The sequence below is a fragment of the Narcine bancroftii genome, chromosome 5, assembly GCF_036971445.1.
Source record: "Narcine bancroftii isolate sNarBan1 chromosome 5, sNarBan1.hap1, whole genome shotgun sequence".
Taxonomy (NCBI): Eukaryota; Metazoa; Chordata; class Chondrichthyes; order Torpediniformes; family Narcinidae; genus Narcine; species Narcine bancroftii.
In genome coordinates this window covers 77,182,381-77,326,559 of record NC_091473.1, presented here as the reverse complement: position 1 = coordinate 77,326,559, position 144,179 = coordinate 77,182,381, and the positions used below count along the sequence as shown (strand labels likewise).

General features: G+C 40.7%; 1 long non-coding RNA gene and 1 other non-coding gene across 8 annotated transcripts; one reads left to right on the top strand and one right to left on the bottom strand.

Moving 5' to 3' along the window:
• Positions 1-39,299: 39,299 nt before the first annotated feature.
• Positions 39,300-109,679, top strand: LOC138763559 (uncharacterized). 7 transcript variants are annotated; one of them, XR_011357648.1, is made up of 9 exons: positions 39,300-39,749; positions 41,715-41,956; positions 53,055-53,144; positions 70,412-70,492; positions 86,607-86,703; positions 87,605-87,645; positions 91,347-91,464; positions 103,466-103,602; positions 109,247-109,679. It is a non-coding gene; the product is annotated as an uncharacterized lncRNA (long non-coding RNA). The 7 variants fall into 7 exon arrangements; XR_011357647.1 differs by lacking the exon at positions 41,715-41,956 and adding an exon at positions 47,193-47,275 and having other exon boundaries at positions 39,525-39,749; positions 109,247-109,672; XR_011357645.1 differs by lacking the exon at positions 41,715-41,956 and adding an exon at positions 104,701-104,805 and having other exon boundaries at positions 39,528-39,749; positions 109,247-109,672.
• Positions 78,753-78,859, bottom strand: LOC138765589 (U6 spliceosomal RNA). The gene has a single exon (XR_011358585.1). It is a non-coding gene; the product is annotated as a U6 spliceosomal RNA (small nuclear RNA).
• Positions 109,680-144,179: the final 34,500 nt, after the last annotated feature.

Here is a 144,179-nt window from a genome sequence, read left to right as displayed (position 1 = left end):
GAGGGGATTGGATGTAATATCTCCAAATTTGCAGATGACACTAAGCTAGGAGGGGTTGTGTGCACGGAAGAGGGGGTCAGGAAGCTCCAGTGTGATTTGGATAAATTGAGGGACTGGGCAGATACATGGCAAATGCACTACAATGTGGATAAATGTGAGATTATCCACTTTGGTAATACAAACCAGAGGGCAGATTACTATTTGAATGGCAATAGATTAAGAGATGGGGAAGTGCAGAGAGACCTAGGGATACTTGTACACCAGTCTCTGAAGGCGAGCATGCAGGTACAGCAGGCGGTTAAAAAGGCAAATGGTATGTTGGCCTTCATATCAAGAGGGTTTGAGTATAGGAACAAGGATACCTTACTGCAGCTGTACAGGGCCTTGGTGAGACCACACCTGGAGTATTGTGTGCAGTTTTGGTCACCTTATCTAAGGAAGGATGTTCTTGCAATGGAGGGACTGCAGAGGCGATTCACCAGGCTGATACCTGGAATGGCAGGAATGACTTATGAGGAAAGATTGCGCAAATTTGGATTGTACTCGCTGGAGTTTAGAAGATTGAGAGGGGATCTCAGAGACAAAATTCTGGCAGGACTGGACAGAATGGATGCAGATGGGATATTTCCAATGATGGGAAAATCCAGAACCCAGGGCCATGGTTTGAGGATAATAGGCAAACCATTTAGGACCGAGATGAGGAGGAATTTCTTTACCCAGAGGGTGGTGAATCTGTGGAATTCATTGCCACAGAGGGCAGTAGAGGTAGGTTCATTAAATATATTTAAGAGGGAATTAGATACATTTCTTCAGTATAAGGGTATTAAAGGTTACGGAGAAAAGGCAGGGTACTGAAATTTAAGATCAGCCATGATCTCATTGAATGGCAGAGTACGCTCGAAGGGTCGAATGACCTACTCCTGCTCCTATCTTCTATGTTTCTATGTAACCTATACGTGAACCGCACATACATGAGAAATCGCGCACGTACAACACAATGGAACTCAAGGCACTACTGGTAGTGCACCAACCCTCTATAGAAAAGTCAGGGACCTCAACTTCAGTACCAGAGAAGGAAGAATCAGGCTCAAGAGGAAGTTCATCAGCTGAAGCTGAGGAAGAGGAAGAAGGGATACAGGAATAAGAAATGGAAGAAATTAAATTTAATCCTAAGAACAAGACAGAATACATCTATAATGATAATGCAGCAGATTAAAGCAATTGAAGGGGAAATGAGAGAAGGATTAAAGGGTGTTAAGTCTGAAATTAAAGAAATAAAAGAAGAAACTGATAAGGGGTTGGATGTTGTAAATAAAATAAAGAAGGAATTAGAGAAAATGGAAGAAACAATTACTAGAGTGCAGGTTGGTGGAAAACATGTTGAAGACAGGGTGTCTAGTGTGGAAAATACAACTACTGGTTTAATTACAGTAAATTAAAAGCTTTCTGATAGAGTGGATAATTTGGAGAATTTTAGTAGAAAAAATAACATTTAAAATAGTAGGTCTGTCAGAAGGGAAAGAAAGTCCAGACGCAATCCATTTCTTTCAAGATTGGATTCCTAAAGTATTTGGAGAAGAAAACTTTGAAAATACAACACTGAGAAGTTGAAAGAGCCTCCAGGGCTCTGAGACCCAAGCCTCTCCCTAATCAGAAACTACATTCCATATCAATGAAATTTCTGCATTATCAAGACAGAGAGAAAGTTCTTAGACTTATTGTGAAAAGAGTGAAGGAATGACAAAGACCTTTGTTATGGGAAGGGGATGGGCTCTTTTTTAACCTGATTTGAGTGAAGGAAATAATTTAATTCAGCTAAGAAAATCCTATACTATAAAGGTTACAGTTTGTCCTTCAACTTTGAAGATTTTTGTTCAGGACAACAAAGTAGATTCTTTACAATTTTTTCTCAAGTGAAAGAGTATGCTTGGAGTCTTCCTGAAGCTCAGCCTTTAGCAATCACTACAGACTTTTTGCAATGAACTATTCTTTTATCCTTTAATTTCATAATTGAGATGGAAGAATTTGGCAATGTACATTTTTCTTTTGACTTTGGAATTGCTATCTTAATTATAGTTAACTAATTAATTGATTAACTTTTATTAGCCAAGTGATTATAGCTGATATATAGAATGTATCAAGGGAATTGGGAGGTGTTGATTTCTGTGGGATTACTTATGTTTGTGATCTTGTCACAACTTGTAAAATGGAGGGAATTAGTGTTGTATTAGACAACACTTAATTGGGAGGGATTTTTCTTACTTTGTTAAACATTTTTTTTGGACTTTTGCCTTTTTCTCTTCTTTTGGATTGCTAGAGGAGGTGTGATGGATACACATTTTTTGGTTGGATTTGGTGGACGAGGTGAGGGAGCAGGATCGATGAATATTTGATCTGGATGAGTAAGGTAACAAATATCTTTTTCTCTTTCTCCTTTTCTTTTCTTTTTATACCTATAAAGATTTTTTTTAAATTTTTCAGTTTGTATACTTTTTTTTGGAGGGAATGGTGGATAGGAGGGAGAGGTTCATGTGGTGGGTGAAAAACATCATGTATGTAAACAATTTGTTCTTTTTTGATATCTGTAGTATTATAATTGAAGAGACTGCCATCCGTGCAGTACCGGATGTAAACAGCGTCTTCATTGTTGAGGTCTTTCATGGCTTGGTTCAGCATCATGTTGAAGAAGATTGAAAAGAGGATTGGTGTGAGAACGCAGCCTTGCTTCACGCCATTGTTAATGGAGAAGGGTTCAGAGAGCTCATTGCTGTTTCTGACCCGACCTTGTTGGTTTTCGTGCAGTTGGATAACCATGTTGAGGAACTTTGGGGGGCATCCAAGGCGCTTTAGTATTTGCCAAAGCCCTTCCCTGCTCACGGTGTTGAAGGCTTTGGTGAGGTCAACAAAGGTGATGTAGAGTCCTTTGTTTTGTTCTCTGCACTTTTCTTGGAGCTGTCTGAGGGCAAAGACCATGTCAGTAGTTCCTCTGTTTGCGCGAAAACCGCACTGTGATTCTGGGAGAACATTCTCGGCGACATTAGGTATTATTCTATTTAGGAGAATCCTAGCGCCTGCAAGCTCACACCAAGACACAAGAGCAACTTGTCCTTGAACTACTCTTCGCAGATGATGCCGCTTTAGTTGCCCATTCAGAGCCAGCTCTTCAGCGCTTGACGTCCTGTTTTGCAGAAACTGCCAAAATGTTTGGCCTGGAAGTCAGCTTGAAAAAAACTGAGGTCCTCCATCAGCCAGCTCCCCACCATGACTACCAGCCCCCCCACATCTCCATCAGGCACACAAAACTCAAAACGGTCAACCAGTTTACCTATCTCGGCTGCACCATTTCATCAGATGCAAGGATTGACAACGAGATAGACAACAGACTCGCCAAGGCAAATAGTGCCATTGGAAGACTACACAAAAGAGTCTGGAAAAACAACCAACTGAAAAACCTCACAAAGATAAGCGTATACAGAGCCGTTGTCATACCCACACTCCTGTTCGGCTCCGAATCATGGGTCCTCTACCGGCATCACCTACGGCTCCTAGAACGCTTCCACCAGCGTTGTCTCTGCTCCATCCTCAACATTCATTGGACCGACTTCATCCCTAACATCAAAGTACTCAAGATGGCAGAGGCCGACAGCATCGAATCCACGCTGTTGAAGATCCAACTGCGCTGGGTAGGTCACGTCTCCAGAATGGAGGACCATCGCCTTCCCAAGATCGTGTTATATGGCGAGTTCTCCACTGGCCATAGTGTCAGAGGTGCACCAAAGAAGAGGTACAAGGACTGCCTAAAGAAATCTCTTGGTGCCTGCCACATTGAATACCGCCAGTGGGCTGATATCGCCTCAAACCATGCATCTTGGCACCTCACAGTTCGGCAGGCAGCAACCTCCTTTGAAGAAGACCGCAGAGCCCACCTCACTGACAAAAATGAAAGGAGGAAAAACCCCACACCCAACCCCAACCAACAAATTTTCCCCTGCAACTGCTGCAACCGTGTCTGCCTGTCCCGCGTCGGACTTGTCAACCACCAACGAGCCTGCAGCTGACATGGACACTTACCCCTCCATAAATCTTCGTCCGCGAAGCCAAGCCAAAGAGTATTATAATAATTGTAGTTAATGTACTAAATAAAATGGTTTGGATGGGAGATGCAGTGTAAAATTATTTGTCAAATTGGAGGCCAGTGACTAGTGTACTGCCTCAGGGATCAGTACTGGGTCATTGTTGTTTGTCATATATATTAATGGATCTGGATGATAGGGGGTAAATTGAATTAATAAGTATGCAGATGACATGAAGATTGATGGTGTTGTGGACAGTTAAGAAGGTTTTCAAAGCTTGCAAATGGGATATAGGACAGTTAGAAGAGTGGGCTGAAAGATGGCAGATGGAGTTTAATACTGATAAATGGTAGGATTAATCAGCGAAGGCCATACATGTTAAATGGCCGACAATTGAGGAGTGCAGTAGAACGAAGGCATTTAAGAATTCTGGTACATAATTCCCTGAAGGAGAAGTCACATAGATAGACTGGTAAAGAAAGCTTTTGGTACGTTGGCTTTCATAAATCAGAGTATTGAATACAGGAGTTGGACGTCATGTTGAAATTTTATAAGCCATTGGTAAGACAAAATTTGGAATATTGGGTGCAGTTTTAGTTGCCGAATTATAGGAAGGATATAAACAAAAGTAGAGAGAGGGCGAAAAAGATTTACAAGAATGTTGCCTGGGTTTCAGGATTTAAGTTACAGGGAAAGGTTAAGCAGGCTAGGACTTTATTCCCAGGAGTGTAGAAGATTGAGGGGTGATTTGATAGAGGTATTTAAAATTATGAAGAGGACTGATAGAATAAATGTGAATAGGCTTTTTCCATTGAGAGTGGGGGAGATTAAAACAAGACATGGATTGAAATTGAAGGGGGAAAACTTACGGGGAAATTTCTTCACTGGTGGGAGTGTGGAATGAGCTTTTGGTGAAAGTGGTAGATGCGGGCTCAATTTTAATATTTAATGAAAAGTTGAATCGTTATACGGGGGAGAGAGGTCTGGAAGGTAATGGATCAGGTGCAAGTCAATGGGACGAGATGGGAGAAGGTGTTCAGTATGGATTAGAAGGGCTGAACTGGCCTGTTTCTATACTGTAATTGTTATATATGACTATATGAAGCATAACCTTCCTATTTTAACCCTCCAGCAGTGAACAGTAACATTTTGTTTGGTTTTCTAATTATTTGCTGAAATTGTATCCATGTCTTTTTGCAAATTGTACTAGGCCATCCAGATCCCTCAGCATATTTCCATTTTCCCATCGTCCCCCATCACAGAAATAATTCAGCCCATCAAATCTCTGCTGGCTCACAGAGTAGTCCATCCCCACTAATTTTCCCAATAACCTGTTCTCACATTCCCAACAACAAAATTTTCATAATTGATATGGTCCCTATGATATAAAACAAAGACAGTGTTTCAATTAGTGAGCATACTCTTCTAGTGTATGATTCAGTTATCTCCCATCTTCAATCTGCACTGGTGCTGAATATCACACTTAGATTAGACAGGTCTTCTGCAAAGGTATTGGAAATATATTTCACAAAGTGATGCTTGTTGTACTGCACCATCATTCAAAAATAGATCAAGCAAGAAAAAAAAACTTTCTGTGACCACATGAACAGATCTTTTTGTTCCTCTGAACAATTTAAAGCACATCAGCACTAATGTAGACTTGCATTGGGTTTGTTGTAATGGAATCATTTTGAAAGGATCTGTGAGTGTGTGAGGTCTACGTCTTCCTTATCAGATTCTCACCAACAGCTGCAGATTACTTCTTGCAGTGCTCAAGTTTACACCTGTGGTGGAGGTTAGTAAAACACATCAGATAGTGTGCATTGGAAAAACAAAATATAATTCTTTGCCATAGGGTATAATGCAGGAAGTATTTATACATTCCAAAAAGTGTTAAGATGTATTGATAGTCCAGGTTTCCCTCATTACAGACTCCATTTCTCCTTCTAAATAACAGCATGCCCTGCACTGACATACAACTTTCATGACCCAGGATATCAAAAACTATTTTGAACGCAGCCTCTTGAAGTTATTCCTGTTATGATGCTTCCTAACAGGGAGACTACATTTGCTTTCCCCACCTGCTTCTTTTAGTAACATTGTTCTCTTTGCAGAAGGACAAGTTCAAGATTAATTTTATTGTCAGATGTACAAGAACAATGTTCAGAGGCAATGAAAGTCTAATACCAGCTCTTTACAGGGACTTGATATTTCACATAAAATCCTAGAATTGTAGGACATGTATTGACTATATCAGTGATGTCCACATCATATGAAGAACTAAAACAACTAAGAAATTGACATACAACTGCAAGATTGAAATTAACTTCCTCTGGAAGAAGTGGGACAGTGTCACAAACTGTCACAGGAGAATGGTATTGCAAAGTAGTCTACTTGTAAAGATGAATTCTGCAATAGATGTAACATGAACATTCAGAGATGCAAATTAGGAGCAAAACTAGGCCACTCAACCCCCTTGAGCCTGCTTTGCCATTCATTAAGGTCATGGCTAATCTGGTTTATTATTTCACCCTAATTCATCCCACACCTTTAACCCTACTTCTTAATCAAATCCATCTAATTGGACCTTATAAATATTTCCTGCTTCCATGACCCTTTCAATTTCAAAGATCAATGACTCTCTGGGATATACTATTTTTACCATATCTCTGATCTAAATGGAGGCTGTGGAAGTGGGTGAGGTCCTCAATGAATACTTCTCTTCGGTATTCAACAAAGAGAGGGACCTTGATGACGGTGAGGACAATATGGGTAGGGTTAATGTTCTAGAGTATATTGAGAGAGAGTAAGTTGGAGCAATTAAAATGCATTACGACAGGCAAGTGTCCTGGCATTAGGATGGAATATTCTCCAGGCTACTCCAGGAGGTGAGGGAGGAGATTGCTGACCTCAGGCTAGGATCATTGTGTTCTCGTTATCCACAGGAATTGTATCAGAGGATTGGAGGCTAGCAAATGTTGTCCCCTTGTTCAAAAAAGGTAATAGGGAAAGTCCAGGTAATTATAGTCCAGTGAGTGTCTGTGGTGGGCAAGCTGTTGGAAAGGATTCTTAGAAATAGGATCAATGGGCATTTAGAGAATCATGGTCAGATCAGGAACAGTTAACATGGCTTTGTGAAGGGCAGATCATGTCTCACAAGCCTGATAGAGTTCTTTGAGGAGGAGACAAGACTTATTGATGAGGGTAATGCGGTGGATGTGGTCTACATGGAATTTAGTAAGGCATTTGACAAGATTCCACATGGTAGGCTTATTCAGAAAATCAAAAGGCATGGAATCCAGCGAAACCTGGCCAAGTGGATTCAGAATTAGCTTGCCCGTAGAAAGCCGTGGGTTGTATGGAAGGACTACATTCGGATTGGAGGATTGTGTCTAGGAGTCCTTCAACAATCGGTTCTGGAACTTCTGATTTTCGTGATTTTTATTAATGACTAGGATGAGGGATAGAAGGGTAGGTTGGCAAGTTTGCAGATGGTAGAGGTTGATGGTGTTGTGGATAATGTAGAGGATTTTAGAAGATTTCAGGGGAACATTGATAGGATGCTGGGTTAAGAAGTGGCAGATGGAGTTAAATCCTGAGAAGTGTGAGGTGGTACACTTTGGAAGGTCAAACTCCAAGGCAAAGTACAAAGTTACTGGTAGGATTCTTGATAGTGTGGAAGAGCAGAGGGATCTAGTTGCCTCACAGCTAGACAGGGTAATTAAAGCTCACAAGTCAAGGATTGCATTTAAGAGCTGAGAGGTAATGATGGAGCTCTACAAATCTCTGGATAGACCACACTTGGAGCACTGTGTCCAGTTCTCATTGCCTCATTATAGGAAAGCGGTGGGAGCATTGGAAAGGATGCAGAGGAGATTTACCAGGATACTAACTGGTTTAGAGAGTATGCATTATGAGCAGAGATTAAAGGAATGAAGGCTTTACCCTTTGGAGCGAAGGAAGATAAGAGGAGAAATGATAGAGGTATACAAGATAGTAGGAGGAATAGATAATGATCATCTCCTTTCCAGGGCACCACTGCTCAATACAAGAAAGCATGGCTTTAAATGTAATGGGTGGAAAGTTCAAGGGAGATATCAGAGGAAGGTTTTTAACCCAGAGAATGGTTGGTGTGTGGAATCCACTACCTGGGTCAATGGTGGAGGAAGGTGCAGTGGTGAATTTCAAGAGTCCACTAGACAAGCATATGGAGGAATTCAAAGTGCAGGATTATATGGTAGGCAGGGTCTAAAGTTCGACACAATGTTGTGGGCCAAAGAGCTTGTACTGTGCTGTACTGTTCAATGTTCTAACTCCAGTCAAAAATTGTGGTGATACGAGCACCAGCCTACTGTAACTTCAGAAAGGCCACCTAAGGGGCTGAATCCACCTGGCTGGCTGTCAATCAGCTGACCTGAATATAGACCTGGGCTGGTCCCTCCTGAGCCAGTCACACAGAGAACCACCAAGGCATAAACTGGTGTTCAGACCTTTACTGGAATAAAGCCTGTTGTACAGTCTTTCAAGTTTGTGCTTGATTGTTGCTACCTCAGCACACCACAATTTATTCCAGTAAAATTTTAAAGAGCAACCATGGAGAAGTTTCTGATGATCAGGAGCCTGGAAATCAACTCTCAACACCCGGAAGTTCAGGCACGCTTCTAGATCTGGAGACGTACGATTAAGGCAATCATCCTAACACTGGTGGAGGTGATCAACACAAACCAGAAACGGCTCTTTGTTCTCCCCACCAAGTTGGGCCCAGGAGCTTTCCAAGCCATCAAGGACTACATAGGCTACGAGCCTGTACAAGCTTCTGACAAACGTGGTCTACGCCCGGTACCTGCTCAGTATCAGGTCTCCGCAACCAAGTGAGATGACAAATGCCTATCTGGGGGCTCTGTGGGAGCTAGCCCGCCCGTGCAGGGACGAGATCGGGGCGACCGAAGGTAAAGTGGAATGATTGATCCAGGAAGTCTGCATGCAAAGACTGCGCTCGAGGAGCACCCAACAGAAGATGCTAGAAGAAAACATTTCCTCACTTGCCAGGACCATGGAGGTGGCCTGCTCCCTGGAGGCTGCAGCTCATTATGCAGAGGTCTTTGATACCTGACTCCCTCAATCTCCAGTCTGGCAGATGCAGATGACTGATGTCACCGAAGGGCCCTACGTGGAGGAGTCTATTGCTGCTGTTGTCGCTACTCGCCCCTTAAGTACTACGGGTCCTGGTGTGGGTCAGAAAGGCAATCACGCAAATGCTGCCCAGCGAGGAACTCGTATTGCTCCCGATATATGAAGAAAGGCTACTTCGCGAAGGTGTGCCTTTTCAGGCCCGCTTGGAGCACTGCAGCCCTCCGTGACCAGCTGGGAGCCCTCCCGAACGCCGCCATGGGCGAGGACCAGGCGACGCCATCACTTGTCCCACCATTTTCACCCACACAGCCAATGTCACTTCCGGCCCAGCCACCGACTGGCACCACTGTAGTGTGCTCACCCTGGGCATTGCCATCTTCCTCCGGACAACTTCCACCTCCACTGATGACTTCACCTCCTGCTTCACTGCCAATTGGGTCACCCAACCACACTAACACCATGTGTATCCACTGGGCACCACCATCTTGGGCCAGCTGGGCCCCAATGGTACATCGACGGATGACATGGTCAACATGGGCACAAACCTGATCACGCACCCAATGCACTTCACACCCAGGAAGGAAGCCACTGGCTGCTCTTCACTTCATCCATCGGGAAGCAGTGACTTGGACCCCGAGATAGTCCTAGCATGCACCACCTTAAAAATGGATTCAGGCACTCAATGATGGTCATTGCTGTCAATGGGAAGGTAATAAAATGTCTGTTCGATAGCGGAAGTACTGAAAGCTTTGTGCACCCGAATGTGGCATGGACACAAGCTAAAAATCTACCCCACAAACTTTTCCTTCACTTTTGCAGCTCATCACAGCCCTCAGGCACTGCTCAGTGGATCTGACAGTGGTGGGGAGGAACATACCAAGGGTTCAGACTTCTGGTTATGCCCCAACTTTGTGCCCCATTCCTCTTAGGGCTGAACTTCAAGTGTAACTTCCAAAGCCTTACCCTTGCTTTCGGCGGGCCCCTCCCCCCACTCACACCCAACAGCACACAGCCCAGCGACTGCCCCCAATTTACCTGCGGCCTCTCCATGGTATGGGTAACCTCTCCCGCTCTCTTCAACTACCTTATGTCAGATTGCAAGCCCATAGATGCCAAGAGCAGATGCTATTGCACAGCCGACTGGGCCTTCATTAAGGCAGAAGCGAGGCGGCTTCTGGCTAAAGGTATTATAGAGCCCAGCACCAGTCCATGGAGAGCCCAAGACCTAATGGTAAAAGTGGGTAGCAAACAGAGGATGGTCATCGATTATAGCCAGACCATAAACCAGTACACCCAACTGGATGCCTACCCCCTACCTCAAATAGGTGACATGGTCAATGAGATAGCCCAATATATGATTTTATCGACAATTGACCTTAATTCGGCCTACCACCATACCCGGGATAAGCCATATACCGCATTTGAGGCAGACAGGCACCTTTACCAGTTCCGCCAGGTCCTGTTTGGGGTCACTAATGGGGTTTCCATCTTCCAGTGGCACAGCCTAAGAGTGACCTTCCCATTCTTCAACAAGGTCACCTCTATGGCCATGGCCAGCAGGACCACGATGACAACCTGGAAAGATTTCTCTGGATGGCCGAGGAGCTGAACTCCACTTACAACAAAGAGAAGTGCGTATTCAGCACCATTCACTCTGCCATCCTAGGGTATATTGTGGAACACTGTGTCATTGGTCCTGATTCAAAACGCATGTGCCCACTAATGGAACTGCCCCGCCCCCACACGCTCAAGTCCCTCCACAGGTTCCTTTAGCTTTTCTCCGATTACTACCAGCGGGTCCCCTGTTTCTTAGACAAGGTTCACCCACTGGCCCAAGCCACCACCTTTTCTCTCCTCCCCTCTCCCCCTCCCCCCCCCCCCCAAGGTGCAAGCAGCTTTTGCTCACATCAGGCAGAACATTGCCGATGCCACAATGTATGACACGAACAAGAACGTCTTCTTCCTTGCGGTCGGAGATGAATAATCCAGTTTTCCCTTCGCCATCCCTTGCCCTGTCACCTCGGTGGCCACCATTATCAGGGCTCTGACACAGATCTTCACCATGTTCGGATACCCAGCATTCATCCACAGTGATTGGGGGCCCGGCTTCATGAGTGAGGAGCTGCGCAAGCACCTGGTAACACAAGGCATTGTGACTAGTTGCATGACTAGTTACAATCTGAGGGGCAACGGGGTAATCTGGAAGGCAGTTCCCCTGGCCCTGAGGTCTAAAGGCTGGTCTGTCGACTACTGGGTAGAGGCCCTCCCCAAGGCACTCCATGCCATATGGATGCTCTTGTGAACAGTTAACAATCAGACCCCTCATGAGCACCTTTGTTCATTCCCCAGGAAATAGACAACTACCATCTCCCTCCCAACATGGCTAATGTTTCAGGGACCAGTGCTCCTCTGCAAACACATGCAGACCCACAAGTCTGATCCCCTAGTCGAGTAGGTGCTCCTTCTCCACGCCAACCAGAACTATGCCTAAATCAGGTACCCCAGTGGCTGTGAGGACACCATCTCGACCAGGGATCTGGCATCAGCAGGGCCCCCAGCATTCTGACTACCTGACTTGACCTCCCCTCCATACCCTTGGCCCACCCAGGATCCGTGAGCCCTCCACCCCCCTTCCGCCCCTCCAGAAAACCTCACACCTGACAGACCACACCCACCTGGCTACCCCACTGTGAACAGACATACAGATAGACACCATGCTTCCCATACCAACACCTGCTACAGCTATGCTGAACCCAGCCAGCCCTCAGACAGCAACCATACCCTCACCTTTGACCAGGAGCCAACACTGCGACGGTCCCAGAGACTCCAACGGCCGTCGGACTGTCTAAATTTGTAAATGTCACCCCACCCCCGCAGGACAATTTTAAGGGGTGAATTTGGTGATATGACTATCAGCCTACTGCAGGGGATGATCTCCATACCTGCAGGAAGACCACCTAAGGGGCTCACTCCACCTGGCTGGGCTGTGAATCAGCTGACCCAAACATAAACCTGAACTGGCCCCTCCTGAGCCAGTCACGCGGGAGCCACCGAAGCATAAATTGGTGTTTAGACTTTTACTGAAATAAAGCCTGCTGTACAGTCTTTTGAGTTTTGTGCTTGCTGGCTGCTACCTCAGCGCACCACAAAAATTCTATCAATTCTTTCGCATTCGCCAGTCAGTTTCCTCAGGTTCTTTTAGGTTTTCTTAAAGCATCTCTTGCTCGTCTAAATTCCAGCAGATAAAGGTCTGACCCTTTCTTGTGTAACAACCTTCCTATTCATACCATTGGTCACGTCAGGGATTCATGGAGTCACAGATGCACAAAAGGAAATTATTCAGGTCAATATGTTATTGTCAACCAACATTTTATGTTTAATCTTTTCAGCTTTATTCCTCTGTTCTTGCCAATAGCCTTGCAATTTTATTTTATTTGAGTATTTTTCAAATTATTCTTTTGAAGTCTTCCAAGGGGAGCATTCTGCAATAGTTACAGAAACATTTTCTGACGTTTTTCTGATCATTCTGCAGGTGACCAGTATCCTCCAACCACAGAAAGGTTTGCTGACATTTCACACACCCTGTTCCTCATTAAAAGTGAATGCTCAGATATGAATCCTAACCACAGAGTAGAGACGGAGGATAAATTACCAATCTTAGGGAGGGAATGGACATAATCAGGAAACTGAGAAGATAGAAAAGGAATGTTTCCTTATTGACAGCAGTAATCTTATTCAATGCCAGTACATCCAATGTTCAATAAAACTCTTGGTATTCAGCACTTGTGGGGATTGGAAATTGCTGGATATGTGACACACTAATTTTGGACTTCCATATTTTTTGCCTATTTATGTTCCGTGATATTTTTTTTGCTGGTTGCTTGAATTCTGGATATCAGGGGTTTTTACTATATATTTGCACCAGAACTTTAAGATCCCAAGAAATATTGAATACAGCACAGAAACCCCTTTCGGCCCTTCTCGTCTGTGCCAAACCACTTTTTTTTTCGTCTAGTCCCTCTGACCTGCACCCAGTCAATAGCTCTCCATACCTCTCACATTCAAGTACCTGTCCAATTCTTCTTAAATGTCATAATTGAGGCTGCATTCACCACCTCAGCTGTCAGCTCGTTCACGCTCCCACCATTCTGTGTGAAGAAGTTCCCCCCTCATGTTCCCACTAAACTTTTCCCCTTTCACTTTTATCCCATGACCTCTGGTTTGCATCTCACCTAACCTCAGTGGAAAAAGCCGACCTACATTTACTCTGTCCATCCCCCTCAAATTTAAATATCTCCATCAAATCTCCCCTCATTCTTCTACACTCCAGGGAATGAAGTCATAACCTTTTTAAACATTTCCCTGTAATTCAGTTCCTGAAGTCTGGGCAACATCCTAGCAAATCTTTCAAATCTGCACTCTTGATACCTTTCCTGTAGTTAGGTGAGCAAAACTACACACAATTTTGGCCTCACCAATGTTTAATACAAATTTAATAAAACAGTCCAGCTCCAATACTCAATTCATCAACTTATGAAGGCCAATATGCCAAAAGCTCTCTTTACAACCCTATCCACCCGTGACACCACTTTTGAAGAATTATGTTTTTGAATTGCCAAGTCCCTCTGTCCTACTACACTCCTCAATGTCCTACCATTTACCATGCACCTTCCAAAATGCAACCCCTCATTCTTAAATTCCATTCCATCTGCCATTTTTCAGCCCATTTTTCCAGCTGGACTAGATCCCTCTGCAAACTTTGAAAACCAACTTCACTGTCGACAAGGCCTCCAATCTGACTCATCTGCAAACTTGCTGATCCAATTTATCACATTATGATCCAGATCACTGATACAGATGACAAACAACAATGGTCCCACATTGATCCCTGAGGAACACTAGTCACAGACCTCCAGTCTGAGAAGTAATCATCCACCACGACTCTCTGGCTTCTCTCGTCCAGCAATTATTGAATCCAGTTCACTACTTCACCATGAATACTGAGCGTCTGAACCTTCCTGACTAACCTCCTACATGGGACCTTGTCAAAGGCCTTACTAAAGTCCATGCAGACAACATTTACAATCTGTTAACTTTCCTGGTAACCTCCTCATAAAACTCTAAGATTGGTTAAACATGACTTACCACGCATAAAGCCATGTTGGCTATTCCTAACCAGTTTCTGGCTATCCAAATAATTATATATCCAATCTCAGAACACCTTCCAATAATTTACCTACTCCTGACATCAGGTTCACTGGTCTATAAATTCATGGGTACTTTTGAGGCCATTTTTAAACAACAGGACAACATGAACTAACCTCCAATCCTCCAACCCCACACCAGCCGCTAAGCACATTTTAAATGTTTCTGCCAGAACCCCCTGCAATTTTTATGCTAGCCTCCCTCAAGGTCTGAGGGAATATCTCATCATGCCCTGGGGATTTATCCATCCTGATTTGCTTTAAGTCAGCAAGCACTTCCCCTTTTTTAATCTGTAGAAGTTCCATGTCCTCACCCTTTATTTTCATTACTTCCCATGACTCTGTACCAGTTTTGAGTGAATATTGATGAAAAAAACATTTAAAATCTCCCCCATCTCTTTTGGCTCTGTAACAAGCCCAGAGGACTCCAAAACCCAGCAGCAATAGAAATTCACTAAGACAATTATTATTTAAACAAAAGTTGCTTTTAATTTTCTATAAACATAATAACAAGATCAAACTTTAACTTATTAACTTAACGCCCTTTTAATTCTAAGCACACATGTATGTAATGTGTATGTGTTCAAGAAAGTTCTTTGTTTCACTTCAAGTTCACCCGTATCAGGCAATTCTTATACTGTGCACAAAATTTAACATTTATGAATCTTCACCAGGTTCTGGTGCTTAAAGTTAAATGGTTACCGCTAAGCTTCTTGTTGGTTTCAGAGAGAAATTTGTTGCTCGTTGGACATACACAAACTGATTTCCTCCAATCAGTCACTTCAGTGCCTTGCCAAAGAAGTTTTCCCCATCATGGGGCACAGAGTTCCTCTTGTTTCCCTTTATTTCAGGAGAAAGACTCTAGCTAGCCATTTCCTCTTGTAAGGAGTACAAGAGTTTTGAACAGGCTGAACTCAGAACTCACAACCCATCTTCAAAATGAGGTGTTTCAAAGAGCCTGCCAGCTTGCCATTTTGCAGCCTCAACTACACTGTAGAACTGATCACACACACACACTCATGTTTATTTTTCCTCTCTCTGCTTGTAAACACCAAAAACCTCTGCCAAGCCTCCAAACCCAATCTTTGAAAAATCTTATCAGAACTTCTGAGCCTGGACTTTATTGCCCATACACAATAGATCAGCATTCTTTATGCTTTTCCAAAACCAACTGGACCTCAACATCTACCTTCAGTAAAGCTCTTGTATTTTAAATGAGATGTCTTTGGTGAGGTGACCTACACTAAACCTCCACAATCAATCTCTTTTAAAGACATATTCATCCATAACCTTACTAATATAATGCATAACAGCTCCATACAAAGCCAACCACTCTGATTTTTAAGGTGACAATTTTGTCTCTTACTATCCTTTTGCTCTTGATATACCTGCAGAAACATTATCTGCCAAAGCAACCTCACGACATTTTTTTTTTGCCTTTGATTTATTTCTTGGTTTTCCTGACTTTTTAAAAAAAAAACTCAAGTACTTCATTTGCTCCATGTTACCTATACATACTATACACCTCTCTCTTCTTCCAAACCAGATCCTCAATATCCCTCAAAAACCAAGGTTCCCTATACCTACTAACCTTGCCTTCGATCCTGTCAAACTCTTTACTCTCAGAATGTTACCTTTGAAGGTACTCCACTTACTTCTCACATCCTTACCTGAAAATAACATCCCAATCTGCGCATTCTAAATCTTTTCTCATTTCCTCAAAATTAGCCTTTCTCCAATTCTACCCAAGTCTTAGACCTATTATCCTTCTCCACAATTAACTTGAAACTAATGGCATTATGATCACTGGACCAAAAATGATCCCCTACACATATTTCTGTCACCCGTCCTTTTTTCACCCCTAAAAGGAGATCCAGTATTGCATTCTCTCTGGTTGACATCTCTATATATTGATTTCGAAAACTTTCCTGAACACATTTGACAAACTCCACGCCATCCAGCCATTTTAGTGTGGGAGGCCCAGTCAATATGTGTAAAATTAAAACCTTTACTTTCACAACCTTCTGTTTCCTGCAGCTCTCTGCTATCTCTTTACAGACTTGCTTCTCCAGTTCTTGTGGATAATTGAGTGGTTTATAATACAACCCCATGAGTGTGGTAATACCTTTTCTTTTCCTCAACTCTACCCAGATAGCCTCTGGACTGTCCTGCCTGAGCACAGCAGGAACTCCAAATCATTCAGGAGGCAGAGGGGGTGATGGACAGGAGTTACAGAGGCACTGCCATCCCTAGGAGGCAGGAGGAGGGTAGATGGGTAACAAGTCAGGAGAGAGAAAGAGCAGGCAGGTAGTGCAGGGCACCCGTGTGGCTGCTCCCTTCAATTTTACCAGGCACAAGCCACAGCAATCATGTCTCTGGCACAGAGTTTGGTCCTGTGCTTAAGGGAAGGGAGGAGAGGTGAGCTGTAGTGATAGGGGATTCCATAGTTAGGGGGAATAGATAAGAGGTTCTGTTGAAGAGATCAAGCATCTCAATTGGTATGTTGCCTCCCTGGTGCCAGGGTTTGAGATGTCTCATATAGAGTTCACTGCATTCTCAGGAGGGAGCAGCCAGATGTTGTGGTGCACTGGGTTTAATGATTTTGGAAGGAAAGATGAGGAGGTTCTGCAAGAAGAGTTCAGGGTGTTAGACACTAGCTTGAAGGGCAGAAACTCCAGGGTTGTGATCTTAGGATTGCTACCATGCCATGTGCAAGTGAAGTTAGAATTTGGAGGATAATGCAGCTTAGCATGTGGCTCAAGACATGGAGCAGGAGGGAGGGCTTCAGGTTTCTGGATCATTGGGTTCTATTCCAGGGAAGATTGGAGTTGTTCCGACAGGAAGGTTTGCATCAGAGATGGAGAGGGACTAATATCCTTGCAGGAAGGTTTGCTCGTGCTGTTCTGTGTGGTGGTACACCACTAGCCTACTGCAGGGGGAAACCTCTGTACCTGCAGAAGAGCATGGGGACAAGACAACACCTGGCCAGCTGTCAACCAGCCGACCTGAATGGACCAAGCCCCACCTGGTCGGGTTTCAATCACCCTCCGGGATATAACCCTGAGCTAGCCCTTCGAAGTCACTCTCAGAGCTTACAGCAGCTCTCCTCACAGCTGACTCTGTGGAGTTTTACATCAAATAAAGCCTGTTGTACAGTCTTTTGGTTTTGTGTGTTTGCTTCTGACTGACAGCACACCACACTCTGGTGGGCTTAAACTAGATTTAAAGGGGGATAGAGGAGTGGAGGGAAATGATGTGAAAATTATATACACCGTTAGAAGTCAAAAGGTTGTGGTGTAAATTTTCTAAAGAGCATCTATTTCAATGCAAACAGTATTGTAGGAAAGGCAGAGGAGCTTAGAGCATGGATTGGCATGGGGAATTATGATATTGTGGCTATTAGTGAAACTTGGTTGCAGGAAGGGCAGGGCCAGCAGCTCAATAGGAACATAGGAAGTTGGAACAGGAGTTGGCCAAAAATGGCCCATCGAGCCTGCTCCACCATTCAATATGATCATGGCTGATCTAATTTATGACATAACTCCACCTACCTGCCTTCTCCCCATATCCCCTAATTTCTCTATCATGTAAAAATTTATCTAACCGAATTTTAAATATGTTTAATGAGGCAGCCTCAACCACTTCCCTGGTTAGAGAATTCCAAACATTCACTACTCTCTGGGAAAAACTATTTTTCCTCATCTCGGTCCTAAATCTACTCCCCCGAATCTTGAGACTGTGACCTCTCGTTTTAGTTTCCCCAGCCAGCTCAAAAAACCTTCCTACATCTATCCTATCCATACCCTTGATAATCCTATTCTGAGCTTCCGTTGCTTTAGACATAATAGAACAGTGGGGGAGGAAGTGAAAGGGGGTGGAGTGGCATTGCTCATCAGGGATACTGTTGGCTTCCCTGATGACCCACATTAGCCTTGGCTGCCAATCTCATTGTAAAAAAAATCCTTGCCTTCAGTGTTCTCTACAATTGATGTTATTGAGATTTCAACAATTTGATAAAATGTTTTGAAGGACATCTTCCACTCTTCAATTTGGATTTAACATGTGGACTGATGGGCTGCAGAGGTCTTGACCTGGTGGAAACTATGGATATGGTGCTGTTGATTTAGAAGGAATGTGATGAGCTTCTGAGAAAAGTAAACAAGAGGTGGTGGGAGACAGAGGAAGTGTGGTTCATATACGGAAATGCTGGAGGAACTCACAGGTCTCAATATTTCTAAGAGGTGGAGATATAAATACATCTTTAGAGGCCTGAGTTCTTCAAGGTACAAACTAGGAAATTAGTTGAGAGGAAAGAACATGAAAAAGTAACATTGGTTTAAGAAATCAGGGTTAGCTCAGATAGCATAATCTCAGGGTTCATTGATTAATTGAATTTACTGATGTAAATGTGGCCATCTGAAATTGAATTGACACCTTACACAAGTAAGAAGGGGCTTACACAAAAAGCACACAGCATTTCCTTCCTCTGACATTTGCTTGCTTTTACCAGGAAAAGATTACAAGCATTACTGGAAGCAAAGAATGAGATTGCATCATACCTTGCAGCACTGAGGAGCCTACCTGTTTTATCTTGCCCTTCCTGTGTTGTAATCTTATTGAACTCAATTTACCCAATGTTGGTGTAATTTTCCTCTTACTTCCTTGTATTCTTTCTATTCTCCATTTCCAAGTGTTTCTTGAGTTCTAGGTATATTATAATTCCTGCCTATATGGCTAGTTTTGGAAAGCTACTATTAATACAAATTCTTCCACCTTTTTCATCAACATAAGATATACTCTTGTGGGAAAACAACTGGAACCATCATTCCTTCAATGCCCTTTCCAAACCTTCCACGATCTTGAACAATTATTGGATTCCATTTAGCATTTAACCTTGCACTGAAAGAAAGCAGTCACTACTTGATGTCTTTCTTCCAAACCATAATCTCTCCTTTTGAATTGTTTTTACATGGAGAGGTTCTGCAGCCCTACCGGCATTAATCCAGATAAAGATAGGGGAGTTACCTGCAATTTATTGCTCAATATGCATCCCTTGATTGACACTTGAAATTACCAGGAGGCTACCACATTGCTGAATGAGCTTGCATTATGCAAATTTTCAGCCAACTTCCTAATTTACTCAGGTGATTCAATGGCTTTCATGTATCTCAACTAAGGTTGTGGAAAAATAAAATAATAAATGAAGATAATTTCCAATGAATCATTGCTCAGTCTTTTCTTAGACTTTTCTCAGTAGAGCCCAAAGAAATAATTTATTAAATTATATATGGCCATGAACTTTGCATCCTCACTCTTGATTCTTTGTATATCCCTAGCTCTCTCTATATTTCTCTACAAATATTACAATTTGCACTTTTTTCAATTAAAATATTTCTTTCCATTTTCTTAAGTAAAGTTCTTCCTTTCCCAAATATAGCACATTTCCGATTATCTGAAAACAACCGAAAAACTCAATTACTTGAAATTTATTTTTTTGCAGCAACACGTCGCAAATTTTTAAAAAATATTTCAACTTGCTGATGTGGAGTTCTGACATGCTGTTAGTGCCAGTTTGGTAACATCAGTGAGCGACTGGAGGAAGTAGGTGGATCCGGGAGCGCATGGGGAGATTGTCCTTGTTTCAGGTATCTCCTTCCCCTCTTTCCATTTCTTCTTTTCCCTCCATTGTACTTGGTTCTCCACTGCCCTGGTGTCAATAAGAGTGTCGTCCCGGTCAGGAGTGGGGACCTGGGACTCCCAAGCAGGATCAGCGTTGGGGAGGTGTTGGGGTTTGGCAACAGGAGCGGGGACCTTGGGGTTCCAGGCAGGATCAGTGACAGCTGTGGGAAGGTGTTAGGGATCGGCGACGGTGGCAGAAGTGGGGACCTTGGGCTCTCAGGCAGGACCGGCGATGGCAGTGGGGAGGTGTTGGGGATCAGCATCAGCTGATACAAGTATTTTGCTGATGGTACTGGGCTGCTTAAGGCCTTTTCTCAGTTATCCGAAAAATGCAGTTGACCAATACACGTCTGGTCCTGAGCATTTTGGATAATCGGAAACGTACAGTATTGTAATAATTTTATCACCTACTAAGCATTGTTCTTCAGAATTTACCACACCCATGAAATCTGATACTTCAGCAAAGTAGAATTTATACACATGGAAAACATGGGATGCCCTACTGCATTCCCATTTTCTGAAGCATTCTTACATTTATGGTTTACTATTTCCTTTACTCCTTTGAGTTCTCTCCTCCAATTGTTCTTTAATATTGTGCATCTTCACTGACTCATCAAGTCTCCTGTGTAGCTCCTTTTGTTAATATTTTATTTCTAAAAATGATCAGCTACAATGTTTAATTCTCTGCACCTGCACTATAATTTTTCAAAACAATAATTCATGGGATTCAGTAGAACTTGATAACTCACATCTTTAAATGTTGCTTGCCTTAGGCAAAGGAAGGATCGGAATGAGCATTGTCCAGTGCCCCTAATAATAAAGAAAGGCAAGAGAGTCCCTTCAGAGATACTGAGGTTTCGCTTCCAGTGCTCCCACAGCCTCTGCAACCACACAGGAATCTGTTAAAATCATCAGCAACCAAACCGCTGATACAATTTTGAATAGTTCAGTGACTGAAACCCTTCTGGAGCCATTCTGGCCCTCAGCACTCTCTCAAATCCTGGTTTTGATACCTACTTCTCCAGTAGCCCGCAGCCTGTGCGGGTCCTTCAATTGTGTCTCCATCAGCCCACCACTGATGTGCGTCCTGTGACCGCAACTACCCACGGCCTGTGTGGGTCCCTCACTGGTCTGCTACCATGGTTACTGCTGTAGGATCATTTCCTCTGCTTCTCCTTCTTGACAGAGGGCATGCTCCCCATTTCTAATGCCCTGCATTGGTCCACTGCTCCCCTGGAGTCTGCAACCCTCATAGTGTCGTGCCCAGCACAGCACTATCCAGCTCAGGCACCGCCATCTTGCGCACAGACCCAGTGTTTGCAGGGATTAAAAAACGTTTGCCTCCTTCAATAGGCTGTTTGCAGCCTATATGGAGCCATCGGAATTAGGACTGCAGAGTAATGCTGTGTGTCTGTGTCAGTGGCAGTATTGGTGTTAAAGCAGCTCCAGCATCATAACCAATTTTTTTTTTTTTTTTAAATATGTTTTCAATTTGCAAGTTCTTTTGTCACCCAAAGTCTCTCCCTGGTGTCCTTCAAAGTTTTTCCACAGAGAAGAACTCAACACAGGAACAGATCTTTTGGCCCTCTGAGTCCTCAACAACTCCAAATGCCCTTGCTCTGTAAGAGATCTCTTAGCCTCTGTGTATAAAGTTTTCCTCTAATTTTTTGCTTTTTTTTTGGAGATTTACTTACTGTCATTTTCTTTTCAAGCCATTGTCACTTACTGTACATTTCAAAATCAAAAGAACTGCAGATGCTAGAAATTAGTCAAAAGGGGTAGGAGGAATTTGCACCAGAGGGCATGGAAGATTTTTTTCAGGAGTGGTATTCCTGAAAAAGAAACTGCAGTGAATTCCAGAGTTGATGAAAGTGAAAAATTCTGCATCTGCAGGAAATCCGTCGAAGGACCACAGATCTGAAATATTGACTATTTCACTGTCCACAGATACTTTTGTCTTGCCACATTTTTCCCACACTTTCTGTTTTTCTTTTATATTCTTGCCTAATTACATCTTTACTTTGCTCGAATACACCTCCGCAACAAGCCACTTTGTGCAGCTCTTCTTGTGAAATACTTTTTCTGAAAATTTATTTACAAAATCACATTCTCTAAACTGATCTTTGTAATTTTTCTTTCATTTTAATTTATAAGCACTTGGTTACCTCAATCTACCTTTGGTTATTTAAAAGCCCTCATTATGTCAATCCCTATAAATCAACTATCATTTAGTTATCTAAAAATCTCATCTTCCAATTTCCTTTCTACATTGTACTTAAAATTATGGGAGGCTTGGATAGGGTAGATGGCCAGGGTATTTTTGATGCTGTGGAACTATTGATTACTGGAGGGCATAATTTAAGGAGACTGTGGTTCTCTACCTTTTTCTTTCCACCCACATACCACCTTAAGCAATCCCTTACTAATCACAGAGCACTTATGATATAGGGAATACTTAAAGTGGAAAGAATAAAAGAGGTTGCGAATCATTGGATTAGTTATCATGCTTGGCACAGAAGTGGTGGGCTAAGGCCATGTTCCTATGCTCTACAGTTCTATTTTTTATTGTAGCCACCATCTCATGGTGATGAACAGAGATATACAGATTATTTAAATGCATTTCTGAACCAATGTGATGGTAAAATGCTCGGCTTAACATAAAAAGCATGGAAAAAATATCCATGAAGTCAACTGGTAAAACATATGGAGGCAAAGAGATGGTTGACTTCTCAGCCAGAAATGTTGATCAACTTTTTACCTTTTCAGATGCCATTTGACCCATTGAGTTTATTGAGAAATTTGGTTTGTTTTGATTTAGATTACAGCATCTCCAGTCTCATGTCCTTTAAAGCCTGTTGCATTGCTGATAGTAAATGTCAGCTGAGGAAATATTGTCTGCTAAACTAAGATACCCAACTTGAAGTAGACAGTATCAACTGTTCATTCTGTGGACACAAAAATCATAGCTGACAACAAAATGGGGGCGTCAACTTTAACATGGTCAAACTTTTGTCCTCGGTAAGTACCCACATCTTTCAAGGCACCAGGAGCTTGGATGGCTGGGATCGGGTGGTAAGTCCACGGTCGAAGTGTCAGGAGCTCAGATGGGTGGGTGGCCAGGGTGAAGATCCACAATCCAGCGCTCAGATGCACAGGGGCCAGAATGAGAATCTGCAGTCGGGAGCTTGGATGAATGGGAAGCCAGGGGGAGGATCTGCAGTCAGGAGCCCAGATGGGTGGGAGGGGCAGCTGGGCCAATGGGAGCTCAGGTGGGCGGGTGGCTGAGGCGAGGATATATTGTTAGGGCATCGGGAGCTCCAGAGGGCAGGTGACCAGGTTGTCAGAAGCTCTGGATGGTGAGTGACCAGGGTGTTGGGAGCTCCGGTAGGCAGGCGGCCATGGCGAGGGTCAGCTATTGGGGTGTCAGCTCGGTTGGGTAGGCAGTCTGAGCCAAAAAAATAGGGAGGTCAACTTTTACACAGCTCATATAAAAACTGATTTGAGGCAAAAATGAAGGGGGAGGGGTCATCTATTACACTGTATCAACAATTATACAAATATATACGGTAACCCACAAATTAACATGCTGAAGATAGCTTTACTCTAATTCTACTTAATATCTACCATTTTGTAATCTCTGAATGTTGAATATAAATATCGCAATTTCAATTCTTCAATGTTTCAGTTTTTCCAATATCTTCCATCAATCTCTATCCTTACTTCTTGATGGTAAACAAGAAATCTGGAGATGCTGGTGTCCAGTGCAGCATGCAAAAGTGCTGAAAAAACTCAGCAGATTACACAGCATCCAGAGGAAGCAAAAGCCTGCCATTGTTTAGAGCCTTAGCACTTCTTCAAGAGTGCAAAAAATCAGGCAGATGCCTGAATTAAAAAAAGGTGTGGAGGGGAAGGGGGTGGAACACTGGTAAACAAGCTCTCGGTGGATACAGGTATGAGGGGAGGGGAGGGGTGGGTGGGGGGGCACTGGTAAAGAAGCACTCAGTGGATACTGGTGTGGAAGGGAAGGAGAGGGGGTGGAGCACTGGTAACCAACCACTTGGTGGATACAGGAGGGGAGGGGAAGGGGAAGGAGCACTGGTAAACAAGCACTCGGTAGATACAGTGTGGAGGGAAGGAGCACTGGTAAACAAGCACTAGGTGGATACAAGTGAGAGTCTGAGTAATGGGAGAGGGCAGAGGATGAAGAAAGATAGCTCCTCCTTTTCTTAATTGTTTTACCATTTACTAATCCTTTCATTGTATAATTCACTTTGTCTCACTTTATTTTCCATTTTCAGCTCAAATCCTCATGTATAAAGATCACAATATTTTCAGTACATTTTTTCATAAAATTTGCAAACACATAATTCATTCACTTGTCTCATTTATTGTACAACACAAATATTTCCACATAACACCAAAAGAATTTCTCACATGGGTGATGCAGAGAATGGAAAAAAAAGATACTGGTGGAAGAGATATTGATTCAGATTTATTGTCAGAGTACATACATGACATCATGTACAACCCTGAGAGATTCCTTTTCCTGCGGGCGCAGCAGAATTACCACTAATTGGCAGTGCAGAAATAAACTGTACATGGTGTAAACAAATAAAACTGTAAATGGATAACAAATGTAAACTAATGACTATGAAATAGAGAGAACAAATGAAAATCAATAAAGTGCACAAGTAAGAGTCCTTAAATTATTGAGTTTGTTGTTGAGGAGCCTGATAGTGGAGGGGTAGCAGCTGTTCCTGAACCTGCTGGTTCAAGTCTGGTGGCAACTACATCTCTTTCCTGATGGCAATAGTGTGAACAGAGCATGTGTTGGGTCTTTAATGATTGTTGCTGTCCTCTGACAGCAGGGTTCCCTGTAGATGTACTCAATAGTAGGGAGGGTTTTTCCTGTGATGTCCTGGGCTGTGCCTACTACATTTTGGAAGGATTTACACTCAGGGTTACTGGTGTTCCCATACCAGACCGTGATACAGCCAGTCAGCACTCTTTCCATCACACCTCTAGAAATTTGCCAGGGTTTCTGGTATGGTACCAAGCCTCTGCCACTGAGGAAGTAGATGCACTGACGTACTTTCTTCACGATGCCATTCATGAGTTGTGTCCAGGAAAGATTCTCTGATATAGTGACTCTCAAGAAGCAACATGGTTGGTGTAGAGGTTAGCACAACACCTTCACTGCGCCAGCAATCGGGACCAGGGTTTGAATTCTGTGCAGTCTCTAAGGAGTTTGCACATTCTCCCCTTGTCCCCAGCGGCTCCAGTTTCCTCCCACCCTTCAAAACATACTGGGGGTGTAGGTTAATTGGGTGTAAACTGGACGGCACGGTCTTGTGGGCCAAAATGGCTTGCTACCGTGCAGAATGTCTAAATTTTTTTTTTTTTTTTTTTAAACTTAAATTTGCTCACCCTCTCCACCTCTGATCCCCCAGTGATCACTAGATTGTATACCTCTGGCTTTCCTTTCCTGAGGTCAGCAATCAGAATCAGCTCCTTAGTTTTGGTGACATTCAGCTAAGTTTTCAATCTCCATCCTGTAGGCTGACTCATCCCCTTCCTTTATACAACCCACTACTGTGGTATTGTCGTCAAATTTGTAGATGGTGTTATTGTCAAACTGTGCCAGAACGAGTAGAGCAGGAGAAGTTCTTGCCAATCTTTGCTGATTGTGGAATTCACACAGTTAAGACAAAGAGAAAGCGTTTTTACACCAGCCTCAAGTTATTTTTTAAATTGACAAATTAGAACACAGGATAGCAAAGTGCCTGGACTCAGTTTTCAATTAATTGTAGAATTATAAATTTAATTGTATTCATGATAGAAGTCAATTTCAGCCATAGAAACTTATGCCACCGAATTTCACCCAATTAATCTACCATTTTTTAAGGATTGGAGGAAACTGGATTACCAGGGGAATCCCTACACAGGTTCTGGGGAGAACATACAAACTCATTCAAACCTGGGATGCTGGTGCTGGAAAGACATTGTGCAATCTGCAATGCTAACCATACCCCTGGAATAGTGAAAATTATTATATGCAGCTTTACATCTAATTAATGCAGAATCTTTCTGGATAAAGCTCACTGAAAGGGAAGTTTTCATCCAGTTCTGCAAACACCACAGATGCAAAATTGCAAAAGTAGCTGACTTGTTCAAAGTGTGCACAAGTGCTATCGACTTTAATGATAATGGCAGAATAATCACATAATGGTGCATGACCTCATCCTGTGCCTCATTACTTCATTCCCCTCCACAATCACCAGAGATTTTAATATAAGTATGATTTGCAGAGGAAAACTTGCCAACTGTACCATTACAAATTAAAACAATTATTGCAGCCAGATCTAACCACAGAATAACCGTTTTGACTTAACTTACGCACCTTCTCCAATCATTTAACAATCTTCAAAATAAGGAAGCCTTTTTTTCCTGTCTGGACCAATCACATGCGTGAAATTGACACAGATGTTGCAAAATTTTCACAGAAAAGGGGATGTTAGCCAGTTAGTCAAACTACAGTGTAAAGGAAAATGCCATTTGGTACAGCCACTAAACTTCAAGATGAAAGAATAATAACCATATGTCAACTTTGGTTCAGAAGAAATTTCTCAATTTCTAGGATATAAGTGAATTAAATTGAATTGTCATAGAGAAGCAATGAAAAGCTTTGATTTGTGTCTAAGTCAACTCGTACAACAGATATTGCAACACGAACATATAAATAAACAAAAATAACCCAGGGTAAATATCACAACTATCTACTGAGGCTATGAGTGGAGATAAAGAACGAGAAAGGAATGACCACACTCATGGGGTTGTATTATAGACTGTCCAATAGTCAGCAAGAATAGGAAGAGCAAAGCTGTAGAGAGATAGACAGCTGGAGGAAAAATAACATTGTGAAAGTACACGATTTTAACTTTCCACATATTGACTGGGATTCCATACTGTAAAAGAGCTGGATGGCTTGAAAAGTTTTCAGGAAAGTTTAGATAGTTATAGATACATATTAACTAAGAGAGTGCAATAATCTCCTGTTAGGGAACAAGACAGGACAGGTTTCAAAAGTGTGTAGGGGAACATTTGGGGTCTAGTGATCATAATGCCATTAGTTTCAAGTTGATTATAGATAAGGATAGGTCTGACCTTGGGTTGAGATTCTAACCAGGAGAAAGATCAATTTTGAAGAATTGAGAAAGAAACTAGAAAGTGTGGATTGTTTTCTGGCAAGGATGTCTTCTGTAAGTGAAAGGCATCCAAATTTGTAATTGCGAGTGGACAGAGTTTGTATGTTTCTGTCAGGATTAAAGGCAAACTTAACAGATGTAGGGAACCTTTGTTTTTGAGGGATATTGGGAATCTTGTTAAGAAGAGGAGAAAGGTGTATTGCAATGATAGGCAATAAAGAGAAAATGAGATACTTGAGAGGGTAAAAAAAATGTAAGAAAAAACAAGGAAATGAGGAGGGAAAGAAGACATGAGGTTGCTTTGGCAAACAATGTAAAGGCAAGTCCTAAGGGTTTCTACAAGTAAATTAAGAGCAAAAGGATAGCGATGGATAAAATTGGTCCCCTTGAAGATCAGAGTCGTCAACTTTGTTTGCAACCAGAAGAGGTGGGAGACATGTTTTTTTGCATCAGCATTTACTCAGGAATCTTGCACAGAGTTGTGAGAGGTAAGAAAAACAAGCAGAGGTCTGGAACCTATATACATTAAAGAGGAGGAAGTGCTTGCTGTTTTAAAGCAAAATGAGGGTAGATAAATCCCCAGGGCCTGCAAAATATTACCTCAGACTTTGAGGGAGGCCAGCACAGAAATTGCAAGGGCCCTGGCACAAATATTTAAAATTTACTTAGCTACAGATGAGGTGCTGGAGGATTGGAGGGTAGCTCACATTTTTCTGTTGTTTAAAAAAAGGCTCCAAAACCTTGGAAAATATAGGCCAGTGAGCCTGACGTCAGTAGTAGATAAATGATTGGGAGGTGTCTTGAGAGATCAGATATACAAGCATTTGAATAAACAGGGACTGACTATGGATAGTCAACATGGCTTTGTGCATGGGAGGTTGTGTTTAACCTACCTTTTTTGAGACATTTACCAGGAAATTTGATGAAGGAAAGGTTGTGGATATTGGTTAAATAGACTTTAGTAAGGACTTTTACAAGGTTCCATGTGGGAAGCTGGTCAAGAAGGTTTAGACGCTAGGTATTCATGGTGAGGTAATAAACTGGACTTGACATTGGCTCTATGGGAGAAGATTGAGGATGGTGCTGGATGATTGCTTCTCAGACTGGAGCCCTGAGACTAGTGGTGTGCCTTGGGGATCGATGCTGGGACCGTTATCATCTACATTAATGATCTGGATGATAATATCGTAAATGGGATCAGCAAGTTTGTTGATGACACAAAGATTGGAGGCCTTGTGGACAGTGGAGTTTGCTTTCAAAGCTTGCAGAGGGATTTCGACCAGGTGGAAAAATGGACTGAAAAATGGCAAATGGAATTTAATGCAGACAAGTGTAAAGTTTGCATTTTGGAAGGAAAAACCAAAGTAGGACATACACAGCAAATGGTAGGGCACCGTGGAGAGCAATAGTATTGAGATATCTGGAAATACAGATACATAATTCCCTAAAAGTGGTGTCACAGGTAGCTAGGGTTGTAAAGGGAGCTTTTGTTTTATTGACCTTCATAAATCAAAGTACTGAATATAGGAGCTGGGATGGTAAAATTGTATACAACATTGGTGAGGCCATATTTGGAGCATTGTGTGCAGATTTGGTCACCTAACTACAGGAATAATAAGATTCATAAGAAATTACCATTTGAATTGGAATAGTTTGAGGAAAATGCTGGGAGAGTTTTGATGGTTAACTGTAATTTTTTTGCTGAATCATGGACTTTGTTAAATGTTTATACACCTAATGTAGATGTTGAATGCTTCATGTCGGAGGCTTTTTTATTGTTAAATCAAGCCAATAATAATATTATAGTTGGGGGAGATTTTAATTGTGTTTTGGATCCTTTATTGGATAGATCTCTGAAAAGTATAAGTAAATCAAAGGTGGCAATACAAATAGCTTTGATGAAAGATCTGAATTTGGTTGATGTTTGGAGGAGTGCAAATCCTACAGAGAAAGATTTTTCATTCATCGAGACATGATTCATTTTCTAGAATAGACTTTTTCTTGGTTTCGGCCCATTTACAGGGTAGAATACTACAGGTTGAATATAACAAGTCAGGTTATATCAGACCATTCCATGTTATTTTTCTCCTGTGTAAGTCCAGAAGTGGTGCAATCGTCTTACAGATGGAGGTTCAATACAATGTTATTGAAGAAACCAGAGTTTATTACTTTTATTAAGGAGCAGATTGCTTCGTTTCTGGCCGAGAATGTCAATTCGGTACATAGTAATTTTATGCTATGGGATGCTTTGAAAGCATATTTACGAGGGCAAATTATTAGCTATACTACGAAAGTTCAAAAGCAATATGTGGCAGAAATTTTAACATTAGAGAAACAAAGTATTGAGTTGGAAAAGGAATTCAGAGAGATGTTACAGAATATAAAAAACTGCTTTAACAAAGTTGAAGTTACGTTATAATACATTACAAACTTAGTACGAGCATTGAATTTATTGATCTAAGCAACTTTATTATTATGGGTGAGAGCTCATAAGGTACTAGCATGGCAGTTAAAAACAGAACAGACATCCCAAGCTATTAATGCTGTGAAAAAGAATTCAACAGTTACCTATAAATCTCAGGAAATTAATGGCCAGTTTTTTTCATTTTACCAGAAATTATATACTTCTGAGGGAAAGCAGGACACTGGTTCTATTGAATCTTATTTATCTAAATTAAATTTACCTGTTCTAGGGGAGGAGGAAGTTAAAGAATTGGAAGCTCCATTCACAGATTTTGAGATTAAAGAGGCTATACAGGAGATGCTGAATGGAAAGTCGCCAGGAGATGATGGTTGAATTCTATAAAGTATTTTATGAAGATTTATCTTCTGTATTTGGAGATGAATTGCAGCAAGTAACTGAGGAGCAGTTGTTACCAGAATCTTGATTGAGTGCTATAATTACTGTGATTCCTAAGAAAGATAGGGACCTGTTGAAAGTGTCTTCGTATAGGCCTATTTCCTTATTAAATGTATATTATAAAATTATAGTGAAGGTGTTAATGAATAGACTTGGCAAACATTTACCTCAGTGATGCATACAGATCAAATGGGTTTTATTAAAAATAGAAATGCATCTGATAATATCCTCAGATTGATAACATTGGTCAATGCATTTAGACAGCACCCAATCACCCAATGGTGGTTGTGCTGGATGCAGAAAAAAGCCTTTGATAGGGTTGAGTGGAATTTATTTAAGGTGTTAGAGATGTTTAATTTTGGCCCTTATTTTATTGATTGGGTTAAGGCTTTATATACAAACCCAATTGCTGGGGTGGTGACAAATGGCCAAATTTCTTTACCATTTAAATTAATGCAATCAACTTGACAAGGTTGTCCATTGTCACCAGCCTTATTTGCATTGGCTATCAAACTGTTAGCTCAGACAATATGACAGAACGATAAGATTAAAGGAATGAAAATTGTGGATGATGACTAGAAGATTAATTTGTTTGCAGATGATGTGTTGGTATATTTGACAGAAGCAGAACAATCTTTGAAATATTTACAAGATTGTTTGTTAAAATTTGGAGAGTTGTCTAGATATAAAGTAAATTGGGATAAGAGTGAAATACTGCCAGTTGGGGATGAAGATTATCCAGAATATAAAATTATTATAAAATTAAAGTGGTCAGATAGAATTAAATATTTAGAGGTGGTATTAAATGCAGATTATCAAAGTTTATATAAATTAAATTATGTTTATTTAAAAGGATTAAAGTGGATTTGACTAAATGAAAATATCTGCCATTAACATTAATTGGTCAAGTAAATTGCATTAAAATGAATATTTTTCCTCAAATTCAATATTTGTTAGTCAATACCATGTTTACTTTCAAAGGTTTTTCTTGGGATCTGAATAGAGCATTGTGGGACTTTTTATGGAAGGGAAAATTAGCACGAGTAGCTTTGCATAAACATACACAGAAATATGCATTAGGTGGATTGCAGTTGACTCATTTTCAAAATTATTATGAAGAAGCTCAGTTGAAATTTGTTAGTAGATTGATGGATATGGACCAACCTCTGAGTTGGGCAAAGATGGAAATGGCTTGTATATCTGAAGTTGAGATACACCAGTTTATATTTAAGTGGAATGGGAATTTATTACAGGAATATAATATGCCAGTACTAAGACATCTGTTAAGGACATGGGTTAAATGAAATATGGTTTTAGGATCAAAGGGTAAATTATCAATCAAACCCCATTATATCATAATCAGCTTATTCCTTTTTAAATGTTTAATAATAATTTAAAGAGATGGAATTCTAAGTGTATTAAGATAGTTTAGGACTGTTTTGAAGAAGGCCAGTTTCTTTCCTTTAATCGACTGAGGGAAAAATTTGATATATCTGTAAACTTTTTATTTGTGTATTATCAATTTAGAGCTTTGATAAAAGATAATTATGGTAAAGAGATGAATTTACCCATGTTGACAAAATTTGAGTCTTTGATTTCTTCTGTACCCAAGAAAAGTTATATTACAGGTATAACAATTGTTACAAGATGGGATGGATAAATCAGATTTTGGGAGAATTCTAGACTTGAATGGGAAAGTGATTTAACTTGTTTTTTTCCCCCAAAGATAATTGGGAGGCTATGTGCCATGATAGTGTAACTAAAGTGACAAATGTACGATATGGAATGGTTAATTATAATTTTTTGCATCAGTTATATTTGACTCAGAAATTAAAAAAATATGGGTTTAATAATTCAGATTCTTGTTTTAGATGTGGATTATATATTGGAGCTTTTTTTTTTAAAAAAAATGCTGTCTGGTCTTGAGTTGGGAACAGCTGTTTTGAAAAGGAATTAGATTGTTTTTGGAAAAATTATTTAACATTAAATTGCCATTAGACCCATCGAATTTTTTTGTTGGGATATATGGTTTCTTTGAAAGGACTAGGGTTGGATAAATTTCAGATTGCATTTGTATGTCTAGTGCTGTCTGTAGCATAAAAATGTGTAGCTAGTACTTGGAAAGATAATGTGGAATTAACATAACACGCTGGCATAATGAATTGAGAATTTGTATTATGGAAAAAATTACATGTAATTTACATAATTCATTTTTTTGTTAAAATGTGGTCTCCTATTTGGTGGGAGGGTATTTTTTTTTAATGTATAAAAATTTGTTCTTTACTTTTCTTTGTTATGTTTAACTGTATTTTGATTAAAGTCTTTAAATAAAGTTTTCAAAAAAGAGGAATAATACAAGATTGAAAGAATGCATAGAAAATTTACTATGTGCTGGAAATTCAGGAAGTGAGTTACAGGGAAAGGTTAAACAAATGAGGATTTTATTCCCCGGGAAACAGAAGAATGAGGGGAGATTTGATAGAGGTATACAAACAAGCTACAAGCTCTGCAACTGGATCTTTGACTTCCTCATTAGTGGATCAGTCAGTATGAATTGGAAACATCTCCTCCTCATTGAGGATCAACATAGGCATCCCTCAAGGATGAGTACTTAGCCCACTGCTCTAGTCAATCTACACCCATGACTGTATGGCCAGGCATAATTCCAATGCTATCTACAAATGTATCAATGACAGCAGAATCAGTCAGCAATGAGGAAATATACAGGAGGGAGATAAATCAGTTTGTTGAGTGGTGTCAAAACAACCTACGGCCTTGCACTCAACACTAGAAAAAACTAAGTAGATAATTGTGGACTTCAGGAGTAAATCAAGAGAACATGAACCAGTCCAGATCGAGGGGCCAGCAGTGTGGATGGTCAAGAACTTCAAATTCCTGGGTGTCAAATTCTGAGGATCTGTCCTGAAGCCTTCATGTTGATGCAATTATGAAGGCTCACCAGCAGCTGTACTTTGAGGAGTTTGGGGAGATTTGACATGTCACTGAAGACTCTCAAAAACTTCTACAGATGTACCATTGAGTGCATTCTGGCTGGTTGCATCACTGCCTGGTATGGAGGTGCCTATGCTCAGGACATGAAAAAAACTCAAAAATTGTTAACTTGGCCTGTAACATTATGTCCACGAGTTTTCACTGCATCGAGGACATCCAGAAGAGACAGTGTCTTAAGAAAGCAGTCTCTATCCTCAAGGACCTCCACCACCTAGCTCATACCCTCTTCATTATACCGCCAGAAAAAAGGTACAGGAGCTTGAAGATGAGCGCTTAGTGGCACAAAAACAGGTTCTTTCCCTCTGCCATCAGATTTTTGAATGAACAATGAACCATAGACACTTCCTTACTTTGCCTTTTTCTTGCACTATTTTTATTTATTCTGTAAATGATTCTGCTGCAAAACAAATTTTGTTACATTAATGCAATAAATTCTGAACATTCAGCCAGTAGAGTGCCATGTTCATGCTTTGCTCATAGCAGCAGTTTGAAGAAAGTTGTGTTCGAGCAAAATGTTGTCACCCATGAAGAGCTGGTTGATGCCAGTGCCGATGAGGTGACTCTCTTAAAGTATCTCCTTATCCTTGCTTAATGAGATCCTTTATTAGCATATTATTAAGAATATTAGTAAAGCTTTATCTGCAAACTTGGGAAAGGGGATATTAATTATGTTACTGTTCACTTTTCAGAACCTGCAGATGCAGCATGTTAAATGTTTGCAAATAACATTAAAATAAAGTAAAATGTTTTAAAGTCCATATATTCATGCAAGTTTACTCAGTGTAAGCACAGTATCATAATTTTGTCTTATTATTAGTTAGACACTAACTGGAAAACTCTTATCTGGCATCTACCAATCCCTGTAGGTGCCATATACCAGGGAACTAACTGTATTGGCAGAAAAAGTAAGCGGATCACCTTTTCCCAATGTGAAATCCATTTAAGTGTCTGATAACAGTAGAGAAATGCAACTCTCCTTTGAAACTGGAAGTTTGTGTTTCTCAAGCATGCATCTTCTGCCTGATGGTGGGGGAAGGAGAGAGTATGATTGGGATGGGATTGTGTTTGAATCTCATTCCAGAAATCTGAACACAAAATCTAGGCTGACTGTAATGCAGTGGTCTGGTCACTCTGAGAAATTAAATTTAAGACAGATCAGTCTTCTCATTTGGAAGCATAAAATTCTAAAACCATTTCAAAGAACAGAATATCTCCCTATATCCTGGCCAATAATAAACTCAAAAACAGATGATCTTGCTGTGTGCAAAATTGGAAATTGGATTCCTGACATTTCATCAGTGACCAGTTTTCAAAAGTATTTAATTTGGCTTGAATATGGTTCTATTCCAACGTTGGAAGATGGTCTGCTACGATTATTTATTTATCTATATTTTTCTATTTATTATCTATTTTTCTGTCTGATAGAATATTGTGATAATTTCTTTTACACTATTGTTGATTTATATTACATGGCTGCAGCAAGGAAGAATTTCCTTGTGTCTGTACATTGTAATTACCGTATGTATATGATGATAAACTTTCTTTTACCTTTCCACACTTGACCCCTTCTTTCAGCTGAATTGATGAGTCAAGGCATTCAGAATTACTGCAATTGGCCACGTTAGGTAGTTACAAGCTAATTGGGTTCCATGCTTCCTGTACCTATCTGTTACTTCTGGCCCAATGGAAAGTATCACTGTGGGACAAGAATGATCTGATTGGATGAAGTTTCCAGCATTCTTCAATAGAGATGCCACCAACAGTGGTGAAATTGATTTTGTGTGAAGACTCAGAAAGGGCAATAGTGAATGAGCAGCCTACTTGTTACACCACCCAAATTTCTTTCTAAATGGAAAGCAGAAAACAAGCAGGGTACAAAACATACTGCATTTCACGAATGTCCATCTTGTGTGACTGCACGATGATCACTTCATACTCCATGTACATGGGATTTCAGACCATTAAGCCAGCTAAACATAGGGTTACAGAGAAGCACTCCCTGTCTATGGTTTGAAATGGGCTTGAGGAGATAGTGGAATTGAGGCCTGAGAGTGTCTAAGATTGGAGAATGACCTTGATCAAAATATGTATTTAAAAAAAACTTAACTTTAGCTCCCTTTCAAATTTATGTTTATTTTGCTTAAGAGACAATATATCATGGAAGTAGGCCAGTCAGCACAAACCAGTGGGAGTAGGCATTCATCCATATTGATCCTATCTTCCAACATTAGCCTTGTAGCCTTTAATGCCAATATAATTCAAGTGCTTGACTGGACACCTTTTAAAAGCTGTTCACATCTCTTCCCAGCAATGCATTCAAGGTACTCTCCACTCTCAAAGTGAAGAAGATCCCCCTTGGAACCTGTCTTTTTCCTTACTATAAATCTATATCCTCTAGTTTTATTCACCTCTGATATAGGGAAAGGTTTTTCTGCAATCCACCCTGTCTATACATCTCAGAATTTTATATACCCAAATCATGTCTCTTAATTTCTTCCATTCTAAGGAAAACACCACTAGTCTCTTCTATTCCTCCTCTTAATTGAAGTACTCCAATCCAGACATGCCAGAGAATCTCTTTCCAACTCTTTGTTGCTATAACATCTTTCATATAGTGTGGTGATTAGAAGATATCCAATATGCCTGCTGATGTCTAAAAAATGTTTATAAAATTAGAGTATAACCTCCCTGCTCTTGTATTTAGTGCCCTAACAAACTATATGCACGAGATCCATTTTATTCCAATATAGATCTTGGAATAAATAACCTGTCTGATTACCGAGTCACATATAAGACATGAGCAGGGTAACCTTCCCAATGAAGTCCACCAAGTTAACTTGCGACTGGGAAATGTTGATGTTGTTTTCCTTGTTCTTCCTGTGGATTAGAAGGAATTTGGAGAGAGAACATTGATAGCATCTTTCCAGTGCTCTGAAAGATGAGTAACAAACAACATCCATTAATTTTGATCATTTAACTTGGTATATTTATCCCCAAGCTATTTCACGATGTTGGTGGATGAATTCAAATTTTAAGAATATATTGAAGGTGGATTGCTTTATTGGATGAGTTGATTTTGCTGGTGTTACATAGGTGGAGAGCTTCAAGTTCTTAAGAGTACGTATCACTAACAGCCTATTCTTGTGTAACCATGATGTTACAAGCAAAAAAGTACAGCAGCAACTCACCTTTCTTCAAAACTTTGGGAAATTCACCAATCCAGGAGGTCTCTTCCCAGCTTTTACCAATGCGCCATAAGAAAATATCCTGTTAAGATGCATCGCAGCTTGGTACTGGAACTACTCTGTTCAAGACTGCAAAAAATTGCAGTCATAACTGCTGCTCAAGCCATCATGATACTAACCTCCCTTCCATCTACATTATCTGTGCCCGTCATCCCTTGATAGAACTGCTAAACTATTGAAGGACTCATTCCACCCTGGTTATACTCACATCTCCCCTTTCTGTTTGGCAGAATGTACATGTGCTTGAGAGCACAAAACTCACCAGAATCAAGGACAGTCTCTTTCCAGCTGTTGAAATTTTAATGGCAAAATGTGAAGCCCTTGCACGGTTTTGTCATTTGCATTGGTCTCTATTGTTCATGTTTTTGTCTATTTCCCTACACCCTGTATGTTTTGACTATTAAACTACTCCTTACACTATTTATTTATTTATTCATTATTTCACAAAATATTGTACAAGTTGGAGTGCCTGGATAGCATGCAGAACAAAACTTTTTACTGTATTTCAATATATATGACAATAAAACTATTCAATTAATTTTGTTAAATTAAATGAATGATATCAAACAAATAAAAACAATGGTGTACTAATTAAGAACACCTTTGGAAAAAGGAATTAAAATTGGTGAAAGACAGGTTTTAAAAAGGTGTTCTGAAGGAGGAAAGAGTACCAGAGAAGCAGTGATGCTTCAGGATAGAATTCATGAAAGTGAATGCACAGGAACCATAGGCAGTATGTTGTGTTCAAGAATAGGTTTAAAAAGAATCAAGGCTGGATGCATGTTATCAACAGTGGGTTTACTTGTGCACAGAGGAATTCACAAAAGAGCACATACTCAAAAACCAACATGTACAGCACACAGGCATGGCATACCCAGAAACAAAGGTTTAACTTCTTCAGCAACCACCACCTGCTAGCATGAAATTCTGTACACAAAAACAAGGGTTGAACGTCTTCAGTACTCACCACTTGAGTATACTCAGAATGAAGGTTTAACTTCTTCAGCACTCACCACCTGCAGGCATGATATGTTGTACCCAAAAGCAAGGCTTTAACATCTTCAGCAACCACCACCCACAGTAAACCCAGAAACAAGGATTTAACTTCAGCCCCCACCACCCACGGACATAACTAATACATACATACATGAACCTAATCTCCAGTGTCACTCCTGCTTGGGATTCAAGATGGCCCCATCATCATCCCTCCCATGGCTCAAAGACTAGGATTCAGCAATAGTTACAACTAACCAACACATTCAAAGCAATAAAACACATTGGGTGAGAATAAATCACAACTAAACATTCTCAACTCCTGAATGGGAACACAAGCATTAAGCACACTGTACATTAATTCTCTATCTCTAGTAGACACAACACACTGACAAACAGTAAACTAATAACAACTAACAAGTACAGTATATTAAATGAACCTGGTCTTTCAGCATTGCCAAGAGCTTGGGATCTGGGACAGGCCCATTGCATTTGACCAACAATACAACCTGTGGATGGTAGCCAAGAGTTCAGTGATATTCTCCATCCAGCAGCAAAAAGAGAGCTCTGAAAATTCAGGGAACATGCTCAGGTTTTTCAATGCAAGACCATGTGACCCGCAAGGACCAATCGTGCATCAGCCTCACCTGTAGCCAGATCTCACCCTTGATTGGCAGGTGGGGAGACTTCCAATTAGGCTCGGCCAGAGACGTCACATGACTCTCGCCAATCCAGGTGCCACCAGATTCCAGATAAAAGAGGCCACTTATGAAAATCCACACTCCCGCCAGGTTCCAGACGATAGGCTAACATGGCGTGATTCAGTTTGGGGTTGGGCGATGGCTAAATGTTTAGGATGACTATTGGTCTACAATAGATTTTTGAGAAACACAGATAGTTCAAAAAATGGAGTGATTTAAAAGTTAAAATATTTTCCAGCTTGGAGCCAACATAACTCAGCACGTGCAGAAATGAAGGGTGAAAAGGCTTGCTGTATGCCGGGATATTTCAGATGAGGTCATGGACATGGAAAGGGGAATGCGAGGAGGGAAGTCGAAAGGATGAAACTTTAAAACATAACTTTGAGCCTCAGTATCAGGTAAGACGTGGTCTTTTCCCGGCATTAGACTAGAAAGAATGTTTATCCTGGGACAGGATAAATTAGAATAGATAAGTATGGCCCCTCTCCATCTGAATGACAGTGCGTGTTGGACTAGAAATGCGTGGTTTTCTTAATGAGATGATGTAAACTTTGTACAGTTTGGAACAGGAAAGTACTGAAAACTACTGGAAAGAGTCCTGCATGATCTGGATAGATCGTGGGGATAGATGGAAAAGGGGTAATGGTTTATATAGCTGTTGGAGTCGAGAGTATGTAAAGGGAGGGAGGGGGATTCTAGAGAGAACGGTTGCTAATATTAAATGACATAGGGACTAGGAAGGGAAGTTGGGTTGTCAGCAGTTTAGTATGAATAGGACCGAGAGATCAGAGGGCGAATCGCATCGCCCACCAGCCTCGGCATCGAGCAGACTGTACATTTTTAAAAAGACACGGATTCATTGATTAAAGACCCACATTTTAAAAAAAGACACGGATTCATTGATTAAAGACCCATCTTCAATCAATGGAGCGTAAATACATTTAAGAGCCCGGCTTAGATAATATTTTAAAATCTAGTGATTAGTTAAACCCCAGTGGATCCCATTGGAATTAACTTAGAATGCAATTAAGATTTCTCCCCAGAGTAAGTTATTCGAGTTCAGCGCGAACTGGGTTCTGCCGCCTGCAGACGTCATGTTAACCAGAGCGCGAGTTCGTCATTCACAAACCAGCGGCGGGGATATAAAAAGACAGTCAATGATGGTCTGGGAAAGCTTCTTATTCTTGCTTCTCTGATCTCTCCTTAACGATGGCTTCAACCCTTGTCTAGGCTCATTCTTCTGTCACCCCATACACAGTCCTTCTCCGATGGGGTTTTTTCCTGAGTGGCTTGGACGGGGAGGAACCGTGCGCCTTCAATCTTCCATTGCGGCCAATGGAAGGAAAAATATCCCTGTCGAAGGTTATCAGCTGAGCCAATGGTATTAGCCTGTTTGCTCCACGTGACTATATTTCCCCCGGTCTTTCACATGGGTATTATATAGTTCAATTCGGTGCAGCAGATGAAGTAATACTGGAGCAATGGGATGTCTGCACAGAAGTGTCTGACTGTAAATAGAAGCAAGCTTCTTTGTATCATTATTGGGACTTCCTGGCCCTTTCCCTTCTCATCTAGTACTAAAAGTGAAAGAGGCACTGTACAGCTTGACGAAGATTGATAAGAGTCTATTCTGTCAACTGAACTGTAAGTATTTCTTTTGATGCACTTGCCTTAAGTTTCAGTGCACAGATCCACAAAATAGTTTTAAAACGGCCACAAAAGCTTGTAAATGAACATAGCGGAGAAGCGTTCGAAGTTTGAAGGCAAACCATCTCACATTCTGCAGCTTCATCTTCGATCACATTTTTTGAAGGGGGGGCGGGAGGAGGTGGAATTAAGAGTCGAAACCCTGAGGGTGCTGTGGGCCGACTGCAGCTGAGGCAGCTCGCTGCATTATTCAAGGGAGCTGGAGATGAAGTCTGTGGCTTGTGATAACACATCCGCCGTGTCCAATCAGTTGTACTGCGAGCAGTAAGTAGAACAAACTCAACTGACCCCACGGCGAGGGCTGCAGTCCTGTCCAGTCAACTCCGAGTTCGGCTCTTACGAGTTGGTGAAAGGACAGGGGCACAGCTGCAAAGCTTTGAAATTCAGACAAAGGCCAAGCAGGAGGGGCTTTTTTTTGTTGTGTATGTTTACATTAATTAATCTTTCCTACACATTTCTATATTGAGGGCTGAGCAGTGGCCAGTAAATCCTGAAACCGTCTGGGCTTCTTTATTGGAACAAACTTAAATTCGTCTCCTGTACTTGGGAGACTGTAGAGGGAGGGAAAATAAGAGTACATGCATTCATTAAACAAAGAATATAGGGTTTGTTTAGACGTTTTTATTTCCTTTCTTTGTCTGCCATCATATCATCTACGACGACGACTCTTCTTTCGTCACCCCCTCCCTCCCCTTCGCCACCACCCACTGTGAGCCGAGACACCTGAAGGCTAGACATAATGATCAACAGAGCTCTCGCCTGTCTGGCCCTCAGCCAGCATTTTCCCTACAATCAAGAAGCCTGCACGCAATGCAGGTCGAGTCCATTTCTGCACCGTCCATCGGCTACAGTAGGCTTCCATAAGCTGCAAACAGTAAGGGGGGGGGGGAATTATACCTTCATTTTTATGCTGCCGGCATTAATCGCACGAGTAATATAGCTTCGTAATATAACGACTGCAGTAAACTTTGTACAGAGTTTGACCAGACCAGATGGCCGCGTGCCCTTTTATTATTTAGATGAGACTCTTCCTTTCAATAACATCATTCTTCCTGCTCATAAGGCCTAGCTTAAAGTTCCAGCGAATGGAATCGCTGAGTATTTTCAATACTAATTGCCCCTATGCAGAGGAAGGGTTCGTGTGTGCAGTCACTGGGACCATTGAAAGACGAAGGGGATCAATCTGCTCTTTGTCTCCCTTTGAGATGGGGTGGGGAGATAGCGTATATTTCTTTTGCTGCACTTCCATATCTCATTTCTTTGACAACTCATTTAGTCCATTAGAATGTTGAACTTGGTTTAATCTATTTCCCGTTTGCGTGTAACTACTGCTGATATGGACTTTCAAACTTTGCATTTTTTTTGGAGGGGGGGCGGATTTCTTTCCCTAGTCGTTAAATACAGCGCAGATAAAATTCCAGCTTGTGTCATCGTCCAAGAACGATGAGAATTGTAAAACTATTTTTAAAAAAAGGCTGGAGGTTGACGCTGCTTCCAACATTGGCTTTTTAGAATTACTGAGACCTGACGGACCCGATCTCCAGGCAAAATCTTACACTCGCCCAAGATACCGGCTCTGGTAGCAAGTCGCTGGTCCAGGGCGAAATCTTTTCAACTGATTCACGCCATTGCAGTGGTGAAATGCACATAGACAATGGGGGTTTTCAAAAGCTATGGACCACGAAGATGGCAATAAATCCTCTTCGCACCCAGACTCTTCCTTTTATAACACCACCTTCCCCTCACCTGCATTTGAATGCAAGTCATTTGCCAGCAGTTGGAGTGGAAGGAAGGGGGAGGGCGTGTATGTTGGCGGTGGGGGGAGGCAAGGCGCAACATCATCACGGAACGTGACCAGAGGAAATGTCACCGAAGGTAACCGTGCTTTGCGTCACCTTCCAGGAGCCAGGTGTGCAACTCGATGGGAAGTGGCTGTGGCCTGATGGCTTCCCCGCGGAGGCGCGCGTCCCGGAGAACTCGTGGGAGCCGCGATAGCTCTGGATGTTCCAAGTAGCTGACGTCTGGAAGAAATGAGGGCCACGCCCGTGGCTCCTTCTCGCTGCCGCCGCCAACGCTCCAGCCCTTCAACGGCACTCCCAGATTCCTATCGCGCCGATTTCCATCCGGATAGATGGAATGAAGAGGTAGTCATAACATTGAGTGTCTGTGAAATTTAATCGTCCCATCTCTTTCAAAATTAAAAAAAAGATTATTCCAACGCTAAATCCAAAGGCTGGAGGATAATTAACACTGCTGGTGATCTTGAGTGTTCTTTGGATTACCGCGTCTGCGGAAAAAAAGTGTCGCATGATAAATCTGCAGGGGCTGTCTGGATCTTTCATGCAGCGCGATCGGTGCAGTCAGGGTCAGCTCCTGCCCTCTCCGCGCCCAGGTGCAAGCAGCCCCCCTCCCTCTCCCCCCATTACAGGGTGCAGGAGTCTTTTCACTGTCTTCCATTCGTGCATGCCACCGCATGCTCTCAGCCTGACCGAGCAGTCATTTTACAATCCTCTCGGATGGCCCGACGCACCACAATTGCAATCTTAACCACCGCTTTCAAGCTGCACGAAAATAAGCGAGCAGTCCTCGGTTCTATTGCTGGGGGTGAAACTGCTTTGCTTTCACAGCACGTGAAGACGTAAAAAGATTTTCAACCTTTTTTTTGAAGGGGACCTGGAGAAATCCAGCCAGCCTTCAGAAGGTTCACACTGGGGAACGAGAGATGACACTTGACTCGAGAGTACTTGAGCTGTTCCCATGACGAATGTTGGATTGAACGTGGCTTTGGAAGTGAGCGCTGACCTCTTCCACCAATTTATGTGGGTCGTGCTGGTCTCCAACTCCAGACTGGCCGTCAGATTTGCATTTTTGGGGGGGGGGTCATCGTATTCTGGTTTTGTATGTGTTACGGAAACGGCTGACATTCTATGAGGCCCCTCCTCATCTTGACATGGTTAGGCTCTTTTTCCCATTCTAGACTTTGAGGGTTTGAAACTCGGGTTTTAGATCAAGAGTTGAACAGTTTTTTGATAGGATTTTTTTTTTTGCACTGTTTCCTATTCTTCCCCCTTCCTTCCCCTCGGTACCATTTCTCCAGTTTCCTTATCGCAGTTTTTGTGCTGCGTGATTGCAGGGGATGCATGTTTTTAAAATCGTGGATGTCATGGTGCGTTTCTTCATTACAAATATCCCCCCCACCCACCGTCATCCAGTTTGCCACTGTTCTGAAAGACAAAGCGAAACCTCGTGACAATCAATAATTGAGCAGCAAGCAATTGAATTCTGCGAAGACATGCATTTAAAATCAAAAGCCCAGACATGCTGTGAGCCTCACTGTCTGGTTGGATTGCAGCAGACATGACTGTAGATAACCTGTCTACAGAGGCTGAAAAGCTGCATTGCTCCATCTCAACTTTGCCTTGTTCCATCTAATAAATAAACCGCATCCTCTTCCAGCAAAAACTGGATATCATTACGGCTGATGATTTTGGAAACTAGTGAAATGATCACGTAAAAATAATTGCGAGGTTCTCGTTCCTCATCGGAGTATTTAGAGACACTGTCATTCCCCCATTCCCTGGGCATTTTTTGAGAAATTTATCTTCGTACTTTTAAATGTTTCTTAAACAAGTGGGAAAGTGTTTATAAAAAAAAACTCGATGTCGAGTCTCATCCTTTTTCTCTTTAACTGGTGCAGTCTGAACTATGTTCTTCCACAAAGAGTAGAATAATACTTGTAAACAGTTTAAATAGTATACGTTTAATGCAAATTGAATTGATTAATTATGCAAAAAAAGTTGGATTTTATTTGGCAGTGACTTGTAGCAGAATTTAGTGTTTTTATGCAACCTGAAAGTTCCCTTTTCTGTTTCATGTTGGATGCATTAGGTAATGAATAGTTTGGTTGTGATTGAGGGGCATCCCACACAACTCAGACTATTTTATTTAACTTGTATTAGTTCCACTCTTTGGTCAGTAGTCTTATCACCAGGCTCTCAGACAGGGTATTCAGTTTCTATTTGTGGATCATAATTTGTATTTTAAGGTTTTACATTACAAGAATTTAATATAAATTCAATTTTTTAAGTGCCATTCAGAAGCAATCTTTTGACTTCCAAAGTTCAATAATCACAGAAGTCAGATGCATTTTATTTCAAGGCAGGAAGTGGAAGGCAGTAGAAGTGTGGATTCTTTTGAAACATGAACTCAGTTGAATTTCAGTGGAGCTCTCAAACCTCAACCCTTAATACCTGGGACTGTAATTCCTTAATGTTAGCGCTTTGCACTTTATGAGTATGTTAAATATATTTACAGAACCAAGCGGTAATTCATTGTGACACTTGGGTTTGAGGTTATTTGGAAAGGAAGCATTGCAGTCGGCCTCTGTCCTGCTCATGATGGCATCTGAAAGATTGCAAGACACCAATTGGAAGCAGGAATTCAAAATGTTAATTTACTTTCAGAACATTGGGACAATTGCTTATTTTACCATTTCAGCTGGGATCAAAGATTATGACTTCTTGGAAAAGTTGGCTCCATTACCAGGGGCAGTGAATATATCTACAGAGGAATTTCAAACAATTATAAAAATTGTTGCAGTTTCACATTTTATCAAAGGAATATAATTGTTGAAATATGTTTATTTCGAGGGGAAAAAAAATTGATGCCTGAAATTTGAATAAATGTGAATGAGTTCTCCAGGGGGTAGACTTAAATGGGCCAAAGCTCAATTGATCTTCATGGGAAAAGGCAGTGACTGGAAATGTGAGCAAAAAGGAATGAGGACATGTCCTTTTCACTTTAACCTGATCACATCAAATTTTATATCCAGTGCCTGTACAGAAATATTTACCTCTCTTGTTCCTGATACTATATAAAGGCTCATCTTTCCGCAACCTTTCCTTTTACATAGAGTACTGAAACAGGCCACCCATTAACCTACACCCTGGTACATTTTTGAAGGGTGAGAGGAAACTGAAGACCCCAGAGAAAACCCACGCCAACCTGGGGAGAAAATTCAAACTCCTTACAGACAGAATGGGATTTGAACACTGGTCCAGTCCAGATTGCTGGCGCTGTAAAGGTGTTAACCATATAATCATTTACGGAGCGGAAACAGGCCATATTGGCCTTTCGAGTCCACACCGGTTTGCGCTAACTACTGCACTAACCGTGCCTTCTTCTATTGCACTATTTAATTTGGTGAAGAGAGCAGCGCAAAATACTGATCTGTGTCCTCCTGTGCAGAATAACCTTTAAACCTGTCAAATAATATTAATTTACAATAGATTCTGTTGCAAATTGAATAGTTCAAACCAAAGCTTACAAAGATGTGTTCAAGAATAAAAAGACTCATGAATGGACAGTCATATCTTCCACTGCATACTTCTTAGCTCCAGAATTTTATTGTAGATGCATATGATTACACATGACAAATTGTGATAGTCAAACTGACCTTTGTACAGTTTTGATCAAAAACAGGAAATGGTTGACTGGAAGTGGGAAGATTAAATAAAACTCTGCCATCTGACCATATTTCATGATTAAGAAACCATAATTTCAAACTCTATAATGTTGGAAATGCTTATTGTTTATTTCAACTCGTATCAACAGTTTCTTTTTGTCTTTTTTTACAAAATGAGATGAACCCTTGGTCATGTGAATCTTGCACCTAAGACGAGGCAAACCTATGCACATTGTAAAATGGTGGAAGAAATTTAACTATCAGCAGTTTTCTTTCTGAAGACCATTCTGGATTGTACTCCATTTGTATGGCAGAAAAGCAACTTCATTTGAAAATAAACCTCATCTAAATGAATAGAATTTGTTTCTTGATGATGACATGTTAAGAAAGACATGGTATGAGGATATTCCAAAGTAAATGGACTCCTAAGCATTTTATTGGATTAAAATGGACCGGACAGGATCGTAGCTTTGCTCCTGCCTGCTAATAATTGATTTAAGGTAATCTGTTAACCACCATATTTCATTGCAACAAAACAGTTAATTTATTTTTAACTAAACCTTTTTTATTGGAACTGAAATTAATTTAATTTTTCAACCAAACTGTTTTTCAGATTGACCTTTGTAGATTATGTTTAATATGCCCCTTCATTTTGTCTGAAATTAAATGCAGACAGAGTTTCAGCCAAGCTTTTTCTGGGCCCTTCTTGACAAAAATGCCAACTTGAACTGTTGTAGAGAAACTTAGGTTAATGGATTATTGATGAATGTAGGATTGATCCCTTTGTGAAGCAATCAATGGATAATGTCATTTCTTCCCTATCTCCTTCCTATAATATTCATTATTGCAACTTCTTAGTGGTGTGATTTACAAGGGAAGTTCTTGCTTTTCTCGGTCACTGAGCAATGGCTGACATCATCAATCTTTCAAATATTAAATTTTGTTTTCTCAAGAATAACAGACTATGAGAGGTATAAACAAGAATATGAGGAGGGAGAAAAAGCACCATGATCCCATTACTGCATAGATATTGATTTCTGTCTGTCAAGGCTTACTCTATTTATTGTGCAAGGAAAGGACAGGGTCAGATGGATTTAGCTACAATGCCAAGTGCAAGATCATTACTAATATGTTTGATGAAATTATGCAACAAATATTTGTTCATGTTTTGAAATGGCAATATTTTGTTTGTAAGACCTAAGCAGAATGGGATTTTACCCTTTCCTATATTTTGTGTCTTTTTTGTGTCAGTGTTATTTTCAATTATGCAAATCATTATTTAAGCCAGAGGCAATTGACTGAGTGTTTCACCAGAGCTTTTGTTTGTTTGAAAAGATACTGGATAAATAGAGGTTGGAGAATGTAACTCCACAGTAACCTTGAATATGTTATTTAAAAAAAAAACTCATCTACCTAGGAGCTTGAAGTAAAATCAGTTCTTTACAGTACAAAGCCACCTTTCACTGGTTTGGAACAGTTGCTGAGAGGAAAAATAAAAGGCGGCTGTCGATAATGCTGAAACAGCCTATGCTTTCTCTCCGTAACAGCTTGTGGCTGCAAGGATAAATTTTACACACCAGTGAGAAGAGCAACGTTATGAATTCTGATTTTTCAGCATTTTGCCCTCCTCTTTCAAATACTGTTTGCAGTTGCTTGAAAACATACGTTCTTTCTTAATCCTTAAAGAACAGAAAGTTCTTTGCAGATTTTGGACTAACCACATGTTTCCCATCATACAACATCTGCAAAACTTGACTCCACACTCAATTGAAGCAGAAGAATGCAGGGATCCAAAAGAAGTCTTTCAATCTTAATATTCTGCATGTTAGATCTACACAATTTTTCTTTTTTTGAAAAATCCCCATGTAAGATGAATAAAAATGTTGTTACACTATAATAGATTCTTTCTTTCTCAGCCAGATTTCTCATGAAGCAGAACACCATGGATTTGTAGATGTAAACAAAAAGTTTCATGATGTGACCTTTGACCAGTGAAAATGTGAGAAGCATTTTTGTGATTATATTGCAGTGTTTTATTTTAAATTTGTGGTCGGCCATTTTATTTAGATAAAGTTGATCTGCATTTACTTTCTGTGCCCTGTCATCATGAATCAAATCATTTGAGAATGAGCTAAAAACCAAAATGTACCCAATCCAAGTATTTATCTTATTGCATTCTGTCAATAAAATTGTAACTATTGTAACTAACATTTGCTAATGTTAACTCAGATATGGGGAAGAAAGTTTGCAATGATTTCTAAACCTATCAACCTTCAATTGTTGTTTCCAATGTGTGTGACCCACAGATCTCTCTTGCTCTTCTCTAGATAAAGTGTGCTTCTGCTGTTCACTTGCTACATTTGATACTTTATTCAAAAATGTAAATGCTGGCTTTTCTAACTAGGTCAGGTGGCATCAGGGGCGAGAGAAACTGTTAACATTTCATGTCAAGGCTCATTCATCCTTCAGACCCAAACTATCGACTATGTTTCTCTCTTTCCACAGATACTGCCTGAGCTGCTGCGCAGCAATCTCGGTTTTTGTTTCAGATTTTCAGCTGCTGTAGTTTACTTCTCATTTGGAGTGTAATTGCTCGCAATAGATCAACTGACAAAAATTACTGCTTAATGATTGGGATAAATCAGTAATGTAGCATAGATCTACAAATGTAGTTCATTATCATGTACTTCATACTCATTGTTGGTTTGTAGTTTATTTTAGTTTCCAATTCCAGTAATTTTATTTCCACAAAAAAAAGGAGTGTGCATTGATGTCTCAGAATGTATATGGATTGAACAAGTTAACATCAGTGAAGTTCGCCACTTGCTTCACAAAACTGAAAGGCAGTGTATTTTTTTTCTCTGGGTGATAGCCTGGGTAATGTTGATTTTCAAAGGGGCCAAGGTGACTTTATACACAAGAAACTGAATACTACATGTCACAGCAATGAAATATTAAAAAGGTAAATACTATGCCAGCTTTAATTATTAGTAGTTTAACAAGAAAGTCTGCAGATGCTGTGATTGTAATTCATTTCACAGAAGTGCTGGAGAAACTGAGCAGGTCTTTATGTCAAAAGTTTTGGACCTGGATCCCTTCATCAGGGTATTAATTACTAGTATCCAAAAAATATCTTGCAATTATGTAGGAACTTGATGAGTTCACGTTTGGAGTGTTGTGAACAGTTTTGGTCTCTTTTTCTTAACATGCCTTGTTTAGGGTGGGTGCAGTGAAGATTTACGAGAGTGGTTTCAGGATTGGTTAATGTGGTCATTGAGAAGGGACTGAGTGACTCTGTCTACAGAAGGGTGGCATCTAGTGCAATGCTGTTACAGAGCCAGTGACTGGAGTTTGAATCTGGCCCTGTCTATAAGGAGTTTGCATGTTCTCCCTGTGTCAGCATGGATTTTCTTGGGTGCTCCAGTTTCCTCTCATTGTTCAAAATTTACCAGGGTTGTAGGTGAATTGGATATAATTGGGCAGGACAGGCTCATGGACCGACAGGGTCTGTTACCATGCTGTATGTCTCAAATTTAAAAATTTAAATAAAACCTCCAGAAATTGGAAAAATTGAAGCGATCTCACGGAAATTTTAAATGTTCAGGAAGAAGATAAGAAGAAACTTTTTCTTGCAGAGGGTGGTGAATCTACCCCAGAGGTGCAAGAAGGCTTGGAGTTATTGATTTTATTCAAAGAAGAGCATGGATTTCTAGATGCTAAGAGAAACAAAAGAGATAGTGATTGTTAAGGAAAGTAATATAGAGAAAATGATTGAGCATGATCTTAATGCAATGATAGAATTGGTTGAATACTCCTAATTTCTATGTACTTTTTATATCACATTGGCTAAAGTAATATTTAAGATGATAATCTGAAGATCGTGAACTATTAAAATTATTGGGCAGGAAACGGATGGCAAAGGAGTAAAGGATCAAGATGAAAAGTCATTGGAAAGTTTGAAAAATTCACAGCATGTCAACTATTATTTTAGCCCAGTTGACTAAAAGTATTGGTCATTCATATCAGCCTTTCTCAATGTACAAAGAGGAAAAGTAACGAAATTATCTAGAATATTTCAGATTGTAATTTGTACACCTGGCTTGTGAAAAAATGTTTGGCTTCAAGGTACAGCTTCTGTAAAATAAGCATAAGCTCACATAAAGCAGACACGTAAAATAATAAAATCCTTCCTTCGTCTACTTCCTTGAAACAAGAGAACCAACCAGCCTTTGAGCACTATCGCACACTCTCTGTTGACTTTAGAAGTCATGATGTATATCACCTTAAATCCTTCAAAGTGATCCTGTGCTATCCACATCTATATTGCTTTGTCCAAGTTGCTTCGTGGTCAATGGGGTTGAATACTGTATTAGCCAAAGCACATAATGAAGTATATTATCTCACACTTGTGTAAATTTATTTTGGGGTGTGATCCTTTTCCATTTGTAGGTTTGCATCATTAATTTATTTTGTGTCTGTGTGGCACATTAAAAGGTTTTCTACTTTTTGTTTAGTCTGATTGACTAATTAGAGTGCTGTCTACATTTGATCATGACTGTTAGTCATGCCTTGTACAAATGATTTGAAGTGGTTAAAGGGCATGTTGCATTTCTGATTGTTGTTATAATTAATAACCCTTTAAAGAATACTATATGGTGGAAAATTTGCCTAGTACGATGTATATGAGCATGTACTGTTGTTTCCTAATTCAGCATAATCCAGAATCCGGCCATTTTAAGTTCAAACACTGCAAAGTTAGTTACTCATAGACTAATTCTACCAAATAAGGTGTCAATTCATATGTAAGGTGCCATATCTAACTGCTATAATTTTTATTGACTTCCTATTTAAGATGTTAAGTACTGTAAATGTAGATTGTGGGCCATTGTAGTTGGTGATGATTAATCACTGGTTAAATCTCTGATGGCAAATCCTTCCACAATGTGCATCTATTATTTGACAATGTCATCATGTGCACACTGATAAAGGCAGCTTAACAAATAGCATTTATTTATGAAGAGTATCTTTAGTAGTCTAACAATGTTCAAGGCTAAGATAATTGCCCTTGTACTATTTTGGTTTAGTATAAAGAACAATCTATATATCTAACTGAAGGAAGAAAACTTTTTTTTTCCTCAACATGTTTAATGCAGCTGAGGAAAAAAAATTTTCAATAGATCCTTTCCTCAAAAAAAATGCATACTAATTTTAGTTTACTATATAAACCTTAAAGAACTAATTTGATAAAGAAATATCTATTTTATTTTATATTTATTAAGTGAATTTTATCTTTAGTTAACTTTATTCCATGCATAATTTGCTTAAAATCCATTTGAAATATTGACAACTATTTGGTGCAGAAGTTAGCTTGTGGATTATGGTCCATCCATCACCAGGTACCAGTTCTGTCCAAGAGTGCCATGTGGACAAATTGCATTTTTAAATTGTAGAGTTGCATCAGATGATCTATCATGTTCAGCATTCAAGCATATATGAGCCTAAAATGAAGCTAGATATGGTAGAAGTCTATGCTGAAGCATGAAGACAAATGTTCACCAGTTGAGTTTGCGCCATATGTCTGTTCTGAAAGTTCTTTGTCATATTAGTTGGACAGGCAGTGCGATTGAACTGTTGCCATTTGATTGAAGTGAATACCTTCTCCTGGCTGTGTGCAACTTTTGCTCCTCTGTTTACACTATCAGCTATACCATTGGGCAAAGGGAAATGGCCTGGAGACAGGGCAAGACAAAGCAGTTCAAGTACTCCAGGTTGTCCCCCACCCCTCCAAACACTGAATCGAATACTCAGTTGGTTTAATTACAAGTGGATGACACGTTTTTTTAAGGTTTTGAGCAGCTTAATGAATTAGAAACACTCGGGCATCAAATGCCATCATAAATAGCAGAATGTAGCAAACATATTGCCAAGATATCCTATTTGGCAGCCTTACTGTTCCATTTTGGTGCATGTGAAAGGTCACGTGAAATGATAACTCCCATCTTTCTGCTGAAAGAATGGAAATTTTATTTAAAAATAAAATCCTGGATTTGAAGAATTCCATTTGTGAGTATAAAATGAACAAAGGAATTGTTTTCAATATTGAGCTTTCAGAATTGTTCTATTTAAGGACTCTTTAAAGTTGATCGCCTGCGGGTTCTTTAAAAGTGGATGCTAAGTTTCTTCTGTAGTGATCAAAGTGATTATATACCTGTTGTTTTCTGAAGACTACTTAGCATACCATATTAATTTTTAAAATTTGTATCACAGTGATACATTCTCTTGATCAGATCGCTTTCTTATTTCACAATGATGTTTACCATCACCTTGAAGTGAACCACAAAGATCTTCTGAGATGGGAGACTAAGCAAAAAATAGTTCCTGGAATTGAATTATCTCAGTAGTCTCATGTTCTGGAAGGAACTGATTTTGGCTCTGTAAGATCATGTTGCAAATACAGTACCCAAAGAATGTTTGATATAGTCATGAATGAACTTAAATGCTCCAGTCGTTAGCTTGGATTCCACTAAGCTTTTAGCAGCCTGCCAAGTTAGATTTGGAAACAGCCATGCAGTTATTTTTTTGAAAATGTATTTTTATTACCAATGGTCAATTTGTCAGAAGGCAGCAATTGAGCCTGTCATTGCACAGTAGTAGACAAGAATTTTTGGGGAGCATCTTGGTTATTCCAAATATCAGAAGTCATTTCCATAGGTTATTGTTTATTGGAGTAATTCATTTTCTAACCTGTTGTCTCCATTTTCAGTGGCAAGGCATAGAAACGACACTTTCACTTTTCTAATTGGTTGTGTTGTTTAGCAGTTCCTTGTAACCTCCAAACTGAAGCACTTGAGAGGAGATTCCTTGGAAGGCTTCAGACATCTTTTTTTACCCTTATAATTCTGGTATGTTAAGTAGAGGAGGAGGGATTGAAGTAAAGAACGTCTGTAACTTAAAAGCTTTAGCAACAAAGACTGTGGATCAAATGAAGCCAGCAGGTTGTGGTGTTTGTAACTTGGTAAGCAGCAGTGAAAAGCCAAACTAGTGCTGGGATTTGTTCTTACTTTTGTAATATTGCATTTATTCTTGTCGCTTAAGTATGGAGGTCCTTCTGTTCTTTTCCCAGGTTTTCAGGTGTTTTCAGTGCAGGCTCTTTTAATTAAATTGCACAGAAGATACAATATCTTGATGAGTAATCTCATTATTACTCCTATCTAAACAGATCAAGGGTTGCTGGATTCAGGGGTGACATCATCAATTCCCCTTCTCTCGCCCCCCTCTAAATAGCGCTGAGTTGACAGAAATGTTCAGGGTTGAAAGAGCCTGACAAATGACTGCGAGCCCCTCCTCCACCCTCTCTGCAATAGTGAATTCCTGTCAAGACATGCCTGAGAGCTAACACCGAGACAAAAGCAAATAGACAGAATTTTTCCAAGAATATGAGTGTACTGTTACCAACAAAATCCCACAGGAAGGAGGAAAACTAGATGTATTTTTTTTAAACTCCATTGGCTGTTGAGAATTAAATTGAAACCACTTAGCTGTTTTGTTCAAACTGGGTCAGTTTCTCTGAGTCTTTGCACCCATCAAGGAGTAACTATCGTGCGTCACCCTTGGAATATTACTTATGTAATGTTTATAATGCAGAGTTGCAACTTGAGACTTGGCTCAAAGCTTTCTGGATACAAAATTTGTATTTGTAACATTTGAGATAACTTTTTAATCTTCAAATATTAAAGAAATGTGTTCTGACACTGTAATTCTGCTTGTTTGTCCTCCAGGCTACTCCGATCTCTGTGTCTTTGGATCAGAGGTTAAATCTAGCAAAAGAGCAACGTGACTGAAGCAATGTCTGGCCATTCCACACAAAGGTAGGGGAGATGCTTTGCTGCACATACTGACCCTGGAGGCATGGAGACAGATTAATGCATTAAGTTGGAAAAGTCGAAATTGACTCAAGTCACACTATTATTATGAGCCAAATTGAAAGCCGTGTGCCATTGGAAGTTAGAATTTATTTTTTCCCTCCTATTTACTGCACAGCTGCTGTAATTGCTGTCCTTTCAACCTGTCTGCCGTGAAGCAGGTGCTGAGAAACACAGGTGTCTCAAAGAGGAGGTGAAGGTATCCCACTGCCATGACTCCTTTTCTTCCTATGTTTCACACATAATGTCTGGCTCAATGTTTTGATCTTTTTTTTTCAAAAATGCTTGTTTGAAGATGCTTTTTAAGGTTTTGTAAACAGACAAGCTATATATAAACAATATAGTCAAGTGATAAGCCCTCATGCATTCTGTTATTTTGCTTTTCACCCACTCCCTCGAAAGGTGGTCATTGTCTCCAGCATTTTTAGATTTGCTTTCAGGTCTGCAATTTTTTGACGAGGTCGCCATGAATAAGCCTTTAAGGTGGTCAGACAGATATTAACTAGAAGATTATAGGTGCAGAAAATAAGTAGTCTGAGAGAGTTGTTTAATGGCCTTTCTGCGGTCGCTGCAGCTGTGAGAGAGGCTACCTAGCCTGCTTTCAGAGAGTTGGAAATTACCAAGCCCAGTGAACAAATCCTGTACCTTTTTTTAAAAGAAGCAAAAAGTGTTTTCTTTTTACAAACTTCACACCCTCCAGCTGCTTAACATCCTGTCTCTGCTCATTCACAAGGAGATTCCATTCTCTGCAATTTTTTTTGGTTTTTCATCTTCCTTATTGAGCAGTAATTCTCAGCCTTTGACCACTGTTCCACATTGGGAGTTTCCAATCCCTTGCAAAGAAGAGGATGTTTTAAAACATGAAAGGAAGAGGATATGGAGACGTCCACTTTACAATTACACGCCTCCCTCAGCTCCAGATTCCCAAAACATGTTCAATTAACTTTCCTTCCAACAGCCTTTTCAGCAGGGAACATGGCTGCTCTAATCATTCCATCCTATCTTGATCTGCACTTTACCTCCTCTTTTTGCTGATTCTTAATTTCCCATTTCCAAGTAAGTTTTCAACATTTTCTGAACACAATCTTCTTCATGGTTCACAGAGCACAAACAAAGATTATGTGTGCTTCAACATAAAAATGTGTTCATCTTGCTCCTTTGCATCGGGCATTTCTGCCTATTTAGTAACTGATAAATTTGGGCTATTTAAAAAAAAAATCTAAACAATAGATGAAAGCTATTAAAATTTACTTTATAACTGCTTTGGAGGTACTTAATGGGATTGGCTGTGGCGGAGAATAAATGTGTTTTTTGTGTATCTGGGAATAATATAAACAAAGGATTGTTCAGCAGACGTAGCTTTAAATAGGGTAATTGTCTATTAGATGTTTACACCATGCTTTTGAATTTCTGTTCATGTTAATTCATTGACTAATGATCTTCCTGATTCTTGGTACCAAGGATGAGTCCAAATCTGGTCCCAAGTAGATCAAGTTTGAGCTAATCCAAATCTAGTTGCTTTGATTAAATTGGGATAAAAAATCAGCTTTCCTGGTTCTACCCTGGAGAGGGTTTGATTTATTCATCTCATTAAATGCCAGACATTGTGAAAACTAGAGCAACGTTGATTCAGCTTTGGCATACAGCTTTGGGCTAGTGATGGTTTAGTCTTTTAAAGGGGATTGGGTTCTTCAGAGCAGCTTAAAATAAAGCTTTAATCCAAGGCTGGTTCTTTATTTTGTGCACCTGTTCATGTATATTTTAATTTTCCTCAAGATGTTATAAAGTTCCCAATGCTGCATGCAAGCAATGAGGAAACCTCTTTTAATAAATTTGGGAAGTTAGCGAAGTGTTGGACATGTCGAACGATAACAGAAATGAACAAAGATAATTTGTCATAAGGGAGAGCATGGCAAAAAGCCAAATAACAATTTGAATTAAAAAAAAAAAAAAAAATTCAATGGAAGAAGAAAATAACAACCAGCTTCAAAACAATTGCAATTAGTTTTAGAATGTTCATTGCCTCTGCAACCAGTTACAACTCAGCAAAAGCTACTTTGTAGTTTGACAGATTATATATTCATACTTCTTGGCAGCAACTTTAAATGCCTCACCTGATGAAATCTGCAATTTAATCCCACTGAGGTCTATTGCTACTTGAACACAATTTACAATAATTCCTCATTTGCTTTTTATTTGCTCCATATATTCATTTTCATGGTACCATCTGCTCTGTTTCCTTCTGAGATGCACTCTGTCAAGTGATCTGCTAGTTTATTGGCCAAAACCCTTTTAAAATGAATGTTTTTTTTTATTGGGAGAGGGGGGACCAAGCTTGGCTCATCTTTCAAATTTTAAGTTTACTTTAAAATTTAATTGTAATTTTTTTTAGACAAACAGCAAACTAACAGGCCATTGTGGCCCACGAGTCTCGGCTGCCCAATTTATACCCAATTAATCAACAACCCCTGATATGTTTCGAAAGGTGGGAGGAAACCAGAGCCTCTGTGGGAAACCCACACAGGGAGAATGTACAAACTCCTTACAGAGAAGTCCGGTGGCGCTGTAAAGGTATTGCTTTAACTGCTACACCAACCATACTGCCCCAATTTCATCATGCTTTTATTTAAAAAGAATTATCAACCAGTGTTGCATGACATCACAAATCTTTTATTTACCTCTGCAATATTGTGTTATACTTCATAGTGCCTTTAAAAGCATGCACTACTTGACTTGTTTCCAAGCTGGGGAGGAATGTGAGCTTTTGCAGAGTTGTCCAAGAAATGAATTTATTTTTACCTCATTGCCAATTATAGCTTTTGACAGATTTGAAATAATCGGTTATTTAGTCAGCCTTACAACTGCTAAGAAAGCCTAAGGTGGATAAATTTACAAGTTCCTTTTTGTCCTCAAAATTATAGGGTGTGGGAAGCTATGATAAGAAAGAAAGCTATCAGATGAAACAAAACTTATCCAAAGATGACAATAGTGCCCATCCAAGAATAATTTTCTGATTAAGGACTTAACAGGCAAGAAGTTTACTTTATACGTGCACTAAATACCACAGCAGATAAATAGTGGCAGCTCAAGTCGAGCAACATTGATGCGACTGTTGCGTGACCTTACAATCTGCGTTGAGAGTGTTGCATTTTCAGAGGAATTCTTCCAGATGATACATTAGGACTGAATCATCTGCCTTTTGGGTGGATGTGAAAATCTCATACCATGACTGAAAGGAAGCACAGTGGTGGGTGTCATAGTGAATACTTATTCTTCAACCAATATCTCTTAGGATCAATTACAGTGATATTTGTGACATCTAACAGTGTGAAAATGCTTCTCCATTTCCGCATCTTGCAACTGAAACCATGCTTCCAAAGCATACTGTGAAGTGCCTTAAGAGATTGAAGTTGTGGAGGGCACTTTCTAAATGTAAGCTATTCCCACAATGCTGCAAAAAGTGCATCATTGCTGAACTGTTAAGCATTGAAAGTTTAATCAATTTTGTCTCCAGGAAAGTTGCTGCTTTCTTTCAGGCAGATGTAGCTGTCTATTTGCAAGTTGCATCTATTAATCAGGTCAGTGAGCAAATCTTTGTATCCTTTTAAACTATTCACAACAGTGCTCTGAGTGGTATCATGGGCTTCATACCTGGATGTTCACCATTTGAGGGCTTCTTGTATATCTGTGCTATTGAATAACTTTCAAGACAATGATCTACAGTACATTCTGATGATTTTAATTAGCGAGTTCAGTTGCCTGATATGAATGAATACCAAAAGAAATGCCAATTGGATTTTTCATTTAATTTGTCACATTTAAGACCTTTAATTTTACGTCTATCCAATAAGTGCTAAGCATAAGTCATTATTACTTTATTGAACCCAGTGACTCTGCATTTGTATTCTTTCATTCCTGACTCTTTCTGAACTCCTTCAATCCTGCAATGCTCACAAGCTATGGATCTTTCACACTGCAGACAATAGAGCTAGTGTAGTACATTGTACAATATTGAATATAATGTAACCATTTTAGAACAGGGTTTAATAGGGGAAAATGTGAATATGGTTCTAATTATTTCACTTTGTTATGGTGAACTTTGAGATGTACAAAGTAAAGAACACACTTTATCCACTTGTGACCCAATAAGAAGTTTCACTCATGGAATTTGGGCTTTGAATATTGTCAAAATAATTTTGGGTAAGCTATTTGTCTTGTCTGATGAGATGAAAGGAACAAGAGAACATCACATTAATCTCATATGCTTTAATAATGTGGTTTTACATGTTGACAAGGATTTGATAAATCCTTGTCAAACTTTTTCTACATATTTCCATCACTGCTGCTATTAGTTATCATTTTAAGGAACTTGCTAAAATCTAGAAGGAATTCACCAAGTTAACAATTTCTTCTGTTTTGAATTAAAGATCCATTTATGAAGAATTACAGTCTCAAGTTGATAAAGGGCATGCAAAATGTTTCTTCTCAGACAGTTCTACTTAATAATAAGCATGAAAGAAAGCTCTGGAGAGGAGAGGGGAAACCTTTTGATCAAAGTTCCACTCAGTCAGAATGTAGTGATTCTAATAAAATAAAAATGTATTGTTTAAAAAAAAAACTTACGCAGTGGAAATAAATGTGAATGTCAATGTCATATGCCAGTGGTAAACTCACCATTTAATGCATGTAAAAGGAAGTGTTGCTATAAATCTTCCTTTGTGCAGATGTCCATTATTATTTTGATTATGGTGTCAAAGAGCCATTGTAAGACAGTTTATCCTATCTGTTTGTTAAGTCATGCTTTCACTGTTGCATTTAAAAAGTTGTATGTAAGAATATAAAACAGGTTAAGAATTGCTGGAGGAACGTAACAGATTTGCAGGAGGGGAAGAATTGGCAGCAAAATGTTCCAGGGTTCCATTGTTTCAGATGGGATAGAGGGTAAGGGAGGAAAGGAAGAGATGTGTCATGGCTAGTCGGGGAAAATATCGCAGCTGTGCATAGACAGGATAGCACTGAGGACTCGTCTACAGAGGAATGGGAAGGGCATGAACATGCTAGTCGGGCTGTATTCTTTGGCTTGGCTTCGCGGACGAAGATTTATGGAGGGGTAAATGTCCACGTCAGCTGCAGGCTCGTTTGTGGCTGACAAGTCCGATGCGGGACAGGCAGACATGGTTGCAGGGGAAAATTGGTTGGTTGGGGTTGGATGTTGGGTTTTTCCTCCTTTGTCTTTTGTCAGTGAGGTGGGCTCTGCGGTCTTCTTCAAAGGAGGTTGCTGCCCGCCGAACTGTGAGGCGGCAAGATGCACGGTTTGAGGCGATATCAGCCCACTGGCGGTGGTCAATGTGGCAGGCACCAAGAGGTTTCTTTAGGCAGTCCTTGTACCTCTTTGGTGCACCTCTGACACGATGGCCAGTGGAGAGCTCGCCATATAACACTATCTTGGGAAGGCGATGGTCCTCCATTCTGGAGACGTGACCTACCCAGCGCAGTTGGATTTTCAACAGCATGGATTCGATGCTGTCGGCCTCTGCCATCTCGAGTACTTCGATGTTAGGGATGAAGTCGCTCCAATGAATGTTGAGGATGGAGCGGAGACAACGCTGGTGGAAGCGTTCTAGGAGCCATAGGTGATGCCGGTAGAGGACCCATGATTCGGAGCCGAACAGGAGTGTGGGTATGACAACGGCTCTGTATACGCTTATCTTTGTGAGGTTTTTCGGTTGGTTGTTTTTCCAGACTCTTTTGTGTAGTCTTCCAAAGGTGCTATTTGCCTTGGTGAGTCTGTTGTCTATCTCGTTGTCGATCCTTGCATCTGATGAAATGGTGCAGCTGAGATAGGTAAACTGGTTGACTGTTTTGAGTTTTGTGTGCCCAATGGAGATGTGGGGGGGCTGGTAGTCATGGTGGGGAGCTGGCTGATGGAGGACCTCAGTTTTCTTCAGGCTGACTTCCAGGCCAAACATTTTGGCAGTTTCCGCAAAACAGGACGTCAAGCGCTGAAGAGCTGGCTCTGAATGTGCAACTAAAGCGGCATCTTCTGCAAAGAGTAGTTCACGGACAAGTTGCTCTTGTGTCTTGGTGTGAGCTTGCAGGCGCCTCAGATTGAAGAGACTGCCATCTGTGTGGTACCGGATGTAAATAGGGTCTTCATTGTTGAGGTCTTTCATGGCTTGGTTCAGCATCATGCTGAAGAAGATTGAAAAGAGGGTTGGTGTGAGAATGCAGCCTTGCTTTACGCCATTGTTAATGGAGAAGGGTTCAGAGAGCTCATTGCTGTATTATAGACTCCCCAATAGCCCAAGAGATTTGGAGCAGCAAATCTGTAGGGAGATAGCAGACAGAAAGTTGTGATAGTAGGAGACTTTAACTTTCTGCACATAGACTGCGACACTTGTATAGTAGAAGGACTGGATGGGTTGGAGTTTGTCAAATGTGCATGGGAAAGTTTTCTACATCAATATATATATATATATATATAGAGATATCAACAAAATAAAATGCAACACTTCTTTGAGGGAACCAGGCAGATCAGGTGGCAGAAGTTTGCGTAGGTGAGCATTTTGGGTCCAGTGACCATAATATCATTAGTTTCAAGTTAATTATGGAGAAATTGCAGGGCTCCTGGCCGATGTATTCAAAATATTCTTTGTCACGGGGGAGGTGGCAGAGGATTAAAGGGTTTCTCATGTCCTGCTGTTTAAAAGGGGCTCGAGTTGAGGTTCTAAATTGGTGAAAGGCCAATTTTGTGGAAATGAGGAAGGATCTCAGAAGAGTCAATTGGAATGTTATTTTCTGTCAAGGATGGATCCAGCGGGTGGAAGGCCTTCAAGGATAAAATTTTGAGAGTGCAGAGATTGCATGTTCCTACTAGGAATAAGGGCAAAGTTAACAGACATAGGGAATCTTGGTTTTCAAAGGATATTGGAAAGCTGGTTAAGAAAAAGAGGGGCTATATATGTGGCATAGACAACAAGGAGGAAATGAGCTATAGAAAATGTAAGAGAATGTTTAAGAAGGAAATTAGGAAAGCAAAAAGAAGACATGAAGGTGCTTTAGCAGATAACACTAATGGGTTTGTACAAGCATATTAAAAGTAAATGGATAGTAAGGGACAAAATTGGATCCCTAGAAAATCAGAGGTCAACTATGTCTGGAGCCAAGTGAAATGGAGGAGATCTTAAAGCAATTTTTTTGCATTGGTATTTACGCAGGAAACTGGCATAGTGAATAAGGATGGAATGGAAACAGAAGTATCATGAAGCATATGGAGTTTAAGGAGAAGAGATGCTTGTTTCCTTGACATGAATAAAGGTAGACAAATCCCCTGGACTGGATATGATATTCCCCCACACATTGAGGGAGACAAGTACTGAAATTGCAGGGCTCCTGGCCGATGTATTCAAAATATTCTTAGTCATGGGGGAGGCGCCAGAGGATTAGACGGTTGTTCATGTTGTCCTGCTGTTTAAGAGGGGCTCCAAGAGAAAACCAGGCAAATATAGGCCAGTGAGCCTGACATCAGGAATATGTCAATTATTTGAAGGATTTCTGAGAGATAGGGATATATAGTTATTTGGACTATCATGAGCTAATCAAGGACAGCCAGCATGGATTTATGTATGCTAGGTCATGTTTAACAAATCTTGTAGAGTTTTTTTTAGAAAGTTACCAAGAAGATTGATGAGGGAAAGGCTGTGGATATTCTCCATGTGGACTTTAGTAAGGCTTTTGACAAGGTTCCACATAAGAGGTTAGTTCAGAAGGTTAGAACACTAGGCATACATTAGAGAGGTTGCAAACTGGATTTGAAATTGGCTTGGTAAAAGAAAACCGAGAGTGGTGGTGGATGGTTGCCTCTCAGACTGGAGGTCTGTGTCAAGTGGAGTGCCTAAGGGATCTGTGTTGGGACTATTATTGTTTGTTATCTATATAAATGTCCTAGATCAGGGGTGTCAAACTCAAATTCACGGAGGGCCAAAATTAAAAACTTGGACTAAGTCGAGGGCCGAACTAAATATTTATTGAAAATTTTCAACAACATCTGCATGTTTTCTCTTCTTTCAACATGTGTAATGTTAAACTTTAGGATATAACTTTAGGAGGATAATGTTACAGGTCAGGAGTAGGTAGCTCAAGTTCACCCTTTGCTTGACCTGAGGGAAACATATTTGGTCCCTGTGGAGATGTAGTCAGCATTCACAGGCTGTGTCCATTTTGGCCTGCATCAGGACTCAGCATTTCCTGCTCACTCCTCAGGCTCTAGGCCTCTATTCACCCTCGACCCACCATCCCTCTACCTGACCAGTCCTTTACCTAACCTCTACTCATCCCTCACTCCACTCGCTCTGCTTCTACCCACCCCATCCTATACACGCCCCTCTACTGCCTCTCCCCTCAACCTGTTCCTCCCTCTACCCGTCTCTCACCCTCTAATCACCCCTCCCCTACTCGCCCTGCCCCTCCCCTTTTACCTCTTCCCTATCCACCCCTCCTTCTACTCATCCCTCCCTCTAACTGCCCCTTGCACCATCATAACTTCCCCTGCCCATTACTCCTCACCTACGCCCTCTGCCCACCCCTGCTTACCCACCCACTCAGGCCCAGCGCGCTGCCGATCAGCCTTTGTGGACAGCCACCATCTCTCTCTTCACGTGCAGGGCCGAACCAGCCGTCCCTGGGGTCCGCGTGGGTGCAAGCGCTGAAGGCCGTGGTGACCGGGAGAAATGCGCTCGTGCTGTGGAAGGGCCGTCTGGTGCCAGTTGCGTGGGGCTCGCGCTGCCCGGGGGCTGTGCGCAGCCTGCCATGCCCATCGCGCCGACAGGAAATCGCAGGCGCTCGCCCATCTGCCGCACCGCTTGACAGGTGGGAGAAGTGACTGGTTGTGCGGGGAGCCTTCCAACCGGCTTGCCGGCTGATGACATCGACAGACTTCTCGTGTTACAATTTCTCGTGTTACAATGGGGAAGGATGTGCAATGAAGGCGGAGGATGGTGGAGGTGACGTTACCAAAAAACAGCATTGGCTCTCGCTGCAGGGCGGGCCACCTCTAATACATTTTGAAATGATCTTGCGGGCCAAATATAATTATATCGCGGGCCAAATTTGGCCCGCGGGCCAGAGTTTGACATGTGTGTCCTAGATGATAAAGTGGTGAATTGGATCATCAAGTTTGCTGATGACACAGAGATAGGGGGCATTGTACACTGAGGAAGATTTTCAAAGATTACAGAGTGATCTGGACCAGCTTGAAAATTGGGACAGTAAATGGCTGATGAAAGTTAATGCAGATAAGTATGAGGTGTTGCACTTTGGAAGAGTGAATCAGGGTGGGACAAACATAACAAATGGTAGGCCATTGAGGAGTGCAAAGTGCAAAGAGATCTGGGGGTACATATACATTGTTCCCTGAAGGTGGCGTCACATGAGGACAGGATTGGAAAGAAAGCTTTTGGCATCTTAGCCTTTATAAATCAAAGTATTGAGTATAGAAGTTGGAATGTTATGTTGAAGTTATTCAAGTCATTGGTGAAACCACATTTAGAATATTGTATACGGTTCTGTTCGCCCAGCAGCAGGAAATATATAAATAAGATTGAAAGAGTGCAGAGAAGATTTACTAAGATGTTGCCATGTCTTCAGGAATTGAGTTACCAGGAAAAATTAAACGGGTTAGGATACTCCTTGGAACGAAGAAGGATGAGGGGAGACTTGATAGTGATTTATAAGATTGAGGGATATAGACAGAGTAAATGTGAGAAGGATGTTTCCACTTAGATTGGGGGAGATAAATATAAGAGCTTATAGCTTGAGGGTGAAAGGCGAGAGGTATAAGGGAACATTAGGGGAATGTTTTTCACTCAGAGTGGTAGCTGCCAGCTGAAGTGATGAATGCAGATTCAGTCATGAGTTTTAAAAATAAATTGGATAAATACATGGATGGGAGGGATCTGAAATAAGCAGGTTAGTGGACTAGCTAGTTTTGTTGGTTGGCACAGACCAGAAGGGTCAACTGACCTGTTTTTCTGTGTTGTAATGTTCTACGGTTCTAACAGGTCAGATAGCATCTATGACTAAAAATGGTCAGTTAACCTTTCGGGACTGGACCCTTTATAAATCTAGCCAGATACTGAGATACTGTCTAACCTGGTGAGTTCCTTCAGCAATTCTTTGGCTGCTTAGGATTCCAGCATTTGCAGTGTTCATATTTCTTGGATGTAAGGATTTTTGTTGATTGTGAAGTATTCAAATCTATTTGCATTTCTTCAGTAAAACCAAACAATCCTCAGGCATAAGCTGATAGGGTAAAGTAATTTTTATGCCACAGAAGTGAGATGGGAATTGTGATGTTTCTTTTAACCAATAGAGAAACTTGGATTCTTTTGATATCAACAGAACTTTATTTACAACTCACGACTCCATGATGCAGCCATGATGCAGTACATCTTGAATCTAATCCAGTGATTCTTAACCTTTTTCTTTCCACTCACGTACCACTTTAAGTATTCCCTATGCCGTAGGTGCTCTGTGATTAGTAAGGGAATAAAACCACTGTTTTAATTGTATCGAATTGACTCGTTATGTGCATGGTTTCATAACTCCAAAGAAAATGGGCCAATGACAATTTTTCTCAAGCCAAATATTTCAGTAACAATTAGGTCTAGAGCAGTGATTCTCAACCTTCCCTTCCCCCTCCCATACCACCTTAAGCAATCCTTTACTAATCACAGAGCACTTATGGCATAGGGATTACTTAAAATGGTATGGGAGTGGAAAGAAAAAGGTCGAGAACCACTGATCTAACCTGAACTGCACATTTGTCTCTGACTATCTCTGGTGGTCAGATGTATCACTAGCATTCTATCACTTAGTATTCCCTTTCCTTAAGATGTTTAATCTAACAACATGAAACACTAATACAGTATTCATTTAAAGTTCAACACAAACATAGCAGCACAAACTTTTTAAGTATGCAGTTATTTTTATTTCAGAGATTCAGCCAGTCAGGTGGATCTTCTTAACACAGGTGCTTGTATTGGGTCTGCTGGTCCACTAATGTCTAGCAATCAGGGTGTTTTACCTCTGTTGCTGTGCTGGCCGGATATTCTGAATTTGTCTGTTCTCTTGCGATTTCAGCAGGCTATTTTGATTCCTCCTAAGTATTTAACCATCCTCTGTTCTGACTGTGTAGGATCTTGGATTTGGTTATGTCTTTTTGTCCCATATGTTGGAATCTCTGAGTCTCACTCTGTCATGTTGTGCCAGTGGCCCAAATCTCTTGCTGAATTGTCATAGTTGACTTTTTGTTTCCTTTGCAGATACTTTTCTTTCCATTTGACATCTCTGTTCTTGTTTGAATCTGCAGAGTAGGATAGTGTTGTACGTAGTCTAATTCTCATCAGGACCTCAGTGAATGACTTGCCATGTTCAAGTGATGAAACTTGGTAACTCAATAGAGCTAGATAAGGATCAGAGTCACTGCCTTGTGCTTTCTTGACCAATTGTTTAGCTATATCAACTCCTTTCTCTGCTTTACCATTTGACTATGATGGCAGAGGATTTGAAGTCACATGTTGAGAATATACTCTTCTCCAAACTTCTGGAATTCTCCATAACTGTAGCATGGTGCATTGTCACTGTAGATAATTTGAGGTATTCCATGTCTTGCAAAGATCGATTTTGTATATCGGATCACACAAGCACCAGACATGTTAGGAAGCACAGCAATTTCCGGATAGTGCAGTAGAGAGTCAATAACCAACAAGAAATTATGTCCATCTATGTGGAACAGATCAATCCCAACTTTCTGCCATGGTCAGTTATTAATCTGGGTTCCTTTGTCTGCTTTGTGCAATATTTAAACAAGTCACACAGCTTGAAATAATCCTGTCACTGTCAAGATTTATCCCTGGCCCATAAATAGCAGTTATGGCCCTACTCTTATTTTTCCATTCCGAAGTGCCCCTTGTGCACCCTTTTCAGCATCTCTTACTGCAATTATTGAAGAATGATAATTCTGATCTGTCTGAGTAGAAGCTCATTGACCATACTCAGCTTTCGATGTTGTCGTATGGCTGACATTCACCTCTAGGCCATCCTGCATTCAGATTCTTGATGACCTTTTGTAGAATTCTTGTCCTTTTCTGTTTCAGCTGTGATCTGCTTAGATTGCATGTCAGATGAGGGAAGAGATTCAGTGATCAGAGTAACATGAAGATTCACATCTGTCTCTGTGGAACTCTCATTGTGTGCTTTGCTCTGTGTTGTTGCCCTGGATAATGCATCAGCTAACACAATAAGTTTCCTTGGTGTGTACACCAATTCAGTCATAATGTTGTTGCTTCATCATTAGTCTTTGGATTCTCGGTAACATTTCACTGAGATTTTTCTTGATTATGGATATTAATGGCTTGTGGTCTGCCTCTGCTGTGAATGTTGGAAGACCATACACCTAACTGGAATTTCTCGAGTCCATAGACCAGACCTAGACACTTCTTCTTGATCTGTGCATATCGACATTCAGATTTTGTCATCGTCCTTGATGTGTATGCTATTGACCTCCAATTTTCTTCCACAGCCTAAAGAAATATGGCACTTACTCCCTCTTTTGAAGCATCCATAGATGGGATAGAATGTAGTTAGAATGGTCTTCAATCATCCCCATTCTTCCTCGTGGTTGTCTGTCCACTTGAATTTACATTTGTCCTGTAACAACTTCCTGAGGTACATTGTTTTATGTTACAAGCCCAGAGAACCCCAAAACTCAGCAGCAATAGATATCCACCAAGACAAATGGTTACTTAAACAAAAGTTGCTTTTAATTATCTTTAAACATGAAAGCAGAATCACACTTTAACTTATCACTATTGACTTAACTAACCTAACTTAACCCCCTTCTAATTCGAAGCGCATGTGTGTGTAAGTTCAGAAAAGTTATTTGATTCACAGTCCAATCTTATTGGTTGCAGGCAATTCTTGTACTGTACACAGAAGTTAGCATTTATAAAGTTCACCAGGCTTGGTGCTTGAAAGGTAAATGGTTACTGCTCAGAAAGGTTCTTGTTGGTTTTCAGAAAGAGATTTGTTGTATGTTGACTCCCATAGCTGATTCTTTTTTTTTAAAATCAGCCACTTCAGTGTCTTGCCAATGAAACTTTCTCCCGATTATATCTTCTTTCTTTCAGGTCACCACAGAGTTCCTTTTCTGTTTCTCTTATTTCAAGTGAAATATTAGACAGCCAGTCCTCTCCTCTTGCATGATATACAAGGGCTTTGACCAGGCTGAACTAAGCACTCACAACCCATCTTCCCAAATGGGGTTTTCCACAAGCTTGCCAGTTTGTCCTATTCCAGTCCCAGTTGCTGCTGCTGACTGTAACGCTATAGAACTGAGCTCTCTCTCTCTGAGAGAAAAAGCTTGTTTGACTCTCTCTGCTTGCAAAACCATATAACCCTCCTAGAACAGCAAGTTCCACTCCAGACAGAATGCAGCTCCGACAAGCTCTTTCATCTGTTGCCTTTTTTTAAAAAAAAATCCATTAGTGAAGTCTCTTGGGCACTCTCCAAATCTTTTGGAAAGACTGTTGGCCCTGACATGTCTAGCATGAAGAGAGCTAGAGTATTTTAAATAAAATCTGTTTTAAGGTGTTTGTATGTGACTTACACTAAAAAAAAAACTTTTCCCAATTTATCTCCCAAAAACATATCTATATTCTGTCACATTTGGAAGACAGGTTTGGTATGAATTTACCAGTTAAATTGATCATTCCCAGTACTCTCAATATGCCTTTTTTCTCAATATGTCTGGACGTCTCTAAAATTGCTTTCATCTTTCTCTTGTCTGGTTTCACACTAGTCTCTGGCAGTTTATGTCCCAGAAGGGCAATTTCCCTCACACCAACTGACATTTCTCTCTGTTTAGCTTTAATCCATACTTCTGGATGCATTGTAGCTCTTGATAAGCCTCTCATTGTTTTTGTGTGGATCCCCATGGGATCACATCATCCATGTACTTGTTTGCTCAATTTATGATGTACACCGTTGTCCTGTGAAACACTTCCAGAGCTGAAAATATTCCAACAGGCATTCTCAGGCAGGAGTATTGACCAAACAGTGTATTAAATATATAATATTTTGTGCCATCTTCATGCAATTTTATTTGCCTGAAGCCCTGGGATGCATCTAACTTAGTGAAAAACCTTGCACTGGCCATCTCACTTGTAATTTCATCCCTGGTTGGAATCTGATATTTTGGCGTTCTAGTCTTTTGAGTCCATGCACACATGTAGGTCACCATACTTTTTGACACCCACCATTGAATTTACCCATTCTGTGGGCTCCTCCACTTTCTTTATGACCCCTAGTGACATCATTCAGTTGAGTTTCTGCTTGAGCATGTCTTTAGTGATACTGAAACCCACCTTGGGGCATGCACCACTGACTATGTTCTCCTTTAACCATATCATAGGTGATTGGTAGAACACCAAACTCTTTGAGGAGATCTGGAAATTGATCTGATATTTTCTCGATGCTGTTCCGTTCATGAGTGCTGTTAATGAGGTACACCCTCTTGACTAGGCTTAAGTTATCACATGCTTTGTCACCAAGCAGTGATTTGTGTCCATCTGGGACTACTGTGAACATGATGTGGTGCTCTTTACTTTTAACTGTAGTCGATGTATAGCTTTTGTCATTGTGCTACCCATTGTAGGCCTTGAGCTGAACAGAATCTGGGTGGATGTATGGTTTTATCTTCATTGTCTTGATGTCGTGCTCACAGATCAAATTGACATTTGTCTCTGTGTCCAGCTTGAAAAGAATATCTGCTCCATTTGCATGCAATGAGACAGTCCACTTGTCCTGATCAACTCATGTTTACGCTTGGCTGTTCAGTGTCTGTTGGTTTGAAATCTTGCTGCACCACCATGCCAGTGAAGAATGCATTACTGAGGGCAGTTTATTCTATAGTGTGCAGACTTTCACTTCTGTTTTGTTTCCCTTTAGAAAAAACATTATTTTGCATCATGATTCTGCCTTTTGCACTTATTACAGATGTTTCTATTGGATGATGATTGTTTTGGTGCATGTTGAATGCAACGTTGTTTACAATTGAATGTTTCTGTATTGTTGTTATTTCCTTTTTCTCCTTATGTGTGTGTCCAGACTCTGTGGCTATGGCTATGTCTTCATTTTCACTGGTTTTTGCACTCTCTTCAAACTTTTACGCATGCTGCAGAGCAAATTCACTGGCGTGGCATACCTTCACATTTCTAGCTAAGGTAAGCTCTGTCTCTCATAGCAACCTCTCTCTCACTTTTTTAGCAATAATTCCAAACACCATTTGATCGCAGTTCATTGAATCTTGCAGCGATCCAAAATTTCACGTTCTTGCTTTTAGTTTCAAGTCCGTTAAGAAAGTAATGAAGCTCTCTGCCTGCAGCTGCTTGTGCACATGAACGTACATTTTTCTTTGGTGAGCTGTGTAACCTTGTCAAACATTCCCTGCTCATTTGCCTTGGCAAAACAAATGTGTTGAAAACACCAAGTGCTTGAGGTCCTGACACACTGAGTAGCGGTACAATCTTCTGTTCATCCAGTTTGCTATCGAGTCTAATGGCTTGCAGATACAGTGTGAATCGTTGTTTGAACAACTGCCACTGGTGGTCAACATTCCCAATCCAATTCACAGTGTCGGGTTCCTTCAGTCTTTTGCTTTTTTTGTTGATAACGATCAATGCACACTCCTGGTACCATGTGATCTTTCTTTTAAGCAATAAAGAAACTTGGGTTCTTTTGGTAGCAAAAGTACTTTATTTACAACTCGCAACTCGGAGGTGCAGCCACGTTCTGTACATTTTGAATTTAACCCGAACTGAAACATTTGTCTCTGAATCCCTCTAGTGGTCAGGAGTATCACCAGCACTCTATCACTACAGGAATGTTCATCTCCAATAAGAGAGTCTCCTCTCAATGGTGGCAGTCAAAGACATCAGCATTCTTTGAGTATAGCATTAACCTGAAACTCAACTGGACCCATCACACAAATACTGTGGCTCAAGAGTCGATCTGAAGTTGCATGCCCTGCAGGAAAGTGACTCATTTGGTGACACCCTTAAGTCAGGTCATCATCCAAGGCAAATATAGGAGTCAAAGAATATTCTCTGCCTATCTTTTTTTAAAAAAAATTTTTTCACACTATAAACCATATTGACCAAGATACATACAGACATTTTTCTTCTTAAATATATACAGTGTCGTTTTTTTTTCCCCCTCCCTTCCCTCCCTCCCTCACCCCCTTCCCCATTTATTTGAAGTTTCTCTGCCTATCTGGAGGAGCTACAACACCATCCAGGAAAAAGAACCCTGGTTAGTTGGTATCTCTTCTACCACCGGTATTGCATCTCCAAGATACACTGCAGTTAGTTGTCTAAACTCTTCCAATAGCACCTCTGAAATTTGGAACTCTACCTATCATCAAGACAACCAAGGAAGTATTTATAGTAACTGTACCACTGGCACTTTATCCTTAAATCACAATGACTTTTTACTTGGAGTCATTTAATCACGCCTTTTTCATTGTTGGGTCAAAATATAGCAGCTCCCTACCTGCAAGTACAGGTTTTATGATGATTAGATGTTTTAACAGTAGGAACAAAATTTTAAACATTACTGTAACTTGCTCCAAAAAAAAACAATTCACATGGAACATTGCAACTGCATGTTTTAATAGCAAATAAATTACTTTAGAAAATAGTTTCAGCAAGTCCTTGCTGAGCAGAGGGCAGCCTATTGGCATCTATCAATTGGCTCACAATTGCATGATTAAATTACAGGCATGCTTGTAAGGCTGCCAGAAAAAAAAAACCTCTGTTCAGTGTACAGTAATTACCAACATTACTTCTAATAAATGTGATATGATAACATCAGGATTCAACTCGGGTTTTAAATGGTTTAATTCCACAGCCATTCTCAAAAAGGTCTTGAACTAAGAAGCATTTACACAAAGAAGCAAGTGGTATTACTGGAAAAGCAATTTGAACTTCATGCAGAACGTACACTCTCTTCAAAAGAGTACTTCTGTAACAACAGTATTTGAACAACTGGAGTTTCAATACCTGAAGATCAGAAAAGGTTACATTAATTAAATTATATAATTTGTTAAGATTCAAAATTTAATACTCAACAACTCTTTTGTCTTTCTTGTAATGCAGAATGATCGTTACAACTAAATCAAAATTGCCCATTTAACAGAGAGCTCCATTCAATGCAAAAACACTAAATCAGCAAAGCAGGTTAGTGCTCCAACTAATGTTTCATTATTCCACCGAGAACATTTTTTTAAGTAAGCAAACAAAACTAAAAAAGGACAATGAATCTACTGTAAAGTGGCGATGATCTAATGTCTGCGGGACTTGGGGCTATCCATATACGACAGCAGAGAAATCTGAATATTATTGCATTCAGCAAGTACTAAATATTTAGAGGTATAGTTTGTGCATTGCTCATTCATTCTGCAACTTGCACAGAATGTTTGAAATTTTCATAGAAGAATTAACAGTTTCCATAAAGTGAGTGAGTGCCTGGTGACAGAGTAAGATGGATGAATTTTATTTCAGGCTGAAGACATTTTCCACACTGCCTCAGCAGCTAAAAGTCCCTTAATGACGACTTGATGAAATAAGTTGGGAGCAGACTTGCCTCGGAATCAGAAGGTGCTTGATACTACATTTTGTGGAGTCGAGTCTTCAAATCAAAGATGATATGTGGTGCAGTACTAAAGAACAGTTGCATTATCAGAGTTCCAGTTACGTGGAATGGACAATAAATGCGTTCTGTCTGACACAAGTGAACACCTCTATTGCACCAGCTCTGAGATGACCCTTCTATTTGCTCCCTTTTGTGCTACAATTCACCAGCTGTTGTGGGCCCAAGGTTTCCTTAATCAAGATTTAATACTGGAAAGCTGGAATTGTCTTTAAACCTGTAGTGGAGCTTATGATGAGATCAATTGAACTTTTTGGGTAGAATTATCTAAGAACACAAAATTCATGCAACAAGATGGAACTGAGGTGGAGATCTCTTGTATTCTAATTGAATGGTGAATCAGACGAGGACTGATTTGCCTGCTCCCCTTCTTGTGATCTTAATGTTGAATGAATAGTGTAAAATGGTATGGTGCAAAATAAAATGGATAGCCTCAGATTCACTGCAGGCAAAATAACTCAAAATAACCCAGTGAAATTTGTAAAGGTACTTTCATTTAACTGGAGTTATTTGGTAAATGGGATAATTGAACTTTCACCAGCAGGTAATTTTAAGTCCACTGGAAAAGCAGATTGAGTTGACAAGGTAGTGCAATGCTTATCTAAAATTGGAAAGAAATGATTTGTGCCAATTCTATATCCTAGTTTGGTCAGTATGATCTAAACTAATCAGGGAGATGTCACAGTGGAAATAATTTACTGTGGAAAAGTAAAGAAAATGAGTGCACGTGACGAGCTTAGCTTAAAATAACTCTTCATTATCTGACAGACGTAATTATTCAGTGACAGAACAGCAGAGTCTGACAACAGCAATATCTATTTAATTTACTGTCAAATCACAGGCACCAGTTTGATCAGACTTTGAAATGAGGCTGCAAGATCTGTCACCCCACCACCAGAGCCCACTGTCCTTCTACCTTGCTGTCCTCATAATGGTATTTAAATTACAGACTTGAAGACGCTTCCTAGTCACAATAAAACCTCGACATATTCTCCAGTCTCTCATTACAGTGTGTCTGTGCTGCAATAACCCTCTCATCTTCTTTTCATACTCCTCAACTGCCTTCGACAAATAAAATATTCAAGGTGCCTCAGTGGAATAGGAACCTCTTTCCCTCTTAGAGTGAGCATTGCTGCATTGTACACGTGTCACACTAATCAGATTTTTAGATCCTTTGAAGACATTTGAGGAATATGAAGCAAACTCAAAGGAGCCTCTGTAAATTGCTGGTGCATTCCCTCATGCATTGCTGCATAATTACAGGGGCCCAGCACAGGCTGTTTGCCTTCAAGCAGAGACAACCACTCAGTCTGTGTTGCTGGCACTCTCAGTCGGCATGCAATTCCTGCTTCATTGTCTCTATGCCACAAGCGACACCCAAGGATGAATATCCCCTCCACTTGCCCCATCCCACCCCCTCCCCCGAATTTAGATTACATCCGACCCATAAATGGATATAAATTCCTGTCTCTGCCTTCATTTAAGGGTGTGCCTCTTCTCCTTCCCCAAATTTGGCTGTTTTGCCACTTTCAGATTTTAGTTGTATGTGTTACCACTTCCTTGATGGAATCTCTTTTACCTTTCTCACTGCCCATTTCACTGTGCTCTTGAGATAAATGCATTTGAGAGTTATTATGGCAGAGTAGTGGAAGCTTGTGCACATTTCTTGTTCAATTTTCATTTGTCTCATTCCTCCTCTTTAAACCCGTGTTTTGTCATGCTATTTCACCAACATTTTCCCCAACCTACTTCTTGCACAATTCCCAATGGAAGGATTCTCCCAACACTGGGGTGGGTGCAGGCAAGCTTGTTCACTTCAGAGCAGTGTGAGGGAAGTGAAGAGATGATTGCAAAGTTATTGCTCACTCATTCCTTTTCTCGATCCATGATGCCCTCTCAAGGTCACTAGTCTTGACGCTGACGAAAAGCCGAACACTTTCTTGGTTCCGCTACATAACTAGAGTTCAGGATGTTCTTTTGCACTTGAAGGATTGGCAAAAAAGTATTGTTGTTGGAATTGTGATTGAATCTTTCAGCAGAAATATAGTGGACTAAGTGAAAACCTCTGTAGCTATGTATTTTTCTTCTGCAGCATGAGTGAATATGTATGAGGGTTGTAAGACAGGTAAGTAATAATGAAGATATAACAGAAGTAGCAAGGGTAAAAAGAAACAGTGAGGAATCAGATAGAAAATCTGAGTATTGTGGCCATTGTCTTGTGAAATTTGCAAAATGATTTGAGAAATCCTTGACCGAGAAGACAGTCTTGCACTCATTAGAACCTATATGCTTGACAATGTCGTAAAAGAAAGTAGTTTCTTATTGCTTTTGGGATGATATAGCTACATCATAACATTTCTATTGCAAGAATGGCATCTCGTAGTCCCAAGACCACTGAATAAAGCTTTTAAACCATTAACCAAGGTCGTCCTTCATTTGAATGATCAGAACTGTGATCTTCATCAATTTTTAATTCTTAATCATCTTGTAGAATTATGTTCTGATATTGTTTTATTAAAGTTTTTGAATCACATGAACAATTCAGAATTCCCTTACTTTGAACTTAATGTGCTCTAGCCTCCTGGTCAAAAAAGTAATTTCCTTCCACCTTTCTCATAGTGGCTTGACGGAAGGAAATTGGATCACTATTATGCTTGCCTGATTTTTTTTTGCAATGGAAGTTGTTGTGTTGACTTGCCAGGTTTGCACTGGTTTTAGATTTCAATGTGAATTTAAGATGGTGTGTGGTGTATTTGGTTTGGACACTGGGGAATATCTTGGTTTGGATCTCCATTTAATCTTAGGATTTCAGTGGATATTGCCCTCTTGATTTGAAAAAAAAGGTTGTTTCTCTCAGTAGTTAGGAGAGTGGCCCCCTAGATTTCATGCCTTCCTGAATAATTTGAATGCAGTTCTAACAAGCCAGTATTTGACAGGTGGCAATGTGAAAATGATAAGCCCCCTGTAATTTCTTGCCTTGGGAATCGTGGTAACTGATGCCATGAAGTTTTATACATGAGCAGTGCAGTGAGGGATGAATCTCATCGGTGGTAAAAGTTGATGATGATGTAGTGACAGATTGTAGATGGAACCATTAGTCTCCCAAAATATCCCTGAGGATTTTTGCCTAATTTCCATTCTTACTCTGGCTGCACTAGGAGGGGATGACTTGGCAGTGAGTATTTACAGTTGGTTCCATTTGGGGTAAAATTATCCTTTCTCATCCAAAAACTACCTGGAATTCTGGAGAAAAAAAATCCCAAGAATTTTCAAAGCTGAAATTACTTGTTTGAACAATTCGCTTCATCTTGCTCCATAAAGTGTGGTCCCCAGAAATGATACTGCTCCAGTGTCATCAACCCTCTTACAAACTAAATATTTTTTGCAAATGTTATCAATAAACATTCTCTACTTATAATAATCACTCAACCATTTAGCCAATCCCTTTTGCTCTTTTCACTTAGTTATGTAATTAATGTGTTTTTGTTTCTTAATTTACATCAGTTATCAGTAAATATTTGAGAAGTTGTTAAAGGTCCAAGAGTCCAATAAACCACTATGATTGGTGGGCCACTGGGCTAAAGACTCCAGCAGAACATTGAGGCTTCAACACTTCCTAGTCAACTGCAGTGTTTTACCTGTAATACCCATTAGCTGCTTTGGACATCCATGCAGTTCATTCTTGAGTTACTGTTTAAGGACACAATCATTGTTTTCACCAAACTGTAGATATTAAACACATTATTTTATTGTTTCAATTACATGGTCACTTCACAATTGTATAACATATTACAACAATGTGTGGCTCTTTTTAACAAGGAGCAATTTACTATAATTGGTAAAAACACAGAAATTACAGCCAAAAAAAATCTGGAAGCAAATTTCAACTCAATCGCCCCATATTTATCAAAGTTTACATTTTGATTTGGCAAAGAAAATATTCATTGAATGTTGAGTTGTTACCATTGGTAATGGAAACTACCATTAGGATGAATGTACAAAGTAGTGACAGTAGTATTTTATGCCAACAAGTACAGAACATTACCAATGATACCTTGAAACTGAAAATAAACAATTAGATACTTTTTTTGTATTAGCATTGATTGGTAAATCATTTTGTGGAGTGCTGTAGATATATGGGTGATAATATTGAAACAACCAAAATCTTGTTTTCATGAAACTACTTGAGACAATTTTGATACTAAGGAGAGCAATGAAAAATTCACTTACACAACTGGAAGCAGTTTTCAACCCACCTTTATCACATAACTATTCTGCAGACTTCAGTGTCTTCAATGTGTCACACAACATTGCTTTAGTCTGAATGCACTTTTTTCTTTAGACAACGGCTGCTCTGAGTCAATCCATTCCTGAGCAATAGAAGCCTGAACATGTCAGCTGTACTTCATTCATGTGGAATGTGGCCAGGGTCTATGATAATCAAGGTATTAACCCAATTTGAGACATTTTTGCTGGAAGCATTGTGCATACAGCTTGTCTTTTGATTTTTAATGTTAATACCTTTGAATTAACACTCTCTCAATGGCCACAATTAACAAAATTTTACCCCAAACTTCAAACATTTATTTTGAACATTATCTTGCCAGAGGCCAATGTTATAGTCTTAACCCTTTCCAGACAAGTCAGCCGAAACACTTTATATTCATACTTGGTCCATTGTGTCTTTTCACCTTAGAAAGACCATAAAACATCATTGCAGAATTTCAAGCTGGTTTTTTTTAAAGGAATGAAAAAAAACTCACCCAAAAATCTGGCTCCTTCAAGCATGAATTAAGGTTCCTGATCACAGGGTGGCATGGTTAGCATAATGTTGGTAACAGCGCCAGTGGCCGGGGTTTGAATCTGGCATTGTCTGTAAAGAGTTTGTACGTTCTCCCCATGCCTGCGCGGGTTTCCTCCAGGTGCTCTGGTTTCCGCCCAACCTTCAAAATGCACCAGGTTGTAGGTCAGTTTGGTGTAATTGTGTGGTGTAGGCTTAAGGGCCGAAAGGGCCTGTTGCCCTGCTGTATGTCTAAGTTTTTAAAGTACCAAATGTCCACTAATAATGGGAGTGGAAATATATTTTTAAAAAGTCAATAAAAGCACATAGGACACTTAGATTAATTCTGATTTCTGACTTATTCTGATGTGTCATGAAATATTCTTGTATCCCTTGCATGTAAGCAGTCAAAATTTGAAAATTATTAAATTGGAAAGGACCTTTAATTCCCTTTGTTAAAAAAGCTTCAAGGGGTGGAGGAATTAATTTTGCGCAACAAAACAAACTGGTCAATCCATTTCAAATCCTGTTTGATTCTTACTGCTTTAACTTAAGAGGACAGAACAGGTAGTGAGAGTAAACAATTAATGGAATATAGGGAATTGCCAATTTATTTTGGCATTGCAGATCAAAAAAAATGCACTCCCAGTGATTTCCTCAGAACATGTTTGAAACCTGTAGCCTTTGGTAAGTGCTTAATGCATATTACAGAATTTTAATACCAGGTGATCAATTCTATTTTCATCAGTATCTAGCCAAACAATAGCTTTGTTTGAAATAGTTCCTTGCAACTCATAATGGATTTAAAAAAAATTGTGTACCTGAGGACATGATCACGTTTCCCCAAAAGTTTAGAGTGAAATTAAATTTTGAGTATGGACACACAGGCCTTGCCTGATCTTCTGTTTTCTCCAATGGAAGGGAATGGGGGGTTGATTGTTTCGTATGTGACAAAATGATTCCATGTCATTACTCTTTATCATGTCACCTCTGCTGCAATTAACATGGAGCAATTAACACACTTGCCATACTCAAGGAGAGAAGTGACACATGGGGCTTCCTGCTGGCTGACTATTAGTTCCTTGATGAAAAGAGTGCATAGCCCTGGGTACCAATGGAGCAGTTTCTTTTGTGAGCCACAGATTGTTCCCCAGTTAGAAATAAGCTTGCTCAAACTTGTTCTTTTCTGTGAGTGTCATACTGGGAAGCCCAAAGGCGTGGCAATGTTATTGGCTGAGCAGAGGGAACAGAAATGTCCTCTCCCTGCTATTTTCCTTTAACTAGATGAAATGGTTGAAAGCTTAAAAAAAACTTTGGAATTTCAATGGGGTGAGGTGGAGGGATGCTGGTTGGGGCCATGGTAGGAAACTGAATAAGATGCTTTGGTTGAAGCAGTACAAGAAGGAAGAAAGTATCGTTGAGAAGCTAATTGATTGCACTTTTAATTTACTGTCATTAAAGAGATAAACCAATTTTAACTTGTTCTTTTTATTATCTGGACAGATGAATACTAAATATCTGTGATTAAGAACATTTAATTGGGTGTTAATTTTTTGCACCATGCCTTTCATTCGACTTTCATTCTCCATTTGTTCCTCTTCCACTTTCTCATGCTTACTGGATACCTTCTGTTAATTGTCATAGAACATTACAAACACAGAAAAAGTGGTAAATAAGCCCAGTGGCACCAATCGTTTGAGCACGGTGCTCATATTTACTTGCCATGACCAGGAACAGGTTAATTGTGCATCATAAATTCAACACCCTATCTCATGGAGTCACCCTGTTCTCTTCAAATTCAGATTCCTCTCCAAATCTTGGCTGAAGCAGTTGGCATACATATCTGGCACGATTCCTCAGCACTGTTACGCTGAAATTCTCAAATTTTTAAATCTGAAGCATGGGACTCGTGAACGATTGATTCCTGGAATCCATTGTGAGGAACATATGACAAGAAGTTAACAATAAATCAATTAGTTGTCATTGTGTTCATGTCCAATTTGACAATTTACTTTTATGCAGCATTTTGCACCAGAGTAGAACAAACCAAAATTAATTGTGTTTGCAATCAGACAAAAGTTGGCAGCAAATAAATTTAGTGCAGATGAACAAAGATGTGAGTGGGGATCAGTTATAAGAAAGGTCTTGAAGGGAAAAGGTTACCTAGGGAGGAATTCTAGAGTTTGGAATCGAAACAGTTAAAGGTGAAAGGAAGAAAATGACTAATGTAGAAAAAGAGTCTCAGGACTGAAGGAAGCTTTTCCCAAGCATTACCATAAGAGGGGAAAGGGATTAAGAACCAAAAAGAATTTTTACATATGTATTTGTTTTTTGTCTGTATGTATGTGGTCAACAATCCAAGAAGAAACAAATTTTCAATCATAAATAAGCAGTACAAGACATTGGAATATAGAAGGGCTTTATCATGTTTTCTTTTTATTAATATTGGTTCTGATTTTACATCAACAACGTTTGCAGAGGAATGGAAGATTACAGAATAACACATTGCATTTAAATGTAAATAATTTTATTATCACAATTTTACTTGGCATCGTTGGTAAGAGCTGTTAAATGGGATATTTCTTTGTTTTTCTTGCAATGTAAAAATGTATTGCAAGGATCTTTTAAAATAGCTGAGGATTTTTTTTGCTGACTCAAAAATATGCATTCAGCTTCAGAATCAGAATTTATAGTCATGAACAAGTCATGAAATTCGGTGTGCTTCAGATGACAGAAGTACATTCCTTTGGTTTTGTAATCGCATTTTGATCGCTCTGTTCTCAAAAAAAACATCTCCCAGTCTTCCGTCCATCTCCACCAAGATTGTGATTTCCCCAAACCCCAAAGTTTCCAGCATATCTGATTGATGAGCCTTTGAACTTAAGCCAACAATAAGAAATTAGAAGAGGCTGATTCCTCCAGCCCTTAACCCACCAAGTTCATCATCTCCAATTTCCATTGGATCAATGTTGCAGAACTAGAAGAGCTCTCAAAGATTTAAGATATTTAAAAATATGGACTGCTTCACGAATTTGTGTGTCATCCTTGCACAAGGGCTATGCTAATCTTCTCTGTTTTGTTCCAATTTTAGTATATGTGCAGCTGAAGCAAGCACGATGTGCATTCAGCTTGAGACTGAAGAAGGACTTGCTAATTAACATCCCTTTGATTTTGTACTGCTTGTTATCTGTGCTCTCAAAAGCAAAAAGTCCAATTTTTAGTGATCTTCTTGCATTTAAAAACTGGAATGAAGTAATAATTTGTTCATGACTCAAAGGAATGAGTTACTTTGGGAGTTCTCTGCAGAACTCCACCCAAAACTTTTGGAAGCCCTGAGGAATGGAATAAAGTCTGCAATATTCTGCTCCCAAGCTATCATGGCTCAGAGAGGGGATTTGCGAGGAGAAAATGAACAAAAGAAGCTAATAGATTCTTGAATCTAGAGGCATCACTTATTTCATCAGCCTTCTGTGAGTTTGCAATATTGTGTGTCACAGCAATTCTGACAGATTTGCCCTTTGATTTCGACTGTACACTGGGACTAAAGTTTCTCATCATCTGTTACGTGTTGAGGTTTATCATATTTTATATTCTTACAGCCTTTACAAACCATTAGTTTGTAAGACATTTCAGCATTGGTATCACAAATGGTTTCCTAATTGTGGCACAGTACATAATAACATCACAGGTAAGATTTATTGCTCTGTCTCCAACATCACTTCAGTAGTCTTTATTTGACAGGAATCAAACATTAAGATAAATTTATAAAGTTTTACATTAGAGGGATATAAAATATGCGGTATCATTAGTCACTTGGTTTACCCAATTTCAAAAGCATGCTGTTTATTGATGTTTAAGAGCCTTTAGACAAACTTGAGAGAGAAATCTAAATAGTTAAGTTTCTATATGTATAAACACATTTCAGCCTACGACAATGGCTGGGAAATGGAGATGGAAGACATTAAACTTACATTTACTCATTGCTTAGGGGCAAGCACTTACAAAATGCATGGAGTAGTAAATCTCTAGCCATGCATGAAATCAGTATTCTTTGATGGAAAAATTGAATGTTTAGGATTTTTTTTAAAAAAAGGTGAGACGATGCACAAAACTTGCCTGTGCAGATATTTTGGGCCAAAGGTCTGCTTCAGTGCTCTAAATACTACAATACAGTACTTGTATTTGGAGATTACTTAGACAACACAAAAAGGACTGCTACAGAATAAGAGACAATGCAGTGGTGATGCCCATGGGAGGTGATGTAATCATTGCTTTGTCCCATGGGAGAGCTCTGCAAAGGATCAGCTGTAGCTGTGGTTCTCCTCCAGTGGCAAGGAAGTGATTCTGTACAGACAGTTTTCAGACCACTCAAGTTAAATCCAGCCAGCATTTCTCCCAGTGAAATGAGACGATCTCTTTGTAGAGTGCCAGAAGCACAGTTTTTAGGCATTTGAATCATGCAAGTTGTGCTAGGTTTCTGCTCATGGATACAATCCAACTGTGTGCATGCACGAGCAATGTTGCCAGATCTCTTGACTGCTACACTGGGCCTTTCCCAAGTTTCAAACAGATAACGAATAAGAAATTGCAAACTTTGGCTTGCTGCTTCATGCTCTTGATATTCCATGAAGTAGCATTCGTCATGTTTGGAATCATTCACACATTCTCATGAATCTCTGTGCAGAAGGGAGACTCCAAAAGAGGAAAAGCTTCAGGAGAATGTGAATTCTCAAAAGCTGTCACTTGCATGAGAATCTCTCAATTTAGCTGAATTTCACTGATGACTTGTGGTTTGCTGCTTGCATTCACTGATCCAAAAAAATTCTTTGTTATAACTCAAGCTTTTGAAGAGAATGTTGTGATGCAACTATCAATGAATTGTAGATAAGTGGCCAACATGAAGAACAATTATAGCCCTGAATTACTTTTAATTCCCCTCAAGCTAGTTTTATCCTCCAATAACTTCCCCATGTATTTTTTTTCCCCCAAATATCTGCCTGGTACCTAGTAGATGTGCAGTCGATAATCACCATTTTTTTTATCGTAACCTTGCCTGAGCTGCTGAATAAAATACCTGATCACACAATATTTCCGGTAACAAGTATTGCATTAGTAATTTTAAAAAAACTTTGTGATTTCACTTTGTGCTGATGGTTGGGATCCTGATTTCACCACTGTCGAGGCATTTCTTGTATTAAGCACAATACTTGGAATCCACCATACATTTTAATACGTTGAAGTGCAGTGCAAGCTCCTCATGGACTCTCCATCTGAAACTCATTTCCATTTATTTTCTTCAAATGTTGAAGGTTTTGAAAATTTGTTGAATTCAACGTGGTTGGCGTACTGGTTAGAGCTGTTACAGCGTCAGCAAACTGGACTGGGATTCGAATCCCACACTCTCTGTCAAGAGTTGGTATGTTGTCCCAGTGTCTGCATGGGATTTCCCTGGGGGCTCTGCTTTCCTTGCACTGTTCTAAATGTACAGGAGGTTGTAGATTAATTGGGTGGCACAGGCTCGTGAGTTGAAATGCTGTTTCTTTAAAAAAGTCAATTGATATTTGTACAAGTCATGGTTAGTATCCACATTAGATGTAGTGACATTCTTATTCCTGAGATGGCAAATTCCCTGTCAGATTCCACTGCAAGGGAGCAAATGCCAAGGTCAAGGATGCCTCTCCATTGTAATGTTAAGGGAGTTACTACAGTGTCCAGGCAGTTTTTACTCACCAATCTAATGACTGAAAATACATTGATCATTGCCATATTCTACCAGTGAAAACTTGCTGTGAATAAATTAGCTGTTCATTTGCAATATTGCAGCAATGATTCTTGTTCATAAATACTTAATTGGATAGTAAGTACAGGTTTGCACCACTTAATGTCCATTCATGCAACGTCTAACCGCATTTGCGTCCACGGACCTATAATTATTCAGTTACCACGAGCAAGTCCGCAGCAGTTTAGAAAAAGCAATTACTAGCTATAGGAAATTGTATTCTGTATACCCAAACTAATCCCACTGCCCTGCTTTCTCCCCACAGCCCTTTATCAGTCCCAACTAATCCCACTGCCCCGTTCTCTCCCCACAGCCCCGTGCCGGTCCCCACACTGATCTCACTGCTCTGCCCTCTGCCCTCAGCCCTGTGTCAGTCCCCACACTGATCCCTACAAATAAAAAAAGTTTACAGGTACACTATATTATCCCATATTGCTTTGCTAAGAATGTAGTATGGAGTTTGCACAACGTCCATAACACACAACACCCAATTTTACAGAACATATAGATGTAAAGCTGTGCATATCTGTTTTTTGAAAAGTCCAGAAAGGAATGTGAAATGCACATAATAAATGCAAATATCTACTTGTTATACAATAAACCCCCTGGTATCTGGCACCTATGGGGATTGGTGGATGCTGGTTAAGTGAATTTTAAGGTTGCTTGAGATTATGTGTTGTGTGATTGGAGAACTAATGGCGAGGCCACCAATTTTAAACTTCCGTATTTTTTACCTATTTATTTTCCTGAGTTTTTTTTGCCAGTTTCTTGGGGCTGCCAGTTGCTTGGATTTTGGATAACAGGCTTGTACTGTATTTTCACTATTAGTTGATACTTGTAATGCATTGTACATTTTAATAAAATTTAAGTATTTTTATTGTAACTTTATTAACTTTCAATCCTGCCTTTTAAATCCCAGTTTTATAATCACTCAATATTGAAATCATTAATTTCCATAAACAGTCTTCCTGTACTCATTGTCTTGAGCATTTCAATACATCAGCCCTTAATCCTTTCCAGTTGCCATGAAAGAAACATTAAATGCAGCAGTGGAATTGATTATTTCTGTACTTAAATTCCCTCCTGCTCTTCATAAGATTTACCTTTCACAAGAAAAAGCTATCACTTCCTTTGAGGAGGCAGCAAGAAACCTAGCCCCTTTCATACTGGCACCTTGTTCCAGGAATTGACGGCGAATTTACTGGTTAAGGATCTAGTGTGAAAGCGAATCAATCGGCATGCCAGCATCAAATCAGTTGATTGCCTGGATCCATACTCTCATCCCTGGCATCAGCTGACACCGACCGGCGTGCCGAGTAACCCGGTGTGAAAAGGGCAAGTTGTACCCGGGATAAAAAATGTTGACGGTAGACTCTCCTATCCCCGGGGATGACTTGTGGTCATTATGAAAGCAGGTAGTGTCCTGGTTAAAAGTGGTCTAGTGTGAACAGCAAAAATAGCTTCTTTAACTTGGACACTGAACGTCCAATTTTACTGGGATGCCATTGCGTAAAGGGATAGTGCCAAAAGCATAGGCCATTCATATGAGAGGAGCTGACCTGTTCATCCTGTCAGCAGCAGAGAGCACATAAACAAGCCGACTGTTGTATAAGTTTCTTTCAACAGTTTCTCTTGGTTCAAGTGTTGATAATAACGGGGTATAAATGCTTTTTCGGACACGTCCAATAGCACAAGATTTTGAAAAAGTTTCTCCTTTCTGATAATACATACAGAAAAAATACATGTTTTGACTGAATTAAACATCAGCAAATAGGGTAAAAGGATTGATGCATTTCTTGGATCACTACTTCTAAAGGACAAGTATATTACTTAGAACAAAACACAGCAAGATTGATCTTGTGTGCATTGCAACCTGCTTTAAGTGGAATCTCCTGCAGCATTCTGACTAATTGTTAACTTCATTGACTTCTTGTCCAGACTGAAGATGTTTCCGCTACTTTCAAAGAGCAACACATGTAGGCAAATAAATCTACAACTGTCCTGAAAGTTGTGCAAGGTAAAGGCGGAGTTATCTAGCGTGCACAATTCCTTGGTTAAAACAATCCACTCAAGGCATTGATGGAATTATTGTCATTGCCAAGTAATCATTTCTTTGAAACAATCCCCATTGTGTTTGTAAGTTACCCAGTAATGTAAGAACCTCCGAACTTAAATCTAGTGAGTGAAGTATGAGCTTTAGCATGATTGAGATTCAATTGCAGTCCAGCTTCTTGCCCAACTTCAATATTAGAGACCTTTGCAAATTGAAATCCCATTACAAATTGTAAATTTTGTGGATTTATTGGGTGTAATTCCACTCGTAAGTCTATAATTTTAATTTTTTCATATTTCTGTGGTTGGATCTGGGTCATTTGAAAACTTTAGTTGTCTTAAAGTAGAACAGAAAACTGGACAAGACATACAGTAGAAGTCCAAAAATCCAGATGCCAGAAAGCCAGACCACCCGAGAATCTAGACTTTTCCAAAACTCTCAAGCTTTGAACATTTAGCAGGCTTTTTGTGTGCATGCTTATAAGGCAGCACCACAGATGCACAGTGGCAACAACCTGTTCACTTTTTCAAATTCAAAATATTTTGAAATTTATCTCTTCTTTATTCCTCCTTAAATTTGAATTTTAAAAGTACTGCCTGAGAATCTGGAGAATCTGGACTGGCCCACTCCAGGACCAGTCCAGATTTTCAGACTTCTGCAGTTGAAAACCAAAACCATCAAAAGTTTAATGTCATTTGCTAAGAATGGATGAGCTCCGGGGGGTGGGGGTGGGGGGGGGGTGTCTAAAAGTATCAAAAGTAACAGCCCACAGACACATGAAACTTCTGAGAGTCTCTATTTTCATTTAACTGCAATCCCACATCTAGTAAATGACTCTGAATTGTAGACCATGTTTGATGCTGTCAGCTGCATCTGAGCCCCTTGTTGCTGTTTTTTCACTTTGCTGCAGACTCCACGTCTCAGGTTTGCTTGGAGTGCCTCAGGAGGGATTCCTGTGCAGAGCCACAACACCCCTGAGGTCACACAGTTTGACTCAGTTGTCAGCCCCATCACCTGAGCGCTGTCACACTTCCAGAGGTGGATTGGGGTCTCTAGCAACAGACGCAAGTACAAGAGCCTTCAGAGAACACATCTGTTGTTCCTTCTGCTCTCTGAGCTTTTAGCATAAATGAGTCACTGCTCGCCTGCTTCAGTAATTTATCATTAGCTACACCTCAAGCAGTTTTGTAACTTCAAACACAGTTGCGTGAGTTATTAGGGCCTTTGTTCTATGTCTGCAGTTATGAAACAAAAAGTCAGTTTAATCTTCCACAATAGAAAGGTGACTGTTGAAAACAAGCAAGTTAGTTGCTTGTTCAAATCCTGACCATTGCGATTGTTAACTGCAGGTGGATGAAGCTTTTGGCTGAAGTAGGCCATGCACATTAACGTACCCTACTAGACACCTAGTATCGTCTTTACAGAAGTTGGACCAGTAAAACCAGCATGGCTTTTAGTTACTGCATGGGAGCTGACCTAGGTAAAGCTGAGCTGCTCTTCTAGTGAAACCAGATTGTTCTACTTATGCTGTGGCTTCCTTTGCCCCCAGACTTCACCCTGTACTTTTGGAGGTGGCCCACCAGCCCTCAGACTAAGGCTCTCTGTGGAAAAGAGGGACACGTTATTCAAATAAAGCCAGGTGTTTAATAAGTTTGTGGCTTCCTGCTTCCTCTGCGTTGTCAATGTGGTTCCTTGTGGAACACAGAAATGCTGGAGGAACTCAGCAGGTCTTGCAGCATTCAAAGTTGGTAAAGGTGCACTACTGATATTTCGGGCCTGAGCCCTACTTCAAGGTAAGATGGAGAACCTTTTACAGGGTAGGCATTCCTCAAGGAGATTTTGCAGTGGAGCAGCTGAATGGAGTGAAATATTAAACTCTCCAATTGTAGTAAAAATACAAAAATGCAATAGAAACTCAGCAATCTTGCAGCGTCCAAAGGAGGTAAAAGATAAATAACTGATGTTTCAGGCTTGAGCCTTTTTAAAAAAAAAATTTAATTGTTTGCATCATTACAGGAAAAAATGAATAAAACATTAATCAAATATCCATAACCAATGATACAAAAAAGTACTTTTATATTTTTCTCCCCATCCCCCCTCCCACCCAAAAGTAAGAAAAGGAAAGAAAAGAAACACCTACTATTTAATATACAATAATATTAGCATAGACAATCATTAATTGTTATTAAAAATTACTAATTAAGAGGAGTGGATAAGATGGAAGAAGTGGACGGAAAATTATCCATAAAATCCACATATGGTATCCAAATACTATAAAAATTTTCAACTCAATTCCTTAAACTATACATAATTTTTTCCAAAGGTATACAGTTTCGCATCTCATTATACCATCTACTTAATAACACTTCTCTATCATCTTTCCATGACATCACTATACATTTCTTTGCAGTTGCTATTGCAATATTTAAAATTTTTTCTTGGTATTTGTACAATTTCAATTTTATATCCTTTTCATAAATATCTCCAAGTAAAAATATTCTTGAATCTTTTGGTATCTTAGGCCTGAGCCTTTCTTCAAGGTATCTGCTGTGATATGATGGGTCAGGCATGAGCCCTCTGGACACTGAGACCTCCAGCTTTTCTATGTTTTTATTACAACCATAGTGTTTCACACCTTGAGGACACACAGCCCAGAGTTAAAATACATCAAGTTGATCGTGGGTTTAGGATATTGGCAAGCCGCACTGTTTAGTTCACTGCCTCTAGTCCAATTGCCACCAACGCATATAAAGCAGGCCTTTTATTGATTGGGTCCAGGGTACTCCAGGATTGTAAATTTCAGATTTTTTTTTGCTATATTCCATAATGTTTTAAGTGTAAGAAAAGGAAAAGATGATAAACAAGGAAGCAGTGCAAAATAAATAAAGAACCTCTTCACTCCAGAATAACTTGTTCTGTGCATTTCTTGTTGGAGTAACATTATTCATCGGGTGTCATTGGTTTCTATCAGATTAATTACAGATACATTGTAGACACTGCACTTAACTTTCTCATCATTTTACTTTCCAGAGATCCAAGGCAAGGATAGGCTATCCACCAATTGTGACTGGACGGTAGAACGATCTGGAGGTGAACCTCGGTGTCTGAAAGTAAATAGCTGAAAAAGGTATATTTGTTCTCTTACAATGCTTTCCTTTTTAGTATTTGGTTGGCTCTCCAGATAAATCAAGTAAAGATCTGAGCTGATTTGTTTGGTTCCTGTCGTAAACGTTTTTAAGATACCTGAAAGCTTTTGTTTTATTTCATGCAGTCCGAGCAGGGTAAGTAATCACAATCTGTAAATTGAAAAAGAAGCGAATAGAGTTCCCTGTGAGCAAAGCTGAGATTATAGGACTTCTTCATTCTGTTCTCACTTTATCACAGTGAAACACAAAGGCTGCCTGACGCTGGAACCTTGAGCAAAGAAAGAGAGGAAGAAAACTTCAAAGTAGCCATCTGCCCATAACATTGCCCCTGCCAGATCATTGAATTCCTACAGACTGACCTGCAACAAAATGTTTGAGTACTTAAAGGGAAATGGTGCATCAAAAGAATATTGTTGGCAGGAAATGTTTGAATGGAGTGAAGAAGTCCTGTGGGTATTGAATAAGAGAGCATAGGGGGAAAAGGAAGGGAGAAAGGAGAGGAACAGCAGTAAAAAGGGAAGAAAACCCCAGAAACCTTAGGAGGGCAGCGGCAAAAAGGAAATGAATCTGGCCACTAATGAGGACAGCTACACGATTATCCTCTGGTCGGATCATGTTACCCATCCATCCGTAAAATAGCACAGACATGAAGAAAGTCATAGGGAAATTGGAACATGGTAATTATCAGTTTGCACATTGTTTAATCCAATGCAAAGCAAATCATTCTAAAAAATTACTGATCCTTTCTTGTAGTTTACCATTAATGATAAATTTCAAAATAGGACATTCAATAATCGGCTTCTGGTTTGTTGCTGAAGAAGTATTGCTTTCAAAAATTAATTTTTAAACATTGTATCGTATTATTTTTCTCTCTCTCTCCAGATAAAGAATAATTTGAGTATAACAGTTTATCTACTGCCCAGGTTAGTCAAATAATCAGTTTCTCCTCTTGAATCTATTTTTAAGCAGTTGGTGAGATTTAACCCAAAATGTTCAATGCCTATTTACAACTAAAAGGTTGCTGGTTAAGCCTTTGGTGGCAAGGAACAGGTTTGTTATTCACAGGACTTGCTTTAGACTTTACTTATTGTGACACAGGCTCTCCCTTATTGTTTTCAACAATTTAAAGTTAGCATTAAGCTTTGCTGGAGTGCTATTCAACACAAAGTAAATAGGAATGGGAGCAAATGATGCATGGCACAAAAAAGTAATATAATGGAGGAATGTGACTTGATCCTAATCTGGAAATATCTGCTCCTGATCCAATGAATCCTGCTAAATGATGCATAACTCGATGTTGGGAAGAATGGCCTTGGTCTTAGCCTTAATAAATTTAAGGCTGAACTGGCCAACAGTACCACCATTTTACATACACAGAATAGCTTTACAGATTGAGTATTACAAGGCCTAACATCCACAGAAGTCCCCACTTCACACTTGCCCAAAGAGGGGAAGAAAGAAGTTGACAAAATGAATAAACAATCAGCAGGTTTCGTGTGATTTCCATCTGCCATTTATTTCCTCAAATGTAATTATCTGGAGATGGGAAGTAGTACTTTAAGCATTGATAATGTGCAATATGCATTGATTTCCAGCACCCGGGGGGTAATACTAGAGGCACATGAGGGAATAAAAGGACATTTTATTCCACCAAAATTGCATACTTCATATTTTGCCACTGAATGAATAATTTACTGCAATATATTTCAAATCTCTCAATAAAATTGCCATTTAAAATAATGAAATTGAAATCCATTGTTTTAAGAAATTAATGTTTAATGGTTCAAAATGTAAGTAGAACCAGTACTTGAAGGTGAAATTGAGCACATATTCATTACTAGAAACGTTAAGGCAAGGTTTCTCCTCCAGGTAAAGGCAAAAGGCAGTTCCTCCAGAGGTATTTGAAAACATAGTTGAGACATGATTCTGTATAAAGAACTCACATTTTTTGTATCCCTCTGATACCTGATCTTTCAGTCGACCATCCTTTCAATAATATTTATGTCTATTATTTACTCACTGCAAGAAAAATTAAGGATAATCTGAAGAGCTCTAGCCAGGGACTGGCAGAAGGACAACATTATTAGCTGACATATTGTGAGGATAGCAGCATGGGACCACATTAATTTTGACCATTCCAAACTTAGGTCATGATTTTATAAAGTGGGTTCTCACACAAATGGAGCATCACTTTTGTAATGCAGCTCAGTGCCAATAATCACCTCTCCAATTTATCCAAGCTCTGCAAATCATTTAGTTACTGTGAAAATAATCATTAAGCTAAGAATCCTGCTATTTATCAAAGATTAGCCAGGTGAAGCAGATCACTAAGATGTGATAGTATGATGTATATTTAATGCTTACATTTTAGAAATTGTTAAAGGAGGCAACTCCCTCTTAAAACAATTAAGTCCCAACTAAGAATGGAGATGTTAAAGATCATAATGTTAAAGCTCAATTTGGAGATGAGGGGTATAATTGCAGCATCCAGACACCTTCCTGACTCAATGCGTATATCCAAAATGTGCAATTAATTTATCATTATTCCAAAAGTTACTTTTAGCTTTAAACCATGAACAAAGTATGTTTCCACATTTGCCTTCCTGAAGACATCACTTCCTACATGGAGAAACTCGTTGGAGAGGAAGGATTGAGGATCTGGAGTTTGTGCTCATGGCAGACACCTGTGATTATCAGATATCGGATCCATGGACAAGAGTATTCACGGTGTTTACCCTCGAGTTTCTGTCAATTGTTGAATTATACTTACAATCTAGCAATACAGTGACAATACCTTGCCCCCCCCCCCCCACCCACCGAATACAATTATGATGTAGAAGAATTAACAATCTGCATTCTTTAGTCACATTGTCATGCAGCGTTTTGAAATCTAGGAATGAAAAATCTAATTTATCACTTGTTGATGCAAGCCCAGACACTGTAATTTGTGCACTCCTGGGCCATGATTCTTTCCCCACTAAAATAGTTGGGCAGAAAACCTCAAGCCAGGATGGGAAGGTAAGCTCCAGGCATGTGTCAAGAATCAACTCATCAGAATCTTTTGCCTTTGGATTTTATACCCTTGCAGCAAAATAGCAAAAAAAAAAAAAATCGGGATTGCAGTTTGACCTTTTAAATCTTTTGTGAATGCTTCTGGTTTAAATGGAAGTAACCGTACAATGAACTGGTGCACTGATGTTTCATTGTTTTGGCCATTGTACAAGTGCAGTGGTTTGACACCTTGTCTCTGCTAGTTTGGATTTGAGCAGTTTTTTTTGCAAGGTAGAGCCATGCAGCCAACTGGTTATACAGCAGAAGGTATAATAATCTCTTTCCTACAAACAGTTGAAATATTCATCCACTGTACTTGGGCATGTAGTAAATATCCTATGAGAGAAAATGTGCATTTCAAAACCTCACTTGCATGTATCTGCCAATTTCCAACCCTATCTCTATCACATTTCACATTGGCAAACTGCTGAATTGAGAGGTGAACGAATAGTTTTGAAATGCCTGTAGGGCACACAGCAAAGAAAACCGGTTCTATGCGCTCTTTCACATTGCCTACCTGGTTGTGCAGAGTAAAGGGGTGCCTATCCTCCAGCAGTGACATTCAGAGTGACACATCAAGTGATGGCGGACCTGCCCTCATTCTGTGTGGCAGAGAAACCCCCTCCATGAGTGCTTCGTGCATACAGCCCTTTCATTATGCCTAGACACACTGGCTTGCCCACAGTCTGTGTCTCTCTCTGTCTCTGTCTCTCTCTCCATCCCTCCCCACCCTTTCCCTCTCCCCATCTTTTCCTTCCTTCCCTCTGTCTCTCACAGATATCTATCCTTGATTGTTCTATGTACCCACTTAGTTGTGTGTGCACAGGTATTTTATCCCCACTGTGACTTTCCCATGCCCACAATAAATTGTGCGTGCATGTGTTTTATTTCTGCTACCACTTTCCCATGTTCGCTATAAGCTGTGTGTATGTATGTTATCCCCATTGCCATTTTTCCACGCCCATAAGTAAGTTTTAACCGGGGGGGGGAGGGGGAGGGGATGCAATTTCACTGCTTGTCATAGATACACCACTAAGAAACGTACAGGAAGTTCCGCCCACACACACACCCACATACGCACCCCGCCCTCCCACACATGCACACACACCCCCTCCACACCCAACAGCAGGAGGATAATGGAGCAGATAAAATCATTGAAGCAAATAATGAACAATAAAGGTACCTGAATTGGTTGGGTGCATTCTTGCCGCTAAAACAGAATTTTTGAAATACACTTTAATTGTTTAATTAAATTTTGCACATATTTCCCCACGCTCTTTTATTCCTGTCTGCTTTATTTCCATCATGATTTTCCCACAGTCCTTTATAAATTGTGCTTGTGTTTTTTTAAAAATTGTGCGCATATTTTCCCACACTCTTATTCATGTATGTTTTATTCCCACTACAATTTTCTGATTCTGGAGTAGTTTATATAGGTCAGCACATCATGGGCTAAAGGGCTCATACTGTGCTGTACATATTGCTTAATTATGTTATAATTAAGCATGAATAATTTTGTGCATGAATAATACAAGATCATAACACATTGATCTTTTCCTTCATGTTCCTGCAGCATGCAAAAACGTAATCTACGCATCACTAATTGGACCTGGCATAGCGGATATCCTGTTCACATTGGCTAACCCGGAATGCCGATTCAAAATGGATCTGCAATGATAATACCTACCTAGGTAATTGATGTACCCCCCCCCCCAACTGGCTAAGGAACATTCGCACTGGCAGGTGAAACAGTAAATTGGTTAATTACTGGGTTCAAGTGCCAGTGTGAAAGGGGCTACAAAGTTCATGTGCTTCCTTTTGCTGCCACCTAAAACACATCACTTGAAATAGGCATTTAATCCAAACCTTAAAATTATTAACCTGTAGCATTCAATACATGTCGTTATATCAAATCTGATTCTTTTGGAAGAATCCCTTCTCTTTCAGGTGGTCGTAAAAATCCCTGGCACTCTTAAAAAAGACAGTTCTCCTCAGTATCCTTGTTAACCTTTACTCTACAGTCATCATTACTAAAGAGATTGACGTTATCATGTTGCTCTTTGTGGGATCTGTGGTGTATGCAAGAGGGCTGCCACATTATGACAGTGAGTATACTTCAAAGATATCTGTATTTGGCTTTCATAAATGTGTGGCCTGATGACACCTTTTAAGATGGTAATGCAAGAAAGTGCATTCGGCCTTCATGAGTGACTTCTTGAGCCACCTATTCTCAGGGTCACTGTAAGTAACAAGCCAGAATTAGTGCTTTGTATCATAAACAAAAAGGAAACATGGAACCCATAAGTAAATGAAATTCAATGAGGGTTTTGAGAGGAATTTACCTACTTATTGCCCTTGGAATGTGGAATGATCTCGTATTGAAGCAATAGAGCAAGATTGAAGCAGAACTCAGACAAAACAGAAAGGAATAGAGTTGAAATTGGGGAAAGATAACATGGGTGGTTCAATGGCATCCAGTAGAACTGCTGTCACAGCTCCAGTAACTGACATTCAGTCCTGTCTTTGGGTATCATCTGTGGATTTTGTATATTTTCTCTGTAGCCATATGAGGTTCCTCTGGCAGTTCTAGTTTCTTCCCACATTCCAAAGATGTGCTGGTTGGTAGATGGATAGGCTGCTATAAATTGAGTATTGGGGAATGGTGTAATCTCAGCAGAGATGATGGAAATATGGGAAATATAAAATAGATGGATGTAGGATTAGTGTGAATGGGGGCTAAATGGTTGGAATGGAGTCAGTGGATTGAGTGGTCTATGTCCATGTTTTATGACCCCATAAGGGAATTAATAATAATATAAACCAGCTAGGGCATTTCTGGGCTGCATTGTGTAACAACACAATCGGCAAGGCTACAGATTGTCAGCAGACCTAACAATTTATGCAAAATTGGATCCCATGAGAAAATGGTGACAACCCTATTACAAATCATCCATTGCTTTCACAGTGCAAGAGTGACTTACAAATACACTGTCCTACACAACAAACAAAGTGACTTAAAAAGCAATGATACATCGTTGTCGCACCGTGTTAGGTCAGTGTTCCTGATGTGAAATTGAAGTTAGCAATTTAATTGTTAGGTTGTAGTTAAAATTATATTTGGGACCTCTACAAATACAAAACACGTCATGGAATAAAAGCTTCTGCACCTAGCAAGTATTAAATAGGTCATTTTAATCTGCTTCTTCTGTGCATTCATGCCAGAGTTTTATCAGAGCATTGGGCTAGAAATAAGCTCATTTGGTGCAGTCAGGCCGAAAGAGGCTTTTCCACCTGAAGGGAGAAGAGCAAAAAAAATATACGCAAGCCTCTGAAAGCTTGGTTGGGGTAGAAATATGCCAGCCTGTACCGATACCATGCTAACCCTTCTTGGGAAATGCCACAAATTCTGTAAATTGAAAGAGAAGGAACAGAACCCATCTGTGGGAAGAATTTGCACACAACGATGACTTTCTAAACATGATGAGAAAGGCATTAAATTTAATTTGTGTATTGTGGCTATGAATATTATCGCCAGCCTCAGTTGTGTGGTGAAAGTAGAAGCTGGTGGCAGGCAGATCTTATCAGATACTAACCATACCCCTGGCTGATTTGAAGCAGCCCAGATGGCGCCTCTTGGGGACAGTATGGTAGAAATTCATCAACTCATTTTGCTTATGTGACTGAGGAAGAGGGATAAATACTGTGGTCTCTGATTATTCGATGACCAGAGCTCAGTTTCTGATGGCTTCAGAGTAGGAATTAGATTGTAGCATGGAAAATTAAAAACTGTACCTTAGAACTAATTTAAGGTGTTGTTAATTCTCATTTGGCCATCAAGAATGCACTGAATGTTTCCTGTTTTTGAAAAAGTGAATTTCTTATTTGACAATTTCTTCTTCTTCTTTGAATACTACATGGAGTTCATAGCAGAGAAATGGGCCATGTAACCAAACTATACTGGTGTTTTGTCGACAGAAGGATCCTTCTACCTCAGTTTTTCAGCATATCTTTCTCTTCTACTAATCCATTAATTGCTGCATTGTGCCTCTTTGAGATGCTTTCCGATGGCTTATCCAAAAGCTGTCTTTGCTGACCTTCCTTCGGACCCATTTCCATTGACTTTATTCATAAAGTTGGAATCAGCAAGCACCTAAAGCAATGAGGACCAAATGACATTGACCAAGTCAGTTTGGTTCACTTTTGATTTTCTTTGCTGCTTAACTAAAGATCTAATCTCTGAACAGAATGACAGAAGTTCTTCCACTCGGTCCCAACAGCCCAGTTTATCAATGAGTCACTTTGTGTACAGTTTCCATATTCTCCCTGTGACCACATATGTTTTCCCACCACCCTCCATGGATCCCAACCAGGCAAAGATGTGCAGCTTGGTATGATAATTGGCCACTGTAAATTGCCCTTAATGTCAAGGTATGTGGTAGAATCTAGGGTGGGTTCATGGGAATGTAGGGAAAATTAGTGGCAACAGTATTGCTCAGTATGTTGGCATGGACTTGATGGTCTGAAGTTACTTCCCATGGAAAGAATTAAAGATTTGAGCTGTTTTGATGAAATTAGAGAATTGCGTCTAATGTGCAACAGATGTACAATAACTGGGCTACTGCGACCAGTTCTGTCCATCAAACCTGAGGAAAGATACTTTATACATTTCTACATTGCCTGAGATTTAACAGAATGATACCTACACTCCCAGAAGTTAAAGTGTACAATTGCACAAATCACTGGATACAATTTAGATGGCAACTGAGGATTTGATTGGGAATTTTTTTTAAGATACTGGAGGGGGTGAGGGGGGAGGGATCTTATCAGGATGTAGAGGAAAACCATTCTGACAGCGGATATTTAGGATTCTGGGAAATGTTTGGAAGCCATCTTTCAAGAGTGAAGGGAGGAAATGCACCAACAAGAAGGCAAAGGAAGTTCTGAAACTTCTTGTGGATGTCAGGCCATTTGCTAACTTTATCTTTGAGCTTTATAGATTTTCATTCAGGGATATGTAACTCGAGTCAGCATCTGGATTGTAACTAATTGATCATGATCTTGTTGAAGAGTGGAACAGACTCTAGCCAGGATCCTATGTTCTGTCTCATAATGGGAAGCAGTGAAATCAATGGCATGTAATATATGATTAAATTGTCTGTATGTAGACAAAGCAAAGTTATTGCTCTGGGTATTATTGCCACAGGGGTGTGGGATTTACTCTTTTCTGTAAGCCAATCTATGCTGGGAGTTGAGATAGAAGTGACCTCATTCCTGGTTGAGAGATTGGAGCAGCTTTAAAACAGCATCCCATCCCAATAGTGGGCACAACCTTGAGACTTTGCACAGTTGGCATGCCCATAAGGGCAGTCAGCATGGGGTATGGAACAGCAGTTACTAGTGCCATGCAGTAATTATCAGAGGCGTGGATTTAGGCACAGTATTATGGGTGGGGAGAACAAGGAGAAACCCTGCATTGTAAATATCCAATACATCATAACATTGTATATCAAAAGGGAAAGCTCTCGCATTTTGTCACTTTGTGGCAGTTGACATTTTAAGTACATTCGCATAGATAAATTTGTAATTCTAATCATAAACCAGTGACTGCAGAAATACCAATCATTTGAAAATCACTGGTGGCAAATGTAATTATCATCTCCCCTGACATGATTTGAAGCCTGTCCTCACTTTGTATTGCCTTGATGTTATACAGTTTACAAGTCAAATGTGCACTCAGTGCCACAGGTGATGGTAATAGAGTTCATGTTTTACAGTGAAGAAGATAACAGACCTTGATTCTTCCTCTTTCTCCACTCTTTACTCCTCCTCCCATTGGTAAATATGGAATTTGCAACTTCCTTGCTCAAAATAAAGGATTAAAGCACTTTGTGATCTAATTTTTGATATACAGTGAAACCCCATTATAACACGATGGTTTGGGTTCAAAACAATTGCATCGTGACAAAAGCAGGGTCGCGCTAAATTAGGGTTTCACTGTATAAGTTCTGGTCAACCCCAAGGTGGGGGGGGGGAGGCGTGGGCATTTGTGGGCATTTCCCCCCCACCAAATGAGTACTATTGTGATCCCCCATCCTACCCGGTGTATTTGTAGGCTGTTATCTTTTTTAATTCTAGGGACAGTGCCAATCTCCCGTTTATCTCTGGCTGGTGATGTGGTTTGACAGCGCATGTCTGCCACTGATACCTCCACATGTATAGTCAGTTTGCAGGAGTTGTATCAAGTGTTGTGCTTGATCCAAATTACTGATCCCTCTGCCTTGAGATGCACTCTCCAGCTCGCTACCTCTTCGGGTCTGAGATCCTGCACCGTGCTCATATGCAGATGGACATTCTGGGCTTATCCCCCGACAGTATTTGTGGATGCTTCCCTGAATTCTCCCCGGAACTGCCTCCCTCCTCTACTTGAGCTGGTAACCTCAGAACAAAGCCTGAATCTTCACTGCAGCCCATACCTGGGCAACGATTTCTCACCTACTTGGTGACCTCTCCAAGCTGCTTGGGTGATGGTGGTGGCTCTGGTTCTCTCTTGATGCTGTCGCCTGGTTTGTATGCAGTGTTGAGTCGATGTGATTTGAACGACCTTCCCCACAGGGGTTCTGGAGACAGTCGGCCTGTGCACCGGGACTTCAGGACTGCAGAGCAGCGCAAAGATAAGCGCTTCCTGTTCGTACACTCCTGCAGTGCGGGGCGGGGAGGGGTGGGGGGTGGTATCTGGTCGATGTTACCCATCCTCTCCCACTGCTTTGGCACTGTGACAGCCTCGGAACTGGGCGGAGAGGTACAGAGCTTGTCGGGCACAGAGGCATTGTAACTCATATCTCACACCAACACTTGCCCATTCTTTGTAGTCAATACATGGACATCCCCGCTCCTGCCGATGAGTCCAATAACTCATTGGATTATATCTGAATTTGCATTAAATTGGGGTTCCACTGTATGAGTTTTCTTTGTAAAGATCAGGAGAATCAGAATTTATTGTCATGAACATGTCATGAAATGTTATTTTACAGTAGCCTCACAGGTGCTGATGTTGCTAACAATTTTATTTTTTTTTAAATAAATCAGTGCAAAAGAAGAGAAAGTGAGGTAGTGTCTGTACTTTCTTGTCCATTAAGAAATGTGATTGCAGTGGGGAAGCTGTCCTTGTGCTGCTTGGGTGTTCGCCTTCAGGCTGCTGTTCTTCATTAATGATGGTAGCAGAGTGAAGAGGGCATGGCCTGGGTGGTGAAGATCCTTAAGGATAGGGGCTGCATTCTTAAGACACCATCTCTTGTAGATATCTTTGATGCCCAAGATGGTGCTGGCTGAGTTCACAACTTTCTGTAGTCTTTCCTGTTCTGTGCATTGGCACCTCCCTATGACAAAAGCAACAAGGAATATTTAAATTGCTTTAGTTAACCCCCCCCCAAAAAAAAATGGGTATGTTTATGGCTTTATTGATGGGATATCTTTATCACTGATTCTCACATATTTTAAAAATGTTACTGTGGCAAATAGTTGTGTTGTGACAAGTCTTGTCAGTTGAAACAAGCTGAATTACACGAAAAGCAATTTTAGAAGAGAACTCATCACCAGAATGAAGTACCGCATCATGATTTTAGATCTGTACTCTCTGATAACCTGCTTTTCATCAGTTATAAAGTAAGCATTATATTTCAAAGATAACATTGTGCCTTACACAAAGTTGGATGTTCAATTTGAAGGTCCAGTTCCTGCATTCCTCTTCAGTTTGAATTTCTTCCAGTTTCATCATGCTGCTTGACAGGTTTAATTTCAATACAGATCTCCATGTTCAGGCATTGAGTGTACCATGCAACATCTTACAGTTGCAATTAGTCTAATCTCACAGATCAAAGAAAGCAGACTGCTGCAAAGCGAGAAAGCCTCGGGTGCAATTAATGATGGGCAGCTAATCCACTTGAGAAATTGCTCCCGTTGTCAGAAACTAATTCTTTATACTTTGAAGTCACTTTCTTTTGCAAAATTGGTCGGTGTGCCTCTATTTATTCCATTAAAGTGTTTCAATGCCATTTCCTGAGAATCAATTTGGTGATTTCTACGACTTAAAAAATATTGATGAACATTTTGTCCTATTTGCTCAGAGTTGAACAAGCCATCGTTAAGGCTGGTTAACATATGTTCCTGTTCAGTCTGTTAACTCTTAGTATAATCTTTTTAAACTCTCTAATGTATGAGTATTTACAACTTTTCTCCATTTGGTTTTTGCTATTTTGTAATTATTGTTGCTGCCTCTCTGCAAAGTACCTACAAAAAATATCAAAGTTCTAGTTGATAGTACATCCCAGTGGCATTTAATACTTTCTGAGCTCATACTTTTCAAGAAACTAGGGCACTAAGTAACAGAATCTTGCAACAAGGAAGTCCATTCAAACCATCTTCCTTATACTAGTGAGGAATGACCTACCTAATTTTCCACTCTTGCTCTGAATTTTTACTTCCTCTCAGGGGGTGCAATGCTAATTTTTTAGGTGCTGGGGCTCACCAAAAATGGCGACAAGGAGGCACCTGGAGCAGCCCCATGCAGTGCCAGAGCGGCACTCCGGTGAGCTCCAGCACCCCTGCTACCTCGAAGAAAATTCCATTTTGAAAGTCGCTATTGAATTTGCTCCCATCACCCTGATGGATGAGAAAGCTATTAATTATGCACTTTCCTTGCAAACAACAGGAATGCTGGAAAGGAAAGCTAAGGTAAGGCTTTCTTTAAGTATAGATTACAGCCAAACAACATTGCTCCAGGTGAATGTCAAAAGCTTTTTTTTCCTCATTTGGGTATTTTGTAAAGCTCATCAACTCTCCACATGGAAAGCAGCTCATCCTAAAACAACTCTTTATGATTCACAAGCGGGATATCAGAGCTTTCTATAACAAGCTTTCTAAAACAAGGGTTTTTCAAACTTTCTTTCTACTCACATTCCACCTTAAATAATCCCTATGCCTTAGGTGATCAATGATTAGTAACGGATTATTTAAGGTGGTATGTGAGAAAGGGAAGGTTGAGAACCACTGGTCTAGACTCAATTGTTACTGAAATATTTTGCTTGAGAATGATTGTCATTGGCCCATTTCCCTTGGAGTTATGAAACCGTGAACATAATGAGTCAATTAGATATGATTAAAACAGTGATTTTCAAACTTTTTCTTTTCACTCACATACACATACCAGCTTAAGTAATCCTTTACTAATCACAGAGCATCTATGGCATAGGGAATACTTAACATAGAATAAGAGTGGAAAGAAAAAGTTTGAAAACCACTGCTTTAGAGCATGATAGCTTAGCAAAGCCTTCTGTTATCACACTAAATTGTTTAATGGCATCACAGTGGGATCATTGGACCACAGGGATGAGGACGTACAGCAACTTATTCAGCTTGCATTAATGGAGATTCTCTTCCTGTTGAAAGATTTTGTACACCATTTGGTTAACTGAACCTAGTTGCTAATAACTAGCAGATGGATCTCACTGCAAATCTTAACTCATGAATATTTAAGAGGGTGAGATGACTGCAGATATCAAGTGCTTTCTATTCTGAATGTTAAACATTCCAAAATGATCACTTTATGCTTCCAAAGGGTTTTATGTGTTATCATCTTGCAGAAACCTGATAGGATTCATGAGGTCTAAATTAATATGAAATGTTCTGCAGGAGATAGCTGTATAACCTTTGAGATGTGACTGGGCAAATGTGGCATCTGATGAAAGAAATAGTCACCTAACTGATTTGGGGAGAAAATAACTAGTTGTGAAATACAATGAGAAAGGAAAGAAATCACCTTTTACACTTCATGGACAGTTTGCTTATTTGAGGTGACCACTTTCAAATAGTGTTTAAATTAAAGAATCACAGCACTGTGAGTAAAATCTTTGTGGGGTGTGCATTAAAAGGCTGCAATATTGGTGGGTGCATTTCCAGATAGACCTTTCAGCTCTTTGAAAGGAAATATTGGAGGCTGCATACTTCCATTTAATGTTTCACCCTGATGGAGTCAGATTACTACTCTGCCTTTCTCTGTAATTAACACATGATGAAGGAGCACATTGTGAAAAATTTCTACATGAGATTTGAAGCAAAAATACTCCCCTTGCCATTAGATCACATTGAGAACTGGTCATGGAATTTCTGAATGGAATCAGCCAAATTCAGCTGGGTTAGCAGCAGGTCACCCACAATTGGCCTCTGCATCCTTCTGGACAGCTGGCAAAGGGAAGAATAAGCTGGGAAATGATGACTCCCAATTGCTCATATTCACTGGATAAACAGACCTATAAAGTATAGAATCCATGGAAGCCATACAGCTGCGGGGACCATTGACTCTGGGAAAGAAGGTTAGGGAACTGATCGGTTAGTGTAGTGGTCAGTGCAACACTATTACAGCGCCAGTGACCCAGGTTCAAATTGCGGCTGTTAGTAAGGAGTTTGTATGTTCTCCCCATGTCCTCGTGTGTTTCCTCTGGGTGCTCCAGTTTCCTCTCATCTTCCAAAAGCATATGGGGTTAGTAGGTTAATTGGTCACTTGGGCTCGTCGGCTGGAAGTGCCTCGTACCATGTTGTATCTCTAAAATTAAATGGAATTTAGGGATTGAATGATTAAATCAATAAGGCTGGCTGCTGGTGGGATTGGGGGGGGTGGGGGGTTGGCAGTGAAGGTGGAAAGTCGATGAGAAATTGGATATCAACCTACATAGAGAATAACAATTTAACACTTTCATGTCAAGTCACTCAACACACCTTCAGGAATAGATTTTAAAGGCTTGCTTGCAGAGAAAAAAATAACCTAGCCCTAAATTAGACCCATGGCAATCAAAAAATAGTGTCAAATCACATGGGCCCGCTGAGATTTTGATGGTACAGGGATCATAAGGCAATCGAATCTCCTTGGACATTGATTTCGGTTGACCAGAGAGCAGCTTTTAGTTTCAGAAAAGGGAGAAGAGAAAAAAGTCTGAGTTAACTGCAAGTTGGAGTGAGTTGTGCTCAGTTTGCACTGCCACAGATGTTTATCACAAGGGTGTTTTTTTTTTCTGGAGAGTTAAGAGTATATAGCTGCCTGGGAACATTGCATTTTTTTTCTTGCAGTAGCAATCAGAGCATTTGCAAACCTGCTTGAATCTGGGTAGAAGGTTTAAAAATAATTACTCTGCAGCATGGAACATATTAACTCAAGTGACCCTCCTGACTCTGGCACTGTATAATCTTAAAATAGCACACAACCACATTAAGATGTATAATCCTGGCTTTCTTGTGTGTGGGTGGAATTTGTCTTGTTAATGCAGCTTCACATTCCTTTTACATGGGATATTCTCATGGAAATACATCAATCAAATTGCTCCCAGAGGAACATGGCACTGAATGATTCATTAAAAAAAAAAATGTTTTTTTTTTATTTTTGAAGTGTCAACACTTAACATTAGGCCAGAGCCAAGAGTCCTAAAGGAGAGATTTGACTCCCAACCAGAAAGTTCCATTCTCCAAGTACTCTGTACTGGCCTGGATGTTATTTGAATTCTTTGTGAGCCCTTACTCTTTTTCCAGACCAGGATGTGGAGAAAGAATACCATTGGCAGAACCACCTGTTCTTTGAAACAGTACATTGGTCTATAAACTTCTTCGTGCACCAGTGGTGCTGGCATTTCCCAGAGAGGGCATGCTGAAACCACTCCAGCACAGAGAAGGAAAATGGAAGAGACCAAACAACTTAAGAAAAGGAAGCTAATCATTTTAACGAGTTGGTCCGGAAGAGGCAAAAACAAAGCTCATGCTAATCTGGTTGTACTTTCTGCAGCTGTGGCTGTGATCAAGGATTAACTGCAGAAATGACCTGAACTCTTAATAATTAAAAGGCATAGAGATCATGTTGATCTCTAAACGACATCAGTGCAATCAGGGATAGAAATAAAAATGATATTTTTTTTCCTTTTTGGGTATAAGTCTCAGAGCATCAAATTCAGAGCAGAATATCTGCCCCACTGTGTGATCCAGGAGGTGATTCTCCATTTCACACACTTGCCCTCCAGACAGACTGGTTTAAACAGTTGCTTCAATTTGGCACAGGTCACTTGCCATTGCTGTGACAGCTGACTTCAGCAGTTCAAGGACCCTGTGGATATCATGATAAATACAAACTGCTCCCAGATTCACTTCTGTCAATTCCAGTTTGATATCAGATTTCAAGCAAGGATGTCTGTGGAGGGGAGGAAAAGAGGTCAAAGGGGATTGGAGGAAGGTACATGCAAGAGAAGTAAGTGTCTGAGAATATCACTGTGAATGCATTTGAGACAGGGGCAGATACATCTTTCAAAATGGAGGTGAATTCAGATGATATAGAGTTCTGGGAGACAAGATAAACCATGATCTGATTCATTGACAGAGCAAGCACAAGGGAATGTTCCTACCTCTTGGCTTTGAAGTCCTTATTTGGAAAATAAGGACTATTGGGGCTCTCTTCTCACTGTTGTGAGAATTAATGAATTGTATGCAGCAAGGAACAAATACTTTATTGGATTTTAAAGGAAACTGTAGATAATTTTTAGGAAGAAAAGTGATTATAATGTTGCAATGCATGTATTTTTCCCAATAAGATCTATTTTTTCCTTTTTAATTTCAAACTATATATAATTCTGTGATTAATCCTTTTCTAAAAAGTCATTCTCAATCTCTCACTATTTGTAAACAAGAAATGAAAACAAGCTAACGCAACACATAAAACTGCTATGATTTTTCATCAAATTTGATCCAAACAAGCTGGATTTTTGTAAATACAGGTATGCACCACGTAACGTCCATGATACATTCTATGAAACTGGGTATTATATGATTTGGGCATACTGTACTCACTTTGCAAAACTATATGGGATGCTGAACTTACAATAAATTAAACTTTAATTTTTTTTTCACTTTTTAAACTTTTACGTAAACACTTTCTTAGCATATAGTCGCATACAATTTAACCAAGAGGGTCAGGATCATCCATGTCACTGTTCTCAACTTCCTCAAGTTTCCACTGGGAGAGTTTCTGGTCAAATAACCTTCTTTGATGAACTGACACTCTGTAATGCCCGAAGAACCTGGCTGAGGTTCTTGGGGAGGTGTTGGCTTCTTCAGGAATATGTCCAGTGTTGTTTGCCTAGTTTGCTTTTCCTTTTCTTTTCATAAATTTCTTTATATACAGCAAACACTATGAGCATTCCTCTCCATCAGTGAAAAGCGTCCAGATTTTAGATCCATCTCTTCAGCAAACTGTTACGGTCTGCAAAGAGTTTTGCTATCTCCTTAACAGTAAACCTCTTCTGCACCACCAGGTTCAGGAACAGCTGCTACCCCTCTACCATCAGACTCCTCAATGACAAACTCAATCAGGGACTCATTTAAGGACTCTTATTTGTGCAGTTTATTAATTTTTTTTGGTCTCCCTGTATTGCACAGTCAATTTCTTTACATTCATTATCTGTTTCCAGTTCTTTTGATTGCTTACATGTTCACACTGTGTGCAGATTATTTTTTGCATTATCAATTAGTGATAATTCTGCTGCGCCCACAGGAAAAGGAATTTCAGAGTTGTATGTGATATTCATGTATGTACTCCTGACAATAAATCAGAAATCACTTGTTCTTCTTCTTCTGCCGTTTCCTTTTCCCTTGCCCCTTCTTCAGATCCAGTTACATCTGAAATGTCCCATTCTTGCGTTCTTCGATCGGGAATTCTGACTGAACTCCATTATAACCCTATCGGACCACGGATGTATATGCAGTCGGACGTTGCCCAATCGGACATTAAAAGGCACACACCTGTATGTATAAAATATTGTAGGTTCATAGTTCCACTTCATGACCACAGTCAAACACAATTATCTTCCTCTTTACACCACTAATTACACATGGTCTTTTGTTATAAGTGTCCTTATCAATTCCATTATTAGAAGAAAACTGCATAATGATCAGAATGCAACTTGCAAATATACTTCCTCTGCTCATTGGCCATGCGATAAATTTGACACTTCCAGCGATGTTGCATAATTATAGGCCATTGGCATGACTCAGCTTCTCTTCTGAGACTTGATGTGATGCGTGTTTTCCAATTATCTGGTCTTTAAGCAAATATCTGAAGGTCAGTTGAGCTGATTGAAATAAGGACTGAAACTTGACCCACCGCAGAAGCCACAGCTGATGGCACTCACAGGAGATATAGAGTTCAGTGCAAAATATGATGGTGAACATCAGCTCTGTTGCAACTTGTTCCACTGAAGAAAAGGAAAAGCCCCAGTTGGTAGCAGTTTAAATGCACAACTTTTATCCTCCTCATAGGTCTGATTGAAAGCTATTACTCAAGACTAAAATAATCAACCTTTTGCAACCTGAGGGCCACAAGATGAACACTGTTCACCGGAGTTAGCTTGCCACAGGTTTCATTTGTTGGAGCACAACATTTGCAGCTTCCAGTTTTGCCATATGCTTGCAAAAATATATCCCTACCCAATAAAATGGTTTTCACTGTAATCATCTTTACTCATTAATCTGGCTGGCAATAAACCTGATTATTATGAAATACTTTAGCACAGCTTTGGATGGCCCAGTCTTATCCATCCCATTTCCCTTCTCCCTCCAATTGTGCACCTATCTTCTTCTTAGTTACCTGGATCAGTGGTTAGGTGATTCATCTCAGTGCCTGGAGACTCTGGGGAATCCTTAATCATTCTGCTCCTCTTGGCATTCATGTTGAATCTGTGAAATATTCTTCAAATATGTTGAATAGAATGGGGGAACCTGAAATGCAAGTGAGGTAGAGAGGAAGGATTGAGCACAGATCTGCAGACTGGAAAAGAACATTGACCTGTGTGCTGGAGATTTAATTTTGCTTGAACTTCGATTAAATATCTTTATCTCCACAGATTTCCATGGCAGCCTGTTGTTCCAACCACTGTGGGAGAAGGGCTAGTGAGGGTGGAATTCTTTGTGACCATGATCACTGTGGACCTCAGATCTGCCAGCAGGAGGCAGGTTTATGACCCCTCCCCCTGTCCCGTGTCTCTCTCCCCCCCCCCCCCCCCCCCGCCCCACCTGAGCAGTGGATGTTCACTGAGGGAATGCCATTTAGAAGTAAGTTGCTTTGTGCATTCAGCATCAGACCACAGTTTCAGATGACCTGGGCTGCCCTGCCAGCATGAACCATATTAGGCAACATGCCACCAACTCACACCCACTAGCTCCTTCCTGAATCTTCTGTTGCATAATTTCATTAGAGAGTTGCACCTCTGCAAATACACAATGTAAAATAAATCAATTCTCTAAACAGGGTATTATTTTAAAGTTTCATTTGCCAAACATAATAAAAGCCTGCAGGTCTAATGTGCAAAGCAGACAATTGAAATCATTCCAAAATGGTTGCTCAACTATGCTCCAACAAAATATTAGCATCACTCTCTTCCCTCCATTTCCATCCAATCAACATTTTCATTCAGATTCCAGCCAGGAAGGGCAATAATTCAATTTTGACTGGACTATTTACTATGTTCAATGTATTTTGGAGACCATTTGACATTTGAGGGATCATGAATATGGTTTAATTAATTATGAAAGTCAGTCACTTGTGCATTATACTGAAAACTTTCCAGAAAAGCAAACAAGGGAAATCACATCTTTAAGCCATTATCTTGGCTGCTTCACCCTTGCCAGACTTGACCCTAGGGTGCAAGCAGCAGTTATATTTGAACCTGATCATTAAGGAAGCTACTCCCTGTGTTGGCTGGAAGGAAGTAAACAAATCAAATCCCACTGCGATGACATAAGCACTGAGAACTGACATCTTCTGTTATCCTGAGAATCAACATTTGCTTTTGAACAATGTCAAAGCCAAGCAGTTATTCAAAAGGTCAAAATTACCTTTTTTAAAAAGAATTCCAATCCTTTAAAACAAAATGAACAGATGTTGGCAATTGTTATCAATTGGACTTGCATGTTCAGCAATCTTTTCAAAAATTATTCATTATTTTAGTTTGATTTGCTAACATGAAGTAAAAGGTTTGGGGCTTCACCAGTGACACTGAAGAATTGTGAACCCACCAGCTCAATGCCAATTGAGTGTCAAATGATCAGAGACATCACCTACCAAAAGGGAGGTGAGAGACTGTAGGGCAATAATCACCTGTCATTATTAGAAAGGCAGGGCCAAGATTCATCCTGATCATCCTTTTCCAAAGCAAATGTTGATAGTTTGTAACCCATTTTACAATCTATCCATTTTTTAATAGCTAATTTCTAAGTATTTTGGATGGCAGAGAGGATCCTGGGAATAACCCTTAATCTTTGCGTTACTATTCCTCTTGCATTCTATGACAAGAACTCCAGTGAAAAACGCACCAGATTCCATGGAGTCTCTTCAGTAACGGCAGTAAAAGTTTTCCAAGTATCCTGAAATCTTCCCCAACCACCCAATCCTGTTTTATTATTGTTCAGGGAGTGCCAGGGGTCATGTTGTTAACATTTAAGTATTTTTTTGTGTGTTATTTTTCTTTACAAATGAAATTGAACATCTTCCTAACATTAACAATCTTGAACAAATTGAATCAACTAAACAAATATTTGCAACTTTACTGATGCACTTATTGCAATAAAGTTGCTTTCAGTGCATTTTGTTTATTACAGCAGCGGTTTAATCCTTGACCTAAGCACTGAAACATTTCTTGTGTCTGGGTCACCCTAACCCTTAAGAACCACTTGTGGAAAATTTGCAAATCTTTTATATTCTGCTCAAACCATACGAGTGGAAAATATATATAATTCCTTATAACTAAAATGGGTTCAAACAACTCGCAAGTTCAATCTCTTGATTTCATATATTGCTTTTAATGTGTTTTATAGTCTATACAACCATGCACACTTACCTGCACTTCCACACACGTCAGCATCTTACAACGGAAGAAATGCATTGTCGCACAAAAGTTCATCGAAGACTTTTATACAAGGATGTCAAATGGTCATTTTGCTTGCTGCCAATATATTACAAGTCCATCTCATGTCATTCTTTATACCCCAGTCGTGTTTTTTCTGTTACTCAGTTTAAGAGTAAAACCTGCCAGAGCCTTTTCTGTATTTAGCTGGTAAAAGAAGCTCCTTGTATTTACTTTTTGCAAACACACGGAATTTACAACTATTTAAACAGATGCCAAGCTGTAACATAAAACCCAGAACCTGAATAGGTCACGCTATCCTACTTCACCATAAACAGACTGTAATCATGCAAGACATCAGCAATCACATGTGCTCTGGTCACCCTCTAAGCCATCTACGAGCCTAAGCCATCTACGAGCCAAAGCCATGCTCATGATGACTGCTCTGGGTTAAATATTTGATGTGGATTCTGCCTTTGTGCATACATTTTAAATACATCCTTTCAATGTCTATGATTAATTGTTGATTTCCTTTGTGCAGATTCCATATTTTTATCCACAGGCAGTGTGTTAGTTAAAAAGCATGCTATTTGAAAAGGAATTTCTTTGTAAGATACATTTCTTGCTGGCACTATTGTTCATTTTATCGCCTTTTACTCCCAAACTTTCCATTCTTTACGGTTTATATTTTGTTTCTGCATAGGAATGGTGGTGGGGGTTAAAGGTGTGGAGATGGGGGAAAGGTGGGGGGGGGGGTTGAGGGAAAATGTCTTTCAGTAAAAGCAATCAATCATTGCTTCCTTTCTGTGTTATGGCCATGCACTTTGCAATAGCAAGGGATTTCTTCTGCATGAAAACAGATTTTTAAAAATTCTAAAATGATTTATTCAACTGGAGAATGTTCTTTGTGAGCTCTTTGCTTTGAATTCTTGCCATTTCTTTTGCAGATTTAACTGATTAGACTACATTTGTGCCAGAAAATTGCAAAATAATTGCATGCCACAGACAATGAATTAGACCCCACTCAGAACCAGACTTTTTCCTCACTTTAAATTGTTCTATTTACTGGTGGCTTTAGGGAACATTCAACGCTGTCGGTGAGTTTGATGCTATTGGAGAAACCATCGACCGTTGATTGTACCTTTTAGCCAGCCTCCTCCAGCTGCCTTTGGGCTTGTTTCACAGGCCACATAGATTAGCCTGAAACCTATTTTCTGTTTATTATGACGGATTCTAACACGGTCATTAAAGATAATTTTGGGGAACGTGGAAAACAAGTTCCTGCAAAGGTCACAATCAACATTCATTGCTGTCGGTGGGTTTAACTATATGGTAAAGCTCGCTGAACAATGAATGCAACTGTGGCCCAGATTTTAGCACAGCACCAATAGTATCTACAATGGTCAGGGTAGGTAATGTTCCAAGGATAATTTGGGCAAACAAAGATAATGCTTATTTACAGTTTGCATGCTTTCATATGTGGAAATTAACAATTAATGTTATTTGCTCATAATTACCACAAATCATCTAGAATTGATTAATTTATTGAAACACTGAAATAAGATTTTAACAAACATATTATTGAGCCTTCCTTAAAGTCTTGATCTGTGTGATCGAGATTTGTTGGTTAAAAGGTGATGATTACTGAGTGAACATTCTTTCCAAATCTTTCACCATCGAAACAGATAAGAATTTGTTTGTCAAGAAACAGATGTTTCAAACTGAGAAGCTTTTTACCAAATGACTATCATATTTTTACGCATATAGCGCACATGTTATATGTGTATTTTACAAATAGGTGCATTTATGCACCTAACGAAAATATTTTTACATGTTGAAATAACGGCCACAATTAATATCAGGCATGGGAAAGTTGAACTAACAATTTGTAGTGGGCATGGGAAAGATGCACTGGCAATTTACAGCGAGCGTGGGAATGTTAAATTGATAATGAGAATATAATGGTGGCCATGAAAGAACGCGCACAATTTATAACGGCTGTGGGAAAGGTACAATTTTAATGGGCGTGGGAATGCTAGAGCGAGCATGAGAATATAATAGCGGCCATGAAAGAACACACACAATTTATAGTGGGCATGGGAAATTTTGATCTTGGGTACATCTCTTTGTACTGTATGGCCATGGTATCCTATAACAGGACATTCTGGCTTGGGCACTGCACCTTATCAATGTTAATTGCCCAGACTCATCCCTAAAGGAGGAGATTAACATAGCAAGTACCTCTGATTTGAGACATTAGAATCAAAATTCTTCTTAACTCTGAAGCCTGTCTTCGATCTATTTAATTGATTCCTCTCCAAAGCTTGTTAATATATTGCAGCAGGTTATCATTTATATAATGGCCCATTGACACATCTGGGGGAAGTTGATTAGATGTTAATTGCATGAGATTCACTGTGCCAGATACTGGTATGTGCTTTGTCTTATGTCCTAATTTAAATGCAATTTGCTTTTGCCAGTATATGTGTGTGCATGTTATAAGAAAATATTTTTACATAATTTATGTATTTTTGCACATTATATGCAGGTGAATATTATATGAACGAAAATACGGTAGATCTGAAATCTGAAGGCTGAACTAGCCTATTGCAAAGAAAAATTCGTTCAAGGAATTGAATGAAATGAATTATCTAACTAGTTGGTCCTGGTTGGAGTAAATTTAAAAAAAATGCTTTCTGGTTCAAGCTAATGGGACTTGAGCCAGTTGGATTATTCCTTTCAACAAGCTCCTCCTGAAGTTGCTAGGCATGATTGGTGCTTAATTCAGCCGTTGTTTCTGACATTAGTTTCTAAATTGCTGCAGTAATGTTGCATAATATCAATTCATCATCACCAATATCTTCAAGAGTTTCATCTTTTTATAAAATACCCTATGTCTTCCACCTAATGATTTCTTTCACTGAGCTGTGTATTTATATATGATAAAATATAACAAAAAATAAACTTTGTACTGAATAAAAATAATTGAAGTTTTGCTTATTCTATGCATGTGGCAGATGATAATGAAGTGGTTTAATAACTTGCTATAAACTTTTTTCAAACTGATAAACAAAATGCTTTGCTGGTGTTTAGAATAGTTAAGGTCTCATGTTGTATGTTCAGCTATTAAGATGAGTATATTTCCTGCCATCATACTGATAAATCTCCCTCAATCCAGATTCTTATTCATTTAGTTTTCTTTAATTGGCAACTGCCTAAATTCTGCACAAAACTTCTCAAACTACGTTTCCCACTTCTTCAGCTGCTAACGGTTTTAAAGCTCTTTAGGATATGCCAAGTTTGTGAAAGAAACTTTATTAAAAAGTATATTTAGTATACTCAGGTCAGTGGTATTCATTTTATTCCCACCATCTTCTCTTCCCTGTCTGAGATCATGAAACTATTTTAATTTTATTTTAATACACAATAAAGGGTTATTGCACAAATTCATCATTCAAAATAAACTTCACCAAGAACTCAGTTCATTTGCAAGTAATATATAGACTGCAAGAAGCTAATGAGCAAATTAAAGGGGACAGGGAATATTTTGAGTATGAGAGGGGGGGGAGAGAGAGAGAGGGAGAACTATTTGATTGTTTTTTTTTGGACAATTTTGACTTCGGTTTTTCCTTTGTGGAAATTGCTTTTATGTTCACTCCTTTCATAAAGCAAATGTGGAGAAAGAATGCTAAATTGTATATTCACTGACTGCCTTCCATTTTAATTCTCATCTTGAATTTTAAAAAGCTTTTGAATGATCTTCAGAATTCTTAAAAGATTGGAATAATCATTAAATTTATATCATTCTGTGCAAGTATGAGTTTAAGACTTACACTTTTTCAATGGCAAAAGTAACAGGTTTCAAATAAATAAAAAATAAAAGTCTGCAGATGCTGGAATCTTGTGAAAACATTGAGATGCTGGAGGAACTCTGTGTCAGACTGTATCCATGGGTAAAAATGGTCATCATTTTGGTCAGGACTCCTTATTGAGACTATGCAGAGTAAACCTTTTCCCCCTTCATATACGTAATATCCCATTTTTTCTCAATAAATGTCCCCACCCCAAAACACTATTTCTGCCCTGGAATGCTGCCTGGCACTTTGAGTTACTTCAGCTGCTCATTTCCTTACAATTAATAGAAGACTGGCAGAAAGCTTGGTTGTTAGTGTCCTTTCTAATTGTGGATAATCTCATCAGGCTTGCCTCATCCTGTCCTGACCAATGTCCAGATACATACATAATTTTGGAATGGGAGCTCTGACCAATGTTCAACGTATTAGTCATAAGCCATAATTCTGGCCAAGGTTTATCCCAGCCGAGGCACACTGGTGAAACTATTTTAGAAGTTTTTACTTGGGATAAAGAAATATAAAATAGATGGTATTTAAAAAATAACATATTTGCTATTTTTAATTTTCTTGTGTCAACCTTGGTAGTATTTAGATTTTTTTCATCTACACTGGTAGAAAATACCCCATAAACAGTTCTAAAATGTTACAGAAAATCAATAGAATTTTCATCTTTTTGCCCAAATGAAAAAAAAATTGCTATCTGGATTTTTATGCATAATTAATGTCAAATGCTTGTTTCTTTATTTGCTTAAAAATTATCTGTTTTTCAATAACTTTATTCCTGTTAACTTTCATTGTACTTTGAACAAATGACCATTGAAAACAATAACAGAGAAGCATTTCATTGCCTTTGCTATTACAGAAAAATAATCCAGGATGGTAAACACAAAACAGACATACTACTGCTACAATTAAACTCATGGTAACATAAATTCTATAACTTTAAATTATCTTAAAGCAGTTGGTGAAGTTTATCATTGGGCATTTGTACAATTTGGTTAAGTGTGAATTGTTAGCAAATCTTGATAATATTTGGGAGTTTTCCATTGATTGATGACATTAGAGTTACTTAAAAAAAATACTGTATACTGATTTGGACCAGGTGCCTTGGGATACAAGCTGGCTAAATCTAATTTACATGTGCTCTGTTAAATATTTGGACTAGTACAACAAACTTAATTGAGAAACTAGCATAAGGCTGTGACAACGTAGTGTTGTAAATTTAATTCAAATGGAGCAGCAAAATTTGTCCTGGGAGCAGACATATTTAATTTATTTAACTGAGTTCAAAAAGCAGCATGAACAACGCTTGACATATTCAGCAGAACCTACATACACTGTTTCCCTGTTAACAGAAAATGCAAGTTCCATGCGAAAAGAAACATCCTGAAAACCACATTGTAACACTTCAGACATCACAGATCGATGTAAAATTAAGCCAGCTATTTGGGTTTTTCTTTCTGAAAACATTCTGCTCTGCAGTCCTTTTCCTGTCGCAGATTTTTTCAACGACAATCTCTTTAAATTGGTCTCAGACTGTATTAAGTAGCAGATTTTGTCGTCTGATGGAGTCGGACAACCTTTAGATTAACTCCATTAGCCGCAATAATATTGTTATGCATTTCTGAATGAATGAAGAATTGAGCAACGGACACTACTTTACCCTGACTTTGATTTTTTCTTGCACTATTTTATTTTGTAAGGTGATTTATATCAATGTTTACACTGTGACGCTGTTGCAAAATAACACATTTTGTGACATGTTCATGTCAATAAATTCTGATTCTGTTTTCATCTTGCTGTGTGCAATCGAATTGGGCATCATGGGATATTGGCTAATGATAAAATATTCCTAAAAATACACACTATGAATTAAAAAAGATATATTGTACAGTTCGTTAGAACTGTTGAGTGTTAGGTCGAGTTAATGCCCGGAGTACTATTTCTTACCCCACTGTTTAATCATGACATTGCACAGTTTGCCTCAGTAGCAACAGATGGCAAAAGTGCAGAATTATTGGTGCAAACAAACAGACTTCCTTAGAAATCATAACTGTTATTTCATGTTACATTTAAAGGCATATTTATAGGAAGATAAAGAATAGGTGACAGAATCCCATATCCTTCAACATGGAAAGTTGTGAAAACATCCAGTAGAGGAACATATTTGTTCCTGTGGGATAACCTGCAGAATTTCAAGACAGACTTTAATCAAATCAGAGAATTCACTGCATCAGTTTCATTCTATCTACCTTAGTTCCAGTTTGAATCTGCATTAAACCTGTCCAACGTAGTGCAACGTCACAGCTTCAGAAAATAGTCATTCCCCAGAATTACTGAAATATACCATGTTAAAATAGGCAAACTATAATGATTTGCTGTTTTATTCATTGTATGGTTTTTTTTTTTAACCAGCTATGTGTAGATTTATTTTGCACATATAACCTATCAATACAAAGATTACAAATGGAGCAACCAGTTGAGCGTTGTGTCAGGGGTTATGATGAATGGAACGTTACCTCCAAATGCTTTGATAGTTAATGTAGTGACTGGTTTTCTGTAATTTATACTGGCACCATAACAAAAACAGTGCAGTTTTCCAAATATTCAAATTCTTTATAAATGTTAATGAACCAATAATCTACATGAGCTTCAAAATCAAATGGGATTATGTAAATGTAGTGCAAATTATTTCCAAAAGCTTGTGTTAAACCAGATGTTTCCAACAATGTGTACAGTAAAAATGAAGAACATGAATCAAAACATTGGCAGAAGTATTCACAGGTTTGGAGTAACTTGAAGTTTTCTATTATTGCTATTTTATGGATGTTACAAATAACCTCTGAGCTCGAAAATACATCTACATCATGGGGATACATTCATGGGCCCAGAATGCTGTTAATAAATCTTCCTGTTCCTAACACAATTAACAGTAATTTCAACAATCAAGATTTTTTTTTCATGTGGAATACTGATTCAATGACTGCATTCTAATTTTGGGACTCTGAAATGAACTCCAAACAATGCCTGACATAGCTAAACACATATTCAGCAGGAGGAAGGATGAAACCAAACTCCCTCACATACAAACAGGCTCATCAAGTCTGGCAGCTTCGTGGCTGTTATTTTTTTTCTCTCTCTGGCTGTTGCTGTAATGCTCCAAGTAATTGATGCTTTATGAGGTTGATTCAAATTGCAGAAATCTACAGAGAGCGGTGTTCCAGGTACTACAGAACCATTAATGACTTCAAAGGTTTCTGCCCAATCTCCTTGCTTTTGCTCCCAGATATGGGGACGTGAGTAGGGTATTCTCTACAGTACAACATGAATGGAAGAAAAAGCAGCATTAGCTATTATAAGATGGGTTGGGGAGTGCTAGAAAGATGGTCATTAAGAGGATATATTCACTTAGGGTGTTAAGGGACTAATTTTCCTTCTTGAAACCCAATAAGGAATGACATGTGAGGTGTCTGTAATAGGAAGGTCATCCTTGCTGGAATCTGTTACTTGTTTGAGCCATAATTCTATTAGTAGAGCAGAACTGACTTTCCAGGATTAATTACCTAACATTATTTCAGTGCATGTATGGATACCCGGCATATGGTAAATGGCACATTGCCACATGAAACCTGTTGGAGCAGATCTACTTGCTCCCAGATATTTCCCAGAAGCATGCTGAAACAAGATTTCCACCACCATCTTGATGGAAAGCAAGTGGATCTTTGATTTACAAACTTAGGACAACCTAAAGTGCTCCATAATGAAGTCATTTAGATGTGCAGCCACCATCAGAAAGTACTGCAGAGCATATGCTCATATTCATAGTGGTCTGCTACATGCGCCAAGACCTTTTGACCAAAGCCATAGAGCTTCTTCCATCACTTACATGTTGAGGAGCAGAGGGAGGAGGAATCCCAGACAGGTACTTGCACTTAAGTCTTTGATCCTTGTGTGAAATAAAGGACTAAAACTTGAATTCACATGTATGTGGTCTATGGGTGTTAGTCCAGAAAGGTAATGCTGATAAAAGATGGACTTTATTAAATACTGGACCTGCCACAAAGGGCCAAAAAGTCTCCTCCTGCTTCTGTTTATGGCTTCTGCATTTTTCTGCCCATGCACTGAATGAGGACCCCCCCCCCCCCCCCAATAAAATCACTGATGTCCAAGGTACCAAAGCCTATAATGGAAAGCTCCATCAGTCTGGGATGATTTCTGCTGGATATGGCAATGCCCAGAAATTCCTGGCTGAGCAAAATTAGTCCTGCCTATGTCTTGCAATCTAGGACCTTTGAGCCCTTTATAAGAATAGATGAGGCGGGGTGGAGAGAAAGCAATTGAAGCATGCATATCTCCAATCAATGCAGCTCTGAAGAATAACGATGGCAGACCAGATCCTATCTCAATCTGAAAAGCAAGGTCTGCTCGGTTTCAGACAATACGGGGCTCAAGGGGTTAAAGGAAAACGTGAAGCAAGAGTACAACTATTCCGAATGGAATTTAAATTGGAGATGTGATGAAGATTAACTCTGCTTTTCAGTTCCCGCCACTTTATGGCCCTGTTCGAGCCAGTCATCCTGCCTCGGGCGCCCTGCTAATTCAACTCCTGGGCTTCTCCCGGTCATTAAGGGCTGGCTGGCAGGAGTCATAATTCAAACCTGAAGCAGTCAGACAGACTGCAATCACTGCTTTCCCTTCCCCCATCTTAAACGGAGCAGTTACTTGTGTGTTATTCGATCCGGAGGCACTGGCCTGAGCCCAGACAAAACAGACCCAAGTTCAAGTGCAAAGCCTGCACCTTCTCCGAGTCGAATATTTCAGGCTGAGCTACCGGCTTCCGATTCCTCTCCGCGTCCAGTCGGACCAGGCATCGGAATGCACGGGCGCAAAGCTTGAGAACGGCTTGCAACGTTTATCTCCTTAAATTCTCCAACTTCAGTGACTGAATTGCGGGTGGATTGTTATAATGCAACAAAACAAAGAGAGTTTCAATGATCCATCTATTCCCCCACCCCTTTGTTAAGGGCTTTACGCCTTCAGAAGGAATGTAACTGTTGAATGCTGGAATGCGACCCCGAACTCCCACAGAAGCCCTCCAGACAAGGCGGCGGGGATCGCGTTTCACCGTCGTGCACTTGCTTGATTGAACTTTGTACGCGTCTGGCACTGAGGAATGTCGCTAGGACACAGGCCACTGCCGTCGCAGAAGGCAATGGAGCCCGTGGGCGTTGTGCCCTCGCCGGGAAGCGGACCCACAAGACACGCGGCTGCTCAGGCAATACAACGCGTTCATCGATTTGGGCCCCGTTCTCCACCCTTGAGCAGCGTCTCCGCTTGGGGGGGGGGGGGGGGGGGGGTAAATAAAGCAGCACTCAGAGCACTGACAGATACGCGGTTTCCCATGTTGTTCTCTATTAGCAATGCCCTCCTGGAGAATGGCCGATGTTAACCAGCTCTGGAGATTGCACAGCTCTCGCTGGGAGCAAAAGGGGCTGTGCTGTATACCTGCAGAGCAGCCAGTAGAGCTCAATGAACAGGCAAGCTTTAAAGAACCCCCACCCCCGTATGGTCCCCATCTGTTGCACACTGTCCCAGAGAACACTCATCGACACTTGCCAGTTGTTTGCCCCCTTATTTGTCAGAAAGATGAAAACAATATTAAGATAAGCTGCTATTCCAATAATTCCTCCACTGTAGAATATTCATCATCTGCCAGGAAAGTGTTAATAGAAAGACCACATGAATGGACTTCTGTGGAACGGGTGACTCTACCAGAGAACTGCCGTAATCCTCTGGTTTATTTCCCGCAATAGGAGCCCCGAAGCAATCACCTTTAATGTACCATTTGATGTTGAAATGCAATCGATCGCAGTGTAACGCTGAACAACATGCATCCTGTTTCAGATCTTTGAATTCATTTAATGGGTGCGACCATCCTTAAAGTGGCAAATACTCACGCTAAAAATCATTTTATAAGTGAGAATTGAAATAAAAGACTTGCATTTACATATTACCTCTCTCAAGCCCTTTCCCCACTGGCATCCCAGTGAATTGGCCATGCAGTGTCCTTGCATAGGAAACCGTTTGCACTGGGTCACCTTTAACCAGGACACTAACTGCTTTTCTATTGAACACCCTCATCTCTTGAGATTGGAGAGTCTACCTTTGAATGGAATGGATGGAAGTTGTCCTTTTTCCACTGGTGTCATTGGCACACCAGCATTAGCTGATACCAGAGATATGAGTAGGGGTAGCGGCCATCAATCCCCGGTGTGATTTGATGCTGGCGTGCTGATTGTTTTCCTTTTCCACTGGACCCTTAACCAGTTAATTCCCTGTTAATTCCTGGGACAAGGTGCCAGTGGAAAATGGGCTAAATTAAGTACTTTCATATTTAGTCACCATTGCAAGGTAAAGAAAGCACTAATAAATCAATTTATGTGATGGTAATTTCAAGATTAATATTTACCAGGACATAAGGACAACCCCTACTACAGAGATTTCCTGTGAAATGTAGAACCAAGTCAATATTTGTGAGGTTCACTATCTTTTAGTATAAACACAAGAATGCAGAAGGAACTCAATGTCTCGCACCATCCATAGGAGGTAAATATATATATACCCAAAGATTTGAGCCTGAACGCTTCTTCAAGGTATGAGCCCTTCTCATACCTTGAAGAAGGGCTCAGGCACAAAACGTGTTTTATATCTATATCTCATACAGATGCTGCAAGACCTATTGAATTACTGCAATTGCAATGTCACTGGACTTTCGTGTTTCACTCTGGAGTTTAATATCTTGCTCACTTACACATTACAGTGTAAGTGCGCTCAATCCTACCCTGAAAAGTGTGGTAATACGGTTTCTATCACCAATGTGTATATGTATATATTGTAGTATAGGCAGAGGTCGACAGCATCGAGTCCACGCTGCTGAAGATCCAGCTGCGCTGGATGGGTCACGTCTCCAGAATGGAGGACCATCGCCTTCCCAAGATCGTGTTATATGGCGAGCTCTCCACTGGCCACCGTGACAGAGGTGCACCAAAGAAAAGGTACAAGGACTGCCTAAAGAAATCTCTTGGTGCCTGCCACATTGACCACCGCCAGTGGGCTGATAACACCTCAAACCGTGCATCTTGGCGCCTCACAGTTTGGCGGGCAGCAACCTCCTTTGAAGAAGACCGCAGAGCCCACCTCACTGACAAAAGGCAAAGGAGGAAAAACCCAACACCAAACCCCAACCAACCAATTTTCCCTTGCAACCGCTGCAATCGTGTCTGCCTGTCCCGCATCGGACTTGTCAGCCACAAACGAGCCTGCAGCTGACGTGGACTTTTTACCCCCTCCATAAATCTTCGTCCGCGAAGCCAAGCCAAAGAAGAAGAAGAAGTATAGGATGGTTGTGATTGGCTGAGAGTGTAGCCACGCCTACTGGCAGGTCTTAAAGGGTTGCTCCTAGCCAGACCCAGATCATTCTGGACTGGTTGACCTACATGTGATAAGCTCCAGTCTTCTAGTTAATAAAAGCCTTGGTTTGGAACAACAAGCCTTTGATTCTTTCGACGTGCACTACAAAAAGTCAGATCACATTTTCAAGCTCATGTTTCTAGAGCGGTGCTTGAACATAAAGCAATGGATTTCAAGTCACATTGGGAACCTCAGGTGAGTATTGTCCAGTGATGCAGGACCCCATGCGCATCTCTGGACAGAGAAGTAGCAGTGGAGACTACCACTTCCACCTTCCTTCAACTCCCAGACTGGTGGGCAAAGTGTTGGCTGTAAATCCCAATCCTACTAGATGACCCCTGGCTAGTGGTAGAAGCCTCTGAGATCAGCACCCAAATAGTCCTCTCAAAAATAATTCGATATTATGATCTTTTCCACTTTATTCCATGTGTGTTAAGATGGTGGCCGGCATCTTGTGCACATTGCACTTAAGAGGGATCCGACCACTATTGCAGGCAAAATGCCTGAGTGTACAGCTGTCAACGTGCAGCTGAGGATGCCCTTCAGAATGTGAACAATGTCTCACCAGTTAAAAGACCAACTCAGATCTCAATGTTTAGACTTGCTGGGTTGTTAATGATTCTGCCCTTTGCCCTTACATTGAAGTTAGCTTCCACTGGGAGGACAAACAACATTACACTTTTCCTTAGTAAACTAAAGCACTTAAACACATATTTCTGTTGGCTAAGCAGGAAAATAAATCAATTTACAAAACAAGGAGCATACTGATATGGTTTTCATATAACATGCATGTGTGCATTGCCGAAGAATCTAATAAATGTGGACCCTCTAATAGACCCTCTTCCAGTATTCAGTTTTAAAAGCTGTTGAGCACAAATGTCAAACTGTTTTCGTCTCATTTATTATATCAACAATATATATCTTCAAAACCCATTGAAGTCAATTTTCACTCCCAAACTAGTCAATAATCAGCCAATTAAGACCTTGCTTTTGGTTTCTGGAGCCTTGCAAACAACCTCATTGGTCGGATTTCTGCCAATTTCACAACTCTATTCTCAGATAGTTAAAGTTCTAGACTGGGTGGTAGATCAGTTGTATATACAATATGTGTAGGATTCTTACTGTGACCCAGAAGAGTTCTACAGTCACCCCTTTGGCCACTGACCCTGTGGGGTTCTACACCCATCCCTGGCCACTGACCCAATGGGTTCTACAGCCATCTCTCTGGCCATTGACCCAGTGGGGTTCCACACCCTTCCCTGGCCACTGACCAAGTGGGGTTCTACCACTATCATGCTGGCCACTGACCCAGTGTGGTTCTACAACCGTGCCCTTGGCCATTGACCAAGACAAATTTTACTGACACCCCTCTGGCTGTGATCAACAGATAGGTTTTGTTTTGATTTAGTGAGGCAAATTTCTACAAACTCAAGAAGGGATAAGAGAAGCATGAGAGGCCTCTCCCTGCCCCATCTTTGGAAACTTACTTAAGGCTCCTCAAGCTGGTGAGGCTGTTGACTTGAGAGCTGTGGACAGTTTGCTGGAAATATTCTGAAGAAACCCTCCTCCTGGCTGGCTCCTTTTTGTTCCCTCTGAATGCAATTCTCACTCTGCTGAGAGTCAGGCACTGAATGAGGGTCTACCCCAAGATGTGCAAATAATGAAATAATAAAAATGACTTTTCCTTGTGAAGGAGGAACAGTGTTTATGATTCTTCAGCAGAGGATTTCTGACTCCATCCTGCTCTAATAGTCTGTAGCTCAGGGCCCTTCCAATGTTGTCCATCAAAGGATATTACATTCTTGAAATTGAAGCCCTGATTTTGTGGAGACACTGAGTGCATCTCCCTGTAATGGTTTGCTGCAAGGTTCTCAGCGTAATTGCAACCATCCTTCAGTAATGGCTGTTGTAAAATCCCAGACAAACTCTCAGATTTCCCCATAATTGATGCTATGGGCTTCCTGTGTTCCGGCTTCTCTAGACTGCCCCTATGGCTACAATTTCAGACTTCCAAACTTGCTTAAATTGCCATTGCTCCTGAGTTCGTACAGTAAACTAGATAGGAATAGAAAAGAATAGTATAGAGCTGCACAGTTAACTGACTGGGGTGTCTCTAAATTCTGCTATGATGCTCATTTTGTTTGTCAGTGGACTTTTGAAGGATATGCAATGGCAAAAATATATTTGAGTTTGGTTAGGCCATCATTTTGTTCCAGTTGGAAACCCTGTGTAATTTTGGTAATTTAGACACAGGAAACTTTCATCAGTAAAATGTCTCCATGACAAGAATATCATTACTAACACCATGGCAACCTGTGATTCATGGTCCCAATGAGTGATGCTTACAGGAATTTGCACTGCTTCTCCTTAATGTAATTTTACACAGAAACCCCTTTGTATTGTGTATTTCTGTCCAGTTCAATGATAACAAAGTATCCAAAGCTATATTCAGCTTTATTATACAAATTGCTAAATGCTAAGCAATAAAAAACGACATACATCCCACTCCTGAGAATGAACTCAGTGACATTTATCCATGGGTAATTAGGTCATCACTGTTCCATATACACGAAGGCCTGTTTGAATCATCAATTCAACGGAGGGCCAGAACTGAGCTTTTTAAACAAACATTTATTCCACTCCCATGTCACCAAGCCAAGCTACAACTGGCTTATTTCTTCTGCCCAGACTTTGATTCATTACTAATGACGAAGTGAATACAGTTGTCTTTCAGTTTATACTTCAGAGAGTTAAAAGTAAAAACAACCAATCTACCTTCATCTTGATTTATGACCTTCTTGATTGTGTTTATGAATCAATTTTTGAAGTTGTGTTTTGTAACTAGAACTTTACAGTTATTTCACTCTTTGTCCAGTTGAATCATTCTGAGAGTGTTGGAGACTAATAAATATGTAAAGATTAAGTTATATAAATTTCTGACAAAACAAATCATTAACAAAGCTTTATTTCAATCTGGGTGATTTTTTTCCAACATTTCTGAATTATCCCTTTGTTACACACAAGCATGATCTCTGCTCTTCTTAATTCAAATCATTTTTTTTAACTTCTCCATCTCCACTCTTTCCCTGCTGTTCATTAAAATCAGGTGTTTAACTCCCACTCCCGTAGAATGTATTAAGTGCCGATTATTAGATGTCCTTTGTATCCTAAAAAGAGCCAGCCATTTACCTCAACACAAGTTTAACCATTTGGTTGCTGTGTTCAACAATGTAACATTCCCATTTACTTCTGCTTTCACTCAATCTGACTTGTCTTTGTTTTAATACAGCCTGACCTTACACAACTGATTCACGTTCATCCTGCAGCAGTTATCCCAGCTGTGTGAATGGACATCATTTAGAAATGGCACAGTGCATCCTGGTGGCCACAATACAATTCTCATACGAAACATCAAACCTATCTGCAGTTCCTGTATGCCCGACTTCAAAGAACAGCCATCCAGCTGCATAAATATATTAAATGAAGAAAGCAACTTCAAATTTATTTGGTGGGAATTATTGGAAAAAATCCAAAGGCTTTTCTTTTACCATTCTGTGCAAACATAATTAGTGCAATGATAAAACACTGATTTAGATTAAATGCTTTCAGTGTGGCTTCATAATTTGAAATACTTTTTTTGTGTGACCTGATTTATATACAATGTTTACATTCCTGTAATCATCATTATGCTACAAATGTGACCGACCCTTTGCTGACTGGATCAGAGAATTAGCCAATATTCTCCCACCTTTCTTCCAGAGGGGAAAATAGCGAACTTCTATCAGGTAAAAATTAATAAAAGGAATTCTCTTCTAAGGCATATCCTTAGGGGTTGAGGATGACTTGCTTCTGCTCTAGTCCTGTAAACTTTGAAATGGTTGATACACCCTGTGTGAGAAGCACAGCGTGTTAAGGCCATTTCAGATAGGCCAAAAGTCTGGATGTAACGGCGGAGAAAATCCACCAAAACGCATAATCTCTCACCTCTCTGAATGCAGAGGCAGTCTTCAAGCCGCATATTCCATCCCTCTCTCCGAGAGGGATCATCTCTGCAGCGCAGCCCTCTGCCGATCAATTTGAATGGGCAGCTGTGCTAGGCTGCTGTTTGGGGCAGGCTTATGACGACACAGTGACATCCTCAGCCTGAGATGCAGGAGTGCGAATTAAAAAACCCCAACAGTGTGCAGGGCAGGGACCATCCCAGGTGCGTTCAGATTTAGGAAGAACATTCAGGGATAACGGCTGATAATTGGACAGATGGAGAAATCAGACTGTTTCTTGGTCTCCTGTTTGAATAAGGCCAGGAAAAGGAGCTCCCAGGGACAGTGAGGGTTGGTCCTACCTTTCAACGACTGGCCAGTGCACTTTCAGCACGTGGACACAGCTGCAGTAAATGCCAGGTAGTCACAAAGCTGAAGAGCCCGAGGAAGAAGTTCCACTCTGTGCTAGATCATAACAGGAGGAGAAGCAGCAGTTGTAATGATCAGCAGGCCCATGGACACCAGGCCAGCCGTATTTTGAGCAATGCCACAACATCTGGGAGACAAGCTGCTCAGCAACACCACTGAATGTGGTTAGTGCATTGGAGAGCCCTGATTCCCCAGTACTCATCCTGAGTCATCTCAGGCGGTAACCAGCAGTGCTGATGGTGGAGACCCACTGGGTGAGGAGGGGCCGGTCACCTCTGATGTTGATATGAACATGTCCAAGCGCGACAAGTTGGTGGCTGAAATCAATGGCCCTGGAAGGACCGCGGCAAGAAGGACACCCGATAAGACAGGTATAGTACCGTCAATGATTCATATGTGGAAATGCACGTAATTTCACTATTGATCCCCTTTCCTGATATGATCCACAGTACCCTGTCCGAGACGCAAGCGTCAGAGGTTGATGAAGGCGCAGGTTCTTTCAAAGGAGTTGGAAGCCATGATGACGTCACTGGACAAGGAAGTCAGAGAGGGTGCTCGCCTGCCTGCTGAGAGGCACCTGGAGCAGGAGAGAGCAATGCTTGCCAATCTTAGGGAGGAGGAGGATACAGCGCGCCGGGCTGAAGCTGAGGCAGGTACAGGCAGTGAATGCCTTGTCATCTGCTCTGAGGGATCTCAGCACTGCATTGGACAATCCATCCTCCCTATTCCACAACATGGTAGTTCGATTTGAGAATGGTTTCCCTCCGCAGCAGCTGTTTCCACAGCTGTACGGTCCCCCGCATGGCATATACTAACCCCCTGCCATCAATGTGCCATTTTATTCCACAATGGCACATTATGGTTGTGGCCACATGATGATGTGAGGTGGTTGGGCCATTTGCAGAATTCCCCCCCCCCCACCTTTCCACCTCCTTCCTCCCCATGCTGGATTGATGTGTAGGTCTGAATTGACTATGGAAGGGCGTTATGTTTATGCTGCTCAGGCATTTGGCACTTTGTATTTAATGTGCATAACTTGATGAATTAAACACTGATGTGAGCAAAGCGCTGTGCACTTTTCAATGGAATAATATACTCTTGAGTGCGATAATGTGGTGGGTCGTGGTGATAGCTTTTTGCACAATATATATTTTAGTCAGTTTGATGGTTTTAAGCTATGACCCTGTCATTTGTAACGATACGCATGAAATGCACAGATGATTGAAGAAGGCAGCCATGTGTTCCCTTGTCCTGTCATGTGTGGCCTTTAGCCTATTTATGTAACTTGAATATTTAAAAAACCATACATGTGCAATGGAAAACAATTTTTATTAAACTTCCAAAAGTTTGTAACATCTCTTGTGTTTCATTTCTTTCTCTGTTTGCATCAGGAGCTTACGAGAACAGATAGCACACCATGCAGCAGGCTCATGTCACCGCTTTTGGGAACAAGTAGGGATGGTGGGTGGCAGGGACAAATCCCATTGATACTGATAACTCCTGAGACCCCCCCCCACTCTTTATATGATGGATATAATTGCTAAACAGATGGCCTGGTGACTATGTGCCTGCTGATCATTACAAACCTGACTGTTTGGTGCCGGGAGATCTGTCGCAACAGACGTCCACTCTGGCTGAAAATGATCCTTGTTTAGCTCACATGATGCAAACACAACATCCGGAACAAAAGCAGTACAAATATGAAGGCGCTTGAAGAGGCATCGCCATTGGCCTTTAAGATGGCCAAAGGCATGTTCCACCACTATCCTTGCAGAACTTAGAGCTTTGTTAAATTTTCGCTGTCCTGGATCCAGTGCTGATAACTGCATGAACCCCTTAATCGGCCACGTTCTGAAGGGGTATACCATGTGTATGCCAAGATGTGCTAGGACCTCCACTCCATTCACATTTTGCGATACCTGTGGTCACAACAATGCAGATATGTTGTCAGTTCACCTATCAGGTGCCACACTGCTCTCCACGCTGCAGGCCTGCGCATTGGACAGGCCATCCTTCCTGTTCCACAACATGGTAGTTCGATGTGAGAATGGTTTCCCTCTGCAGCAGCTGTTCCCACAGCTGTACGGTCCCCCACATGCCATATACCAACCCCCTGCCAGGGTTACTTCACACCCTGGTCAGCAGCCATGCACTGAAAATGCAACAGCCCCCTGGCCGAGGGAACTGGAACCTTGAATAAATGGAAGCGCAAAGTAGTTTGAAAGGAGCACACTCATATCACGTGGGAAGAGGTATCCATCCTGGTCCTCTGCCTTTCTGTACAGGCAAGAGTTGGCAAGCACTCATGCATCGTGTGTGCAGCCGAGCCACCCCACAAACACATCTGTGAAGCTGTACAGAAATCAGAGTGCAATTATCTACATGGAGACACGTGAAGTGGGAAACATCAAAGGCATAAACTCATCAGAACTCGTGGTCAACAACCACTTGCAGACCAACGGAGTGCCACCCTTTGCGATTGTAGTAGGCCGCAGCGTCCATGATGGGGGGCAATAATGGGAATATGTGACCCATCAATGGCACCAGCACACAGTGGGCAGCCCCTTTCCATGAAGCCATCAATTGTCTCCTGGAAATGTGTTCCACTTGGCAGGGAGATTAAACATTTACTGAGGACCTTCTTCAAAGCTCCAGTCACCTGCCACACCACAGTGCTGACTCCTATGCCAAAGAAAATACTGATGTATCGATACTCTCAAGGGATGGCATACCACCACAGGGCGACAGGCAATCGGAGCCCAGGCTCAAATGGCCGCTGCCAGTTTATTGTCTGAAGCCTTAGGTGAGGTTCTATGAGTTCCAGCACAAAGTGAAAGGTACCACGCAACATATGAAAGTGCCTCCTCTACTCTTCATCATCAAACTTGGTGAGGACATTACTCCAAAACTCAGCCCCCTGGGATCTATCTAACCACCAGAGTGTCTGATATGTTATCAGAGCTATTTGGCTAATAAGCAACATTCACCTTCATCTGCGGTGCCCACGCTCTGCTTGCATTTCCAGCTCTAATTTCCTCCTGCTTCTCCATAACCTCTGAAGGAATCGCTTTCTAATCTCAATGACAGGATTCTCTGACCTCACAGACGTCAGATTTTTAATGGCATTAATGGCCTTAACAAGGATGTGCTGGATCTCAAAGTGAGCACCAACTCAGGCTGAGAACATTATCAGCATTTTCCTGGCCTGCTCCAGGGCCGCCATGATCCAGTATATAGGGCTCTTCTTCTTCGGTGCACTTCAATGATGTCACGTCAGTGGGTGGGGCTATGACAGCAGTTGGCTAACTTCCACTGGGATCCAGAGGGCGCTATGAGGCACCTCTCCTTTGAATAGGACGCCGGAGCAACCTTTTTGGGCTGCAGTCAGAATAGTTAGTTAGTTCCAATTTTTCTATCCGCTCCGTAGCTGATCTCCAGGTGGAGGCCTGACCTGAAATGGCCTTTAGACAAATGCGATGGACTGTATGTTATTTGTGAATTGGTGCACTCCTTCCACAGTTTACACAGGATATCTGCATGCCGCCTACTCAATATCATCCCAATTTCTTCTCTTCCTCATTGAACAATCATGAGCCAGGCGTTCCATGGAGGCAAGGGGATGGTGCATTTCTTCATGGAAGCTTTAAGCATAAATTGAACCTTTCCTCTGTTCACCTGGTAATATCTTCCCAGAAGACAGTTAGGAATAGAGTGTCTGTTTAAAGAGTCTGGTGTTTGGATTCTGCTTCACATGATGATGGGACGGGAGTGAACAATTGCCACAAATGATTTAATGGTTGCAATAGATTACCAACGTGGATGGCCTGTTGTAGTTTTATACCTGGTGGAAAAAATAGGTTTTAGGGAGAACTTATGGGGCGCTGGTGTGAGGATGGTACATTGATACAATAGTGAGGTAATCTATTCTTGGGAGAGCAAAGTTGTGTCTTTGGCACCAAGGATAAGCAGTTTGATTCTGCTAATTCTGACCCTGGAAATGGTGAAAAGAATTGCAAGTATCACCAACCTCCCTATGCATAAAGACTTTGCATAACCTTGACAGAAACATTTAAAAAAACAGGGACCAAATGCCTCATCCCTTCCACTGCTGCAGAGCTCCCAGGTTTTGACCTTCCCTGAAGTCAGTAGACAGCCCGTAATAGATTCCACATAGGAAGCGTCACCAGGAGAACTTGCATAATATTGTAATCTTAGGTCCCAAACTACTTGATGCATCACATTAACCTGTACAATAAAATCTCCTTGTATGGACTGCTTAAAGAAATCTCTTGGTGCCTGCCACATTGACCACTGCCAGTGGGCTGATATCGCCTCCAACCGTGCATCTTGGCAGCTCACAGTTCGGCGGGCAGCAACCTCCTTTGAAGAAGACCACAGAGCCCACCTCACTGACAAATGACAAAGGAGAAAAAACACAACACCCAACCCCAACCAACCAATTTTCCCTTTCAACCGCTGCAACCGTGCATGCCTGTCCCGCATTGGGCTTGTCAGTCACCAATGAGCCTGCAGCAGATGTGGACATACCCCTCCATAAATCTTCGTCCGCGAAGCCAAGCCAAAGAAAAGAAGACAATAAAATCTGCTTGCAACTCATTTCCCTCCCCCCCCCACCATATGACATATCAAGACATGATTGACAGACTTATCACCTAAGTTTGAGGATTTTTATGATGCCCCAAAGAGCAACATGCCTCACATTCTTGCCCATTCCTGACTTTAAGGAGTTTGATTGCGACAATTACAATTATAATGTCACACAACAAGCTCATAGCCAATTGCAAACTGCCACTGCACCAGTCTGGGAAGACGTTATGAGAGTGTTAAATACTACTTCATTAATAAATTTGCAATTTGCCAATAACTGTTCGATTATGAGCTAATGTCCCTCAAAAACACATTTTCAACAGGATACCCAACAGGGCCATTTCTTTATTTTCAATGGAAGAAAACAGAGCTCAGGAACCAAGGAGAAATTGCAGAGACATGAAGCATGGCTTTTTATCCATCCATGCATTCTGGGAAAGAACTACCTAAGGATCACAGTCAGAGAAAACAATACAAAGCATCCTATTCCATTCTGCATTCTGCTGTAGGCCTTTAACCTTATGTCGTACTGCCCTGTTTTTAGCCCAATGCAGAATTCAGATTTTAGCGTTATTGTCAGAGTACATACATGACATCTCATACAACCGTGAGATTCCTCTTCCTGTGGGTGAGGCGGAATTACCACTTATTGGTGATACAAAAAAGAACCCTGCACAACATAGACATGTAAACAAATAAAGAAATGTAAACAAACCGCAATACAGAGAGAATTTAAAAAATCATTAAATACAAAAGTAAGAGTCTTTAAATATGTCCTTAAATGAATCTTAAATGAGTTTGTTGTTGAGGAGTCTGATGGTGGAGGGGTAGCATCTGTTCTTGAACCTAGTGGTGCAATTCTTGTGGCAACTGTACATCTTTCCTGATGGCAGCAGCGAGAACAGAGCAGGTGCTGGGTGGTGTGGATCCTTGATGATTGCTGCTGCTCTCTGATTGTAGTATTCCCTGGAGAGGTTCTCGATGGTGGGGTGGGTTTTGCCTGCAGTGTCCTGGGCTGTTATCATTACCTTTTGCAGGGGTTTATACTCAGGGGTGTTTGTGTCCCCATACCAAACTGTGATGCAGCCAGTCAGCTCACTTCCCACCTCACTTCTGTTGAAATTTGTCAACGTTTAAAATGTCATACCAAACCTCCACAAACCCCCAAGGATGGAGGTACTGATGTGCTTCCTTCACGATGCCATTAATGTGTTCGGTCCAGGAAAGGTCCTCTGAGATAGAGACTCCCAAGAACTTAAATTTGCTCACCCTCTCAACCTCAGATTCCTCTAATATTCCTCTGATTTATCCCTTCTTGAAGTAAACAATTAGGTCCTTGCTTATTGTGACATTGAGTTGTTGGTGCACCAATCAGCCAAGTTTTCAATCACCCTTCTGGATGCAAAATCATTACCCCTTTTTATACAACCCAGTACTGTAAAGGTCAAGATAAAGGTTTGATTATTGACATGCAATACTACATTTAGAATGTAACATACATGAAATTCTTTAACGTTGTCTACCATAAAGAAGACAATAGATGGTGTTATCATCATACCAAGGTGTAATGTGAGTTGAGCCGAGAATACAGGGGGCTAATTACACTGCGTATCATTTGTTTCGATCATGAATTTACATAAAATGAAAAAGAGCAACATGAAATGTAATTATCAAAATGTAAAGCTAAATCTTGAGTATATATCACCCTGAAGAGTTTCTTTGAATCTGAAATGGAATGAGCCTTTAGTTTTGCGCTGTATAAATAATTAGCACTGGTATTAATGGTAATCTTGTGAGGTAAATTTTCTGAACACATCTGTGCAATTGAAAATCAAACACTTTCTGGTGTTTTAAAAGAAGCTCTTTAAAGCATTAAATTAATTTGCGCAAGACTAAATTAAAGAGTGATCAATTTCATCTGAATTCAGATGAAACTCACTGAAACTGACACAGGGCTTTAACATGACCCCTGTTCACAATGCAGTGCAAACGCTGAGAAAGCACCTACCTACAAAACTGTCTTTTGTAACCACTAAACAAGGGCAGTGATTGTGATGAGTTTTATAGCAGAGATGGCATTATTAAGACTCTGCCCCAGCTGCATTCAATTCCTGCCCAGATTAATCAGACATGTGCAATCCTCTCATGATTTGCCTTGTAGGTCACTGTCCCTGGCATCTGTGATGCACCATCAATGACTCCAAACGACTGAAGTTGAGCAAACTGATAGGCTTTTATTTGCTAGAGTCAAAGGGACATCAATGCTGCTCAACTGTCCTGCATTAGGGAGAGGGCTGTGGAATAGTCACCCTTTATTCAGGAGCCTGTGGGAGGGGCCAAAGGTACAGTCAGCCAATGGGTTTGCCCAAACAGATAAATATATCTATACAGTGGTTTACCAATTTCACCCCTTGTATTTTTTTTTAAAGAATCTGGTGGGGTGAAGCAAATAATTATACAGTTACAAATTAAGTCTTTCATATGATTTGGTGTTTTGCTGTGATTGTCGTAATACCGGCTACGATTGTGGTGCAGTGGTGGGGTCCTGGTCAGTCTGGGGCACCTGTGTGCAATCATCATTGTTGGGTTGGTGGGTATGTAGAGATGAATCTGATGTGTCCTCTATTGGGGATGAGGTAATGTGCCCTGACCCTGGGCCATCATGTGTGGCTATGAGTGACGGGGGTGTGGAGTGATCAGTGGAGGTCTTCTGAGCTCTTGAGGGCACCAGACCTCTAATAGAGACAGTGTTCTCATGCCCAGCAGGGTATGCTACATAGGCACATTTGGGGTTGGTGTGGAGGAAGTGGACCCTTTTGACCAGAGTATTGGACTTATGGCTCCTCACATGGTTCCAGAGTAAGACGGCCCTGGGGACATCAGCCTCTCCAGCAGCGTGATCGCTGTCTCAGATTTCCTGGGGAGGGAAAACATATGTTCATGAGGTGTGGCATTTGTGACCTGATGGAGTGGAGTGGAGTGCCTCGGAGAGGACCTCTTGCCAGTGGGAGTCTGGAAGACCCCTGGACCGCAGGGCTAGGAGGAAGACCTTCCAGACCATGGTGTTCTCCCTTTCCACCTGCCCGTTTCCCTGAGGGTGTAGCTGTGATTCTACTTGTGGCAATGCTGGTGGCCAACAGGTACTGGTGCAGCTCGTCACTCATAAAAGAGGATCGCTGGTCACTATGAATAAAGGTGGGGAAGCTGAATAGAATGAAGAGACTGCGCAGGGTCATGTGGCTGGCAGGGGCTGGCAAATGGAAAATGAGAGTACTCATCAATAACATTGAGGAAGTATACATTGTGGTCCGTGGAGAACAGGAGTCCTTTGAAGTTGAGACTCAGGCGTTCAAAGGGTCAGGTGGCTTTTATCAACTGCACTTCGTCTGGTTGGTCGAAGTGTGGTTTGCATTCCGTGCAGACCTGCCAGTTTTTGGTCATTGACCTGAACTCTTCAATGGAATACGGCAGCTTTGATGAAGTGGAAGGACTTGGTAACTCTGGGGTGGCAGAGATAATTATGAAGGGCTTGTAAGCAGTCAATCTGTGTGCTGACACAGGTCCTGTGGGATAGGGCATCAGCTGGGCTCATTGAATTGCCCGGGCAAATGGACAGTTCGAATCTCCACCTCAATACCTTGTCGTTCTTGATTTTACCCCACTGCTGATTATTGAACATGAACGCAACTGCACATTGGTCAGTTAACAGGGTAAATAGTTTAACAGTTAGGTAGTTCTCCAGTGGTATGCTGCCTCAACAATGGCTTGGGCCTCCTTCTCGACAGATATCAGGGCCCTGGAGGATATGGAAAAAGAAAGCAATTGGTCTGCTCGCTTGGTTGAGGGTAACGGCCAAAGCGAAGTCTGACGCATCACTTTCCTCCTGGAATGGGGTGGGTTCATCCACAGTGTACATTGTGGCCTTGGCACTATCTGCCTTGACGTGGCTAAAGGCTATACTGACCTCTGGTATCAGAGAAAAAGAGGTGGATTTGACGAGGGGGTGGGCTTTATCTACATTGTTAGGGACACACTGGGCATAGTAAGAGAAAAAGTCTAGGCACCTTTTCAGGACCTTAAGACTGTGGGGGAGGGGAAGTTCCAGGAGTGGGGCATGCAGTCAGGGTCTGGACCAATGACTCCATTCTCAATGGACGGCAAGATGGAAATACTCACTTACCCCTATTGTACATGAGATTGAGGAACTTGGTGGTTTTGAGGAATTTTTGAAGGTTGTCAGACATGCAGATGGTGACATTGTCGAGAAATGGGTATGTGGCTTGCAGATCGTACTGATCTACTATGTGGTCCATCTCCTGCTAAAGGAAGAGGACCCGTAGGAAGTGGTGGTAGAGGCGGCCATCCGCCTCAAACCTAATATACTGGCGGTCCTCTGAGTGAATAGGGAGCTGATGATATGTAGATTTCAAGTCAATGGTAGAGAAGCCCCAAAACTGTGCAATTTGGTTCATCATATTGGATATACGGGGGAGGGGGGTACACGTCTATTTGCGTGTACCTATTAATGGTCTGACTGTAGTCGATGACCATTCTGTACTTCTCCCCATTCCTCACTACCACTACTTGTGCTCTCCAAGGGCTGGTGCTAGCCTCAATGATCCCCTCATTAAGTAGTTGTTGCACCTCCCCCTGAATAAAGGCCCTGTCCCTGGCACCAAACCATCTACTTTTGGTGGCAATGGGTTTATGGTCAGGGGTGAGATTGGCAAACAACAGTGAGTGTGGAGAGTCCGCAGATCGTGCACAATGAGTGACTAGGTTGCTGGTTGGATGCAATGGTGGGGGGAGCTGAAGGGTAGGTGGAACACAGTGGGTGATTTGAAAACTGCTGGATAAAGACAGTGAGGGGTGAATGGGGCCCATCAAACTCCATCGTCAAGCTGATAAGGTGACATTGAAAATCAAGTCCCAGTAGCACGGTAGCGCAGTGCTGTGGCATCACCAACAGTTTAAAGTCTTTATAGTCTGTACCCCATATGGTAGCCACGGACATTCACTGTATGTGATCTTGAGGCCAAGGAGACCTTTTGGTTTACTGGCCTTACCACAAGGGAGAAGCATTGCACCATGTCAGGATGAATGAAGCTCTTCATGCTCCCACTATGGAACAGGCAACTCATCACATGGCTGTTGATCTGGACATCCATCATTGACCTGGTGAGGTAATGCAGGCTGTCCTGGTCAAGTGTGATGGAGGCTAGTGTCGGAGTATTGGTTATCGCTGCAGTGGAGAGATTGCATGCTGATTTGGAAGATGACAGTGACCAAGATGGGGGCCACACAGCCGCACGTGACACTGCTGAATCCCAAAGATGGCACCCAAGATGACGGCGCCCAAGATGACGGCCCCCACGATTCGCATGTGGTATTGCTAGTTCCCGCAGATGCCAGCATCCAAGATAGAGGCCCCCACAGTTTGCATGTGGAACTGCTTGGAGGGGTTTAGATCTACATACCTTAGCATAGTGTCCCTTCTTCCTGCAGCTGGAGCAGACCATGTCTTTCCTGGGCAGCGTTTCCTTGGGTGCTTGTCCAGATGCAGAAGTAGCACGTCAGGTGCTCTTGGAGTACAGCGGCCATTGTCGGGTCACTAACAGAACCTGTCCATGGTGGTGATAAACGCTCGCAGAGTACTGCCGCTGAAGTCATATCAGGGGGTAGCGGTACATCTCAAGATGGTGGCACCTGGGACAACCATGAAGCGGCTGCATTGTCAGTTGTGTAGGCCTCCATATTCTGAAGGGCCACCTCCAGCGTACCTGCTCTCTGGAGATTGAGCTCCCCTGCTTTAAAAGTCTTTGGCAGATGTAATTTGACCTGATCCCTGAAACATAGGCATCATTGATCAGGTTCCCCATATACTCTGCAGCCGACACGGCCTTGCATTCACAGGCCGAGTGTTTGCAGGGCCCGGAGATACTCAGCTTTTGACTCCCCGAGTTGCTGCTTTAGGGTCATCAGGAGGTGTCTGGTGTGGACTTCGTTAATCTTTGGCAGGTACTAGCCTTTTAGAATGTCCATGACCTCCTGATACGATGTGGTATCCCTGATCATCGAGTTCACCAGGGTGCCGACTCGGGAGAGCAGTACCTGTCAATTGTTAGTCTCGGACCACACAATGGCTGAAGATGCCCGCAGAAATGCCTCAAAACAGCGTAGCCAGTGTTCAAAGTTGGTAGAGGCCTCAGGTGATTGAGGATTGATTTCCAGATTTTCTGGCTTCAGGATCTGCACCATTATAAAAATTATAGTAAATAAAATTGATGCACCATCAAAACTCCAAAAGAATGAAGTTGAGCAAACTAGTAGGCTTTTATTTGCTCAACTGTCCTGCATTAGGGAGGGGACTGTGGAGCAGTCACCTTTATTCAGGAGCCTGTGGGAGGGGCCACAGGAACAGTCGGACAGTGGGTGTGCCCAAACAGATAAATCTATACATACAATGGTTTACCACAATCTGTTTCCTTTCCTTGCATAATCTTTTGCGGTCAAGGACAACTTGCTTCCACAACAATTCTGAGAGCTCTTGAGGTGATTTATGAACCCTGTGATGTCCCATTAACTCTGGCATAGGTGGGGCCAGAAAGGCTTGGCAGGATGGGCCATTTTTGCTGCATTGCTACATGCTTAAAAGTCATTTCAAGCAATCATGACCAGGCACTACATAAAGTCAGTTTTTCAAAGAGGCCTTGAGAGCGTCTTTGAATCCTTTCCTCTTTTCACCTTGTAATTCTCTGTTGTGAATAGGTTGTTGTTTTAGAAGGGTGACATTTTGGAGCCTAACTATAAATGGGGTCTCAGTGTTTGGGTCATTGGCCTGGAAGAGAACATTAGCATTAATCATCAATTCAGAAGATTTTGCAGAGATAGTTTATTTTTTTTTTAATTTAGAAAGACTGCACGAGCCCACGAGCCCATGCCACCCAAATGCAATAATTAGCCTACAAACCCTGCATATTTTTGGAGAGTGGGAGGAAACCAAAGCAGCTGGAGGAAACCCACACAGACATGGGGAGAATATACAAATTCCGTACGGACTGCAATGGGTTCGAACCTAGTTTGCTGACGCTGTAATGGTATTGCACTAACCGCTACACTAACTGTGCCACAGTGTTGTGGTTTGGTATGTTCCCAGTGTTTATAAATAGCTACTGCAGTTAGTGCTTATCTCAGAAGTAAACAGGAGGGCAGGGGTCACTGCTGTACAATTGATTCTGAATTCTGCGCTGTGTTCTGTGTTCAAGGTCTTGGTCATCAAATAGTTTTGTTCAGACAGCTGAAGGCTGAGATAGTGCACTGGAAATGGAAAATTTCATTCTTGATGTCTGCCTTTGGTTGAAGCTGTCTTCTGAAGGATATAAATGTTTGTTTTCCAGGACTTTGTTGTGGACATTTATTATCAGAGGGCAGTGGTGTTCAGTGGAGGCATGTTGTACAGTCATAGAGTTGTACAAATGTTAAGAGCCTGGCTGGTTGGATCACTGTCTGTTATGGAGGTGCCACATCTCAGGACAAGAAAAAAATCCAAAGAGTTGTTAACTCAGCCTGCGACATCACAGGCACCAGACTCCACTCCATCGAGGACACCTGTATGAGGCGGTGTCTTAAAAAAAATGTAGCCTCTATCCTCAAAGACCTCCACCACTCAGACCATGGCCTCTTCACTTTGCTACCATTGGGAGAAAGGTATAGGAGCCTAAAGATGAGCACTGCTGCTATCAGATTCCTGAATAATCAATGAACCAAAGACACTACCTTACTTTTTGTGCACTATTATTTTTATTTTTTTATATTTATTGTTGTAAGATCGTTTATAATATGAATCTTTGCACTACGAAACTGCCACAAAACACCAAATTTTGTGACTTGTTCATGACAATAAATTCAGATTCTGATTCTGTGATTTGAATTTCAGCCTCTAAATGTCCATTGGTGGTATCTGCTTACTGCAGCTGTGCGACTGAGATCTGAGTGACCTTGGTTCTGGACTGAAAGTGATTTTGGTCTTGTATATCATCTCCATTCCATCATGGAACCCACTGACAATAAAGAAAATTGGTGAGAGGATTGAAGTTCGTAAGTCCTCTCTAGAAGAATTTGAACAGTGGGCAGACTGTTGGGTTAAAAGTACAGCTTGCCTTTGCACTTCTTAAAATTCCTGAAATTTGGGAAGGTTAATTGCAGTCCCCCTTGATTGATGGATTCAAAGACAAAGGCTTTTGCGGTATCTCAATATCTAAAATTTTCTATTGTTGTTCCTGCTAAGCAATATAATTTGTTTGGATTATTGTTCAGTGAAGATCGGTTTCATTTTGTCCCTGATTACACAGAGTACACTAGACATTGGAACAATGGCGATCAAGGTCTCTTCTAGTAACTTGAACTGGATTGGTGGACCCTTCTCTAGGATTATCAATTATATGTGTCCTCTTTCCTGAAAGTGGCTAAATTTATGACAACTCTGAGGTGCACAACACATTGTCCTCTCTTCCTCCCTATCAAGATTTAGAACTTCATCAGGGGCACTACATTGGTAGAGTGTTTCTTTACATACTGAGAACCAATTGCTTGACAAAAGCAATGGATGATGACAGGCTATTAGGGGGGTGGGGGAGTCAGAGGCAGGGATGCAGTGCAAATTTTTTAGGGTCGGAGCTCATCAAAAGCGGTGACAAGGAGGTCATGCGAGACCTGGCCTTGGTAGCCACCATATTGTATTTGGCGTAATTGACAGCAAACTGTAGGGCTACAAAGTCGGATGATTGGTCATGGAAGAAACAGTTATGTCCAGACTAGAAAATAGCACTTAGGGAAGGGGGGAGGGGAAGAGGGGGGAAAGGGGAGGTTAGAGTGGGGGAGGGGCAGTGACAGGCATTTCATATTTCCCTTGCACTGTCAGAGCAGTTCCAGCTGTGTGGGGGATTATGGATAACGAAGATGGCTATTGATCTCGCATTGAGCTGCCACTGCCCTGAGCAGACCTGTGAGGTGCTGGAGTGGCCCCGTAGCAGCCCGATGAGGTGCCAGAATGTAGCTCCGGTGAGCTCTGGCAGCACTGCACCCTTGGCAAACATCACAGCCATGCTTAAACCCATTCCCAGAAACACACTCAGTAGGAATCCTAAAAGTAGAACCTGAATGAAGATTATTTCCTTTCAAAGTCCAAGTCATGGTCATCTATGCTTAAATCATCAAGAACTTAACTTCATTCAAAGTGATCCAAAGCCACACACTTCATATTTGATGATGGTTTCAGAACCTATGGAGAACAAGTTTAGGAATTTAGATTTTATTGTGTATTGTGAGGAAGCAGAAGTATGTTGCTATTCTGGAGATGTCAAGACTTTGAAGCTAACAAACAGGTTCAACCAATGCTGCCCCAACCATATGTCGAGTCCTGGAGCAGGCAAGCTCTGACAATGTTAACATTTCACTGCCATTACCATTGAAGTGAAGAAGATACATGGGTCAACTGTATCAAAATGATTGGAAAATACAATTGAGTGCTGAATCCCTATTTATTGTTTACTCCTCTGAACTGCAAATTAAGGTTGTTTACTCTTGTGGCCCCTCCATTGTGAGCTCTGGGGACTTACAGGGTTTTTAATTATATAGAAAGACATTCCCCATCATCTGTACTCATCTATTGTATCACTAACAATGACAGTGTGTGCAAGGAGACATTTGCACAACACCATTTGCTCCAAGACTGTATCCATTCAAACAAGGAAATGATGTATGTAGAACATAGAACACTTCAGCACAGGAACAGGCCTTGATGAAGGGTACAGTTTCAAGTTCAAGTTTATTTATCATCTGATTATACTAATACAACCCAAGAGAACAGAGTTCTCCTGTCCATGGTGCAGAACGGTGCAAAACATGTACAGCCATAACATATATACAGACAAATGATACATATGCACAGAATATATGTACATATATGAAAATAAATATTATTATTATTGTGACAGAGTATGTAGTTATATATAGATATGTTTTTGGGAGATAAATTGTTAGAGTAGGTCACATACAAACAAGTTAAAACAGATCTTATTTAAAATACTGGAGTTCTGCCCCATGCTAGATATATCGGTTCCACAGCTTTTGCAAGAGCTTTGAAGAGTGCTCAAGAGACTTCACTAATGGATTGTTGTTTGGAAAAAGGCAACAGATGAAAGAGCTTGCCAGAGCCACTGCTGTCTGAAAGAGAACTTACTGTTTCTGAGAGGATCATGTGGTTTAGCAAGCAGAGAGAGTAAAAGAGGTTTTCTCTCAGAAACTCAGAGAAAGAGAGAGAGAGAGAGAGAGACACACACACACACACACACACACACACACACACACACACACACACACACACACACACACACACACACACGGATCACTTGTACAGGATTACAGCCAGCAGACAGCAGCTGGGACAGGAACAGGACAAGCTGGCAAGCTTTTGGAAAGCCCCAGTTGTAAGATGGCCTGGTTGAAGCCCTTGTGGTTCATGCAAGAGGAGAGGATGGGCTATCTAATGTTTCACTTGGAATAAAGGAAACAAAAAAGGAACTCTGTGATGACCTGAAAGAAAGAGGTTATCATTTGGAGAATCCTGAAGGGGCAAGTTTCATCAGCAAGACACTGAAGTGGGTGATTAAAAAGGAACAACAAATCTCTCTCTGAAAACTGACTAGAACCTTCCTGAGTGGTAACCATTTACCTTTCAAGCACCAAAGCCTGGTGAACTTTATAAATGTTAAATTCTGTGCACGGTATAAGAATTGCCTGCAACCAGTGAACTTGGAGAAATGAGAAGTGAGATTTGACTGTGAACCAAGAACTTTTCTGAACTTACACACACATTACATACAGGTGCGCTTAGAATTAGAAGGGGGTTAAATTAGGTTAAGTAAGTCAATAGAGATAAGTTCAAGTTAGATTCTATTTTCATGTTCAAAGATAATTAAAAGCAACTTTTGTTTAAGTAACTATTTGTCATAGTGAATATCTATTACTGCTGGGTTTATGGGTCCTCTGGCCTCGTAACAATATATAGTAGAATCAATGAATTGTTTTAGCAGTCATTCCGCAGTAGTACTGCCCACTGGAAGATACTGTTCCACAGCCTGGTGGTTCTGTCTCTAATACTTCTGTATCATTTTCCTAATGGGAGTAGCTAGAAAATGCTGCTTGCAGGGTGGTAGGGGTCCTCCCTGATTTTATGAGTTCCCTTTAAACAATGGTCCAAATAAATTAGATTGATGGGAGGAAGTGAGACCCCAGTTATCCACTGTACTGCTTTTATGGTTCTGTGGATTGACCTCCAATCTGATGCTCAACAGCAACTGTACCACTTTGTGATGTAGCTGGCCAGGATGCTCTCAATAAAGAAGCTCCTGTAGAAAGTTAACAGAATGGTGGCCAGTAGCCTTGCCCGGCTCAACCTGAAATGCCGACAATTCTATTACACCCACTGATGTTGATTGACCAGCTGGGTTCCTCCATTATCTGCAGTCTCTTGGGTCTACAGAGTCAGGTCTTTCTCCCATGATCATGATGATGTGAAATCAAACTAAATTCCTGCTGCTTGAACATGTTCTATATATCTTGACTCTCTGCATATTTTTCTGTCTGTCTAGAAACCTGCTTAACACTGCTGTCATATCTGCTTCACCCATAACCCTTGCTAATTCATTCCAGGCACGTACAACACTCTATGTAAAAGTCTTGTCCACACAATTCATTTAGCCTTTCACTTCTCTTACATTAATTGCATGTCCCCTAGTATTTGACATTTTTGCCCCGGATAAAAAGATTCTAATTCCTTATCTATGCCTCTTGTTATAAACTTCCACTGCGTCCCTCCGGACGCTCCAGAGTAAACAACTCAAGTTTATAAATAGTCTCCTTATAGCTATGTCCTCTAATCCAGACAGCATCCTGGAAGATCTCTTCTGTACCCTTTCCAAAGTCTCTACATTCTTTTGGTAATGGGGTGACCAGAATTGCACCCAGTATTCTAAGTATATTCTAACTAAAGTTTTATATAGCCGCACCATGACATCGTAACTTATGTAACATATATTTAATAATTCTCCAGACGCCTTAAGTAAAAAGACAAAATGCTGGAGAAGCTCAATAGGTCCAACAGTATTTTTTATGTTCTTTTCTTTGGCTTGGCTTCGCGGACGAAGATTTATGGAGGGGGTAAAAAGTCCACGTCAGCTGCAGGCTCGTTTGTGGCTGACAAGTCCGATGCGGGACAGGCAGACACGATTGCAGCGGTTGCAGGGGAAAATTGGTTGGTTGGGGTTGGGTGTTGGGTTTTTCCTCCTTTGCCTTTTGTCAGTGAGGTGGGCTCTGCGGTCTTCTTCAAAGGAGGTTGCTGCCCGCCAAACTGTAGCAAAGGGTAAAATACATAACCAACATTTTGGGCTTGAGCCCTTCATCAGAGTATGAGAAAATGACGGCAAGCACCCGAACAAAGAGTAGGAGGGGGGAGGGAGGACAGGAGATGATAGGTGGAGAAAGGAGGGAAGGGACAGCAGCAATGAGGGGGAGGAGGGAATGCTAGGGTTGTGTGGGTGAAAGAACTGGAAAGACAGGAAAAGGGGGAGGGGGAAGAAAAGGCAAGCTGGTTAAATGGAAAGCAGTAAAGTCAATGCTCATACCATCTGGCTGGAGGTTGCCCAGACAGGAAATAAGGTGTTGTTCCTCCAATCTGCAGGTGGTCAGGATGGAACAGTACATAAGGCCATGGACAGGCATGTGAACACAGGAGTGTGACCCAGAATAGAAATGGATGACCACTGGGAGATCGCTGTGGTTACGAAAGGAGCGGAGGTGTTGAGCAAGGCTATCTCTCAGTCTGCGACTGTCTCTCCGATGTAGAGAATACAACAAAGGGTGCACTGGATGCGGTAAATAAGTCCTCTGGATGTACAAGTGAAGTGTTGCTTCACGTGAAAGGCCTGTTTGTGGCCCCGGACCGTGGAAAGGGAGGAGGTGTGGGTGCTCCAAATCGGACTGCCTCATCTTCATAATACCTCTAACCCCACACAGAAGGTTTGAAAGCACTTTGCTTCTTCCTGGACCAAATACCCGACCAATCACCCTCTACCACAACCCTCCTCCATCTGGCAGAACTTGTTCACAGTCTAAATAACATCCCACTTTCTCCAAATCAAATGAGTAGCTACAGGAACACGCATGGGTCCCACCCATGCCTGCCTGTTTGTAGGCTTTATGGAGCAATCCATGCAGCAAGCTTACACAGGCAAGACACCCCAACACTCCCTCTGGTATATAGACAACTACATCGGGGCTGCCTCATCCACTTCGCGTCCAACTTCCACCCCTGGTCCATCTCCGATAACACTCTCCCCTTCCTGGATCTCTCTGTCCATCTCAGGCAACAAGCTCTCCACTGACATATACTAGAAACACTCCAACTCCCACAACTACGTGGACAACACTTCCTAACCCCCTGCCCCCCTCAAGGATTCAATCCCCTTCTCTCATTTTCTCCATCTCCACTACATCTGTTCCCAAGATGAAGTCTTCCAATCCATAGCTTCTGAAATCTCTGCCTTCTTCCACAAACTTGGTTTCCTCTCCACCACTATCAACTCGCCGTCACCTACATCTATTCCATTTGCTGCTCATCTGCCCTGGCCCCCTCTGCCCCCAGATGCAACAAACTCAGAATCTCCCTCATCCTCACCTACCACCACACCAGCCTCTGCATCAACACATCAACCATCGGAATTTATGACACTTACTCAGGATGCCACCACCAGAAACATTTTTCCCTCTTCTCCCCTACTGGCCTTCCGCATGATCGGTCCCTCTGAGATTCCCTTAAGCACTCATCTCTCCCCCCATATCGCACCTCCGGCATCTTCCCCAGTACCCGCAGAAGGTGCAATACTTGCATCCACTCCTCCTCTCTCACCGTTGTCCGGGGCCCCAAGCAGGCCTTTCATCTAAAGGACTAATTTACTGCATCCAGTCATCATTTGTAGCATTCTCTACATCGGAGAGGCTGGTCGCAGACTGGGAGATCGATTTGCTCAGCACCTCCACTCCATTTGCAACCACAGAAACCTCCCAGTGACCAACCATTTCAATTTCGGGTCAGACTCCCATGGGCTTGTGTACTATCCAACCCTGACGATCCACAGATTGGAGAAACAACACCTTATTTTCTGTCTGGGCACTTTCCAGCCACATGGCATGAACATTAACTTTACTGCTTTCCATTAAACCTTCTTGCCTTTTCTTCCCCTTTCCTGTCCTTCCAGTTTTCACCCACACTGCCCTAACATCCCCTGCTCCCCCTCATTGCTGCTGTCCCCTCCCTCCTTTCTCCAACTGTCATCTCCCTTCCCCCTCCTACTCTTTTGTTTGGACGCTTGCCGGCATATTCTCTACGTTGATGAAGGGCTCAAGCCTGAAACATCAGTTATATATGTTTTTCCTTTTGCTACATAAAGGACAATGTGTGACCTGCTGAGCTTCTCCAGCATTTTGTGATTTTACCTCAACCACGGTGTCCACAGAAATTTGTGATTTACTCCAGATGCTTTAACATATAAAGCCCTAGAAAGTAAGCCCCAGAAGTTTGAATGTGTATCTACAATGTAAGAGAAGTACAGAGTTAAAGAGATGTATGTTCTGGAATAACAACACCTCTCCCGATATTAGGCCTGATTACAGTGAGATAGGCAGATGAGTGTAAATTCAGGCTAGAGCCATTGGCACAACATCACTTGGATAAGTGGATTTGAGGTTAGTGTCTGGTGTCAGGCCCAAAGCTTCGAAGAGTGCAAAATCCAGAGGCCAGGGCCTATGGCAAGCTTTCATTAACAAAGCTCTCAAACTCTGATTGGTCAGCTCATAATTTGAGCATTGAAATGGCCTTTGATCACTCTCAGTTTGAGTAAAGGAGACATTTTTAAACATTCTCAATAGGTCAGGCATTCTTGGTCAAAAATAAATGTGGCTTCCTGCCTGCCTTATTAGGGATCAGTAGGCAATTATAATATCTGAAAAATAAGAACCATGTGAGCTGTATGCACAGTTTATTTAAAGAAAGCAGATGCAAATATCCTTATCCAAAACTTTAAAAACATAAAGCCACAACTGATCCTGCTTTTAATTTCAGACTCCAGTAGGCACAGAGTAGCCTTAACTGAAAGAACCCACTCTTCCTAACCACTAGCTAGTGGTCTTAAATGCTGTAATATGTTAACCATTAGCAACAAAACAAACAACATTTGTGGACATTCAATTGGTTGTTTTTGCCTTTTTGAACTTATCATAACCTTGGCACCATTGGTGAGATCATCTAATTTAACTGAAAATAGAGATAAGAAAAAGGCTAATTGAAGTTCAGTTGAAAAATAAATGTTCACAATAAGACATAGAGGAAATGGAACATTTCCATTCTTGTACGAAGCTTCATTAAGTAAGATAGTTTTTGAAAAAAAAACAAAGCTATGCCTGCTATCATTTGCAGCATCTTCAGATAAAAAAAATTATAGGTCAAAAAATATTATGACTTTAAGAGTAGGTCAGAGATCAAGTGGGGGTAAAGCATGGCCAAGTTAGACTTTTATCAGACCATTCACCTCTTGTATTGACTACTGATAGTGTGGCGGCCCGCAATTGCAGAGATCGGGCCGGCACATCGCGCGGCAGTGGACGCGGACAGAGATCGCTAAAGCGACTCCCAGGACAACAAACTGGCGGGGGTAGAAGCTGGGGCAGCATCAGACCAACAGCATTAAAATGTCATTGGTCAAGCTGCCCAGCTAACTCAGTAGAAACAGGCTGGGGAAGAAGCATGGATGTTCCTGCCCGCTATTGTTAATTATATGGATGACTCAGTCAATCAGCTGGAACTTGAACAGTATAAAAGCAGCCTTTCCAGGCCTAAAAAAGGCTGGAATTTTGTAATTTTATACTGAATCAAATTAATATGTTTTGTGAGACTAACTCTAACTCAACTGTGGACAAATTTTTACTTTGGGACACACTAAAGGATCTTTTTTGAAATACTGAAGAATTCATATTTAGTGACTTTACAGAAACTGAGGAATGCTATGCACATTTCACAAGTATGTGCTAATTGAAATTATGTCATGAAATTAATAGACTATTGTCTTGGAAGAGCCAGGTTGTCTGTTTTGGACCTTTTTGCAAGGTTTTTGACCTCTCTGCAAAGTGCTCACTCAGAGGTCATTGAGAGGTTATTGTTTACCTAAAACAGGAGGGGTTTTGCAAGTGAGAGGGAGAAGGACATGCTGCTGGCAGTTTGAATCTCAGAGATAGAGAGAGACAAAAGGGAATCTTTGACTGTGTGTGACACAGAAAACTGTAACAAGCCAGGAGAAGCTTGTTGGAACTGAAACAGAAGCTCCAGATTGGTGGATGGCTCGAAGTGCTATCTGTCTGATGTTTCTCTTGGAATAAGTGGAACAGAAAGGAACTCTGTAGTATCCTGAAAGAAAGAGATTATCATCTGGAGAACCCTGATGGGGCAAGTTTCATCAGCAAGACATTGAGGTGACTAATGGTGGTACCTCAGTTGTGGAAATCCTGGAAAAATACATCTCTCCCTGCAAACCTACAAGAACCTGCCTGAGTGGTAACATTTACCTGGTGGTCTTTATACATGTTAAATTTTGTACACAGTATAAGAATTACCTGCAACCAGTCAACTTGGAAGACTGAGAAGTAAGATTAAGTGTGAATCAAAGAACCCTTCTTAAATTTACACACACATTACATACACTCGTTTAAAGATAGTTTTAAAACAACTTTTGTTTAAGTAACTACTTGTGGTGACTATCTACTGCTGCTGGGTTTTGGGGTCCTTTGGGCTCATAACACAATTGAACCTTCCAAATTTGAATCTAGAAGAACAGGGGATTTAAATGCTCTCTTTAATCAATCTGAGATAGGGGAAGCATTGTTATCCTTGCAAGTTAATAAATCCCTGAGAGAAGATGGGTTCCCACCCCAATTTTATAAAGAATTTAAAGATTTATTGATACCTCTATTTATAGAGGTATTAGATCAAGCAGTGACAACCTATAATCTCCTGGAGCTCTCCTCAGTAGCA